We start from the raw sequence: 144,179 nt of genomic DNA, 5'->3' as shown, positions 1-144,179 counted from the left end.
GAAATCCCTGGATGAGGATAATCTGGGTCCTAAAAGGGTAGTTGCCCTGCAGAAGGAAGCCAAAGAATGGAGCAGACGTGCTGAAGAAGCTGTTGTCTCTATTCAGGAGATCACTGTGAATTATTTTAAGGAAACAGTAAAAGCATTAGCAGGTGATAATAAAAAAAACATGCTATACTAAGCTGATTTTCATATTATTAAAAAAAAGTTGAGTGCCTCCTAATAATACCTGTGTTTTCTAGATATTGGGAATTATATAAAATAACTATAAATAGACACTGCACAGTCTGGTGAAGGGAGAGAAATGTTCATTTCATTATATATTCATTCAGCACATGGAAAATGGCGGTGGCAATAAGAGTCAGGGAGAAGAGAAACACTGGGTTTTGAAAGCCTATGGGAGAGAAACTGGGTTTGATCAGGGTGGTCACCAAAGTCCTGTGAGAAGTGATGTGTGCCCAGACATCTGAAGGGCTCATGGAAATTGAGAGGGCAAAAGAGTGTGCTGGATGAAATAGCATTTGCAAAAGGCTCTCTGGCTTGATGGCACCTGGCAGATATGAGGGGCTTAAAGAAAGCCCAGGGGCTGGATGGCAGAGAGTGCAGTGGGAGGGAGAATGCTCGGCAGGAGGGGTCAGACACCAGAATGCTTGGGGGTGGAGCAAACAACTTTTGTCTGATCTTACACTGTTGTTGATCATAGCCCCAGACAGGAAACAACCTCATGTCTGTCAATCAGTTTGATAAGATATAATATATTTATAAAACAGAGAACTATATAGCTATTAAGCACGATTCTCTATATCTGTTTAAAAATATTTTTTTAGTTATACATGGACACATAATATCTGTTTTAAAAATATTTTTTAGTTATACATGGACATACAATAATATTTTGTTTATTCATTTTTTTACATGGTGCTGAGGATCGAATCCAGTGCCTCACATGTGTGAGGCAAGCGCTCTGCCACCACGCCACAACCCCAGCCCTCTATATCTTTTTAAATGAACTATAAAAATCCCCCATATATTAAGTGAAAAAAAGCAATATAAAGCACAATGGTGATTGTAGTTTCTTTTAGTCAGATTATCTATATAGGCCTGTTTGTCTAGGTAGACACAGAAAAAGTCTGGACAGATATGTACCAAAGTGTAAGAAGCAATTGCTTCAGCTAGGTAGATCATGAGCTACTGTTTTTTTTTTTTTCTTTTTAATGAAATACCTGGACTTTTCTATTAATGACCACATATTACTTTTGTGATAATAAAAAATTATTAAAACAAAATTTCTTTAAAAAGAATGGTTTACATATAATAATGGGAAACAATAAACAAAGAATTAGCTCAGAATAAATTTTGCTCTTTTTAATGAGTTGTAATTTTATTTTATTAATTATAATCCAATAGGAATGCAGAAACAAATGGAACAGGATGGGAAGAGATTTGGCCAGGCTGCCTGGGCCACAGCCACTCCCAGATTAGAAAAACTCAAGCTCATGCTAGCTCGAGAGACCCTGCAACTCATGAGAGCCAAGGAGCTGTGTTTAAATCACAAAAGAGCGCAAATTCAGAGAAAGGTAAGATAAAGATAAATATAACTTTGTTTTTAAAATATACTTTTATTTTAGATAGCACCTTTCTATCTGGGTATTGTTAATGCAGTTCTTTTCTTATTCCAAATATCATCTTTAGTAGATAAGACTTTAGAGACTTATGGAAGGTTGACCATAAACTTTCCCTTTGATCAAGATATTTCTGAGATATCTTATTGTAGGATTATAATGACACCTCAATATTGAAGTGGGCAGTTTTCTACTCTACAATCAACCCAGCAATATTTTCAGTTTTTTTTTTTTTTTTTTTGGTAGCGCTAGAGACTGGACCCAGGGCTTCTTCACATGTGCTAAGCAGGTACTCTACCATTGAGCTACATCCCCAGCCCTTTTTATTTTTTATTTTGAGATCAGGTCTTGCTGAGTTGCTAAGGCTGGCCTTGAATTTGCAGTCTTCCTGTCTTACTTCCCTAGTCGCTGGGATTATAGGTATGTGCTATCATGCCTGACTCCAATATATCTTTAGAATAATTAAAGAGATGCTTCATCCAAGGATGAAGTTTTTTTTCTGTGATCTTAGGACTTTAAAACAGAACATTGTAAATACCTTTGTCATCCCAGACTTTTATAAGGAAATACCATAATCAGGTGGTTAATACAACACAAATTTATTTTTTACAGTTCTGGAGGCTGGAAGTCCAAGGTTAGGTGTCTTCAGATTCAGTGTCTGATGAGGGCCCTCTTTCTGGCTTGTGTACAGCCAACTTCTTGCTGTGTAGTCTCATGCATGGCCTTTCCTCAATGTGTGTCGGTGGAAAGAGAAAGAAAGTACTAAAAGAGCACTAAACCCTGGGCTGGGGTTGTAGCTCAGTGGTAGAGTGCTTGTCTAGCACGTGTGAGGCCCTAGGTTCGATCCTCAGCACCACAAAAAAACAGATAAATAAAAGAAAGGTATTGTGTCCATTTACAACTAAAAACAACAACATCAACAACAAAACCATACAAATAAAGAGTGGAAAGATAGTCCATATAGTGCCTCATTGCTATTTATTTTCCTCAGAACCTAAACATTTTCATGTTTCAGAGATAAGATAAAGTGTTTATAATGAACGTTGAATAACGAAATTTTACCTGAGTAGATGAAATGGAAAAATGTTTCTTTTTCCAGTGTGCTTTTTACACTTTAATACTAAATAAGTGAGAAAATACCCGGAATGCCTCTAAAGTTTACTTTAAAAAAAAAAAATTTTTAGTTGTAGATGGACACAATACCTTTATTTATTTATTTATTTATAATATTTATTTTTAAGTTGTAGTTGGACACAATACTTTTATTTATTTATTTATTTATTTTACATGGTACTGAGGATCGAACCCAGTGCCTCACATATGTTAGGCAAGTGCTCTACCGCTGAGCTACAACCCAGACCTAAAGTTTGCTTTTAACACACTAATTATTTTATTTTAACTTGTTCTTCTTTTTTCAATAATAACAAGGTGGAAGATCTTCCAGAACAAGAAAAAAATATACATGTTGTAGATGAATTAGAAATACAATATTATGAAATTCAATTGGAACTATATGAGGTTAAATTTGAGATATTAAAAAATGAAGAAATACTTCTTACTACACAGCTGAACTCTATTAAAAGACTTATAAAAGGTAAATTTATTTTATATAAGATCAAAATGTTTAAATACACACTTGAAAAATATAAAAATAGTATCACTTTTCTGTAACACCTGTTGAAATTTTTTGGTTTCCTTTCCGTGTTTTTTTATTAAAATAATATATTTATCCCACTGGCTCAGGAGGCTGAGGTGAGAGGATCCCAAATTCAAAGCCAACCTTAGCAACTTAGTGAGGCCCCAAGCAACTGAGTGAGACTTTATGTCTAAATAAAATATAAAAAAGGACTGGGGATGTGGCTCAGTGGTTAAGTGCCCCTGGGTTCAATACCTGGTACCACACACACACACACACACACACACACACATATTCATTGTTAAAAAAGGAAGAACCTCAAGCCCATTTTTTTTTTTTTAAATATTTATTTATTTTTTAGTTTTCGGCGGACACAATATCTTTGTTTGTTTGTGGTGCTGAGGATCGAACCCGGGCCGCACGCATGCCAGGCGAGCGCGCTACTGCTTGAGCCACATCCCCAGCCCTCAAGCCCATTTTTTTAGAGAATCTTAGTGGTATATTTGTAAACTTTGTAGCCTTTTTAATATGTCAGATGTACATAAATGAATATCAATTTTTAAGGTAAAACTACATAAACTATTCGGTAACATCTTTTTCATTTAATATATAATAACCATCTTTTCATTTCAGTAAGTAATAAAAACATCAGAATTTTAATGGCTGCATAGTATTCCATTGTATAGATGTACTGTGATTTCCAGTTTTTCACTGTCTCAATTAGCAGATTAGCAGAGAATTCTTTTTTACACATATATCTATATGTAGGATAAATTATTTCCTAGAAATAAATTTCGGAAGATAGAATTATTGGGTTAAGGACATTGTGTATTTTATATCTTAAAACATTTCTGTTAAAACAACATGATAACAATGTTTGCAAACTGGAAGTTCCTCCTGGTTTAATAATTTTCTTCATGTATACCCTGAACATACTATTTTCTGATTTCTAAATTGCATGCACACAGTGCCCCTCTAGAGATTATACAAAATGAAGCTCTTGTCAGCAGAGTATGAGAGTCTTTGCTTTTCCATACTCATGCCATCCTTTGACATTTTTGGTTACTTTGTAGAAAAAATGGCATCTTCTAATTTTAATTTATTTAATTATAAGTCATACCAAATACAATTTTTTAAAAAGTTTATGGGCCATTTATATTTATTTTATGAACTTCCCAGTCATGATCCTTGCTCATTTTCCTTCCAAATATTTATTTTCCATATTAAGGATATTATTCAATTGTTTGTCAAACAATTAGGAGTTTATTTTTCTCCTCATATTCTTAGTTCCAATCACTAATTTTAAAAACATTCTCCCCCACTGATTTGAATGGCTGTGTCTCATATCCAGAATCATTACATTGACTTTGAACTGTTTGTGAGTTTTTACTGTCCTATACTGACTTGTGAGTGTCTTCCCACCTTTTTAGCATCTGGTAGGGCAAGCACCCCTTATTAATCCTGCACAAGTTTTTTGACTATTTTCACTTCTTTATTCTTCCAGATAAACTTTATAATCACTGTGGCAAGTTAAATAAAACAAAACAAAAACAACCAAAAACCCACTGGAATTTTTGGGATGGTGCTTAAAATTAGACATTACTTTGGGGAGAACTGTAAATCTTTCCAATTTTGATTCTTCCCACCCAAGATCATGGTATGTCTCTTTATTTTTAAAAATCTTTTTTCCCCTAAAGGTCCTCCAAGTTTAATAATTTTTTCATGTAGATTCTGAACATATAGTTTAATCCTAAGTATTCAAAAATTTTTTCAGTACTTTCAAGTTATAAGCATTTTACATATTTAGGAAAAATGTCTATTTAAAAAAAAAGTTAATCTGGAAGAATGTAAACTAAATTATATATAATGTCTTCATCTGGGAATGGTACTCAGTAGTTTTGGGGAAAAGAAAAAAAATCACCTTTTATTTAATGCAATTCTGTAGGATTTGGATTTGTTATATATATTAAGCGTACATTTTAAAATATCAATATGTAATCAAGATTAAATAAAAATAAGGCAACTTTCTGGTGTGCTGCCAGTATAACTTTCCTGTCTGGAGGGCAGTTTGGCAAGAGGTATCAAGAGTTTTGAATATTTGTCAGTTAAGGAAGTGCTAGGCAAATGCTCTACCCCTTATTACTCTATTTCTTCATAAGTTTTATGACTATAATATACACAAAGATTTACACACAGAGATGTTCATCACAGAAGTAGATAATAATGGAATGATAAAATGTTCTTACAATAGAGAATATCTTAAATTAGAGAAAACTATGTTGCCATTAAAATTTTATTTCTAACACATGGAGAATGTTTTCTTAGAACTCTGTTGACATGTCTAAATACATGTGGTATGTGTATATATGTACATAAATGGTAATAGTGATTTTCCTCCATAATAAAATTATAAGTAATCTTTGTTAACATTAAAAAACTATGCATTATTTTTTTAAACTTAGTGCCTCCCTGTTGCTGAGGCTGGTTTTGTTTTGTTTTGTTTTGTTTTGGGGTGATGCTGGGGATTGAACCCAAGGCCTTGTGCATGCGAGGCAGGCACTCTACCAACTGAGCTATATCCCTAGCCCCTATGCATTATTTTTTTATAGCAAAATATGTTTCAAGAAAATTATTAATACATTTTTAGAGAAACAGGATGAAGTTGTCTATTACGACCCGTGTGAAAGTCCAGAGGAACTTAAAGGTATGGATCATGTAGCCGACTTGCAACATGGTGGAAATTTGGAGGTGAAAGAACTCAGCTTGCAGTGCCAGAAGCTGGAGGCCAAACGGGGCAGGATCTGTGCCAGGAGAGCCTCGCTCAGGAACAGAAAGGTAGGTACCCTAGCTGGATTTTTCTCTTTTCTTCCAGGGATTTCTTATTTTTTTTAATTTTTATTTTATTTTATTTTATTGTTGGTCGTTCAAAACATTACATAGTTCTTAATACATCATATTTCACAGTTTGATTCAAGTGGGTTATGAACTCCCAATTTTACCCCGTATACAGATTGCTGTATCACATCAGTTACTCTTCCATTGATTGACAAATTGCCTTTCTAGTGTCTGATGTATTCTGTTGTCTGTCCTATTCTCTACTATCCCCCCTCCCCTCCCCTCCCCTCCCCTTTTCTCTCTCTACCCCTTCTACTGTAAATCATTTCTTCGATTTGTATTATCTTGTCTTACCCCTCCTTTCCTCTTATATGTCATTTTGTATAACCCTGAGGATTGCCTTCTGTTTCCATGCGATTTCCCTTCTCACTCCCTTTCCCTCCCACCTCTCATCCCTGTTTAATGTAAATCTTCTTCTCAAGCTCTTCGTCCCTACCCTGTCCTTGTTTACTCCCCTTATATCAAAGGGGTCATTTGGTATTTATTTTTTAAAGATTGACTAGCTTCACTTAGCATAATCTGCTCTAATGCCATCCATTTCCCTCCAAATTCTATGATTTTGTCATTTTTTAATGCAGAGTAATACTCCATTGTGTATAAATGCCACATTTTTTTTATCCATTCATCTATTGAAGGGCATCTAGGCTGATTCCACAATCTTGCTATCGTGAATTGTGCTGCTATGAACATCGATTTAGCAGTGTCCCTGTAGCATGCTCTTATTAGGTCTTTAGGGAATAGACCGAGAAGGGGAATAGCTGGGTCAAATGGTGGTTCCATTCCCAGCTTTCCAAGAAGGGGATTTCTTATTTTATAAAAGAGAGAGAGGTATTGAAAAATAAGACTTTTTTTTTTAACCAAACAGTGATTAATTTTTGTGTTTGTAGATAACAATGGCTCCCATCAAATATATTTTAAATATTATTTTTTTAAATTGTTTCTTTGGGGATTTAAGCATTTATCATAATCTCCAGATTGTAATTCACTCATTCAACAATTATTTGTTGAATGCCCACTGTATATACAGCTGTTTTTAAAATCATGCTAGGATTTCTAATAATCAGTTGTAGCAAATTCTAAAATATATTTTATTATAAATTATGTATTACAAAAAAATCAATCATATATGCAATATTCAGCTCATCGACCTTATATTTGCTGAGTGGTTATTTCTTAATTTTTAAAAACTGCATGATTACTAAAATAATAACATAAAGAGATTTACTTTTTCCAACAGAAAAGAAAGCTCTATTTCATGGAATTACTCATATTTTTTTTCTCTTATTTGAATTTAAAAAAACATGAACATCGTGCCATCTTTTCTATATTGCTCTTTCAGGAAAATACAAATGATTTTGTAAAAAAAATTGCTAGAATATGTCCTTTGCAGGTCTATGATTAAGAACTGTAGCTTCTAGATTTAGGAGCTGTCCTTCAGATATCTGAAGATTCACAGGTGTTTGCCTTTTGCTCCACATTTCAGAACACTGTGGACACTGGGCAGTCCCTTTCGGCCCTCCATGGTACTGTAAGACCATGGCGAGATGGAGCGGTGCCTCCACCTCCTTGGCAGGATAGACTTGGAACATTGACCTTCACCTTCCAGATCATCCCTTCCTCCCTGCCCCAGTTAGGAAGCTCTTGCCACTGGGCTGTGACAATGCTGGAATTTAGATGGCACTGGGTCCACAGGGTGGGAGCTGAGATCAGCCTCCAGAGTCCAACTTGGGTTGAAGTCACAGTTTGGCCACTTGGTAGCCATGTGACCTTAGGAGAATTACTTAAATCTCTTTTGAGCTCAGTCTTCTTATCTGTTAACAGGAAAATCATAGCAATGATACAGATCTCATGGATATTATGAGAATAAAATGTTATAAGGCATATAAAGTGCTTGGCACTGAGGCTGGGACCTAAGACATAGTCAATACTAAATGTTAGAATTATCATTATATTATTTTCCACATGTGCATTAATACATTAATGGTTAGACATAGGTGAGATATAGTTTAAAAAATAATTTTTTAGGTGTAGTGATTATGGAAATCAGTTTGGAGGTTCCTCAAAAGACTAAGAATGTAACTAGCACATGACCCAGCTAACGCCTCAGTATTTATCTAAAAGAATTAAAGACAGCATCTACAGGGATACTTGCATACCACTGTTTATAGCAGTATAATTCATAATAACCAAGTTGAAACTAGTCTAGGTGCCGGTCAACAGAGGAATGGATAAAGAAAATGTGGTATCTACATAATGGAGTTTCACTCAGCCATAAAGAAGAGTGAAATTATGGCATCTGTGGTAAATGGATGGAAATGGAGACTATCATGAAGTGAAACAGCCAGACTCAGAAAGTGTTGAATATGTTCTCCCTTATGTAGAAGCTAGAGAGGAAAAGGGTGGTAATGGAGGATCTTGTGAAAATAGAAGGGATACCAGTAGACTAGATGAAGTCGACCAGGGGAGAGAAAAGGAAGGTACTAGAGAACAAAGCTGACCAAATTATGTGCATTTTTGAATATGGAACAACAAAATTCACTGTTATGTACAATTATAATGCACCAAAAAAAAAAAAAAAAAGAAATGGGAATTGCTTGTTTGTATGCCCCCTCATTGTTGGAGGATCACTTGTTCATCTTTCAAGGTTCTCTCCTGGGAACAAATTACTCATGTAAGCGGCCAATTAGCCCTTCTCACACGAGTAGGGATGGCAATACCCTTGAGACACAACAGAAGCTAATATTAATGAATGCCTTACACCATAGTCCAGATGCAATGCTTTTGTCTTTTAATCTTTTATGCCACAGCCATGGTAATATTAAAAACCATGTAGGTGATGTGTATTATTCCATTAGGATCAGTGCAAAGAAAACCATCGGCTCAGATTGCAACAGGCTGAAGAAAGTACAAGATATTTTCATCAGCATCATAGTATTCAAATGGTGAGTAGCTGAAAGAAAATGTTTTGTATTTGCATGATGTGACGCTGTGGCCTGTACGTGTGGGAACCCAGGCTTTGTTGTCTAGATGTGCAGCCCTCGCTCTTCCCATCTTGCAGCTGGGTACAGGCACGGTGGGTGGGTAACGTTGAGTCACAGCCCCTTTCTTTGTCAAGACCCATCTTGCTTGTGTTTCAAGACATATAATGAGAATTCTGAGCACCTTATAAATACATTTGTTTAAATATAGAAAAGAGACAAAATAAAAGAAGAGGAGCAAAAGAAAAAAGAGTGGATAAACCAAGAACGCCAGAAAACACTCCAGCGATTAAGAGCCTATAAAGAGGTAAGTTCTAGAAATGATCATCTCACTTTTTCAGGGAAAATAAAAGCAGATCACTTATCCTAGGAGAAAAGTCTTAAGTATTATGAACAGATGACTCAGAATATGAAATGCTTCAGAAATACTATTATTTGTGGCATATCAGTGTTTCCAAAGCCCTGCTAAAACATCTGGTGCATTGACAGCACAACATGGTTGGGTTCCTACTCCCTGGTCCTCGCCAGTGGTGCTAGCTGTGCCCACTGGGACTCATTCAGACCAGCAGGGAAAATTGAAAATAATTTAACTGCCCTCAATTTTAACTGGCCTTTCCCCATCATTTGTAATAAATTCGACTCAGGGGCACTTTGCCACTAAACTACATTCCAGCCCTTTTTTGATTTTTTATTTTGAGACAGAGTCTTGTTAAGTTGCTTAGCACCTCACTAGGTTGCCAAGGCTGGCCTTGAACTTGTGATCTTCTTGCCTTAGCTTCCCAGGTTGCTGGGATTACAGGCATGTGCCAGCACACTTAGCTGTGATGAATTCTTTAAAATGTCACCAAGGAAGCATTATGACCTAAGTGTAGTGAAAGTGCTCTATTAAAAGTGAACAACTTATTTTTTTTAAAATTAAAAAAGTAAATAAGAACTTATTTAAGAATATAATTGAATTTATTGACTCTAAAAATAGACCTGATCTCCTCCTCCCGTTGCTCTTCAGAAAGACCCTGATTTCACATTGTACCAGATCAAGGCCTGAGTCGAAGTAGGAAGGATGAACGGAAGGGGGGCTACAGGAATCCCAGATGGTTGTGAAGCCAGATAGAGAGAAGCTGGCTGTCCGTGCCACCACCAGGGTACCAATGCAGGGAATGGAACCTGCTGGGAGGGATCCAAGGGCAGTGACTCTGTCCTCTTGGTCCTGACTCCGCAGGTCAGGAAGTTGGATGGCAGTATGGAAAATCAGCCTCTCAAATGTGGATGGAATAAAGATTCGAGGGGTAGAGAGATTACAATGGCAGACTCAGGCCTCCTAAGCTCCCAACAGACTGTAACAGTGAGTTAAAATCTTAACAGGCTGACCTTACTTGGGATAAATGACGCTTTTCTTAGTTCTTGATAGCCTGTACCAGAGATGTACATTGGCATAGGGTGGATAGGAAGGCTTTAATGGAGTGGGAGAGAATGAGTGGCTTAAATGCAGAGCGAAAGAGTCTTGAAGATTTAATTTCCTTCAGCTTAATGTGAGTCACTGTATGATGAAAGCTCATTGAGGTCTGGGGCTTGTTGCCATTACTTTGATGTTTATCCTGGAGAAAGAAGAATGTGGGGAAAGAGAGAAGTACTCTGAGTTTATCATAAATTGCCCAATGTGTGTGTTTTCAGTTTACATTAGTAGTATTGTTGGGCACAGTGAGACATGACTTAATCTCATCAACTCGGGAGGCTGAGGCAGGAGGATTCCAAGTTGGAGGCCAGCCTCAGCCACTCAGTGAGACCCTGTCTCAATGATAAAAAGTATAAAGGACTGGGGATGTGACTCAATGGTAGAGCACCCTTGGGTTCAATCGCAGTACTGAAACAAATAAATAAAAGTGTCATATTGTATGCATTTTTTGCCAGTTTCTTTAACTTCTTTAACTTTCTGTTTTTGAGATTTATTCATGTTGCTCTAGTTCACTTTAATGGCTTCTTGGTATTACATATTTTGTTTTATTGGCAAATCTGTGCCTTCTTTAGGGAAGCTTCCCACCACAGTTCTTTGTAGTATTAGATGTTTCTTTATCAAAAGAATACCTAAGACAGCAGAACTTTTCAAAGTTAATTTTTTTTTAATTATGAAATTTAGTCTAAGCCTGAAAGTTAAGAAATATCCATATTCTCTTTTATGTCTGTGTTTTTCATAAACCTTTTACCCCAATGTTTATAATCATAATACCTATTATTTTTATATCCTGCTGTTTTTATTTAATGCAATGTCATAATTTTTTTCTTTAGTGTTTCACAGGCTTTGTACTATTTCAGCTTTTTCATGGCTGCTTACTATATTAAATAAATTTGACATAATTTTCAACTAACTTCTTGTTGTTGGCATGTAGAGCTCCTAACTTTTCATGCTAAGAATATTATGAATATTTTTATCTCTGTGTATTCATTCATACCTTCATTTTATTACAGAGAAGGTAATACTTGGTCAAAGAATATAAATGCTTCTTTTTTAGCACATAAGAATAGATTGAGTAGCGAGGAGGCTAGACAAAGGATGGGGAGCCACTATGCATATGTCAGTGTTTATTTACAGATTTGTTCTTAGATGGTTTCAGCATGTTGATAGTCTGCATTTGTGTCAAATTTCTTGCAACCATGTTTTATTTTCAGAAATATTCAGTTCAATCCTTACAGCAGACATCCTGCTCGGAACCCGGGACTCCAAACCTGCCAGCTGACCTTCCCCGGCAGAGGTCCTCACCAGTTTCTCATCCTGTGTCAGCCGCTCTCCCGTGCTCTGCGAAGGCCCAAAGCGCTCCTCTCGTACCTGAAGTTTGTACTGAGAAAACCCCCAAGGATCGAGACTATCACAGAAATATCCCTGTCCAGATTTTTGTTCCAGTTGGTGACCGAACACACTTTAAATCCAGTGAAGAGCTGTCATTGTCCCCACCACAACAACAACCTCCTCCTCCTCCTCCTCCTCCTCCTCCTCCTCCTCCTCCTCCCCCCCCTCCCCCCCCACCCCCACCGCCTCTCCCTCTACCTCTTCCTGCTCTGGCCTCTTCTCAAGCTGCCAATCATCGGAACTTAGGTCTTGGAACTCGGGTAAAAGATGATCAGCCACGTTCTCTAGTGTGTGGGTCACCTGCTGAGAGATCACCCAGTTCCTTGGAAAGTTTTCAATGCCCAGGTAACCTGCTGGAATTCTGTCCATACTCCCAGGGGTTGTTAAGCTGCTCAAGCATTCTAGCTTTAGAAGCTACCATCTGCAAATAAATATATTTCAGAATTCTCTGGTCTTAAAATATTCTAGTATCTGTTGACTTGAGTATTAGTCTTTCACTGTAGTTTGTACAACCCGAGTTTGATGAATGCTAACTTAGCCTGAAAAAAACATCTCTTTTGCTCATGTGGCTCGGGATTTCTGAGGCTGTTAAAGAATCAGTCTATTCAGGGGCTGGGGGTGTAGTTCCGTGGTACATCAGTTGCCTAGCATGTGTAAGGCCCTGGGTTTCACCCCTAGCACAACACACACACACACACACTCAGTATATTTTAGTTTTCTTAACACTTCAGTATGTATCTGATTTCTGCCATTGAATTTTCAGTACTGCTTTACTGTAGATTTTCTGTTGCATTTGAGGCCTTTACAGGATTAAATGGTTGCATTTTAAGAAGGATACTGCTTGCACATTATTCTGTTATATTCTATTGCATTGTGTATTAGCCAGAATGTAGAATGACTGATGGGGAAAAAGTGGGTCACTTTTTGTCAGCAAGTACAGTAAACTGAATACATTTGAAAATTTGTTTAACAAGGCTGTAGTTCTCCATGATTCTAATCATCACTTCATACATAGACTGTTGAGGATACCAGCTTAAACGTGCCCAGATTTGGAGCCTACTGCTTTAGGAGGGTTTGTGTGTTCAATAAATCTTAGCAAAATACTATGTACACTTACTGGCCCCAGGCACAATTGAAAATGTCACTCTCTCAGGTGGAGACCCAATGGCCCTTTTCCACAAGGTTTGTGATAACATCACATGAAAGGAAAGTGAGCACTTGTGTGCCTGTGTCTATGTCAAGAGTTTGGGTGTAGGCAGGTTGATGGGGGTACCTGTTCTAGCTCAGGCTTAATTCTCACGTTGTGGGGGCTCTATTCAACTCAAACACTGAGAATAAGAAGAAAGTATGAATTAGTGCCAGAAAATGCCCGTGGTTATGAAACCTATTACTCCCAGAGGGGAATTGTCATCAGTTATAGGTTTAAATCCAAAGTGAAGTAGCCCTTGTCAGCCAACTAGAAATGACTCTTAATCTTGAAGGCCTCCCTGGAAGATGTCTAATTTAATGGCCACATCTTACTCCTGCATCCAGTAGGAGATAAATATTTTATCTTTTCAGGGTCTCAGGGTGTCAGAGTGTAAAATAGCTTCTCTCCAGTATCTGGAAACTTTGAGCTAATGTGTGTTTTGACAGTATTCACACCCTTAAAAATAGAGCATGTAACCACTCCAGGGTGACGTGGGTGGAATTAAACACTACACAGAAAACAGTGCCAGGGCCACCCCCTCCCTGTTCATTGAGCCACTGATTAGAATTTTACTTCAAGCCTTTTTGTGTGTGGAAACCTACTCACTTCATTGTCACAGAATGGGTCATCAATGACTAATATCCAAGACTGGAGTTAGAGAAATACAGCAGGGTACATTTAAAAAAAAAAAAAAAGGATATTTTCTAAGTGGAAAGAGAAATGGAGGAGATAAATTTAGAGGGATCTAACTCAGGTACAGTGGGTCTTATTATTTCCACCCCAGGCATCTATAACTCTCTTTAGGGTGTCTTGAAAGCAGTCATTCTAACAAAAGGTATATATGACTGTTCCTGAAAATTGCTAGGGCTTTGAAGACGGTAGTGGAAAGTAAGTAGTCAAGATAGAATATGAGCTATTAAATATCCTGGGGCTGGGGAAGTAGCTCGGTTGGTAGAGACTCACCAAGTATGTGCAAGGCCCTGGGTTCTATCCCAGCACCACAGCCACAAAACAGAACGACTGTCCTGGATTCAGAGAGCTTATCATTGGTCTGTCTAACAGGTAACCAACGCTTTGTCAAATGGACTGATGATTATTTGAATCATGGCATTAACTGCTTTTCCTAGCTTTAGCACAGTAATGCTCTGGCAGCATGATACTGACGTAGCACTTGCTCTGTTTGCTCAATTTCAGGATCTATGGATGAAGTGTTGGCCTCCTTAAGGCACAGCAGAAGCCCTCTCCAGAAAGCGGAAGTGCCCTTTTCACCTGCTTCCCGCACGTCAGTCAACGAGCACATTCTGGCTGCCATAAGACAAGGGGTAAAACTAAGGAAAGTCCACACAGACTTGGGCTCAGGCCTCAGCGACAAGCCAACCAGTGACCTAGAGAGGAGCATTAAAGCTGCACTCCAAAGAATCAAGAGAGTGTCTGCTGACTCAGAGGAAGACAGCGATGAGCAGAGCCCCAGCGAGTGGGACCATTAAGCATGTCTCTAAGTCTGACAAAGGTAGATGGGCCACACAACACCTGAAAAGATCAGCAAGGCGCCTGATGCAGTGACGCATACCTGGAATCCCAGCAACTCGGGAGGCTGAGGCAGGAGGATGGCAAGTTTAAGGCCAGCCTCAGCAATTTAGAGAGACCCTGTTTCAAAGTAAAAAATAAAGGGCTGGGAATGTATCAATAGTGGAGCACCCCTGGGTCAATCCCCAGGATCCAAATATATATACATTAGTGAGGTTTGGGGTAAGACATTGCAACTTGGATTTGGTGTTGTGGCTTTTAAAGCTGAGAAGGGAAGCACACATGTGACCATTACATACCAACCCATAGGTAGATAAGAAACCCATGTGAGCGTCACTGGCCTAAAAGAATAGTACATATTTTTCTCCATGGGTAATCTAGGATCATTCCTTGATTCTGAAAGAAGTTTACACTACTCTGGTAAACAGCACTATTAGACTACTGACTGTTCTCCTGTGCATACAGCATAGTGGTTCCTCACATTTAAAAGGTTTGTATGTGAATATTATTTTAGCAATAATAAGAGTAAATTGCTTCTATATTCAGAAACTATTTTAAATACTTAAATAAAATTTATTTTATATGTCAAGCACTATGTAAACTCATAATAAAGAATTATTTATAATCCATTGGTGTCAGTCCTGAGGAAATGGAAACAGTCTCTTCACTGCTGTAAAAACCAAGCCTTCCTTGCTTCTTTGCCTGGAGGGTTTCAGATAATGGTGGGAGAATAGTGTTGGTCCTCTCAGGAACTGAACTCTTAGGCTACAATCTTTTTCTCCTTCTTGCTTTGTATTAAAATTAGCTAGGTACAGTGGTGGAAGCCTGTAATCCCAGAGACACAGGAGGCCGAGGGCTGGAAGATTGCAAGTTCAAGGCTAGCCTGGACAACTTAGTAAGACCTTGTCTCAAAAAATAAAAAGGGCAGGGGATGTGGCTCTGTAATAGAGCATCCCTGGATTCAATCTCCAGCCCAGAAAACAAGAAATTAGGAGAGAGGAAGGGACTCACACAAAGCAGTCTATATATATATGATCTCAAACTGCCCAAATGTAACTGCTAATCTCATTCTACTTGTGTTTGTGACTATGACCCTGGGTTTCCACAGAATAGGATGAAGCTAGAGAAAAGTCCCATTACACACTAAAGGTCTTTCTGCTTCTGATTTCTTCTTAACTCTGGCCCATACCAACCTGAAGGGCCTTGATACAGTTGGGAGGCATCTGCGTCCTTATTCAGTAGTTGCAACCTGGACCTGCCTCCCTAGCCTGATTAGAGAGCCTCCAGCGTGGCTGCTTCCTGATTATCCTGGGGACTGTCATGTGTCCTACGTTCCTAGAACTCAAATCCATGAATGTGTCTCTGCCACACTGGGCCTGACATGGCTTTGGTGTCTGATGAAGCAAGCTCTGGCTGTGCACGGGCCCTGGGGACTGCGGCTCCCTCACAGATTCCCACGTGTTCTACTGGGAATTGCTCCATGCTGGCTACTTGCAGGCTTCATTTCCAAATCCCCAAGGCGGGTCCCGTGCCTTTGCCCCAGGCCTCCTTCCCACTGGCAAGTCCACCTCAGCATCAAATAAAAATAGTCCTCTGAAAAGGATCTGATATTCAAAAATGGCAAAATCAGAACTTTGTAGGACTTTCTTATTATGTTTGTTATTGTTTTTAATACTTAGAAAAATTTCAGTATTATGAGACACCAAGGAGTTCAATCCAATTTGGATAATTCTCAGAATTTGCTTTTCAGGGGTTGCCAAAGATGAGAAGCCATCAAAAAAAAAAAAAAAAGAAAAAGAAAAATATTATTCTCAAAATAGTTCTCTTGAAGTTTCAAAGTTCCTGGCACACTTGTTTGTCTTCAGTGCCTCAAAAACTTCTCCCCCTCCTCCTCTGGAACCTTCCCTCCTTCATTTCTCCCTTTTCCTGCTTCTTGCAGTCAAGCCCTGAAATAAATCCAGCTGCTGGCTTTGGGAAATTCAGACTCAAGATGGAGGGAACAAGAATGTCTTCTGTTGTCTAGTTTCAAACATTCCCAGTCCGCCCTTCAAAGTACTGCCAATCAATCCATCTTTACCTCTCAAAGTTCCCCCCTGGCTTACCAATCAATCAATCAATAAATAAGGATTGGCCTGCAGTGAGGCGTATAAAAGTCCCAGGAAAGGGTTGTTGTCCCCTTTACCCACTGTAGGTTTTACTCCAGCAACACCAAGCTGCTTGCTGACTGCCCCCAAATGGCCCGGCTCTCTGAAGCATTTAAATGCCTGGAATTGCACCCATGTCTGCTCCATGCTCTGGCAAACCCAGACCCATTCTTCAGTCTCAGCCCCATAGCTGTCATCTCTTTGAGGTATCTCCTGCCCTACAAGAGCACTGCACCTTGTCCTAGACATCAGCCATTCTGCTTCCTACATCCATAGCCCTGGCTACAAAGGCAGGTCAGAGGGGCTGTGGTTTATTTCCCAAGCTGACTAGATTAGGGACTGGCATCTGGTCATAGGATACAGCCAATCCATAACGGAGAGCATCCGATGAATTGTCCTGGAATAAAAAACAATGAGTCATGTCAATCAGACTTCTTTATCCATTTATTCCTTCCCTCTCCAGAATTTAAATCAGGAATCAACAGGTTATTCTAGGAGCTAGAATCAGAAGATTTTACTTTGTACTGGGGATTGGGCCCAGGAGCACTTTACCACTGAGCTATACCCCCAATCCTTTTTTATTTATTTTTGAGACAGGGTCTTGCTAAGTTGCAGAAGATGGCCTTGAACTTGTGATCCTCCTGTCTCAGACCCCTGAGTTGCTGGGATTACAGGCATTCACCACTGGGCCCAGCTAAATCAGGTTTTTGATCAGGGGGGAACATGATCATTAATGATCATGTAGAAGAGTGGATTTATACAGCAGAGGTTCTTAAAATGTTAAATATGTAAACTCACATGAGGAGCATTACTGCTGCCATAATGAAACACAGTTGCTTAAAACAACACAAATTTATTCTTAGAGTTCTGCAGGTCAGAAGTGCAACATGGGTTTCATGGGACTAAAATTGAGGTTTCAACAAAACTCCAGTCTTCAGGGGTCCAGGGAGAAGCTGTTTCTTTGCCTCTTTTGTATCTAGAGGTTCCCTGTGTTCCTCTACCCCTGTCTTCAAAGCCAGCCCAGCTGTGGTCCTCTGTCCCTTCTTCCACCATTACATTTCTTTCTGACCCCTGCCAGGAAGGACCTCTGCCTTGAAGAACTCTAATAATGCCCGGTGAGGTGGCAAATGCCTGTCATCCCAGCGGCTCTGGAGGCTGAGACAGGAGGATCATGAGTTCAAAGCCAGCCTCAGCAATGGTGAGGTGTTAAGCAACTCAGTGAGACCCTGTCTTTAAATAAAATACAAAACAGGGCTGGGGATGTGGATCAGTGGTTGAGTATCCCTGAGTTCAATCCCTGGTACCCCAAAAAAGAAAAATAACTTGATTAGACCAGATCCACTCAGAGTCTAGGGTAATATCCCCTTTGCCTTAAAAAATTATATATATATTTAGCTTTAGGTGGACATAATACATTTATTTATTTATATGTGGTGCTGAGGATTGAACCCAGTGCCTCACAAGAGCTCTACCACTGAGCCACAACCCCAGCCCCCCTTTGCCTTTTAAGCTGACAGTCAAAGGTTCCAGGGATTAGGATGTGGACCTCTTTGAAGGAAGGTCAGAGTTCTGTATAGTAGAAGGCAATTTGCTAGAAGGTAGATTTTTCAGGTCCAGGCAACAAAGGTCCTAATCTAGGTTTTTCTGAGATGGGCTGGAACCCCAAATAACAGCTGGTGTACAGACCATCCTCAGTAAAACACTGATACCACCCACCCAAGTCCGAGAGGAGTGGAGAGGCTGGTGCTGAGGAGAGAGTGAAGCGGGCACACTTAGTCACTGCAGGTTCTTCCCAAGGTCAGCAGCCTCGAGGCCTGAGGTGTGGTGAAGTCTCTAGTGGCCTGGGGTAGTTCCAGCCCTGGAAGAGCTAGGTATGCTCTGGGCCTGCTTCTTGGCCACTTATGAGAGCTATCTTGAGGGGAGCTTCCCAAGTCCCATGAACACCTGCAGTAGGCCATCTCCCCTCTCCAGTGGGTCGAAACAACTATGGGGAAAGTAACCAAGTCTTCTCACCGTTGTGTTTCCAGGACCTGAGGCATAAAACTCATCAATAAATATTTGTGAAATGAACGCGGGAGTTAATGATTTAAAAGCTATTAAGTATGAGAGAACTGTACAAAGGCAATGAGAAGCCCCTGGTAGTGGTTGAGTTTCATCTGGAGGATCTTGACCTGGGCCTAAGAAGAGGCGTGGGTCTGCAACAGAGAAAGGGTTCTGGGCACTGATAACAGCATGAGCAAGAACACAGAGATAATGTAACAGCCAGGCCTGGGCACAAGCAGATCTTCCCTGTGGTACAGGAAGAAGCCACCTCTGGCAGCTCCGTGTGAGAGCAACCAGAAAATGTTGAAGATACTGGAATGAAGGGACCAGAAATAGGAAAGGGATGATGCCAAGAGGGTAGCAATGGTGGAATAAGGAGACAGGGATGGCAAAGGGAAAGTACAAGGCTGTGCATCTGATTGTGCAAGAGGCAAGAAAAAGGGCAGAGATGGTACCAATACAGTGGTCGGGCCACCATTAGGGTGGGCAAGGTGGGCAGGGGCATCAGGGGAAGGGGAGGTGGTGTGTATACCTGTGGGTGAGGTGGGGCAGAGATGCTCTCCAAGAGCAGGTGCCTGTGCATGGGATGTCCTAGGTGCCAGTGGCTGTTGACAGTGGACTGCAGAATCCTTGACACTCAAAGGGAAAAAGAACCAAGGAAGACAGCCCAGGACAGAGCCTTGGAGATCCCAGTGCAAACCAAATAGGAAGAGGAAGGGAAGAAGAAGGAATAGGGGCAAGTTAAGAACAAGGAAAGAAAGTCAGAGTGTCCACAAGTGAGCAGTGAGGGTCTGTGGCCATCAGCAAAGCCAGCCTGCCCTGGTGATGGCCACAGAATAATTTCTACTCAGTGGTCTGGTCTCCCAGCTAAACTCACACCTGGCTTACCTCATCTCTTTCTGTTAAATGGCCCCTGACCTGAAGTCTTTGGTGCCCTCAGGCTGCAGAGAGGGAGCAGATAGTCAGAGCCAAGGGTAACTTCATGGAGATTTCTGCAGCAAAGGAACATCTGAGTAATTCCCATGTGAAGAGGTGGTGGAAAGGTAGAGCAGGGTGGGGACAGGAACAGAGGACATCTCAGAAGATGTGGGTTCTATACACTGACCACGTTGGGACTGTGTGAGTCTCCCCCACCCAACCTTCAAAGACACTTCTGGAGAAAAGTGAGTCCCAGAACTGATTTAAATCAAATTACATGAGTCTGATGGGACAGGGGATCAAAACAGTAATTAACTTCAATGGAGGAAAAATGCATCCATATTCCTTTATTCTTGAGCTGAATAGGAGTAAAAGATGCATTCACAATTTCTACACATATCTGGGAAAAGGTGGATCTGTGCCTGGCACAGACTCTGCCATGTGAATAATCTTTGGAAACAGCTTTGGAAAAATCTCTTCTGATAAGATGAGGCTCTGAGATTAGCTTTTTCTCCTGCAGCCAGGCACAAAAACGCACTCTCACTGCCTTCTACTCAGAACGCTGGCCTCTGAACAAGGAAAACACCTCCTGGTCTGAGAAAAGCTGTAGTGTGGCCCCAATGAGGCAGAATGTGATCAGCCCAGAGGCAGGCATCCCCGAAGCACCCCCGTGCAGGAGCCTGTCCAAAAGAGGAACCAGAAATGCTGGCATGCTAAAAAAGCAAAAAACAAACACAAAAATCCCTCCTTGAGTTCCCAAGTACTATGCTTCACTCCACATGGCCACTCCGGCTTTGGCTCAGGAAGTGACCTCAGAGGACACAAGCCTACTTGGGGACATCAAGAACTTCCAAAATATCTTGTTCAGGCACAAAGGGCTTCTTAAAGATTTTTGTTAGCTTAAAAACAGACACAAGGGGCTGGGGCTGGGGCTCAGTGGTAGAGTGCTTGCCTAGCATGTGCAAAAGCACTGCGTTCGATTCTCAGCACCATAAATAAATATAAGAATAAAATAAAGGTCCATCAACAACTAAAATTTAAAAAAAGACACAAATGTTTTATCGAACTATGTATTTCTACATAAACAACTCTATTACAACAAAAGCAGGTAACGCCTACAAAGATACACAAATCTTCAAAGGAAAGTAACTTTTCCCTTAAATATAAAAACATAATTTGCCAAATAACATCAAAGAGGAATACATAAAGCAAAAATGGTTAGATACACAAGAGAAATAGACAAATACAATAGTAGCAAGAACCAATGTTATCTTTCTTAGTCTTTAAATAATTAAATAATTAAAAACATATGAAAAAGAGTGTACAATACCACTTAGTCTTTAATTTTTAGGCAAAAATTAAAGGTCTATAGTATACTTAATAAGGCCAAATTAACATATACAGGTTGAATTTTGTTCCCTTCAGAGAATATATCTTTTCCAGTTTCCTGGGGATATTTATAAAAACTAAGAATTTATTAAGTCATAGGAAAACATCAATAAATTCCCAAATGCACAAACTGTATAGGTCATACTGTCTTTGACAAGGCAATAAAACTAGAAGTTTGTAACAAATGTTAAAAGCATCAACAACAAATATCAGACTATCTGGAATTCTATAATTTCAAATAACTCTTCAGTATAAAATAAAGTTAAATCTGAAATCAGAAATTATATATAACATAGAACACCTTACATAAAAATTTAAGAGCTATAATTAAAGACATATTCAGAGGAAAAGTCATAGGCTTAAAATGCTAGTAACTATGCAAGAAAAAGTTATAATGGCAATCAGTTTGAGGAGGTGGAAAAATTAAAAAAAATTAAGAAAGGACTTAATAAGAGCAAAAACAAATAAAAATCATAAGATGGTAAATTCAGGTATAAATACCAGAACTGGTTCTTTTAAAAGACTAATAAAATAGACCAACTCTGGAAAAACAAAAGAAGAATAACAAGGGAAAGCACACACACAACATTATGAATGAGAAAGAAGAATAAAGCAATTCCAGTCCAACATATTTGAAAATCAACAGAATCATTGCAGTTTGAAGAGAACATTGAATGTGAAAAAAAAATTGAAAACATTATCAAAGAACTATTTTCTAAAAAGGCACTAGACTTGGACAGTTTTATATATGTTATAAAAACTTCAAAGAGCAAAAAATTCTAAATATTATTTAAACTGTTCTAGGGCATAGAAAAGAGAGCTTCTCAAGTTCTTTTTTTTTTAAAGAACATAAATATAACTGACAAAGACACCAGAAAAAAATCCCAACTGTTCATCATATTAAGATACAAAAATTTCTAAAATAAAACAAGCAAACCAAATCCAGAATATTTTCTCATTGTAAAGCTCTTGTCTTTATTATACAAATAATACACAATATTTGTAGAAAAATCAGAAAATGCAGAAAAGAAACACAAAATAAAAATCCACCTTGGACCAACCTATCATAAATAACCACTGTTAACATTGAAAGGAGATGTATATTAAAAGAATAATGTTTTATGATATATCAGTTTTTTTTAGAAATGCAGAGGGGGCTTGACATTAGCAAATCTATTAAAATTATTCATCTCAAGTCATAATAGAGAAAAATCTTTTGATCATCTTGACAGATATGAAAAAGTCACTAAAATCCCAACATCCGTTACTGATAAAATTTTTAGCAAACCACAAACAGAAGTTTACATAACTTTAACATATAAATTCAAATATTAAGAATGTCTTATACTAAGAGTCAAATTTATACTTTTGATGAAACACTAGAAATATTCTCACTAAGGGAAAAACATATGAAGAAGAGTGTACAATACCAGCACAATTATATATGCACTATTTAACTCTGCTCTAAAAGTGCTGGTCAATGTGATAAGAGAAAAAAGGGAAATAAGATTATTGAATACATGGAGATAAAACTATCATCACTAACCAGAACTATTACCTACCTGAAAAAGGCAAATAAAACAAAATGAAAAGAATTTAGCAACTGACCCGATACAAAATAACCAGTTCCCAAGTTAAATAAATTTGCATACAACCACACACTACTCTATGCAGAGGTCAGAATGAGGTAGATTGATGCTGACATAGGAAGATGTCCATGATCTATTGCAAAGTGAAAAATCTAAGTAGTAGAAGGGTTGTACTATGTCATCAAAATATCAGAATATATTTTAGGGGGGAAATTTGAGGACTGTGCATTAGTTGTTATTATTTACCTTGGGGAATTTTAATTATGGGAACTTCCCTTTGCTACATTATGTTTCTCATCTTTAAATCTACAAAACTTTTATTTAATGTTTCAAATTAGAAAAATCAATGGATTTAACTTTCATCAAAGACTAATGGCATAATTACATACTAATAATAAGCAGATGGAAAAATACAATGGACAAACTGACAACAGTATCCACCATTACAAAAATTACCCTTACTAGAAAAAATAGACTGAAGGATGTAAAATTAAACAATATAAATTCAGTGAAAAAGAAAATATAAAAGATATTAGTTCTATGGATATATATATAAATTTTACATAATCCAATTTCTAACTCTTCTAAGTTACAAAATGATCCCAAATTTCTTTGGGAAATATTACTATGCAAAATTGACTGGGAATTTTTTTTCAAAGCTTAACTAATGAGGACATTTAGTTTAAGATTATGGTGATCAAAACAGTGTGGTACCAGTGTAAGAATGTACAGGTGGATAAAGAACCACAGGGGCAAGCTCAGAAGCACATTTTAGGGTAGAATGCGTATCTTAGGCACCCAACAAAAGGTCTGGGTATATGGTAAAAATGGGATTTGATAGCAATAGAGAAATGATAGATTTCCCAATAAACAGTGCTTAGACAATTTATAAAATAAATTTCAAATAGATTAGAGGTTTAACTGATTAAAAAGAAATGATAAATGTACAAGAACAAAATATTGATGACAATATAATCTTGAAATTAGACTAGGAAAGATGTTCATAAGCATGAAGCAAAGATAGCAACTGAAAAGGAAAATATTTGACTAAACAGCTTTTTGTAAGTGCCTGAACATTTTTTAAAAGCCATATATATCACTTAAATTGTTTTACAATTCTTATTTAAAAAATCTCTCAGTAATCAATGAAACTACTAGATGCCTATGACAAGACTGGCCAGAGGATATGAATATAGGTATATATACAAATACACATATATACATATGTATATATTTTGCTAATGAGGGTCATATTTTAATCAAAAACTTTATTTATCTCCCAGCCCCCATGCTAACAGTGTTGAAAAGGGATTAAGACATTCTCATACTGCTGGTGGAAGTATAATTTGGGGCTACCTTTGAGAGGCAATTTGAGGTAATATTTATTAAAAGTTTTTAAAATGTACATGTCTTTTAAATTATCATCCAGAACAGGATATGTTATGCTGTAGTAACAAATTAACCCTGAAATCCCAGTGTAAGATTTAAGGTTTATTCTTTATTCATGTTACATGTCCATGCAGGTTGGTGGGTGGGGGTGAGGGAAAAGGAGGAAGTGATCTGCTTAGTCACTCAGGGACCTCAGATAACAGAGGCTCTACCCGGGGACATCATCATTTGCTGAGGCAAGACAACACAGACACTGGAGCACTGCACATGAGCATGTCATGGTCTGAGCCTAGATTTTCATATGTATCTTCTGCTTACATTTCATCGGCTGGAGTTAGAACCCTGGACAACTAGGAGGGGGCTGGAGAATTAGTCTCCTGTATGCCCAGGAAGGAAAGAAGCCACAGATTTGAGGAAGCACATTTTTGAGCCAACAAGTCCAATTTTGGAAAATTATCCTAACTAAATATTGAGAAGTTTAACAAAGATGTCAGAAGAATTTCATCATGTCCTAGACTAAACTGTAAAAATTTGGAAACAGCCTTAAGTATCCAAGCAAGGTATAACTTGTGTAGATGTTAAAAAGCATTTGATTACATATGTACTGAGATAGAAATATATTTACAATATAGAGAAAAAGCAAATAACAGAAATTATGTATAACATGATTATATTTCATGGAAAAAGTAATTAATCAAATACAGACACATAGAAAAAAGTCTGAACAGATATATATCAAATGTTAACAGTGGTTATAATCAGTGCAATAAAGGTGGTTTTTTTTCTTTTCACTTAAATTTCTTTTTTTAAAAAGTATATTTTACCTATGTACCTAAAAATTGTTCAAAAAGGAAAAAAGAAAGGTATTCTTGGGAGGGTCCACTTATCTACCCTATTTCTTATTACTAAACTCTTATATTTGATATAAGATATGTCTTCTTGCCTTTCACATCATGGGACACTATTACAACAACTGGTCTAAAGTCAGGGCTTCCTATTGGGAGTGGTACAAGAGGGTAAACACAGAAACACATCTCCCACAGCTGCATATCATGAATCCTACCAATCATCTGCCAAAATGTACAAGAGTTTGGACTCCATCATGGTTGCTCTGGGCTCCTGCCAGGTGTGTCAGGGATCCCTGTGGCCCAGGAGACCACCCTGCAGCAAGCTCTGCACCATACAATTGTATGTGTAGAGTAGGGCACCATACAATTGTACTCAAAACAAAAGACCCACAGACTCCAGGTAAACGGATTCCAGAACATACAACACCACCACTAGAAATATTCAAATAAAGACTCCTCTTAAGTATACATATTTTTTATTGAAAACTCTTCCTTATTGTTTTTCCTACTTCCCCTTGCTGCTTCTTCCCCAACACATACACAGTCATAAGCTCACTACAACATTCCATCCAGCTCAAATTTCTTAACATTTTCTTGCTAGGCCCTTTTAAAGAGGAACCGTATTCTTGGGATAGGTGTATGGTAAAGGCATGTAAATAACATATTTCTCTACAGGATTCCTCTCCACGCCATCACCCCCACTATTCCCAAAGTATATGCTATTTTTCTTTGGCAAAGCTATTTACTCAGAAATTTGGGTCTGTTTAAACCATGCATATACTTTAAAAATAGATGGACACCAATTTTTATGCTTCCAGTTTATATTCCAAATGCTTCAAAATCCTGTCATGTTTCCAGTGAATAGAATTTTAATTTCTACAAGGATGAATGGCACGAACAACTCACTTTCTGTTATTAACAGAGTAGAACTGGCTCCTTCTTAAAGGGCAGCATCTTTGAAATACTACACCAAGTCATATTGTGGCTGCTTTTTTCCCAAGAGTACACCTGGCCACATGGAAGGTCCCACAATATGGTCCCTGGCATGCCCTGTGTTTGGCTCTTGTCCAAAACTGCTCCTGGATCTACAGAAAACGTGGCTTGTCTACAGAAAAAGAACTCTTTTAAAGTGGCAGACCATGATTCTTCTGGGCAGCACATTAACTGCATTTATTTGGTGTTTCATATCAAACACGGTATAAACAAGTCAGACTCTTACCAACCACCTTCATGAAGCTGTGCTCATGGAGCCTGCAGGGTGGAGACCAGCTGCCCCCTGAGAATAGTCTTTCTGGGTATTGCTCAGGCTCCATGTGACTGGCTCCAAGCACTGAACAAGTCTGCTCCCTTCCCAGCACTGGCTAATCTCCTGGACAGGTGACCCCATACTAGGATGCTATTTATATCTCTGTAATCTCAGGGCCTTCCACCTGTTTTAAACAGACTACCCTGCTTCAATGAAAGCCATCCATAAAGAACTCAAGACAAGTCTGGGTTAACTGGCCTCTTAGGGCAGGGACATGATTATAACTGATACTTTCTTAAAAAGATCCTTAAAAAGACAGAATCATTCAAAAATGGAACTTATTATCTGTAATGAACATAAATGTAATTTTGACTCATTCCTTGTAAATTGTCCTTTGCTGTGGACATGAATTAAGATAATATAACTGCAATGTGCTCTTATGAGGATACAAGAGAGTTTTTCCCTCTTTGCACCCATGGATCACCAAAGGGACAATAGTGACATGACTCATGGAAAAATAGTGGACCAAAATCCAGGAGACCTGGATGCAGAGCCCATGTTGCTGATCACAGCTGGGTAACCCTGGGCATGTCACTGTCCCTACTTGACATCTGCAAAATGCAGGCAACGATCCCTGCCCAGTTCTCTTATCTGAGGTCTAAAGCGATGGCATGCAGGGAAGATGGAATTGATGGAGCACACAGATGTCCTGAGTGAATTCAGGCTCTCTTCCCCTAGAGGCCTGGCTGTGCTTTCCCAACCTGCCACTGTAGTGGGCTTACAATCCCTGGGCACCCAGAAGACATCCTCTCTCTTTCCCATCCCATCTAGGAAATGCATCCAGCTGGATTTTGACTAGAAAGCAAAGTTTATTTTAAGGATCAACATGGTTAAAGTTTTACTTGGCATCTTTTTAGGCCCAGGTTTCATGAATGCAGAAAGAAAGCTAAGCAGGGTGAAGAAAGCCAGTCTTGGAGATGTCAAAACCAGGAGAACAGCACAATGTGGCTCCAAAGGCTATGAGAGAAAAGCTTACGCAGCTTATAGCCATGACAATAGTCCAGTGACTGGGCTGGACATCATAATGAGGGCACATTATACCAACTCAACTGAAAGTGGGGACAAATCCAGTGGGTCATTTTCATTGTACTGAGTCCCCTGTTCACAGTGTCAAAGGCTGTCCAACAAGACCAATCCCTTGACTCACTATCCAGGCTGTTCCTGAACCATTCTTTTTTAAAGAAAGTAAATGAAGTCTTGTGTGGTGGTGTATGGCTGTAATCCCTTGGGAGGCTAAGGCAGGAGGATCACAAGTCTGAGGCCAGACTTGGCAACTTAGCCAGCCCTATCTCAAAATAAACAACAAGGGCTGGGGATGCAGCTCAGTGGTACAGAACCCCTGGGTTTAATCCCCAGTACCACCCCCCCCACACACACACACCCACACCAAAAGAGAAAATAAAAAGAAAGTAAAGAAATTCTATGGGCTTTAGAGGAAAGTTGAAGGGATGAAAAGTGCTTATGTCAAGTTTTGTGCTTTCACTGCAGAATCAACTCTTACTTTAAAGGACCCCCTAACATTGTTAGCTCCTGGGCTGCAGCAGTTCTAAGGCTGGATAAGCCCCAACAGTTCAGGGAAACTAGGCTCCTCACCTATTAGCTACAAGATGGTGGCCAAACTCTTTAGTAGTTTGATAAATGGGCATCAAGTACCTCAACCCCACTGTGTGATGGCTTCCAACATTTTTTAAAGTCACTGCTTTGGATTAATAAGTTGCCTGTGGGCACAGGTGGTGGTCATCTGAAGATTCCAGTGAAGGGTGTTTGAGATTCCAGTGTCTACTGCTCCTGGGAAGACATTTGCCCAGGTTGCTGGTAGGAGGACCAGGCTGGCCTGGGAAGAATCTGTTTTACCCACTGCTGGATTCCAGGACCATGTCATGGCCAGCCCAGCTTTCTGGTCTCCTGGCACAGCCAGTCGGGAGCTGCTACTGACTGTCCTGAGAGCCATCTAGAGCTCTGAGGAGAGGAGAGGGCCAGCAGATCCCTTGCCTGAATCACAGCAGGGGTGACCTAAGAGCCTTGTGTATTTAAGACCCCCACTTAGCCTGTGGGGGTCTCCCCTAATGTACCTTGGTGCTCCAAATCAACAGACTTCTTTCTTTTCCTATCCTAGGCAAAAATTCCCTGCTCAGAGATGCCTCAGCTAGGGGAAGGGGAGTAACAGACTCTAACTCACCTTGGGGCTTGGGTCATGTCTATGTGGACCCTACCCCCTCCTCAGGCTGTTTCCTCATTAATTCAAATTTGACAGGAAGAATTTCCCTATGAGAAAACATTTCTAGAGGAACAAATTCTCTTAGGTAGTTCTAGAGAGGTAAGGTGACACCAGAGTCTCTTCTGCCCAAGGCATTTAGAAACATATAGGACTGGGGACTTATCTTGCCATACACAGGTGATCTTTCACAATGAAGGATGCTAATGGCATTGAAGTAGTCACTGGCCCCACTGAGAAGCTCTGTATCAGAGGAAAGGTTTATGGCTCCAGGCCCTTCCTTAGCAGGAACTGAGGCAAGAGGTGAATCTGGGCAGAGTTTTTTGGTACTAAGGCCAAGGCCACCCTCTGAGCAGGACTCTGTCACCATCATGGGGTTGGATGATTTCTTTCTCAATTATCCAAACCTACCATAGGATCGCACCCTAGTTCTGAAACCCTGGATAGCCCCTACCATGGACAGCCAGTGTTCTGGAATCCTTAGGCTCCAGGACGCCATGCCTGAAGAAGGTGATGGTGCCAGGGGCAGAGCACCATGGCTGGGCTCTCAGGGGGTCTCAGATCAGCCCCTGATGCTTCTGCTGCCACCCTCCCTGCCCCAGGGCCACCTGAGCCTCAGGTTTGATCACAGTAGTATTCATTCCTGATAACTACCCAGCACAAAAAAAAAAAAAAAAGATGGTGTATCATTCAACAGGGGTCTGGACTCTATTTGTGGGGTTTGATTAAAACACTAAATTCTGTTGAATAAATGTTTAATTGAACAATATTTATTAAGCACCTACATTGTGCCAGGCACTGTGTGCTTGGCGCCCTCACCATGTGCTGTTCCCATAGCACAAGCATCTGCTCAGAAATTAAAACCAACAAAAGGAATATTGTCGCAACCATACAAACTGAGGGAGGATGGGGTATAGTGGATACAAGTGATTCCCATACCAGAAAATTCACCCAGAAACTTGCTTTCTTTCTCCAGATAAGTCACCACACTAAATGGTTGCTTGAAAATGACTCAATGTTTACTGTGAGAGACGTTACTCCCTCCTTGCCCCATGGACTGGAGCCTGGTGGACAATCGTGTACTCCAAATGCTATTCAATAAAAGGAGCAAAAAGGCCTGTTGTAAAGGGGACACTGATACTTGAATTAGAAAATTACCTTGTTTTTCGGTTCATATGGTTGCAACAGCCCTTAAGAAAGATATAAACATCCCTGCCCTGACTGCGTAAACATTTTAGGTAGACCTAGTTCTGGATTCCTGAGTCAGAATCTTCCAGTTGTCCACAACCTCGTGAGGCCAGAGGAGCAAGAGATTTCTATTCTGGAGAGGAGTGAGTGGACGGCACAACTGGTTTGGAAACAAGACAAACTGCGCCTGCATTTACAGAAGCAATGCTAACAGGAGAACATCCTAGTCCTATTTCATCACACACACACACACACGTGGGACTCACGATCCAGGGCCCAGGTCTGTGCCCGGCCCTAGTTGTCTGTACCCAACTTGGAGAGGCCTCGGCGGAAGTCATGGAGGTCATCAATCTTCCCATCCAGCACCTCCAGGAAGCTCTTCAACTCTACCTTCAGATGACGCTGTCGGTATTTACTTTCCTCAATGTCGGTCTTTAGAGATCGCACTTTGTCTTCCAGGTTTTGATTGTCTCTCTCTGCCGCCTGACAAAACAGAAGGGAGAAGAGTCTGGAAAAGAGTGATGGGAACCATCCACAAAGCCTGCCACAGCTGAACCAATCATTCTCCATCAGATCCACGGGCTTGGGCCAGGGTCAAAGACACTAGAGACAAGTTATGCCCTTCAAGCCTGTAATCATGATGTCAGAAAGGTGGCAGTGGGTGTTTCAGCCCTCCTTCCTGCCTGTTCCCTGGACCAACATTTGGCCTTAAAACCCAAGTTCTAACCCAGATTGCAGAATGCAGAGAACTGCCTGAGGGGGGCCTTCACAAAGGGCCCAGCAGGGATGGCTTGAAATCCTGGTATGGCATTTTCAGCCCCCTCCCAGAGTGGCCAGCAGAGGCCACTTTTCAGTTCCACTCTGAGAGAGAAAGAAACAGAATAAATGGAAAAGTGGCTTGTTTCCCTGAGAGGGCTCCTCAAGTCCCAGGCCCTTGGCTAAGGAGGACTGGCCATACCAGTAGCTTGGGGACAGGCAGTCTGTGCATCCTGATACCATCACCATGGAGATTTCTGCAGAGCTGGGCCCACAATCCAATCCAGGTAAATCAGATACAGTTCCCAAAGACAGGAGGGCTATGAGTTGTTAAATGAGCCTTAAGCCTTGTACTCTTCATGACAAATAACAGCTTTATTTCATGGGAGTAAACCGGGACTTTCTTGAACATGTATGTGCCCAGGAACTACTTACTAATACAGAACAGGAACTGTGTAACTCAATAAAGCGCTCTTTGTGTATGTTAAGTGAGGAGACCCCTGGAGGTGAAGGAGGACCTAAAACCCCTCATTTTTATGGATCAGAAAGCTGAGGATAGGGAGGAAGGGCTGACCAAGGTCAGTGCCCAAAGTCATGGGCTAGGAAGTGGCTGATGTGGACTTGCACCCTGACTCTATACTCTCAGGCCACCCTCCTGTCCCTCTCTTTATTGTCTCTGTGGCTTTGTAGGAACTTCTTTGGGAGATAACTAGCCACCTATGCTGTGGTTATACATAGAATGCCTCTGTATAAGCGAAAAAACCACAAGACCAATGCTGTTGAGTTGCTTTTAAGGCCAGGGTGGCATGTGATTACACCACCTTTTTACAAATAGAAACTCACTCCTCTTTATCATCCTAGATGTGACAGCTAGAGGGAGTAGACACACCAGCAACATGACAATTGCCTTCTCATTTAGCCAGGACAGGTATGCCCTTCTCTTACCTCTAACTTCTCAGAGACGTATTCACACTCTGACATGAGCTGAGGTATGATTTCACTTTGTTTTCGGAGATCTTTCAACTCCTTGAGGATACAGGAATTCAAAAAAGAACATGAAAGCAATCAGATAAACGTACCCTTGAAAATCACCAACCTGTGCATTTACTAATAGATTCTGTTTTTGCAGCCCGTCCTGTCTGCATAAGCAATAGTGGTGATGATGCTATTCTTAACTATCAGGTGATTCAAAGGGCCAAGTGTGTTTCTGCATGACCATATGAAGTCCATAATATCATCATAAAAAGGCACATATTTTTTATGTTTTGTACTGTTATGTTTTACTGTTTTGTACATGGTGAAACTGAGACCCAAAGAGGTTTAATAACTTGCCCATGGTCTTCAATGTGTGTGTACTCAACTGTTTTGCCTCCCAGAATGTAAATGACTACATGATTGATAGTTCTAGCTGCATTAACTTAGCAGAACAACTTTTGATGGCGACTTTTGATCTATAGAAGTGCCCAAGTGTTCTGAGAAATGTTCAGGTCACTCTTAGATGAGGAGGCTGCAGAGGGTAATGATGAGGCTGTCCTCTGCTCTGGAGTATCTGTACCTAGGTGTGACTCCTGGCTCTCTGTCCTGGTGTTCAGAAAGCTGCCAGAGTTGGTCATATGCCCCAAGCCACCTGCTATGTCCTTGGGTTGAGATCACAGAGGTCACTCCACAAGGCCCAGAGAATGCCAAGGACCATGTTTAGAGAGTATCCACTACTCACCGTCTCCTTTTCTCGGAGTTCTGACTCCAGCTCCTCAATTCTTCTCTTCAGCTGAGTATTCTTCTCCTTCTCCCTGTTTATCTCACTGCACTGTTCTTCTAACTCGTCAATCTTCAACAAACACATTAAATGCTAGTTTAGTCATTAGAGACTGCCAAAGCTATTTTTATGCTTTCTTTCTTTCTTTTTTTTCTTTCTTGTATTGAGGATTGAACCCAGAGGTGCTCTCCACTGAGCCACATCCCTATTCCTTTTTAAAAATTTGGGACAGGGTCTCCCTAAATTACTAAGGCTGATCTTGAACTTATGGTCCTCTTCCCTCCTGAGTAGCTGGGATTATAGGTATGCACCATAATGCCTAGCTATTTTTATACTTTCTTTTAATATCAACCATAAACTAACCCACTTAAAATATTTTTTCTTTGGGGTTATGAACACGCTCCAAGCGGCTCCCCATGGAGCTGTCTACCCCTGCTTGTAAGGGATGCCTCACTTAATACTTGCAGGGCTAATAAGTAATGAAACCTGACTGCAGAATGCTCTGGACTTCTGTTTTTCTATCTTGGTCACATGGGAGTAAGTTTAGGTTTGTTTTAAGGGTCTATCACAGGCAAGATGTTCCAAATTGATCTGCTTCTCCCCAGAATGATTTTTATATCATTTGAATCATGTCCTGAATTATTCTATTTCATCTCAAGGATTTAAGCCAGCAGAGTAGAGACTCTAACAACTCTATAGAACAGTGGCCACCAAATGGGATGTGATGACATTTTAAACACTATATATCAAGATGACCTTCCTTCGTGTATGAATGCAGAAGGGGCCTGGCCAGTGGGCCTCTTCCTTGAGACTGAATGGGAAGTTCTAGGACTGCATCTTTCCTTACTTCAAGGCCTAACTCCTCAAAAAGGTTACTCATGCAGGCCTGACACCCTGATAGTACTGTTCGATGCTGAGTATTTCTTGGAGACCACCCAAAAGCAGCTCAGTGTACACACAGACAGCAGTGGTCTTTATATGAAGGGCACCGGGGCGGTTGCCATGAGGACACTTCTTGGAAGGTGGCCTGCATCACCCCTCAGAGTCTGAACCTCTGGTTGCAACTGTGGCTGGAAATCCTACCAACTTCCCCCTCCAGCCTAGAAATCAAGGTCCCAATGTGTCCCACCTAGGGAAGTCCACACTCCTCTGAGAATGATGCTCTTCCTCCACTCCCCCACACTGTCTTTGGTTTTCATACTCCAATCAAAGCAAGGAATTCAACTCTTTGCTTGAAAAAATGAAAGGGCAATCGATCCCTCTGGCAGGCAGGTCTGCCAGGCAGCTTTGTTCAGAAACATGCAAAGTCAGCAGCTGGCCTGGGATAACCGACTGTCAGCACTTTCAGTTCTGAGATGAAAAATGACATGAGGCAGCTGTATGTGCCATCAGCACCAAAGGAAAAGAGTGAAACAATGGGCTGGTCTATAGCGGCTCCACTCAGGTCATAGAAATGGCTCAAGGGACAGTGGACACCAATCTAAATGTGACAAGTCTCCTGAAACCTGGAGCCTCCAAAGCTCATGCTCCAAAGCTCCAAACTTCATGATGGGGGTGGGGTTTAGAGGGGCGGGTAATGGTCTCACCACCATAATGTGGTCAGCACAGAAATCTTAAGACCTGAACAGGAAAGTCTGGGGAGTCACCTCAAACCCACTTTACCAACTCAGCAATACCACAAAGAAAGTGATTAATTACAGGGAAGTTTATAGGTGAGTCTGGAAAAAATCTAATTGCAGGACATTGAAGTTAGAAAATAGAGAGCATCTGGCAGTGGTCAGCAACCACCTTACATGTTTTAAGCAGTATATTCCTTTTCTCCCTCCTAGGTTTACATTTTTAGAAATAATGATTTGAATGGAAACTGAGCAATGATCCTCAGGATGTTCTGGGCCTATTTTTCACTTATCCTCTGACTTCCTTTCCTCCACTGAAGATCATTGAGTCACAGAAGTGCTAAGGAAAGACCACTGTGACAATCAGCCAGCCCAAAAATGAGGGAGCTCTTGGCGTAGGACAAAGCTACAATTGCCAGTTCATTTATCTTCTCCTTAATGACAGGAATTATAAAACTTGGTTTGGTAAATGTAGTTTACATGGCCTAAATTTCTACTAAGAAAAGCAGTGGGATGGAGAATGTTCAATAGCATCAGGCAGCAGGTCTTTCTCCTGCCCCTGGGAGGAGAAGGGAGGAGAGGAGACAGGACCACAGTGGCCCACCCCCCATCCTGCTGCCCACCCCAGCCCTCCCTCCGGCTGGCTGCTGTTCCAGGAGCTCACCTTGTTTCGGAGCCTATCGTTCTCATCTCGGCAGATGGAGAACTGCTTCTTCCACTGTTCCACGCTGGCTGCTGACTCCTGCAGTGCTGTGGTCAGCCGAGCATTGCTTTCCCGCAGGGTCTGCAGCTCGATCTCCCATTTCTTCACATTGGCAGCACTGCGGGGCAGGAAATAGGTGGTGGTGGAGATGCCGGCAGGGGGATGCCAGCCATCACAGTGCACCTCCTTTCACCTGGGGAATGGGGACTCTGCCACTTAGCCCACCTGAGGGGATCCCACTCCTTCACCCACTAGTGAGCTGGGTTGGGTCTGGCTACACCTACCAACTGCCAAGAGGGTCAATGGCACCACTTTCTAGTGTGAATATGTCACCTTGCCAGGCTAGTTTCTTAAAGAATTGCCTTAGAAGAGAATGGACTTCTTAAAGAAAGAAGAATGGACTTCTAAAAAGAAAGACTGCTGAGCATGATAAATACCCACCTCCCCCTCCTTCCTGGCTAACCTCCTACTGCAGCACTCTGAGAGGTTCTAAATTGCTGGAGCAGACCATGGGACCCTTTGAGAATATCGTGAAAGCCATGAACCTCTCCAGAGTCCAAGGATGTCACACAAACACAAACACAGCAACAGCCTGGGTGAAAGTGGCCTCGTTGTAACCTGTGCCTCCTCAGAGCCCTTAAAGGAAGCCAGATTTGTGAATCAAGGGCTTGAGGACAGAGGAAACAAATGGGGAATCAGGCCCCGGTAAGCAGAACTGTATTCCTAACCTCAGTGTGTGTGAGGGAGCTTTGGCTGGCCGTCACCTCAGGGGGCATCACCTCAGGTGTGAAACCCCTACCCTCATCACAAAGGCTTTCTGTTTTACCTTTGGTTCTATGTGCACAGTGAGGAAGAAGATTAAAACAAATTTGAATCAGGTTCCTCTCACTAACTTCTCCCTTTTGACTCTCCTTTAATTTCTGTGCCTTGGAGCCCCCATATCTGTGGCACTGAATGTGAACTGAGGTGATGGGGCAGAGCTGCACATGACAAGCCCACCAGGTTTCTCCCCGGCTGAAGAGAGTTCTTTCTGAAGACTTTAAAACAAAAATTTTAAGTAAATGCAACTGTGACTGAATAATTTGCATTATCTTTCAGCCCACAGCCTCAAAGAACTTAGGAATGTGATTAGAAAATACATATTCACAGTTTGAAATACCACAGACTGAAAAAACAGTAAAATGTTCCAAAATCTGATGAATTTTGGAATTGATGACTGAGAATTTAAGCTGATTTAGGGAAATGGCTTCACACCATTTATTAAACCAGGATTTGAAAACATTTATTTTTAGGGGTGAAACACTTTCATCCAGGCAGTTCACTGTGACTTAAACAGTCAAAAATAGTCCTCACAATCACCTGATGAGTAAGAAAAGAGACTAGTCACAGTTTTGTTCTTTGAAGTACCTGACAAAGACCCAAAATCTAAAAGTAGGTGGCGGGATCTAAGAGTCTCACATGTTTTCTGGAATTCCTAGGTCAGATCACAGGAATTAAGCTCCAAGCACCAGTTCACTTGAGATGGGGAGATGGGTGCCAGCCCTTTAGTGACTCTAGCTATAGAATGTGACTGGTGACTGTGGGATATCCCTGAGGAGATTGCAACTGCAGCTTTGAAGGGCAGGAAGTATGAGGTGATGGAAAGGTTTACTTTTAGACATGTGACCTTGGATAGGGAATCACTGGCTCAGTTTCCTCATCTGTACAACGGAAGAATTTTGCCAAGATGGCTGTGACACAGTTTAAATGGGCTGTGACACAGTTTAAATGGGCTGAGGAAGATAGTTTCTCTTCCACAAAGAGAAGTCTAAGGGAAGTTGGCCGAAGCCCCTGGCCAGGTGAGCAGGATGATTCTGAAGGCACTCACAGGCCAGCCCTGAAGACACAGGAAAGCAAGTATCAGTCATGTCGTCAAAAATGTAAGAAACCTTTATATCAGTATAGGGATCAATTTACATGTATAGATCTACTAAAGGAAAACTGATACCTTAGAAAATATCAAGTCTTCTTACCATTCCCCAATTAAAAATATATATATTTATATTAAAATATAACTATGTATATAAAAATAAGTTTATATAATTATATTAATATAATTTTTAAAAATATATTCTTTGGGGGGTGGGTACCAGGATTGAACCCAGGGTGCTTAACCACTGAGCCACATCCCCATCTCTTTTTATTATTTTGAGACAAAGCCTTGCTAAGTTGCTGAGGCTGGCATGATCCTCCTGCCTCAGACTCCCAAGTTTCTGGGATTACAGGTGTGCACTACCATGTCTGGCCCAATAGAATATGTTTGAATATAAAGTGATGGATATGCCACCTATTCTGATCTGATCATTACATATAATATATATGTAATAAATATCACACTAAACTTCACAAATATGTATAATTATGTCCCAACTAAAAATAAAAGACACACCACATTTAAAAACATTTTTAAAAAAAGAATCTATCTCAGGATTGGGAGCATGGCTCAGTGGTCTGAACACTTGCCTACCACTTGCAGAGCCCTGGGTTTAATCCCCAGCACTTCAAACAAAACAAAAAAACAAAATAAAAACCTTGAAGAATTTATCTATCTGTTAAATGATTCATTTATCATCCTCAAAATCATCTTAAAGTTTGCTTTACATGATCTTGAACATTTCTTTCCAAGTTTATTCTTATGTATTTTGTGGTTCCAGTTCATATTGTAAAGCAAATACCTTCTTCAAATATATGACCAATGTGATGGGTTTTGTATACAAAAAAGTTTCTGACTTGTGTGTAATTTCATATTATTTATCACAGTTTCTTAGGTTTTTATATGCTTTTCTTGGTCAAGACTCAATTTTATCATAAATGTATCTTCTAAAAAAAAGTACAATTTCAAAGCTGTACCACATACTCTCTCACACACTTATACACTCACACTGACACACACATCCCTTCTCACACATGTACTCACACACTTACCCTATCATATACCTCATACACACTCAATTACATCACCATACACACTTTGTCAACACACACACACACACACACACACACACACACAAACTGATGCTGATGGGTTGGCAGATAGAGAAGGGCCATGAAGCCAACTAGTCTCCCTTTGCCAGGGAGATGAGATGGATGCTCAAAGCAGATGGCCAGTCATCTCTCTCAATTTCCTGAAATTCTGCTCAGCCTGATAAGCTTCCCAGAAGTTCTGAATGTGAAGAAAACAGGATCTTGACCCCCACCCCATCTCTGCCACTAGTAGGGATTGTTGAACCCAAGGACCCTCTACCATTGAGCTGCAGTCCTGGTCCTGTTTTCTTACTTTTTATTTTGAGAAAGGGTCTTACTAAGTTACAGAGGCTGGTCTCCAACTTTCAATCCTCCTACCTTAGTCTCCCAAGTTGCTGGTTTACAGGCCTGTGCCCAGCTCGGATGTGAATTCTAAACAAGCCTTACCTCTGTGTCAAAGCGATCTTCAGTTTGTCGTTCTCAGACTTGAGGTGTGTGTCAGCTGGACCCACGTGAGAAGCCTTTTCATCATCCGTTCCATTGACGCTGGATGCCTGAGTAGAAGATGGGGTTTCACACCCAGATTCCTGGCCAAAGTGAATTATCTTCACACGTTATTGCTCATCCTCACACTGCCAGCAAATCAGTCATAATGAGAAACTGTGTGTTGTGACTGTGGACAAACCAACCCATCTAACCAGAAAGTACTGAAGACAAAGAAGTAAACAAGCTAACAAAGAGTGTCAGTAATGGCAGGAAAAGGCCTTGGAAAACCCAGATGGCATTTATAAAGTCCATGTACTTTATTGAAAAGAGAACACCTGGGCCATTGCTCAGAGACTTTTTATTCAAACGTTTCAGAAAAATCTACCAACCTTGAGTATCTGGTTTTCTTAAATACCACTGATGGAAGTTACAGGTTAAAAGGGGAGAAGAGGGGCTGGGGATGTGGCTCAAGTGGTAGTGCGCTCGCTCGCCTGGCATTCGCGGGGCGCTGGGTTCGATCCTCAGCACCACATAAAAATAAAATAAAGATGTTGTGTCCACCAAAAACTAAAAAAATATTAGAAAATTTCTCTCTCTCTCTCTCTCTCTGTCTCTCTCTCTCTCTCTCTTAAAAAAAAGGAGAAGGAATTATTCCAAACACCAAAGAACAAGAAATAGTTAATGAAGATAGAGAAAAAGTATTACGAGTTGAGACAGTTTAAAAATCCTGGGGATATGGAGAGTTAGATCAACACACTCATCAAGAAAACAGGAACAAGATATGGATGTCTGCTTCTCTATTACTACTTAGCATTGTTATGAATATCCCGAAGTGTTTTCTGTGATAAGTCAAACCACAAGGAGGTGAAATCTATCTGGTCTTGGATAAGATCTTAGAAAAATCTTATTTGGCCTGAAATAAGCATAAAGGCAAAGGAAGGAACCATGTAGGGAATGATGCATATACTTAACTAAATTTCTGCATTACAAAAAAATGCCATAAACAAAATTAAAATGCAAAAAAGAGCCAGGGGAAATATTTGCAGCAGATATTAAAAACAAAATGTTAATATCTTTTCTATATTAAAAAAGAGTTCTCATCTTTTAGAGCTACATACTGAAATATTTATAGATGAAATATCAGGGATTTGCTTTAAAATATCGGGGTCGGGGTAAAGTGTGGGGCATAGATAAAAATACCAGTCACAGATTACCAATCATTAAAGCTGACCTACATGTATGTGGAGGTTCATTATATAATTCTGCCTAGCTTTCTACATGTGAAAAGTTTCCATGTTTAAAAATATGTAAATCCCTTTGGAATCAATACAATATAAGAGAAATGTCTCCTCAACTTATTTTAAAAAGGAAAAAGACTATTGATATTTACAAAAGAAGAAATGTATACATTTAATAAACATAAACAATAGCTAATGTCAGTAGAAAAGAAATACAAGAGGAGAAAAAGGCAATGAAGTACATTTTTAAAAAATCAAATCAACAAAGCTTTTCTTGGCAAGGGTATGAGAAGAAAAAGCCTCATTTGGGGCCAGTAGGAGCTAGAACTGCACACTTTTGAATGCCAAGTGTAACTGTGTGCATCAAAAGCTTTAAGAATGTATAGGACCTCAACCCATGCTCCATCTCAAGGATTTATTCTGCAGAAACTGTCAAATGCACAAAGATGAGGCAAGAACACTCATCATAGTGTTATTTATAATAATGAAAAATGAGAAACAACATGGAAGTCCCAAATCACAAGAGGCTAATGGTACAAATCCTGACAAACAGATTTGAAAGGGAATACTTGAAAATACAAAGAAATTATTATGACATAAAAAATTAATAAAGGTTATAAAGGGTAATAGAAAAAATTTACCCAAAAGCTATATTTAAAAAAAGATACATACTACAAAAAGGCATCTTTAAGAAAACAGATGATTTTTATTCCTTTTTTTGTAGTATAATATCTGTTTTAATTCTACAATACATATGCATCATTTTTATAGTCACAAAACTCATTTTTAGTGTTTTTGAAATTAGGTTGTTTAAATCTTCAACTACTTGGAAATCTTGGTCAAAGAGATTCAGGAAAACAAGTAACTGATTTTTGAATAAAAATAAGAAAAATGCACAATGATCTCGATTTCTGGGGAAATATCAGGAAAAATAAATAAAAACCAATCTTAGAGACAAAATTTCATTCCAATATAATTAATGTGTCTGTGTACATGTATGTGTTGTATGTGTGTCTGTGTGTGTGTGTCTGTGTGTGTGTATGTATATATAGATAAACATTGGGTATACTTGGTTTTTTCAAGGTTTAAAATACTTTTGGGGGGACAAATTTTAAAACAAAGACATATAGAGAAATTCAGATGTTTAAGTTTAAAGATATCACTATAAAGTCTGTATTCAGAAAAAAGACATTTTATTAGAATCTCTATACCATGGACAATTTCTGTAAAATTTACACACAATTTTATAGGTCCTGAGAGATTACTTAATAATTAATAAAACTAAATTAACAGTGTTAATACTAAATAAACAGCATAGAGATTATAGATTATTTATAAAGTTTCCATCTATCTGAAGCCTAATACACTTCATTTCCATAAATCCATATGGGGCATCTTTAATATGGTGAGCCTAGGAAAAGGTGTTGGGAATGTAACTCCAGACAGAAATAGGTCCCATCCGTGAAACACCCCAAGTCACCAAGTCTCCTGACAAGACCAGGGTCCCTCTCAGCCTCCTCTCCCCTCCTCTATTAGCACTGAATGCTGTGAAAGCACTGCCTTGGGTTCCATGATGCTAGAGTTCCTTCCTCCCTTGCCTTTTCACTGGCTCTCTTTCTGTAACTGGGCTCACTGTCCAGGGCTGGGCTTTTGCACTCCTCTCCTTCCTGCTTCCTGGTGCACCCAGGCTTCAGCTATTGCTTCTGTGAGACTGATGGTAAAGTCTGCAGTGTTGAGCATGACCACTTCACATGCATGGGTCTCCTGGCTTTCTTCCTGGGAGCTGTCCCTGACATTCATTTCTTCGTTATTTGCCAGAGGCTACCAGGGCCCAGCCACCTTCCCCTCTAAAGCTTCCTCAAAAATCTTTCTGCCCTGAGCCACTCCCAACTGCCTTTCTACCTGCACACAACCCTCAGGTTAATTCCATATCAACAGTCATAGAACCTCCAATGTCCACCAATTACCCAGTAATAAACAAGGAGCTAAAAAATTAATAAACTACCCACTAATGAAGAAGTCTGGGTCTTTTCATAGTATCTCCAAGAACATCCCCACACATCCCACAGCACACCTCAGCCCAGCTAGGCAGACTCCTGACTGCATGCTAACACAGCATGCTGATTCCTGACTCCAACCCCTTGATCCTGAAATCTCTCTTTCTCTTTCTACAAATAAGCTTGTCAAGCCTTCCATCACCACCACATGTATCAGTGTAGACACTAGCAGTGCTGGTATTTTTACTTTAGGTTAAAGTAAATCCTTAGCCACTCATCATACTTTATAGCAGACAGACACCCTCAATTCCTGAAAAAGCCAGATCTTCTCTGGCTAAGACAGAGCTGTTGGGAATATCATCTCCAACCTGACTCCTACCTACAGGACTAAGACAGAGGGCTCTCTGGTATCAAGTTTTCTCTTTGATGGGTACAAGGTGCCTGCATCCACCAATGAGAATCCTATATACAGACCTCACCTCCCAACACAGCAAGGAAACATGCTGCTTTGCTGCCAACATTTAAACACAGAATGACCACCACCTATTTCTCAAGGTCTAGGGACATGCGTTAATTCCAATCTCATCAACCATTTTCTGTCAAAACTATAGTATTATGCCTTGAAATTTAAGTCTAATAAAAACATGTCACATACCCCTTATTTTGAACAGCCTTCAAAACCCTGCTGCTAAAATTCATTTCTTGCCAAGAGCACCAAGGAATGAGGAATCTTGATCACCAATCACATTCAGATTTGTTTCATGGATAAATGACTTACTTGGGAATGATTACTCGAAGTTTCGATTTTCTCCTGGGATTTGTCTTTGGCTAATTTGGCAGCTTCTTTTACCTCCTGGAACTTATCTGCAAACTGAATACCAAAAATAGTTATTAAGGTTTTTATTAATGTTTATTCTTGGCTGTTATTCAAAACCCATTTTTATTATTCTGTATCCTTTTTAAGCCAATAAATTCTATATAAACTCAAGATAATTTTATTTGAGGTTTAAAATATATGAATACAAGAAATTTTTCTAGTAAATACTATTGGCCCATGTCAGATCTGAACCAGTTTCAAAGCTACTGAAGCTGGTTTGATGATGATAAACAAACAAACAAACAAACAAACAAAGCCCTTAGGTTTATAGTAACTAATACAAAAGCATCAAGAGAAACATAACTACATTACAGATGGGATCCATGAAAAACTTAATGAATCCTATTTAAAAGATCCAAGAACTCTCAGAAGTTAATGCCACAGAAAAGAAAAATGCCCAAAACCTTGGGGAAACTATTCTTAGGTTTTTTAGAAGAAGACACAAAATAGTCAAATGCAGCCTATGATTATAACCTTAATCATCATGTAATCTGTTTAAAGTACACTAATAACTTTCCTATATACATATGTGAATATACCACAGTGAATCTCACCATATGTACATCAACAAGAAATTAATTAAAATAACTACCGGTAAATGGCAGAAAGATCAATAGAGAAGAGGGAAGGGAGGTCGGTGAGGGAGGGGAAGGAGACATACTGGGGACTGAATTAACAAGATACATTCCATGCTTTTATAATTATGTCAAAATGGATTTTACTGTCATGTAGAACTAAAAAGAACCAATAAATAAAAAAAATAAAGTACACTAATAAAAGAGATAAGGAAGTGTGGCAAGATGCTAATAAGTGTTAAATCTAGGCGATATGTGTAGTGTTCATTAATCTGTGCTCTCTACTTTTTAAAATGTTTTAACATTTCCATATTAAAAAAATTCTTAAAATCCTAGAGCTATCAAAGTAATCACTGGCTCACAGTCACTGACAAGGTGACTGATTTTCATTAGCAAATATGATGTTTGAACAGAGAACAGTTTCTAATGGATAATCCTGGTATTACAAAGCAAGGAGAACTAAATGTAGTTCCTAAGAGAAACAGAAAGTAGCAAGTTGCAAGGCTAAAGACAATTCTGAGGGTTTTTCTTAGGACTCATCTATTTGTGAGCATAGGCTGTCCTCTGAGTATCTTCACAATGTCCACAAAAGCAGTATGCTTCAAGGAGATCTTGACAGATAACAGATGCTGGTGAACTCAGCATCCTGGTCTAAGCAGAAAAGGTCATCCTTTTGGTTCTGGCCCAGAGTTGCTGCTGCCGGCCCCGTTAATAAAGCCACAGCCATGGGGCTTCATATTTAACCTTTCCAAAGCTGTCAGAGGAAAATCACATTATCATTTGCTTGAAACATGTAAAGCTCTGCAGGGATGGACAAAGCCTCCTTCCTCTTCAGGAAGGAACTTCCTTCAGGAAAAACTTCATGTCATGTACTCCATGATGGCGGAGTCCCTGCCTCTTCATTTTTGCACCTTCCTCCACACCTGGCAGAAAGCAGGCACAAATGAGATTGCTCAGTGAATGAATGAGCCCTGGGTTCAGGTCTGTGCATCCCCGTCCACTGAGAAAGGAAACAATCACATCAAAGACTTGGTTTCTGCCCCCAAAGAAACTCTTAAATCTACAGAGGATTTTGTTTATATTACACAGGCATAAATCAAGATGGAAATTTCAGAAAACAAGTTTAAAATGCAACAAAATAGGAAAAACCCTATCAACTCATTTTAAAAGATGTGTTATGAGCAGATACATGATGAAAAGAACAGGTAAGAAATGGGTCCTTGCCCTACAAGTTTTCTAAAGTTATCTTAATTATATGTTATTTCTAAAGTTATCTTAATTATATGTTATCAACATATAATTAAGATAGCTTTAGAAAACTGTAGGGCAAGGAATTTAAATCCTTAACACAAACCAGCAGCATGTTAAATCATTAATCAGTTATAATGGGTAAGTGTGACAAAAAAGTTAAACACTAAAAAATCTAGATACAAACAATATTGAATGTTTATTGAACTTCTACTTCTACTTGAAGGGTGGGAAGGTAATTTTCCAAACTTGGAAGAAATCAAAGAAAATCACAAAAGTGACAGGCTTGACTGTATAACAATTTAAACATAAAAGGGGAAAAAACCAAAGAAGAAGGAAAACAGCAGTCGGGGAAATGGTCTATAGCTAAGCTAGGACAACAGAAAAAAAGGGTTATTATTTTTAGTACAGAAAGAATTTGTACAAGATGAAAAGGAAAATATGAAAATTCCGATAGATAAATGGCAAAATTCATGAGCAAAAAGTAGAATAACTAAACAACATAGAGAGAAGACTGTTCAGCCTTGCTGGAAATGCAAATCAAAATAATGAGGAACCATTCTTTGCCTGCTAAATTAGCAAACACTAAATACAATTATCAACCTCAGTGCTGGCAAGATCTTTCTGGTAGCATTGTGTTTTGGTACAGCCCCATTGAGAAGCAATTTGAAAATATGTATCATGAGTGAAAAAAAAGTTTATACCTACTGACTCAGTGATAATGCTTCTGGGAAACTATTCTGCAAAAATACTTGAGAAAATTGGGGGGGCCTTCAACACAACGATCATAATTTTAGCTTTGCCCACAATAATGAAAAATTGGAAGCAATCTAGAGAGCTCTGGGTGTTGATGGAAGAATGGTCCCCTTCAGAGACTTTACCACTTAAGAGAGGTGCCAAATGATTATCCTTTGGTGAAAAATTTTCATGAAGTCTACAGTTTTCTAATATTTTCCCATTATTGTATAAAAGCACATATGCTTGAAAATGTGGAAAATATATTTAGAATTAAATATTTTTAAAAATTATCATCCTATCACCTGGAAATAAGCACTAACCATACAAATTTCTGATATTTTATATCTGTATATATGCATCCATCACATACGTACAAATATTTCTTTTAAAAACTGAAATGATGTTGTGCATCTCATTTTATAGCCTCTTCTGAAATTAACAATATGACAGTAATACTTCCATGCAATTATATGATTTTCTACCACATTATCTTAATTGCTGCACAATATTATGCTGAGGGATGTACTGGGTTATTTAACTCATTTCCTACTGCTGGTTGTTTAGATTCTTTCTCCCCTTTTTTCCTTTCTTTGGTTGTTCTTCAAAACGATGATGCAAGGAAAATACTTGTAGCTAAATCTTTGTACTCCATTGCCATTATTTCTTTCAAATGCATTCCTGTAAATGAAACCCATAAGTCAATGGCAAGTCAAACCAGAAAGGTTTCTGAAATACATTGCCAAATTCTCATGTCTTTATTATTAAGATCATTTTATATAGTTTTTAAAGTTGTGATAATAATTTTAAATTGTAGTTGTAAGAACATTACAGTTCTAAGTTTGGCTTTATCTCATTCATCACAGATAGAAGATGATCAAAATAATCACCACCATTATCATGGAAAATGACAGACTAATAGTGCTCGATTTTGTCTATGGTTTTTCTTAGTCTTGGCCACTGAAGACCTATGGCAGACAATACATTTGCCATTCATAATCTTTTTTTTTTCTCTTAGCTTAACAGAATCTCAAATTTGTCTGGAGTAAAACTTTCCTAGGTGCTGGAGAATGATCATAGCAACCTACTTCCTTGTATTTATTATTTGAGGGAGAAGGGGTTAGGGATCCAGGGCTGACAATGGAATCTAAGAAGTCAGTCATGAAGTTTTCAAGGGAAGTATTGTGGTTCTGCTTTCTCCCAATCTTGCTGTGAGAGCAGATGTTATGTACAGAGTTTAAGTAGCCATCTTATCACCAAGAAGGAAAGGTCAATAGAAGAACAAACATACAAAAATATGATGTAGAACTCTCAGATCTAACACTATGAAGTCATGTCGGCAACTACCTATCTCAGGACTTCTCTTTTGCATGAGAAGAATACCCTCTTTATTTAAGCACTACAATTTGGCTTTCTGTTACTTGTAGTCAAAAGCATTCTATCTGAAACATATCAAAAGAATGATTAATATCTCACATTTTTAAAAAGTTACCTTTGTGGGGCATCATTGTGCACTTCTATAATCCCAGCAACTTGGGAGGCTGACGTAGGAGATTCTCAAGTTCAAGGAAAGCCTCAGCAATTTAGTAAGGCCCTAAGCAATTTAGTGAGACTTGGTCTCAAAAATAAAAAATAAAAAGGTGTGGGGATGTGGCTCAGTGGTAAAGTCGTCCTGAATTAAATCCCTGGTAACCCTTCCCCCCAAAAATTCACCCTAAATCAGGTGACAAAAAGGAGACTGGATAATGTTCTTACAACTACACTGAGTTAAGGAAGTAAAGAGAGGGGACATTTTTGAGTAATGGATAAAATTACTGAAATGTGTTGAAAGCAAATATCACATGTGTATTAGGGTTGAGATGGAACAACCATGAAGCACTCATTGGGCTGGGGAGTGCTCAGTTGGTAGAGTGCTTGCCTCATATGCACGAAGCCCTGGATTCGATCCCCAGTACCAGCCCCCCCCCCCAAAAAAAATCAAGCCATGCAGCACTCATGACTTCATCCTGGACTGCTCTCCTTAATGGAAGAATGTGTTTCCTTCTATGAATGAGATAAAGCCAAACTTAGAACAGTGACAACTTGAGGTCAGATGCCAGAAAGAATCTAAACTTCAATAACTGGTTCATTCTTATATTTGGTTCTCTCTCCTTTTGTCTTTTTTTCATAAGCTCTTCCTTTTATCTGAACATGCAAGCTCCTTTTCAATGTTCTTTAGTGGGCTGAGGTATTGCGTCTTTCCAGTGGGTGGACAGAGGAGTCCCAGTTTATTTCTGGGAACAAACAGCATCTATTATTTTTGTAAAGGCTGTCTCAAGAGTAGAAAGTTTCCCTGAAATATTTTCTGGACTGTGGCTGTGAAGTGGTCCTTATAATGACAGCTGTTAAGACCAAGGTATCTATTTTCATTTTGGGGGTCAGAGAGAGAAGTAGGCATAAAGTGTTCTTAAATGAAAATGCACACGCTGGTTCCTTTCTCTAGCCTGGAGTGTTTGATCACCAATTCCCCTAGGGTCTGTGGGTGGTAGCTCTGGGAAGTCAGGAATACTCAGCCACAGATGTCCCTCAGCACATGCCTTGGGAACCCTTTAGGCCCAAGTTCCTTCAGTGTAGCTAATTGCTACTTGTCGAGACTGCCAGCTTCAATTCATGATAATTTATCAGTGTGTGGTTAATGGCTCCCTTCAAAGAGAATGGAGAAAGTTGATTTGAAATATTTTGGACAAAGGAAACATTCACCCAAGAGTTTATTTGAGAAGTCTTTATAATAATGACAGGTCACAGTCAAAGAGCAGAGACTCTAGTGTTGCCAGAGACTGAATGACTCAGGAAGACAGGACACTCCTCCTTAATGATAGGACATTTTCTTCTGTCTGAGAAAATTTAGAAGTGGCTGCCCTTGGAGGCAGGCACAGCTCAAGGTCTCTTCAGCTCTCTGAGGCACAAAGAATTGAACTTCAACAACTTGTTCTAGGTTTTTGTCTGGAGTTTTGCTTTTGATTCTTTTCATAGAAACTTTCTCCCTTTATCCTTCTAGCTACTTCAGTTCCTCTGAATACTAAAGAAATTGTTCCAGGAAGCTATCACTGATTCTCTCAATCCATCCCGAGCTTCAGGAAGGAACCTCTGGTCCTGGACAAGATCAGGAGCCTGTGTGAAGATGAGCCCAGTCAGGACCCAGGAACCTCCCCAGCAGTCTGAGGTTCCCAAACCCCTTCTCTGGCTATGAGGGAGTTGGGAGAGCCCTGGGGAGTGGGGTGCTCCCACCATTCCCTTCCCTACTGGGCACCTCTACTGGAGGGAAAACCATGCAAACCCTTGTCCACTCCAGACAGAGGCTCTGGCTGCTCACCCTGCCAGTCACCATCAAGAACACTTGCTTCCAGTTTACATAAATTCTCTCTGCCCTCAGGGCTCTTGCTCCTCTTTTCCATCTCACAACATGGTACACAAAGGAACTCAAATAGCTGAGGCTGTAGTATGCAATTCCCCAAGAATCTGGAATTTTATGGAGCTCCTCCTAGGAACAGGGATGATGTCTCTGCACCCTCAGTGCCTAGCACAGTGTCAGCAGAGCAGGAGCCCAATAAATACCTGCCCAGATAGTCAGCCAGACATTAATGGCAACAGTCTAGATGAGAAAACTTCTACAGCCATGCTTCTGGAAACCAGCCTAATTCTAGCTGGCCTAGCTTTTCAACTTTCCCTTGGATTCCTTGAGATACTCTGACATTCTTCTAATAAATTCCTATGTCATATAAACTAGTCAATATTACTTCAACTCAAACATTCTTAATACTTACAATCCTAAAAGGAAATTTATTCTCCTGAAACAGGCTTTCAGCCCCCTTAAAATGGCTGAGTAAGGATGCTCAGAGATCATCAGTTTGTTCCCTCAGCTACCCCTATTCTGCAGTCAGCTATGATCTGCTCTGCAAGACCTTTCTAGTCATTCTCAGGTGTGTCTAGATCCTTGGAGAATGAATCAGCTATGAATCCTCTCTTGGGAGGGGGGAGCACCTCCCACACACATACACAGCACTGTGTAGCATTTTAAGGGGTGTGGGGACTCCAGGCTAGAAACTCCTACTAAGCATTATCTTACTCCCCTTTTCTGAGGGCTCCAAACAGAGAATCACTGACAGCGATGAAAGTCAAAGACAAACTGTGCTATCCTTTAAAAGATGTAACAAGCTTGTTCCATCAAGATGCACTGCTGCTGGGAGCAGGATCATAGTCTCTTCCTCAGGAGTCTGGGGGTGAGGATCTGCCGACAACTCTTTCCTCACATGGACCCTGAAAATCTAGTAGACAAGAATTGGGCAGACAAGCCCACTAACCCTGCCAGACAACACAAAAGGCAGAAGCAGACACTGGAGGACAGGAAGGACTGTACTCACTGCTTCCTTATGCTGCAACCTCAGTCCCTGAAGTGGCACTTGTTAAGAGATGGATTTCCTGTTTTCAAGGAACCTGGTATTTGGGGAAGGGCATCTGCATTGGCAGCTCTGTGATGCCAAAAGGGTGAAGTGCAAGACCAAAAGGATTCTTGCTCACTGAAAGCACCACTCCATCCCTCAGTAGGCAATTTCTGAATGAGAGCGGTATCTGAGGTGGTGCTTATTATGCTGTATAAAGGAATGTACCTTTGTCAGCTGCTGCTCAGAAGAAAACCCCAAACCAAACACCGTGTTGGCTCTGCTGTCTGCCCACTGCCCAAACTTCTGTGACGTTTTGGTGAAGGTCATATTCGGCGTGATTGTGCTGTTTATGATCACCTGCAGGAAAACATTCGAGAGGAGAAATGTAAACACTGAATTGGACACCACAGTCACGTCTTAAAATTACAGCGTACTTATCTTGCCCTGTTATATTTGGTCCTATGTTCTTCTGGCACATCCCATGTTGAGTCAGATTCACAACAATGATAAGAGGCAATTTCAGACACTAAATAGACAGTCTAAAATAAGATCTTACATGTTATCAGTGGGAGAATGCCTCTCGTAAGTCAAGAATAGTATCCCAAACTGCTATTTATTGTCCCCAAATAGCCACACATCAGAGCACCCTTAGTGGTAGCCATAGCACACTTTCTTGGAAGAACTGATCTACATACCTGTTTTAATCACCTGCAGCTCCAGTGTCCAGTTCAACCATTTTAAATCTCCATAAGCAACTAGAGCCTGCTGCTTTCCAGCAGGAAGGAAAGGTACACTCCAATTAGGATAATTTGTGGAGAGTTAATTTATAAGGACAGTAATTATATAGGTGTGAGCAAGGCAGAAACTGTAAAGGATGGAATAGGACCCTGGTGCTAGCTCTCACTACTCTTGACCTAAAAGGAAGACTGAATGGAAAGGAGACACACCTTGAAAAGGGAGGATCATATGGAGCAGGCTGCCTTGAAAAGGGAGGTGACCTTCTGTTGAGGGACACAGCCAGCACAGGAACAAGAGCCAGGGGAACAAATACCATCCACTATCTCCCTTTGACCTTCATTTGCTATTTGCCAAACCCATCCAGAAGTAAAAGGACCTGGGAGCTCATTGATGTCATCTGCAGGTTAGCCTCTCAGGAACCAGAACAGAGTGAAGAAGGGTAGAGAATGGATCTAGAGGGGTAAAGGGATGATATCCAGCACACCATGCATTCATTCACTCAATAAACATTTATTCAGCATTTACTATATGTCAGGCCTTCAGCTTAACCAAAGATATAAAGCTAGTAAACACAGTAAAGTGACCTGCCTGCTATCACTGGACATAATCAAGAAATGGGGCAGAGGAGAGGGCTGTGGAAAATGTAGATCTAAACCACGGGCTGGTATAGGAGAATGGCTCTGAGACCTTGGGGCTGGTGGAATTCTGACTCAGCCCCAGGAAGGACTGACATGGCAGGACCAAGGCAGACCTAGGGAAGGTATGTGGCTGAAAGTGGATCAGAATGGATTCACGATCCCAGAACACTGACCCTGGTCATTTTCCAACTTCTAGGATCTGGGAAGGACAAAATAATGCCTAGACACATCCAGAAACTTGATGGGTTTAAATCATTCATCTGCCTGACTTCACTGCAGACCTATGACCCGAGGTGAGTCACACAAGTCCCCTTGAATGGCAGTAGACAGAAACTGAAGAGAGTATGGGGCACAGCTCTCAAGTTTGCCCCAGGCTGTCCCAGAGTCAGTCAAGCTGTAATTATGACAGTGACACTCTGCTATTTCTTTAGAATGTAATTGTTTCTAAGGAATCTTTTCAGAGAATCTTTTATTTAAACCTTATTTTTACAGAAGGGTAAACTGAGGCTCATCAAGGTCAAGTGACTTGTTCAAAGTGATAAAACTAGAAAATGACTAAAAGGGTAGAAAGTATGTATTACTGTACTTCAAGAGCAGAATCCATCTATCCTGCTTGGAGGTTCACTCACCTTCTTAACTCTCCCTCCAAGACACTGCTTCTGCTCCACTATCTCTCTGCCTCTTCTAGGACTCCAGTTACACATGTGTCTGACCTGCTGAGTGTGTCCAGCATTTTTTATACCACCAATTATTTTTCCCTCCTTTCTTGGTTTTCCCTGCTTCAATTTCGGTACTTTTTACTGATTTGCTTTCTAGCTCACCATCCTTGGCTATTGATATTGAACCAACTGTGCTGTTAAATCTACCCACTGACCTCTTAATTCCAAATATTGCAATTTTTTTTTAGTTCTAGAATATCCATTTGAATAAATTTTAAGTCTCTAGGGAGACTTAGTTAATTCTTAGTCTTCTTCCCATTACCTATTTCATCCATTTTCCTCCTCCTTTTCCTTAAATACACTAATCGGTTATTTTAAAGTCTTTAATGAAAACTCTTAACATCTGGATTATATCTTAACCTGTTTCTATTATCTGGGGTTTCATTTTGTCCTAAGTATATATGGTTTCACGTTTTCCCATGTCTAGTAATTTTTTACTGTATGTTGAAAAATGGGTATAAAAGAATTGTTAAGGTTCCACATCTTCTACCAGGGAAATGTTCCCTTTTTTTCTGCTAGACAAGTAGGTAGATAGGATATTCCTACTTCTCAGGGTTGAGGTTCAGTGCTAGTAAAACTCAGTCTATCTCTGGTTCACCTCTGTGTTTAGGGCAGACCTTTAAGTGATTTCAACTGATGCCTGGGTAGATATTCATCTCCTCTGCCATGAAAGGCTGCTAGAGATTCAATACTGTCCTTAAGAAGTTTTTGACTCAGTTCTGTAGCCTTCAAATCCATATATCTTCATAATTTAGCAAATCTTGAAGGGGCCTGGCCACATATTTAGAGCCACTCAAGTCTCTCATTTTGTCATTCAAGCTACATGTAAACATCAAGATTTGTGCAAGTTTCTCTGCCTGCAGCAAACCAAGTAGCAGCAGGGACCAACGCTGGGATGCCCAAGCCTCTCACTGCTCCTAGAATCAGTAAATGCCCAGGTGCACGGATATGTAAGTGTCCAGAGTCAATTCCCCACTCTCTCTGGGCCTTTTAAGTCTCTTATTTTTTTTCCAGCTCCTTTGTAAAACTTTGCTCTCCACTCACACAGTCAATCTGAGAATTTTACTCTGCCTCTCAGGAATGTGTACCCTACTCTTTGCACTCTGGCACAGACTTGAAATTCAGAAAATATCTTGTGGTGAAAATCAGCCATGAATTTGAAAGGCACATCACTGCTAAATGCTTTGCCTATTTCTCTTTCCACCAGCAGCATCTCTCTATCTGAGCCAAGTCCATCTTTAGCCTGCATCCAGAACTGGCAAATGCTCTCAAGAGAGAGAGCTGCCAATTTCATCTTTGAGTGGTCCTCCTTTATCTCCCTGGAATTTCAATCTCTCTAGTCTTCATCATTTCTGTAGCACTCTGATGCCTTTAAATCATATTTATCCATTTTTTCCTGCTTATTATCAGAGGGAATGGAACACTGGCCTGCTGGAATCTATATACCTTACTTACAAGCAAAATGCTGAGTCTGTAGAAGTTCAGAGATGCAATTTACTACATGTCTCTAGGGACTTTTTCTATAATGTTAATGGAAAGCATGTGCCTTTTTATAAGAGAGCTGCTCATATCAATTAAGCAAAACTGTGTCCAGATGTGCTATCCCAGCTTACCAGTATGACTTCACACTGCAACCACTCTCTAAGTCCTCTAATATCCCACCTGCCCATCTCTTTCCTCCCTTCTGTAGCATGTTGGGAGGGGGCAGGGAGAGCAAATTCTGAGATCTCAGACCAGAGCCCACATCTTTTGCCTATCAAACTCACCTTAACTCATTCTCTCCAGTCTTCCAAGAGAAGGGTCCATTCACTCACCCATAACTAAGCCTCCCTCAGACCCCTGGGTCTCATGTCTTCATCTCCAAACCCAGGATGCTCCTCCTACCCACACAACTGCACTGTGTACTCACCACCATAGGCCAGAGTAGACAAAAGGTCTGTTTGCTCTTTGGACACAAAATGATGGTTTTGCAGAAACTCATTAGAATTCTACAGTGGGAGTTGCATTGTCCTCCTCATTCTCTACAACAGGCCAACTCTGCTGAGGGACTGCTTTAATCCTGGCTCAGCACAGCTACTGCTTCCTATCTCCAGCATCAAGATGTCCAGGCAATCATCAAACACAATCTAGAGGATTCCACAACATGGAGATCGACCAGGATGAGAAAATGAAAGCCCACCCTCTTTACCATGCTGCTCTTACTATTCCTCAGGCTGGCTCCTGGGGGCTTTATAAAGCCCTGGCTGGCTCCCAATAGCTTACCCAGAGCTTTAGGATTTCCTAGCTCCAAAGGGGAGGAAAGAGGAGAAAAGGCAAGAGAAGCCATCATCTACCTCTTCAACACCATCCTAGATGGCCATGATCATGTGGTTGATCTGAACAATCTTAGGGCCACAACAGTAAGCCCGACTCCACAATAAGAGAGACAGCTGGTTGGCATCCCTCCCAGAAAATTCAGTGCATTGACTTTTACAAAAGCAGCAAGAGTGACATCCTGGGCAATTATTCTGTCAAAAATGGTTAACCCCAGGATCTTCCTCCTTCGCTTCACACCAACACAGTCACTCCATTCTGTGCTAAACTTGGCTTGGCCAAGACTAAGCCCTCTTGACAAGTTGGGCAGACAGAAGCTTCTAAGTTCTGCTCCTTCTGTGTATGCTCCTCTCAGGTCCCTCCATTGCTGGCTAACTGTGCACTTGGAAGGCCGATTTCTCTTTGAGGTTCTGACTCATTTCTCACTTTCACCCTCCTAAGATGTGAATGAAAAGAATACACAAATGAAAAGATCTTTCTCAGCTTGAGGTCTGTAGTGATGAATGCAATGTGCAGTCATGTGGGCAGCAGGGACATTCTGAGGTTGGGGACAAAGAACTGGGGCCAAAGGGACTGAAGGAGGCTTAGTTCTGGGTAAGTGATCCTTCTCTTGGGAGACTGGAAAGAATAAGTTGAATCTGATGAACCTGAGTTATAAGCTCAATTTTGCTAACCAGGTGGAAATGGCTTTACCGTTGTTATTATTATGAACTCACCAAAGTCAAAACATGTTAGATGATACCAAGTGTTTGGGCAAAGATGTGGAGTAACAGAAGCTGTCAGAGATTACTAAAACCATTTGAAAAACAAGGTGGCTTACTCTACTAAAGTTCAAAATGTACATTTTTAACACACAACAATTTGACTCATGAGTATATGCCACAGAGAAATTTTTATATAGGTATAGGAAGAAATGTACAAGAATGTTCACAGTAGCAGTGCTTATAAAAACAATGTCTACCACCAGCAAAATGTATAAACTGTGATATATTCATACAATGAAATAATATCTACCAGGAAAATTTCTTTTTCTCTTTTTATAAATATTTATGTTTTAGTTGTAGTTGGAAATAATACTTTATTTTATTTATTTTTATGTGGTGCTGAGGATCAAACCCAGGGCCTCGCATGTACTAGGTGCACCCTCTACTGCTTCGACACAACTCCAGCCCCTCTTTTTTTGATACTGGGGATTGAACCCAGGGACACTTTATCACTTGAATGACATTCCCAGTCCTTTTTCAATTTTATATATTTATTTTTATTTTGAGACAGGGTCTCACTAAGTTGTTTAGGGCTTTGCTAAATTCCTAAGGCTGGAATCAAACTTGCAATCCTACTGCCTCAGCCTCCTGAGTTGCTGGGATTATAGGTGTGCACCACCATGCCCAGCAAAGATACAATTTTAAAAAGGGGGGAAAAGGATTTGTAAAGAACATACAAGAAGGTCCCCAGTATGATTCTATTTGTATAAAAGTCAAAAGCAGGCAAAACTAACTTACTGTTTAGGATAGGGGTCAGCAAACTATAGCCCTCAGGCCAAATCCAGCCTACAGCTTATTTTTGTAAATAAAGTTTTATTGGAACACAGCAAAATGTATTCATTTACATATTGGTCCATGGCTCTTTTCTTGCTACAAAAGAAAAGTGGAATAGCTGCAACAAAGACTGTACAGGCTATAAAAAAAATAAATAAGTAAATAAAATTATTCTCTGGTCCTCAAAAAGAAAAAGTTTGCCAACCCGTGGCTTAGAAATACATATGCATGTGGCAAAACTCCAAAGAAAATCAAGGAAATATTTAATACAAACTTCAAGACAGTGGTAATTTCTTGAGGGTGAACGGAGGGGCATATGATAAGGGAACGGCCCACAAAGGGATTTCTGAAGTACAGATGGTCCCCAACTTACAATGATTCAACTTAAGATCCTTTGATTTTGATGTGAAAGTGATTCTCATTCAACAGACATACTTAAAATTTTGAATTTTGATCTGTCCCTGGGCTAGTGATATGCACTACAGTTCTGTTTCACGATGCTAGGGAGCAGCAATGAGCCCCAGCTCACAGGCTATGACGTGATCAGAAGGTTAACAACTGATGCTCTACAGTGTACCATGTGGCTAAGTGAGGGTATTCAGTAGGCGAGGTGTATTCAATACACTTTGAACTTGTGACATTTTCAACTAACCATGGGTTGATCAGGTTGTAATCTGACAATATTCTAAGTCAAAGTGTATCCACCCATTCTGAGTCAAGGTGGTAAAGCATGCACTTCTTCAACTAAAGGGAAATACATGAGGGTTCACATTATTAGATGTTCAATGACCATGTAACAGTTGAAAACAAAGTCTACGAAACAATAACCTGGTTGTTAAGGAGGCTAATCTTCAGGTTGAGCAGAGTATTGTGAAGAGAGATGGCAGTGTCCTTTCTGCATAGAGACACTGGAGAATCATGCTGGGGACAGAAGAAGTGGCTAGACCTGCAGGTTCCAGTCTCAGAGGAGATACAGGGCTGAAGATGACTGTGGGATGAGCAGGAAAATGGAAAGGAAGGATGTCATACAGCAGGAGGAAACAAAGAAAGAAGAGGCCTGGGGCAGGAGGGTGACTTTAGGCAGCAACTGAGAAAGAGCAGGTCAAAGAGTGCAGACGTAATGACAAAGTTAGGAAGGAATCCCAGAAGAACGGATTCCTAGAAGTCCAGAAAGCAAAGAATGAAAACACAGGTGTTAACTCAACAGGATGATGAACTGGATGAGAACTGTGTCTCCTTGGGAGTGGGGAAGAGAAGTCTGGGGGGAGAAACTGAAACCCAGAAGGGAGAGGGGCTGCTTTGTAAAGCACCCTGGGCACAAACTTTAAATGTGGAGTCCCAAGTTCTGCATATACCTACCTTTCTCGCAAATTTTCTCTGATATTTTACTAGGTGTAAAAGACCAAGTTCCTGCAATATCTCTGGAAACAAGTTTTTATAAAATGCACAAAATACCTGTAACCAAGAGCTACTTGTGACAAGCAAAAAAGTCTTTAGTCTTTCCTGCTCTGGACATCACCAGAAGCTGCTCATGAAATGGGGAGGCACAACACATGAAAGACTTTCATGAAAGACTCTAAAATCCAGGGAGTTGCAAGTTCAGAAAACATAAAAGTTTTCCTCAAGAGGCTGGGACTGGTTACAGCAATTAAAAAACATGCTGCCTGCTTTCAAGGAAGTTGTTAATAGGTGCTTAAAAAAAAAAAAAAAAACACAGATGAGGAAGAAAGAAAACCAACATTCATTGAAGCCCTACTGTGTGGTAGGAACCTTCCCGCCACACTCCCTTATCAGAAGATGCTCTACATTTATTCAAAAGAGGAAACTACAATGGTGGGTGTTCTTGAAAGCAATTTTATATTCCTAGAAGAAAATACCAAACAAGCCAGGATTTCAGATGTTTATAACAGCTAAACAATCATAATGAGACAGGGCTTGTGACACAGCCCTGCTAGCTATCTGTAGAACAGATGACCTCTAAGGTCTCTTCCAGTCAAGGTTTTTTGTGATCCTATAAATAACTGAGAATCAAGGGCAACAGTGTTATCCAGAGCACCTGGGATAAGCACCTGCTCCAGGAAAGCCTTGCCCACAGGCACAGCCAATTCCTCATAAGGATGGCAGTGATTAACTGGGTTTGTAATGAGTGCCAACAGCACAATGAAATCAAGTGCTGTGATGGCTCAATTAACCAATGCTCTGGAAACGGAGTGTCTTTACAATGCAGTTGGCTGTTCTGCCCCCAAACTCACCATAAATCATGGCTGTTGGTGTGTGCTGCATGGCTCACAGTAATGCTCTGAGTTGGGAGATGCCCTCTGTCCACTGTCCATGAACAGGGCAACCCTAGGTCTGGTCCTTGGTTCTTTCTTGGCAGAGACCTTGCCCCTTCCCACTATCCTTCTGTGTACACTGTATACCTGCTGCAGCCTGGAGGGGAGGTGGCCAGGCCTGACTTCATCATCTGCTCACTCCCCCACCCACTTCTCTGGTGTGGCCCACTCTGATTGGTGCTGAAATTCCAAATATGGGCCAGGCATGGTCTTCCTCCAGAGAGCTCACAGTCTCCTGTAGCCCCATACACAGACACAAATCCACATAATTCCTAGAGTTTGGGGCAACACTGAGGCAACACACTCATTTCTTTAGGTAGCAGCTGGAACTCACACATGCAATACTATCCCTGAAAAAAGGAAATGGCTTAGTGTTTCAACAAGAATGAAGAACGGATCTGAATACAGAGTCTTCCTGTGATTAGCAGAACCAATTGCTCTCAGGAGTAGGACTGGCTCTTCATGCATCCTTCACCAAGTAGAGCATGACAAACGCTTGGACAGGGAAGAGGAACTTGCTGAGCCTGGCATGGAATGACAGCTGCTAAAGCTGCTGGCTACAACTCCACCACTCCTGGGGAGTCTGTGCTCTTCAGACTGCTCACAGTGGCTGGGTCTGGTGTGGCCTTTGCTCAAAATGATCTCCAAGTCCCTTCCATACCAGCACCTTGTTACAGAAGCACACCTACTCTGTTTGGAGAGGCAGAGCAGACTTGCTCTTCCATCAGCAACAGTCCTCTGCCTTGTGAAGGACCACTGACTTGGAAGTACCAAGCAGAAGCTCAAGGTAAGGATATTATGTGGCCAGGACAACAAAGAGAAGCCTAGCAATAGGTCCCAGATCTGCCCAAGGTCACAGAGATACAATCCACATGGCCCCAAAGGCTAATCTTAGTTTGATCAACATTTGGGATCAAAGGCCTAAAATGAAATGGGTTGTCTTACTGTGGTAGAACACAATGATGGGGAAGCCAGGAAGCATTCATACTTCTCTAGCCCAGCAGCATCCACTCTGAGTGGCTAGCCCATGACATCATTCTCTAGTCACCTGAGACCTAGGATGTGCAGCTGAGCAGGTAGTAGGGTTCTAGGCTTGGAAGGCCAGTGAACATGGAGCCAGGAATACAAAGAGAACAACCAAGCTGACTGTACAGAGACAATGGATAAGAATCTGAGGGGAAGAACATTGGTGTCAGTACAAACAAACAACAGTCATCTCAGCATACCTGACCCTATTCCAGTCCACAGGAAGGAAGGCCATCCATCTAGAGTATTTAGATAGGGTAGAAGCTGGGTTAGGGAAATTAGTACCCCAACCATGAGTGAGGAAGGTGCAAGCTGCAGAACACCAGGCAGTGGCCATAGCTGCTACTGCTCTTCAATCTTTTCTCTACGCCCCACTTGACTGAGGAATAGCTAAAGGCACAGGATCTTGTCAAGACCTGGCTGTTGGTTTCACTTATTGTTTTTCATTGGGTCAAGAGTGGGTCCAGCAGGGCTGACAAGGTGCTGGGATCACATCCAGTGCTCTGTGTTCCAGTTCTCCATGCAAGAAATTTTCCCCTATCTCAAATCCCTGAGAGCTAATGATAATTAAGTGCCTAAATCCTGTCCCTACCTCTCCATGTTCCAGGGCCTTCTGCAGAACAGGGCTTTGTCAAGTTCTCGATGCTATGGTAAAGTTAGAACTCGAGTGGGCTATGGGAACACCAGGTGGCCGGGCATCATGGTGTGAAATGTGTGTGTATGGGTGGGGTATCCTGAGATCCTCTGTCTCCATCTCTATATTGCAGCAATTCCCCAAGGCCTAGGTTTTCAATTTCCACTTTTTTTTTTTTTTTAAAGAGAGTGTGTGTGTGTGTGTGTGTGTGTGTGTGTGTGTGTGAGAGAGAGAGAGAGAGAGAGAGAGAGAGAGAGAGAACTTTTAATATTTTTTTAATATTTATTTTTTAGTTCTCAGCGGACACAACATCTTTGTTGGTATGTGGTGCTGAGGATCGAACCCGGGCCGCACGCATGCCAGGCGAGCGCGCTACCGCTTGAGCCACATCCCCAGCCCTCAATTTCCACTTTTTAAATGCCTAACTTGTCGGATCCCCCACCTTGGGCTTGAATTAGCTCTGCTCCACAGTTATGGCCTTAGTCCACCCTCCTATACCCATCTGATTTCTCACAGCCATCTCAGTTGGCTCAGACTTCACCAAGCTGTCACAGCCTTCAGGAACTGCAGAGCCATAACGATACAGTGGCTGACACTGACAAATTACTAAAAGCCTAGCTAACAGGGCTAAAGCACTTATTCTAAGAAGTTGTTTTATCTATAGTTAAGCCCAATATATCCTTGGATAGTTCAACTGACAAAAGTACAAACCATCTAAGGATGGCAGATGAACTGACAGAATACACAGATAAAAGAAAGCAGGTCAGCTCAATTCCCCATCCCTATCAGAGCATCCTGGAAAGAATCCAGGCGATTCCAACTCAGGGAAGAGAAGTGGTAATTACAACTGCACCATCCCATGTCTCCCAGAAGCTTAAAGAAAAAAATTAAAAATGAAATAAAAATAAGGCAACTACTACTATGTGCCAGGCACTTTCACGTTTCCTTACTATTCACCAGCCTCACCCTCACCCCATGCACTATCATCCTGCTTGAATAGATGAAAAAGCCAGTTCTTGTGTATCTAAAGATGCTTGCCAGCACCAGCCTGCCTAGCCTCCTCAGAAGTGTGAGCTTAGCCAGGTCACTGCCTCCCCTTAGACCTTGGTTAAAAAATGAGGAGTTCTGAACTCTTTCCCTGGATAGGAGAAAGGGTTGTGGCAACTGGAAGAAAGAGAAAAATCACAAGCCAAGTCACCTTCATCTGCAGTTGCCATGGTGCTGGAAGCACAAAGGAGGCACTTGGAGAACACAGACTGAAGGGAGAATTTGCCTTAAAAATGGGATCCTCATTAGATCAGAAGGCTCCAGCAGGTCTTACTGTGGGGGCGGGGCAGGAGGTGGATTTCCAATGGAGGCTTCCTCATGCCTTCTACTCTGTGAAGTGAAGGGAGAAGCCTACACCCAGGCCCCAACCTAGAGCACAGCTTCCAACTGTCTACTTCCTGTTGCCTAGGAAGGCTAACCTAGAGGCAGAAGTCAGGAGAAAATGCAGATAGGAATGAGAAGGCCAGAGGCTACTGCATGGGTCTAGGCAACACTGTGCCTAAAGAAGAGTTCAGGTCTTAAAACAGAAAATATTACATGTGAGGTATTCCAAAGGCAAATTTATTTGATAAACTTAGAAAAAGGAATGACTTGTTGTTTTTTGTTCTTTTTTTAGAGGCCAAATAATTGGGAAATCAAAACAGAGACATGGTTCAGAGGATAAAAACACACACTGAATTTCAGATGACAACGTGTAAAAATGTCTGGCAGGGTAGATGCAGACTGAAGACTATAAAGCGGTGGGTTTATTTATTTATTTATAAAAAGACTTTGTGGTATTTCTGCTGGCATCCCTTCATTTTACTCCCATAATAATATGGCAAAAATGTGGAGAAAGATAGCAGTATAACGAAAGTGCCAGGAAAAAGGTATTTCACAAAATACACCAAACCATTTAATAAAAATTGACTTCCATGTCTAATGACATCAGAACCAGACTAGATATAATACCCAATGCTGGCAAGGGTACACTAAACTGGCATTTTCATAATGCTGGAAGAAAGAATCCTTTTGGAAAGCAATTTGGCAGTATGTATCACGAGCCATAAAGTGTTAATATTATGGCCTAATATTCTAGGAATCTAGCCTAAGGAAATATTCAAAAGAAAGCAATAGAACTGTGATAACAACTGAGGATATCTAGCACACAAAAATGTTCATTATCTATAGTAGAGAAAAATTGGAAGCCACTTAAATATGCAACCATAAGGGAGAAATTAAGAGCACTATAGGCCCCTGATGGAATCATTATATAGGCATTAAAATGTTAGTTACAAAGACAGTGTGGTAACAAGGAAATCTGCTTTTCACTGGATCGCTATATTTTTAAAAGGACAGAGGAGCAGGATACGTGACTACACAGACATTATGATGATAACTTTCATGTTCAGATAGCTGGTTCTGGATACACCTTTTTCCTCCTACTTTTCAAAGGGATGGTACTTCTTTGGATAGAAATAAGTGAGAATGTTAAAATCAGCAGGTGGGGCAGTACCTTGGCTCCATCCACACTGATGATCCGATAGCTATTCCTCGTGACATCGTAGAAGTAGGAAACAGTGACAGCTTGCTTACTTGCAGGCACCCAGTTCTTCTTGGTGCTGGGGTCAATCTGGAAGACATGCGCTCGGGTGGTGAAGATGGGCTGTTCTCTGTAAGAGGAGAGATGGGCATGTAAGTTGATGCAACATGACTTTTATGTATAATTTATGATTTCTAGGCTACCTACTACCCCAAAAGACTTTAAATAGCTTATTCAGAAAGATACATATGCATGAGGACAATTAAAATAAAAAAAATGGAAGAAAAGAGAAAAAGACACACCAAGGAGTAGTTTCTGCAACCCACACTCCGTTTGCAAGGCAACTGGCCTCATTGAGCAATTTGCTTAAAATGCAACTCCCTGTTGAGAATTTCTGCATCCCTGTCAAGTGTCCAGTTCTTTCTCTGACATCCTGTTGACATTCTTAGGATTTTTGGAACCATTTCAAATTTATTATGGGGGATTCTGTAACAAATTTAAGATTGTACAAGCCATTTATTGCTTAATGTTATATTTCTACTAAGTACTTCTCAAATTTCCATCATGATTTTATATCCTTCTGGGTATCTCTTTAATTTACTTTTGGAATAATTTAAGGACTTTACAGCTTGACCAAGCCTTAAAGTTTTATGTAGAAATCATCAAATTCACCTCTTTTGCTATTCTTGAGCTACAGTGTTCTGCCTTTTTCTTCATGTAGTTGCTAACCAAATTAGCACATTATCTGTGTTTCTTTCTGTTTAGTGGAGAATTAATTAGATCCTAACAATAGACATTAATAAATAAGGCAGATGAATAAAAACTGCAATGGATTGCACTACATAATCACATTTTAAGGTACCTACTTCACAAAATAACACAGACTCATCACAAACTATATTTATTTCTGAAGACAGGGTCTTTAGGCAAACTGTCTCAAAAATCCTTTAAGTGTTCAAAATAAGATGAAAATTGAAAAATAAAAGCAACCAGCTTTGCATAAAATTCTACATATTTAATAAGGACTTATTAGAAGTACAAAATTAAATCAAAAGGTTTAATTTTAGTTTAGTCAAATTAATTTTTAAAATTCTTAAAATGTCAAAAGAGAGGACATAAAAAAAATGGACACCCAAGTGTATACAAAAGCCAAAATAGAAAGTGAATCTAAGTCCACTGGTCTCTGAATGGAGTACTTTTAGGCAAAGCAGTCTTTGAACTCATCCTGACTGTGGAAGAATCATTATTATAAAAGAAAGCTCTTAAGGAGAAACATTTTCCTAGAAAAGCAATTTGCCATTTGAGCCTCATGCAAGGAACATGGAATAACATGATGGATGTCAGCATAGTTTCAGGGAAATGAAGAAACCTTCTTTATGACTATTTCTCCAAGGGCATGCTAGTAATGCTACTTGAGTGCAGTTGTTTCTAGAAGCCAGAAGAACAGCCAGAGACTACCACTCTTTGCTCCCCGAAACTTCTTTTCTAGGTTCCCCTGAGCAGGACAAGTGACTCTGGGAATGTGGATTACTAGGATATTTCACTTCCCTCAATAAAAACCAAGTTCACCCACCCACTCAATCCTAAACCAACACCCTTTCCAGTGCCTGGGTGTCAGCTGTGGAAACAAAAGGAATATTCTCACTGTAATTTCTCACATCTGTTGTCAAGAGGCCAGGCTGTGAGGAAAATGTGCACAATGAATACAAGCTCTTGCAATCAAGTCCACATGGGGAAGTCTGATGTCTGGATGGCCCAGCTGTGCCACTGTCAACACAGCACTGTATTTTTCTAATCATCTAAATAAAACACCATAAAGAAAAAAACACTTCTTCACATACAACATTCCCTTGCATATGTAAGAAGAAAGAGTGATTTAAAGGGCAGTCACTACAGAAAATTTTCAGAGAATAAAACTGTACTCAAATCTCTGCCTCTCTCTTCCACAGCACTGAATGGAGCCCCATGGGTCAGAAAGAATTCTTCATTAGGGAAGAAGCCCAGGCTTTCAGATCTTTCATCTCGTTCCTTACACTGAGGTAGAGTGACTAGATCTAGGTGTTGGCAAGCTTAATATTTCTTCTGCCATCATGATAGAAATTAGCTCGGCATTTACTAAAAATATGAGTTCTCAGGCCCCATCCCATGCCCCCTGGAATCTGGCTCTCTGAGGAAGAGGGCTGAGGATTCCACTTCTAATAAGAATTTTGGGTGATTTTTTTATCTTCAAGGAAGCTGGGAATATGGTCACATTGGATATTATCAGGTTATCTAAGGAAAAATGGAAGAAGTAAGCCCTAAAACCAGGATTTCTCCCCCAGAATGAAAAAAAAAATTATACATCATGATCCCCACAAAATTCTCCCAAGCTCCAGGGGGCCAGCAATGGGACCCAAAACAGGTTCTCCAGATGCAAACAATGGAGGCAAGGGGCAAAAGAAAGGGAATGATGGAAGGCAGTTTGCAGTGGCCAAGCAGGGCCCTCCTGCAAGCGCTCTCTGCCCTGGGGGCCTATAGGAATGAAAAACTGAGGACAACAATGTGGAGAGAGTAGAGGAGGAGGGCAGGGAGACAAGAGAAGACAGCAGGGCTTTCTGATCAGTCATAAGCAAAAGCAGCCTGCCATTTGCTTGGTATGATTGAGGCCAAAGTGAGCATGTAGACCAGAAGGGCTCCATCTCCAAATTCTGCCGTCTTGGCTCTGCAGATGGACTGAAGTTACCTTGGGTTATCCTTGAGACTCCATCCAGAAATGCAAAGATGTAGGGAGGCATGGTGAACTCAGCTGGACACACCCTTGGTCACCATAGCCAAGTCCTCCACAGAGAAGTGGCTTCTCTCACACAGAGATCCAGGAGGGGACACTGCAGGGGGTCACACCAGCCCCATTCTGAGGATGGTCACCATGGCAGGTAGCTATAGCCCTCCTGAGGCCAAAAACTTTTGTTCCTCAGTCCCAAGGCCCTGGACAGATGGGAGAACCTGCACAGCCAGACTGGCAGCAGCTCTGTATACAGGTACCCACCCATAGGACTACGATTTCCACATGAATAACCAAATCTGAGAGCACTGGGGAGTTTCAGGCTGTTCTTGAAATTGTTATTTCAAGAAGCAAGGATGAAAAGAACAGCCAGTGGCTGACATTTACTGAGTGTTTACTGTTCTACAAGGCTTTACACGTGATTTCTCACTTAGGTTTACAACAATCCTATGGGGAAGGTGCCACACAGATGGAAAAACAAGAGGCCAGGTAAACTGCCTTGTGTCACATAGTTAGGAAACGGCAGATTTGAGCTTTGAAGTCAGTTCTAAGTGACAAAGAAAGCCTCCCTCTTAACACTCTTGCCCTAAAATGAGAGTTGTTTGTAGTATGCAGCTTCTGAGGTGCCTCCCAATGTAATCCCCTCCCCTTGAATATGGGCAGGACCTGTGACTTGCTTTTAACCAATATGGGAAAGGATATAGGTTGTCACTTGTGTGATTTCTGTCTTCCTAGCAGACTCTCTCCATTGATTTTCTCTTGCTGACTTTGATGAAACAAGCTAAGATGATGGGGAAACCCAAGTTTCAAGGAATTGAGAAAGGACTCCAGCCAACAACCAGAGAACTGAGGCCTTAATCCAATATCCCTGGAGGAACTGAAATTCTGCCAACAAACACATGAGCTCAAGAGCAGACCTTTCTGCAGTACAGCCATCAGATGAGACTCATACCTTGGCTAACACTTTGGTTACAGCCTTGTACGAGACCCTGAAGCAGATGATCCAGCTAAGCCTTATTCAGATTCCTGACCACAAAAATATGGTTCTTATATTAACACATATTAATTGTATGAATTAATGGGATTTATTATGTTATTTCCATATATGCACACATGGAGCATGGATAATGCCCATCCACCCTTCTACCCCCAACCCCCTTCCCTTTTCACTCTTGCCAGCACCCTTCCCACTCTCTTAAAGTTCCTTCTTAATTTCTTTCTCTTTCCCCTGCTTGCTATACTTCACCATTTTTAGTGACCACTATTCTGCTTCATAGTTCCATAAGACTGACTTATTGTTTTCCCTAAACAAGTAAGAACATTGTGGTATTTGGCTTGTTTCACTCAATATAATCCTCTCTAGTTCCATCCATGTTGCTGCAAATGACAGTATTCCATTCTTTTTAATAGCTGAGTAGTATTCCATTGTGTAAACATACCACATTTTCTTTATCCATTTCCTCACTAAAGAGCACCTAGATTGATTCTATATCTTGGCTACTATGAATAGTGCTCAATAAACATGAGAGTGCCCTTATCTTTCTGGATGTCAAATCCTTGTTGGATGTACCATTTGCCAATATTTTCTCCCATTCTGCAGGTTATCCCCTAATCCTGTTGATTGTTTCCTTTGCCGTGCAGAAGCTTCCTAACTTGATATAACCCCACTAGTCTGTTTTTACTTTTGTTGTCTATGCTTTTGTCCTATCTTTAAAAAAAAAAAAAAAAACTTTGCTTATACCAATCTCTTGAAGTGCTTGCCCTATGTTTTCTTGTAGCAATTTCATTGTTTCAGGTTTAAGATTTAGGTCTCTGATCTATTTTGAGTTGATTTTGTGTATTATGAGAGAAAGGGATCTAGTTTCATTCTTCTACTTATATCCAATTTTGCCAACACCATTTACTGAAGAGACTGTCTTTTCTCCACTGTATTTTTTGGTTCCTTTGTCAAAAATCAGTTGGCTGTATGAGCATGGATTAATTTCTGGATCTCCATTCTGTTCCATTGGTCTATGCATCTGTCTTTATGCCAGTACCATATTGTTTTAGACCACCCCAACCTTTTTTGGGAGGTGGTGGTGGTGGTGGGGATTGAACCTAGGGTCTGTGCACACTAGGTAAACACTCTTACCTACTGAGCTATGTCCCTAGCCCCACCATGCTGTTTTTGTAATGGCTTTGTAGTATCTTTTTTTTTTTTTTTTAAACATTGTGGGATAGCTTTTTTCTTTTTCTTTTTTTTTTAAAGAGAGAGAGAGAGAGAGAGAGAATTTTTAATATTTATTTTTTAGTTCTCAGCGGACACAACATCTTTATTTGTATGTGGTGCTGAGGATCGAACCCGGGCCGCACACATGCCAGGCGAGCGCTACCGCTTGAGCCACATCCCCAGCCCTTTGTAGTATCTTTTGAAGTCAGGTATTGTGATGCTTTCCAGCTTTCCCCCTCCTGGCCAGGATTGCTTTAGCTATTCTGGACTGTAGTTCCATATGAATTTTAGAAAAAAAATTTCTGTTCTATGAATAAAGTCATTAGAATTTTGATGGGAATTACACTGAATTTACAGATCATTTTCAGTGGTACGGTAATTTCTTCCAATTCATGAACACAGAATATCTCCATTTTTTTTGTGTGTTGTCTATAATTTTTTCACCAGTGCTTTCTAATTTTTGTTGTAGAGATATTTCTTCCACTTCCTTGGTTAAGTTTATTCCTAAATATTTTTTTGTACCTATTGTGAATGAGATTGCAGAAATAAATTTTTTAATTGCAGGTGAACATAATACCTTTATTTTAATTTTATGTGGTGCTGAGGATCGAACCCAGTGCCTCACGGTTGCTAGGCAAGCACTCTACCTCTGGGCCACAACCCCAGCCCACAGAAATACATTTTTATGTACATGTGTGTATATTTTTTCTTTCCAGTTCTGGGGATCAAACTTAGGACCTGTGCATGCTAGGCAAGCACTCTACACCCCCTGGCCTCCAGAAATATGTTTTAAGTTGCTAAGTTTGTGGCAGTTTATTACAAAGCAATAGATAACTAATACATTGTCTTTCATAGAAAATTTACTACACACCAAGTAAATGATACATATTCTCATTTAAATTTCTCCCAAAAGGGCTGCTAGTGGACAGCATTATCCACATAGATAAGTGAGCATCTCAAGACAACTTCTGCAACCTGAGCAACAAATTTCGACATTTTTAAGGGCAAAATCAGAGAACTTTACAAACTCAACCCCAAAATTCAGAGAAGCAGACCCCAGCTTTGAAAGAGTATTTTGCCTCACCTGAGAAAGTAAAAGATATGGAACTAGGACAAAGAAGGCAGTTCCTATAAGCGTACAAATCAGTAAAAATAGAAAGATTCAAGAGAATCATAACTTTCCAACCAAGAGGCCACATTTCCTTCCCAGCAGGGAAAAGTGGAAGAATGTGTGTGCCAGAGAACAGAAAATGCCTTCATATCCAATTTTATTCTCCTTTCTTTGGTGTTCAATGCTCAGGGAGTATATTTCAAATATACTCCCATTCCTTCTTCACTGCTTTAAATAGAAAGCAGATGTTTCCGGATGGCAAAATGCTTCTTTAGGCAGACAATATAACCTACTGTTCTCTTGTATAGTCTTTTTAGAGCTGAATAAACACCAATTGCTGTTCATTGAACACATTTTGGAACCTGACAGTAATTGTCCCCAAGAATAATTAGACAGTCTGTGCAGCATATGTATGTTTGGAATATGAAAACCACTCGGCAGAGAGACCACTCTTCCTTTTTTTGGCTTCATGTGAAATGATTCTGCAAAGAACTGGCAATAACTACTTTCTACAGAAAAAAAATGATGTTCTAACTTGTCATAATCCTTCACTTGCAATGCTTAGCACTAGCCTTTTTTTCTGACACAACTCTGTAAAACCTCATGATTCTTATTTTTCCTACTTCTATTTGATTTGACTTATAACAAACTATTCAGACATTATTTTACAGCTGTTTAACAGTATTTCAAAGTCTCATAAGGTGCCTTAATTAGTCTTGAGTCTTGAATTCCTTCAAACAAGATCCATACAACAGCAAGAAAAGTTTTCCCTCACCCCAGATGGGTTAGGCATAGCTCACCCAGCTTCAAAGGCTTCCCAGGCTCTGTCCCCGACAGGACCAGCTCAAGGAGCTTTGGAACGAGCACCTAGCACTCGCCCCTCACTAGACTGGCTTCTGTTAATTTCTTCTAGCACTTCTGCATCATCTGTACTTCCATGTGTCCATGCCATTGCACTTGCCTGTCACTGGGCTCAAAATGTCCTTCCTCTGTTTGGCCTGAAGAATTTCAAGTCTTGCCATAGTATCTCGTGAGGTCTGACACATGCTCTCAGCTTTCTGTTATTGTTGTTTGTTTCTATGGTTCTTAGGATGGAACCCAGGGACTTATACATGCTATGCAAGCACTCTACCACTGAGCCACACCCCCAGCCCTTTCAGGGCACAAGCTTTTTGGCTGAGCACCCATTATAAAGGACCACCTGGTAGGCTCACCTGGCTCCTGGTCAGCACTCCAGATGGTCATCAGGCCCCCAGCCAGCAGGGCCAAGTCCCCAGAGCCTAGACAGAGAACTAGGGAAAAGGATAGGCAGACAGAGCATTTTCTCACAGATACTCCCATGCAAGGAATCAAATTTACAAGCATATTGGCATTCTACTCCCATATGAAAAACACATAAGATTACTATAATTTGCAGATATGACTGCATATCTAGAAAACCCAAGAAAATCAACTGAAAAAGTGAAAAATTCAGTAAGGTGGCTAAGTATAAGATGACTAACTATAAAATACATCAAGAGCCTTCCTATATATACAAATAGCCAGAAAGAAATTATTATTTTTTTAAATTTTTTATTTGCTCTATTTAGTTATACATGACAGTGGGATGTGTTTTGATATATCAAACAAACATACACGGAATATAACTTGCCATTTTGTGGTTGTACATGATGTGGAGTTATACTGTTTGTATATTCATATTTGAACACAGTAATATTATGTTCGATTCATTCTACTATCTTTCCTATTCCCATCCCCCTCCATTTCCTTTATTCCCCTTTGTTAATCTAGTGAACTTCTATTCCCTCCCCCGGCTTATTGTGAGTTAGCATCCACATGTCATAGAGAACATTCAGCCTTTGGTTTTATGGGATTGACAGCCTGATAGAAATTATAATGAATTTTTGTCATATATGACTCAATTTATATGGAATATCCAGAATAGACAAAACAACAGCAAGATAAAATATATTTTTTATTTCTTAAATAGGCCTCATACTACAATTAGTTGAATTACTTTAATATTTTCTTATTGATAAATGTATCTAGATGGATAATCAACAGGTAAAAACTATTTTTATTTTATTTAGTTTGCACAAGTATTATTTATTAAGTAGTTTATTGTGTGATTTCTTTGAAAATCACATTTTCTTTAAAATAAGTATATTAAAATCCAAAACATCATTAAGATTTTCATTAGCATACAATTTTAACATGAACTAGCTTCATTTACATGAGAAGAAGCTTTGTAAAGGGCTAATTCTACTGCTTAATCCTGACAGGTTGCTTGAAACACATACTTTTCCTAAAAGAAGGCTGTAACTGAGATATGAGGTTCAAAATCTGTAAAATATAAAAAACTCAGTGTCTCAGAATTCCACTTAATGAAGCCTCTGTTTGACTAGCTAGTTGTGTGAATTGCAATTTCAAATCTTATAGAAGTTCTATTTTTCCCCAAACATGCATATCCTTATAATACAATAGAGAAGACAACAAACATTAGATGTTAACTGTTGAGCCTTTTTACTTTTTAAACATAGTCAACATTTTTGTTTCTTTTTCTTCAGTCTGGAATGCATTTGATTCATTAGCTTCTGTGTTTGATTGCTAGGGCCATGTTTCCTTTAATCTTCTTTTTCCCTGACATGAATGCCATTGTTGGTTTTGGTTTCCCTGAAAACATTTTGACAGGATCATTGGTAGACATACTTATCATCACCACATCTGCCCTAGCAGAGGGCTCTCCATGTATGACATTCCTGCCCTTGTTTTTCAGATCAAGAAACCACATGCCACCGTGTCACCCCATGAGTTTAAACTGATAGATGGCTTGTGTAGCTTTCCCACATCATCATCATTGGAGAGACCTTCATTCTAAATGTTTCTCCACAGCTCCAGAACACGGTTTTGACTGTGGCTCTGACTTCTCTTCTTTAGATTCTAGAATAGCACCAGATGATTCCACATGCTTGATAACTGCATCTGGGTGTTCACCTAAGAAATCTGGTAACAAAAGATGGCCCAGTTTAATTGTATAGATGTCAAAATTTTTTATTCCTGGGCTAGGGTTGTGGCTCAATTATAAAGCAATTGCCTAAATTGTGAGACACTGGGTTCAATCTTCAGCACCTCATAAAATAAATAAATAAAATATAGGTATCATGTCTATCTACAACTAAATACATATATATATATATTTAAAATATTTATTCCTTCCCCTTCTAAGATATTTTCATCAATAACAAAATTGCCCTTAAAACATTTTAGCTTTTTGAGAAGGGAATATGCAGCAACTGCAATTATCTCAACTTTTCTACATTGGCTTTCAATCCCAGATCCTTCCAGCATTGACATAGCATAAGTAATATTCTAGGACATTAGGCATTGACTGATACTTCACCTTTAAATTCTTTAAATTATTCTACCATTCCAAGCACACACATAGATATACCATGCTCAGCAATCATATAAACACAGTGCCATTTGAACCACATAGGATTTAGCGTGCTGAGACTGAGGATATGAGCAATTTTCTCTTTTTCCTAAGAGGAATACAAGATGTGGAAGTAAAGCAGGTACCTCTGAAGTTCACATTTGTCATAAGACCACTTTCCTTATAGGTGTTTCCAATGTGTTAGTCAAGCTAATGGTGCTGCCATTATTCACCAAAATGTCAATTCCTTTAAATTTCTCTACTGCCTTCTATCTTGTGTCACTGATTAGTGCTGTTTACTCCTCCTACAATACATGGCAAGGCCCTTACTCCTTGATCAGTGTTGGGTAAAATGACTTCTATAGTTCAGAGGAGATGGCGGAAATAGCCATAATGAATTTTTTTAAATCCCTACAGGGGTGGGGGTGTAGCTCAGTGGTAGATCACTTGCCTAGCATATATGGGTTCAATCCTCAGCAACACAAAAAAGAAAAAGAAAATAAATGACACTACTTATTCCCTAGAGTACCTGACAGGTTTTAAGGAGCTCCAAACATACTTCTGATATATTTGTGGCATGCCTGTGTGATACGAGTTTGACTAAGTTCCAGGGCTGGTTCATAGTCTGAGGGTTATCCCAGAGGCCATCACATTCATTTTAATGTGCTCTGGAAAACTGCCCCAACTCTGAAAGTGATGGGTGAGTCCTAAGCAGTGGGTGAAGATCTGGATAGGGAGTTGGGGAGAGGCAAAGTTGCAAAGAAGCAAAGCCAGGAGGGAAGGCAAATATCTTCATGGGTGGATGTGGGGCTTTTCTGAGGATGTAGGATAGGTTAAAAAGTTTGTAAGGGGCTGGGGCTGTGGCTCTGTGGTAGAGCACTTGTCTAGTACATGTGAGGCACTGGGTTCAATCCTCAGCACCACATAAAAATAAATAAATTAAATAAAGGTTTTTTTTAGAAAAAAAGTTTGTGAGAGAATGAGGGAAAGGTGAGTCTTGACCAGGGACAGGAGAGAGAATAAACAAAGCTTACCAGCAAGACTGCAATGCCATTTCATATTCAAATGGCACCCCTCAATTCCTGCACAGAAACCCTTCTCCCACTTCAATGCATTCTCCCTCTAACCCTCTCCAGAGCTCAGCAAATCTGTTAGGTTTAGCAGATAAGGGGGGAAACAGGCACAAATGGTGTTCTCAGAAATCAGGACGTGCCACTGCAGCTATAGGAAGAGGTAGTAGGAGATGAGGCTCAATGTGGGCCAAGCCAGAGAGCCATGGACTTTGAGTGCCAAGCTAGGGAAATCTATCTTGGGACTAGCATCTACTGACTATGCTCTGTGCAAAAATTTACATCAAAGCTATTTTCTCTTCCAAGTACATTTCAAGGCCAGGATTGGTGGCACATGACTGTAATCTTAACCACTCAGGAGGCTGAGGGAAAAGGATGGCAAGTTTGAGGCTAGCCTCAGGAACTCAGCAAGACCCTGTCTCAAAACAAAAAATAAAAAGAGCTGGGGATGTGGCTCAGTAGTACAGTGCCCTGGGTTCAATGCCTGGTACCCCAAACAAAACAAAAGAATATATTCCAAAAAAACCACATTATGTAGGAAAGATGTTAAATGCATTTGGATAGTTTTTTTTTTTTTTTTAATCATGCAATATCACCTTTAGGATGTGGTGTTCTTCCAGGAAATAACACAGGGGCCCGATGATATGCACATATCTGTCATATGAGCTGCACACAGGCATGTAACCTACACTTACAAACTACAAACTACTTATTATATACAAACGATGCAAGAATGAACACCTTCTATTTATGATTTACTATCTATGGAAGGTATCTTTCTTAGGATTTCAAAACATATTCATGATTTTATTCATGGATGTCACATTAAACATTTACACTATAAAAACTCATACCACTGGAATCCATGGTGAACGGAGTAAATTTTAATTTTTTTTAAAGCAGTTTTATGATTCACACACTGTGCACTCCACAAGCCAGAATTGGAAAACATCCAAGTAATGATTTCTAAAAAACCAGGTGGTGAGCTGCCAGAGTTACAACAATTAATGATTTCTGGGACAGCCTAATTCAAGAGAGCGCAAAATCTTGCTGCAGAACAGTTTGTGTTCTTACTTTTGTTATAACACATCTGTGCACAAAGATTTTCACATTAATCTGCAAAGAAAAGACTTTATGCCATACCCGATGTGAGGCTATGACTTGGCAACATCATTCCTAATATTAACCAAATATGATTTTTAGTCTTTTAAGACTAAGAAAATAATGTTCTCAATTTTAAATGTTAAGGGCTTTTGTATTCGTCTACAATAAAAAGGAAATGAGATATTTGTACTAATGTACTTTGATCTTAATAAACTAAAAATAACATTCTTTGATGATTTATTCTATTACAGTTAATAAACTATTCCCATATAAATGTGAATAATCTTGCAGCAACTAATCATCTGTGAGATCATATCTTGCTGCCCACTTTACCTTAGAGTATGCTAAATCTTTGATCTGTTGATCTTCCACTAATATATCAAAATGTGTAAATTGTCTCATGGTAAAACAAATTTAGGAAATGCTGATTTATTTTCCTTTTTTTAACTTTAATTTGTTATATAGGGCAGTAGAATGCATTTCAATTCATAGTACCCATATAGAGCACAATTTTTCACATCTGGTTGTACACAAAGTAGAGTTACATCATTCGTGTCTTCATACATGTAATTAGGATAATGATGTGCATCTCATTCCACCATCTTTCCTATCATCCCCTTTGCCCTATCTAGAGTTCATCTAATCCTCCCATGTCTCCCCCAACCCCATTATGAATCAGCATCCTTAAATCAGAGAAAACATTTGGTATTTGGTTTTTGTAGATTGGCTAACTTTCACTTCGAATAATATTCTCCAACTGCATTCATTTACCTGCAAATGCCATGATTTTATTCTCTTTTAATGCTGAATAATATTCCATTGTATATATATATATATATATATATATATATATATATATATATACCACATTTTTTTATCCATTCATCTACTTAAGTGCATCTAGGTTGGTTCCACAATTTAGCTATTGTGAACTGAGCTGCTATGAACATTGATGTGGCTGTGTCCCTGTAGTATGCTGTTTTTAAGTCCTTTGGGTATAGACCAAGGAGTGGGATAGCTGGTCAAATGGTGGTTCCATTCCCAGTTTTCTAAGGAATCTCCATACTGCTTTCCAGATTGGCTGCACCAATTTGCAGTCCCAACAGCAATGTATGAGTGTGCCTTTTTCCCCTCATCTTTGCCAACACTTATTGTTGTTTGTATTCTTGATAGCTGCCATTCTGACTGGAGTGAGATGAAATCTTAAAGCAGTTTTGATTTGCAGAAAATGATGATTTTTGAGCAAAAGAGTAGCACTGTTTGATCCAGTTGAATAATTATAGCACGTGTACTAAGAATGTGTAGAAGAAAGAAGAGGCTGGAAAATACTAATGAGGCACTACACAACTCTCCAGGCATGCAGAGATAGGGGCCTGGCTGGGAGCAGTGGGCTAGTGAGATTTCAAAATGTGGCATCAGAATTTCTGGTTTAACATGTAAAGAGCTTGAAAGTCGCCACTCTATCTTTACTAGTAAAAGGTGAACAAACTCAACAATCAACAATGTATCTTGACTCTATCACAGAAGTGAGGTCACAGGGCAAACCACAGCACCCCCCTCAGGAGAGACAGAGAATCACAACTTACCAGAGCAAGAATCCATAAATGGAAACTTTTGTGAGAATCAGTACTATGGCTGAAAAACCTGCACTGTAAATGGCAAACAGTATTCAGCTTGCTGTATGCCAATCTGAATTAAAACTCCATGAGGACACCATCATAGGGGTGCTGCCACACTTTGCCACACTTTTGTTGCTTTTACTTCTAGAAGTCTACCAAGTTCTTATGAAAAAAAATCAAAGAAAAATTCCCCCATGCTTCTAGCTGGTAGAAAGGAAAGTAGCCGTTCTAAGGAGTTGTGGCTCAGTAGTATAGTGCTTGTATAGCATGCGTGAGGCACTGGGTTCGATTCCTGACCCACATAAAATAAAAACAAATAAAATTCACCGGAGCTCTCTGTTCTTAAAAGGTCTGTGCTCAGGAGAAACTAATTCACCAGAGCACAATCTGCTAGAGGTATGAGTAGAGCCTCACTGACCTTTGAAACTGGAAATACCCACCTCTAGTACCCTCTGGTCTTCTGAATGGACAAAGGGAAACACCCTCCTCCAGCACCCTCAGCCATCTGGACCCACCTAAAAGGGCCTGAGAAGCACTGGTGAAGTTCACAGTGCAGGGGCACAGGCCCACCCAGACTGAGGCCTAACCACAGGACTATAGAACCTTCCTCTTCCCACACAGTACCACATTACTAAAGGCCCACTTGGAGCAGTTCCTTTTACACAGTACATCATGTTACCTTTCAACAAAAAATTACAAAGCTGGGGCTGTAGCTCAGTGGCAAAGTGCTTGTCTGAATGGGTGGGGCACTGGGTTCCATCCTTAGCACCACATAGAAATAAACAACAACAACAAAAAAAGGCATGCTATCTATCTACAACTACAAAAATAAATAAATAAATAAATAAAAATTTAAAAATTACAAGGCATACTTAAAATGAAAAAGAAGAATTTAATTTTTTATTTATATATGACAACAGAATGCATTATAATTCTTATTACACATATAGAGCACAATTTTTCATATCTCTGGTTGTATACACAGGATATTCACACCAATTTGTGTCTTCATACCTGTTCTTTGGACAATAATGGTCATCATATTCCACCATCATTAATAACCCCATGTCCCCTCCCTTCCCCTCCAACTCCTCTCCCCTGTCTAGAGTTCGTCTATTCCTCCCTCTCCCTATCCCACTATGAATCAGCCTCCTTATATCAAAGAAAACATTCGGCATTGGTTTTTTGGGATTGGCTAAATTCACTTAGCATTATCTTCTCTAACTCCATTCATTTACCTGCAAATGCCTTGATTTTATTCTCTTTTATTGCTGAGTAATATTCCATTGTGTATATATGCCACTTTTTTAATCCATTCATCTGTTGAAGGGCACCTAGGTTGGTTCCGCAGTTTAGCTATTGTGAATTATGCTGCTATAAATATTGATGTGGCTATGTCCCTGTAGTATGCTGTTTTTAAGTCCTTTGGGTAGTGAGATGAAATCTTAAGAGTGGTTTCGATTTGCCTTTCTCTAATTGCTAGTGATGATGAACATTTTTTCATGTATTTGTTGATTGATTGTACATCATCTTCTGAGAAGTGTCTCTTCAGGTCCTTGGCCCACTTGTTGATTGGTTTATTTATTTATTTATTTATTTGATGTTTAGCTTTTTGAGTTCTTTATATACCCTAGAGATTAGTGCTCTACCTGATGTGTGAGGGGTAAAGATTTGCTCCCAAGATGTAGGCTCTCTATTCACCTCTTCTGCTGAGAAGAAATTTTTTAGTTTGAGTCCATCCCATTTATTGATTCTTTATTTTAATTCTTGTGCCACAGGAGTCTTATTAAGGAAGTTGGGGCCTAATCCCACATGATGGAGATTTGGGCCTACTTTTTCTTCTATTAGACACAGGGTTTCTTGTTGTATTCCTAAGTCCTTGATCCATTTTGAGTTGAGTTTTCTGCATGGTGAGAGATAGGGGATAAATTTCATTTTGTTGCATATGGATTTCCAGTTTTCCCAGTACTGTTTGTTGAAGATGCTATCTTTTCTCCAGTACATGTTTTTGGCAACTTTGTCTAACATAAGATAATTATAGTTTTGTGGGTTAGTCTCTGTGTCCTCTATTCTGTACCATTGGTCTACCAGTCTGTTTTTGTGCCAATACCATGCTGTGTTTGTTACTAATGCTCTGTAGTACAGTTTGTGGTCTGGTATAGTGATGCTACCTGCTTCACTCTTCCTGCTAAGGATGGCTTTAGCTATTCTAGGTCTCTTATTATTCCAGATGAGTTTCATGATTGCTTTTTCTATTTCTATGAGAAATGTCATTGGAATTCTGATCAGAATTGCATTAAATCTGTATAGTGCTTTTGGAAGTATGGTCATTTTGATAATATTAATTCTGCCTATCCAAGAGCAAGGTAATCTTTCTACTTTCTAAGGTCTTCTTTGATTTCTTTTCTTAGGGTTCTGTAATTTTCATTATATAGATCTTTTACTCTTTTGTTAAGTTGATTCCCAAGTATTTTATTTTTTGAGGCAGTCAGAAAAATTAAATATGTAGGTATAAATTGAACAAATAAGTAAAAGATCTATATGAAGGCCAGGCTCAGAGGTGCATGCCTGTAATCTCAGTGGCTTGGAGGCCGAGGCAGGAGGATTTTGAGTTCAAAGCCAGCCTCAGCAACTTAGTGAATCTCTAACAACTCAATGAGACTCTGTCTCTAAATAAAATACAAAATAGGGCTGGGGAATGTGGCTCAGTGGTTGAGTGCCCCTGAGGTCAATACTCAGTACACCTCCTCTACATGAGGAATAGTATAGAACTCTGAAAGAAATATCAAAGAACCAGATAAATAGAGATTTTGTTGATTCTGTTGCTAAAACCAAATACCTGATACTGGGTATTTTATGAAGGAAAAAGGGTTATTTAAAATGCTACAATTGGAGATTCAAGAACATGGAAACAGCATCTGCTCAGTTCTAGTAAGAGTTTCAGTGGTTAGGTTACAGCATGACAGATGGCATTATGGTGGAAGCAGATGAGAGAGGGAAAGAACACATGATGAGACAGGAAGCTAGAGGGAGATTCAGGAGCCAGACTTGCTCTTTCATAGCAACACACTCTTCCCAGAACTAACTCCCTCCATGAGACCAGTATTAATCCCTTCCAATGGCAGTGTTCCCAGTGACCTAATTATCTTTCACCAGACCCTACCTCTTAAAAGGTTTCACTACCCCTCATAGTATAACACTGGGGACCAAGCTTCCAACACATGAACCCTTGGGGAACACACTCAAAGCATATCCAAATCATAGCAGAGATATATTCCATGTTCATAGGCAGGAAGACTCAATTTTTGTCCAGATGTCACTTCTTCCCAAATTAATCTATAGATTCCATTCAATCCCAATCAAAATTCTAGCAAGTTATTTTGTAGATATTGACAAACTCATACTAAAGTTTAGATGGAGGGACAAAAGACTCAGAATAACCAATTCACTACTGAAAGGGAGGAACAAAGAAGATAATACTACCAAACTTTAAGACTGATTATAAATAAGGCAAGAATAATCAGGATAGTGTGGAATAGGCAATAGAATAAAAAAATAGATCAAGGAAACAGAATACAGAGCAGAAACAGTCCCACATGAATACAATCAAAAGATCTTTAACAAAGGAGCAAAAGCATTGCAATGGAACAAATAGTCTTTTCCAAAAAAATGGTGCTAGAACAACTATACATGCACGTGCCAAAAAGAAAAAAGAATCTACACAAAGACATTATACCCTTTATAAAATTAGCACAATTAGGACTGCATACCTAAATGTAAATGCTTAACTTTATATAAGTAACTGCTTAACTTTATATAAAACCCCTGGAAGGTAATATTAGGAGAAAATATAGATTTCTATGAATATGGTGATGCCTTTTTAGAAATAACACCAAAGCTACAATTCATGAAAAGACTGAAAGAGCAAACTCCCTTTGCCTAGTCTCATTCAAGAAGGCAGAGACCTCACAATTCAATTATCCCCCGAAGACCATACCTCCCAATACCACTGCGCTAGGGATTGTTTCAATATGAATTTTTGAAGGGGACAAGAACATTTATTAGACCACAGCAGATGGCAAGAAAATACAGAGACAGAGATATTCAACATCATCTGTCATTAGGGAATTATAAATTAAAACAACAATGAGATAGCACTACACACCTTTCAGAACAGCCAAAATCTAAAACACTGATAACATCAAATGCTGCTGGGGATATGGATCAACAGCAACTCTCATCCATCACTGGTCAAAGTGAAAAATATACAACCACTCTGAAAGACAGTTTCTTGTAAATCTAAACATACTCTTACCATACATACTCAGTAATTTTGCTCCTTGGCATTGACCCAAACTAACGGGTTCACAAAAAAACCTGAACAAGGATGTTTAAAGCAACTCTATTTATAGTTACCAAACCTTGGAAGCACAAGATATACTTCACAGGTGAGTAGAGAAATAAATTGTAAGTACAACCAGACAATGGATTATTATTCAGCACTAAAAAAATAAGTGAGCTATCAATCCATGAAAAGACATGGAGGAATCTTAAATGTATATTAAGTAAGAGGCTGATTGATCTGTCCAAAACCACTTGGCTACATATCACATTAAAAACCACCATGTTGGGCTGGGATTGTGGCTCAGCGGTAGAGCACTTACCTACCAAATGCGAGGCCCTGGGTTTGATCCTCAGCACCACATAAAAATAAATAAATAAAATAAAGGTATTATGTCCAACTACAACTAAAAAATAAATATTAATAAAAAGCCACCTTGTTACCCTTCCTTTATTAGGAAAGGAAAAGAAAGTGGTAGGTGTCTGAAGTACACATTGAAAGACTTAACAGTCCTCACTTTGTCTCAGGAACATTAACAGGCTTTGTTTTAAATACTAGTTTCTATAAGGGCTGTTTCTACCTGTTAGGAACAAAAGTAAACAAGCAGAGGGCTGCTCCACAAATTTTTGCTCTTTCCCTTCCTATAAAGAGTAAAGGAAGAACTGGTTCAGAGATCTCGAAGAGACAATGCCTTCTAAGATGCTGTGACCATCTGTGTGATCTGGGACAAAGCCACTTCATTCTCCATGAGGTGGAAGTTGAATATAACTACCTCAAAGGTTTAGGATTAAATGTGATGTTGGGTGCAAAATGCCCTTTTGTATTAATAGCATTCTGCTAAAGGAATATTAGAATACATTAATTATAGGCACAAAATGCTACTACAAGGAAGAGAATCCCTTTTTTACTTTAGACAGCTGAATCTGCCCAAAGACAGTCTGGTTCTCTCCCTATTAGCATCAACAAATTAAACAAAGAAATTCTCCCCCAAATAACTGCTTTTATAATTTAAAAATTTGGTTTTCTTCAAAGTTTAAGAATTTAGACATCTGGGCCTTGTTTTTTCTTTTACTGGCAAATTAGTAATACTAGTGTTAGCAAACTGGTCTAACGGTTCATTTTTCAGGTTTTTCAACAGTGCAGCTGCAGGCTCCTGTGCAGCAACAAGAATTTGAGTTCTAGAAGACAACCCTTTAATTGTATGGCTACCACTCTGAATCTGGGTTCGAGGGGGAGAAAAGCTCTTTTCGTTTTCCTAGGAATCATACTTGTTTAGAATTTCATGGTGTGAAAAGGCTGGTAACTTGCCAAGTCAATTACAAAAGGTGTTAACACAAAACCAAAGGTGCAGACTTGCCTCAAAAGAGTGTTTATGTTTTCATCTATGTTATTAGTTGGTCTCTCTGGCTAATGAATATTTTATGTGTGTATATATATTCCACAAAACTTTATTTACAAAAACCAGTGGCAAGTACAGAGCTGCCATATTTGGCAGATGAAAATACAGGATTTCCAAGTACATTTAAATTTCATATAAACAGTGAATAATTTTTTTAAACTCTATTCGAGATATAATTCAGATACCATAATATTCACTTTTTCTCCCCCCACCCCTTTTTTTATTCTGGGAATTGAAACCAGGGGTACTTAACCACTGAGCAACACTTTGTGTGTGTGTGTGTGTGAGACAGGATCTCACTAAGTTGCTTAGGGTCTTACTAAGTAGCCCTGACTTGCAATTCTCCTGTCTCAACCTCCTGAGTCACTGGGTTTATAAGCATGTACCCCTGCTTTATATATATATATATAATTCACTTATATATATAATATATTAGTTGTGAATAGACCTTTTTATTTTTATTTATTTGTATGCAGTGCTGAGAATTGAACCCAATGCCTCACACATGCTAGGCAAGCACTCTACCACTGAGCTACAACCCCAGCCCTCAAATTCACTGTATTTATTTATTTATTTATTCTAATTTGTTAATTAGAATTTATCTAATTTTGATCAGCAGGATGGATTTCAATTCATAGTAATCATATAGAGCACAATTTTTCACGTCTGGTTGTACACAAAGTAGAGTCACACCATTCATGTCTTCATACATGTACTTAAGGTAATGATATCCATCTCATTCCACCATCTTTTCTACCCCCCCTTCCCCCTCCTTTCACCTCCCTCTCTTTGTCCTATCTAAAGTTTCATTCCATGCTCTCCCCCACCCCATCCCCATTATGGATCAGCATCCTCATATCAGAGAAAACATTCAGCGTTTGTTTTTTGGGAATTGGCTACTTCATTTCTCATTATATTCTCCAACTCCATCCACTTACCTGCAAATCCCATGATTTTGTTCCCTTTTAATGCTAAGTAATATTCCATTGTGTCTATATACCTCAGTTTCTTTATCAATTTATCTACTGAAGGGCATCTAGGTTGGTTCCACAATTTAGCTATTGTGAACTGAGCTGCTATAAACATTGATGTAGCTGTGTCACTATAGTTTTTAAGTCCTTTGTGTATAAACCAAAGAGTGGGATAGCTGGATCAAATGATAGTTCCATTTCAAGTTTTCCAAGGAATTTCCATATTGCTTTCCAGATTGGCTGCACCAATTTGCAGTCCCAACAGCAATGTATGAGTGTGTCTTTTTCCCTACATCCTCATCAACACTTATTGTTGTTTGTATTCTTAATAGCTGCCATTCTGACTGGAGTGAGATGAAATCTTAGAGTAGTTTTGATTTGCATTTCTCTGATTGCTAGAGATGTTGAACATTTTTTTTTCATATATTTGTTGACCAATTGTATATCATCTTCTGAAAAGTGTCTATTTGGTTCCCTGGCTCATTTATTGATTGGGTTATTTGTTTTTTTTGGTGTTAAGATTTTTGAGTTCTTTATATATCCCAGAGATTAGTGCTGTATCTGATATGCATGTAGTAAAAATTTGTTTCCCTTCTGTAGGCTCTCTACTCACCTCACTGATTATTTCTTTTGCTCAGAAGAAGCTTTTTAGTTTGAATCCATCCCATTTATTGATTCTTGATTTTAATTCTTGTGCTATAGGAGTCTTATTGAAGGAAGCTGGGGCCTAATCCAACATGATGAAGATTTGGGCCTACTTTTTCTTCTATTAAGCATAGGGTCTCTGGTTAATTCCTAGATCCTTGAGCCACTTTGAATTGAGTTTTGTGAATGGTGACAGACAGGAGCTTAATTTCACTTTGCTGCATATGGTTTCCAGTTTTCCAAGTACCATTTGTTGATGAGGCTATCTTTTCTCCAATATATGTTTTTGGTGCCTTTGTCTAATATGAGATAATCATATTTATGTGGGTTTGTATCTGTGTCCTCTATTCTGTACCATTGGTCTACAAGTCTATTTTTGGTGCCAATATCATGCTGTTTTTGTTACTATTGCTCTGTAGTATAGTTTAACGTCTGGTGTAGTGATGCTTCCTGCTTCACTTTTTTTGATAAGGGTTGCTTTGGCTATTCTGGGTCTCTTATTTTTTCAGATGAATTTCCATGACTGCTTTTTCTATTTCTTTGAGGGATGTCATTGGGGTTTTGATTTGCATTACATTAAATCTGTATAGTGCTTTTGGTAATATGGACATCCAAAATTCACCCTTTTAAAAGTACACAATTCAGTGGCTTTTAATCACAGAATCATGCAACCATCCCACTACTTAATTTCAGAGCATTCCCAAACCCATTCTTATTGGCAGTCACTCTTATTCTCTTCCCATATATTGTGACAACCTCTAATCTATTTTCTATCTCTATAGATTTGCCTATTCTGAACATTTAATATAAATGGAACCATACAATATATGGACTATTTGTGTCTGGATTTTTTTCACTAGCCATAATGTTTTCAAGGTTCATCCATGATGCAGCATGTATCATACTTCATTCTTTTTATGGTTAAATAATATTCCATAGTGTGGATATACTATACTTTATCTATTCTCCAGTTGATGAATATTTGGTTTGTTTCCTCCTGTAGGCTATTGTAAATAATGTTTCTATTAATATTCATGTACTGGATTTATGTGGACATATGTTTTCTTGGCTCTTGGGTATATACCTACTAGTGAAATTGCTGGGTCATATAATTACTCTGTTTAACTTTTTGAAGAACTGCCTGGCCAAATTCCAAAGCATCTTCATTACTTTGCATTCCCACCAGCAATGTATGAGGGTTCTAGTTTGTCCACATTCTCACTGATACTTGTTATTGTCTGTCTTTTTGATAGAGCTATCCTAGTGGGTATGAAGTGAGGGTAAGGGATACTTAACATACTTCTAAAGACACAATCATGTACCTAACTGAAGGCAACCTATACCCCAAATAGGCAGACAGAGTGTGTACCTGCTCTGGGCCCCAATTGCCTTTCTTGGGTTGCTGCCTCACACTAGGCTCTCTATTGCAAGTTCTCTTAATAACAGAAGAATTTCTTAAATGTTTTTTAAGATACTGAAAATACAGAAAACTGGAGTTTAGAGAGGCAAAAAGGAGTTAGGCAATTAATAAGCAAATGATTTTTATGCAATGCAACCTTGGAAAATACAAGCACATTTCAAAGAACAGAAAGATATGGGCTCTGTCATTCCTTGCTGCCTGGAGTGGCCTGGACAGAGTTAAAGCTCGCCACTTCTGTGCCCTGGGGATGGGTACTTATAGAAGTACCCAGTATCCAAAGAGATCATCTACGTTTCTTTGCCTCCAAGTATTCTGATTGTCCCAAGGAGGCCTGAGCTACATTGAGAAGAGAGCTCTAGATCCTTCTAGAACTTCTCTAATGCAGCTAGAAAACCCCATGCTTCTCTTGCCAAGTGATGCCTGTCAGCAAAGTCTACAAGTCTGACCCAGCATCTCCAGCCCAGAGCACTCAGCCTGCCTTACCCTTATCTCCAGGCTGCCCTTGCTTCTGTTATTTCATCCCTACAGCAGCACTCTCTCAGTACTCCTAATGTCCTTAAAGCAACAGAAACCACTGCTGAGCAGAGTAAACGACTGACAGGTAGATACATGTTCACTTAGTCAAGCTTTGCACCCTTAGGAAATACTCCTGCTGCAGTCCCTCTGCTGCAATCCTTTCTCCATACTACCTATAAGACAAAGTCCCTCTGCCCGGCTCCCTAAGAAGACTCAGATGCTATCTGTTTTCTGGTCAGTTCAAAAAAATGTGCTTGGACTGTGGCAAACAGTGTGGTGGTTCCTCAAAAAGTTAAACACAAAATTAACACATAATTCTGCAATTGGTACATACCCATAAGAATTAAAAGTAGACTCAAACAGATATTTGTATGCCCAAGTTCAAAACAGCACTACTCAAAAGCTAAAAGGTAGAAATAACTTTAATATCCATCAACAGATAAATGAAATATGGTATACACATACAATGGAGTATTCTTCAGTCTTAAAAAGAAATGAAAGTCTGATATGTGCTATAACCCAAATGAACCTTGAAAAGCTATGCTAAGTAAAATAAATCACAAAAGGACAAATACTGTATAAGTCCACTTGTATGCATCAAATTCATACAGACAGAAAGAACAGTAATTCCCAGGAGCTGAGGTAAAGGGAATGGGGAGTTATTGCTTAACAGGTACAGAATATTGAGAGAAAACAGGTAAGACCCTCACTCCCTCACCAAGGTCTTCTGCTTAGCAAGCTGCTTTTGAAGAATTGTTTCCACCAATGACCAGGTTCCAGAGCTGCTGACTCCTCCCCTAAGCTTTCCCACAACCCCTGCAAGTTCAATAGGCCTGAACTTGACTCATATATGACCTTACTGGGGTGGATGACCTTTTGTCATCCTTTGGTAGCCAAGCATAGACAAAACCAACACACAGAAGCAGGTCACTGTGTCAAGTGCAAACCCTGGTGTCAAGAGCAAAGAACAAACAAGATTGTGCAAAAATTCTGAGATTATGTGCAACAGCTGACTGTGCTGCAGGAACCCACCCTTTCTGGCAGTATAAACTTTGCTACTCACATCCTGAGATGGCCAGACCAGGATCCTACCCCAGGTACTTCTCACTGGTGCTTGGGCACAAGTCCCAGCAAAGCCTCATTTGGACAGTACTGCTTGTCTCTTGGTGATTGCTATCACAAATTGAGCAAAAGAAGTCCATGTTGATTAGTAACACTGTCAATATACTTAATGCCACTGAAAAATACATTTAAAATGATCAAAATAGTTTTATATTATGTATATTTACAACAACCAAAAAGTATGCTGGCAGAAACTCCTGGTGAGACTGGGGATCACTTCACAGAGTTGATGATGCAGCCAAGTCCTCAGGGGGGCAACCTTGAAGAATAGCTCAAAGGTACCAGAGTAAAAACTGCGAAAAACAGGTAGAACACTGGGCAAGAAGGAAGACAGAAGAATGCAAACACACTATGGGAAGCCTGGAAAGAACAGAGTTTCTGGAAGGGACGGTCCACAGGGATGATGGCTAGGGAGCCAAGTAGGATGAGGACTAGAGAGTGTCCAAAGAAAACTGGCCACAGAGCTTGATAAAATGTTACAGCTTCTCAAGGTCTGGGGATGTAGTTCAGTGGTATAGCACTTGACTGGCATGCACAAGGCCCTAGATTCAATCCCCAGCACCCAAAACCTTATACCTGCTCAGTAAAAACAAAACAAAACAAAACAAAAAAACATGAATTAAGACAATAAGATCCTTTTAGGCATCAAACTACAGAGATTGTGTTTTTTTTTTTTTTTAAAAAGTTCTTTTGTTTTTGCTGGAAAAGTTCTGGAGATGGGTAGGGGGCACACAATGATCAGAATACACTTAACATCCTAATGTGAACACTTAAAAAAAGGCTAAAATGGTAATTTTAATGGTAGGAACATTTTACCACAATTAAAAAAAAAAGAGTGCAGTAACCTCACTGCTGGAATGGAATGCATCTGTCTCTTCTACATTATGGATGGAGTGATATTTGATAGAATTCTCTGGGAGTCAGCTTATTATTGCATATCAAAAGCCCTAAAAGTGCATCCTCCTGGACCCAACACCTCTATTTCTAGAAATTTGTTCAAAAACAATAAGGAGACTGAGAGACTTTAGGCTAAAAGAATATCACTGAAGAGCTGCTTGTTTAAAATAAATACATAAACAAATAAAAGCAAAGCAAAGTTGTAAAGAACTAAATGCCCAAAGTAGAGGGATGGTCAAAACATATATTCACAAGAAATTCCAGTCTTTCAAAATTATAATGAATTAAAATGAATACCTACTCACATAGAGAGATGTTCCTTTTTTAATTTACCTGTTATGATTCATTCTCTATAACATTATACAAAATAAGGAGGCCAAGTGTTGCAGAGTCCCAGTCTAGCAGCAACCTCTCTGCGCCCATCTTTATCAAACAGACCTTGAAGAACTTGATGTCACTTGACATCCCTTGCCTCAGAGAAAACAAAACAATGTGGGGACAAAAGAACTCAGAGGTTCCAGAATTCCAACAATAACTACCCAACACTAGAACTGTAAAGTGAAAACAGTAGGTTACAAAATAGCATCCTATTCAGCTCCTATTCTTGTAAATATGCATACTAGTACATATTAACTTAACAAATATGTAGTAAACAACTACAAGGAGAACCATGCAAGTGCTAAGAACATCCCAGGAAAAACAGATAGCAATGGTCTCTGCCTCAGAGTCCAAGCAGCTTGGTACTGCCCATGTTTGAGCACCTATCTGTATGGATAGGTGAATGGAATGGTGACCATAACTGTATTTTCTCTGGAAGTCCTGAAAATAGGTTTGTTGAATGCTTAAAAGATACAGACAATGAGGCTTTCTATAATGTGAAATTGTATTCAAACAATAGAGACTGCTTCCCAAGCTAAAGATCAAGTGCAAAAATCACCTGGACCAAAGAAAACAGGAGTGGGAGAGCCTCAAACACTAGAGTTGGCAGAAGGAGAATGGTAAATATGTGAAAGAACTTTAGATGGCAGACACTGGGCAGGGACTTGGCACCAAAGGAACTGAGCTCCCCAAGTTGTCCCTTAGTGCCCAGTTACTTGGCTCAATACCTCCAAATCATGGACTACTCTGGAAAGAGCCAAGGGTCTTGTTTTTAGTTTTGGTTTTGTTTGTAACTCACTGGTTTCCAATCCAGTATTCAAGAAGCACTCATTTATTTTTTGTATTTTCCGAATGGGCCCCATTATTTTCTCATTTCTTTGCTGGCCTAAGTCACATATGACTGTCAGATTGCTTTCTAATCTGCAGGAATTAATCACAGTGGCCTCAACATTTGAGAGGATTCTGGTAAAAAAATGAAGATATGTTAGTTACCAGCTCAAGTAGCCTCAAAGCAGAACAGCTGCCCTTTGTCTTCATGAAATAATGCAAGTGTGGGCATTTGTTCCGCTTTCCCAGGCTGTTGGGTGGGAAATGCTGGAATAGCCATTTCCTTCACACGCAAAGACATAGCACATGACACAAAGACACATGCATGAAGGTGCAAGCAGGGAAGATCTGGTCATGGGGGGACAGCAACTATTTCCAGAATACACCTAAGGCAGAAGTGATGATTTTAGAATTTACTATTACAAGATTAAGATAGTTAAGGGAAGTTTTCAGGGAAAGAAGCCTAGTTCATAAGAGTAATCCCACTATTCTAGATCTTACTCAGACATGGAAATATGCCTCCTATCAACCCTTTATTTGCTGTAGCCCTATGTATACAGTAGGTACAAAATACATGCTTATTTGGCATTGACATAATATGGAAATTATATCACATGTATCCAGCAAGGCAAGACTCCTTTCTATTATTTTCCACAATATCAAGGACAAAAGTATAACCAGTCCCATCTGGTCCACAAGGAAAGATGTAGGGGCACCAAAGCAGATGTCCATCAATCCCTCAGGTTGGGACAGCTGTGAGGACTAGAGTCCTGCAAAGGCTGAGCCAGCTTGGTCCTAGATGGACCATATGCTCTGTGGGACAGCTCAGATTGGAGATTATGAACACACAGGCAGCAATGTTCCAAAGGAAATCAGGAACTGACAGCAGGCAGGCGGATGGAGCCCCGCATCACCTTCATAAGAGCCCTTCACAAACCTAACATTTGACCCTAAGGACCCAAAGATGAATATATGCCATCCCTTCCTGATAGCCCTCATAGACAGTAACATGGAGTAAGCACTGGGTATAGAAACCCAGTACTTGAGGGTGCAGATACTCGGTTAAGGTGCTGTCTGGCTTGGGTATCATAGCCAGATATCTTGGCCAAGGTCCTCTAGAGCAGACAGATGCTGCTCTAAGGGCAGTGTGATCTTGCTGGGACAGTGCCCATTAGTCATGGGACAGGACACCAAAATGTTAAGATTCCCCTCCCGCTAAGGTCTCATTTCTCCATTCTACTTGAATATTAGGGCCCCATCTTAGCAGGTAAGGATTGGTAGTTGTAATGGTTTGGATATGAGGTGTCCCCCAAAAGCTCCTGAGTTAATGCAGAAATATTCAGAAGTGAAATGAATGGATTGTGAGAGCTGGAACCTAATCAGTTCATTCTAGTTTGAATGAACTTACTGGGTGGTAACTGTAAGCAGATGGGGGTGTGGCTGGAAGAGGTGGGTCACTGGGAGGATGTCTTGGAAGAGTACATCTTCCCTGTGGCCACTTCCTCTTCTCTTTCACATCTGTCATGAGTTAAGTAGTGCTCATCTACCATGCCCTTCTACAGTGAATTTCCACCTCACCTTGGGCCCAGAGCAATGGGGACTTGGCTGACCAAACCTCCAAAACTCTAAGTCACAACATAAGCCAAAATAAATAAATTTCTCCTCTGTTTCTTTTCTTTTCTTTCTTTTTTTGGTGGGGGTGGGGGTACCAGGGATTGAACTCGGAGGCACTCGGCCACTGAGCCACATCCCCAGCCCTATCTTGTATTTTATTTAGAGACAGGATCTCACTAAGTTGCTTAGTGCCTTGCTTTTGCTAGGGCTGGCTTTGAACTTGTGATCATCCTGCCTCAGCCTCCGGAGCCAGTGGAATCACAAGCATGAGCCATTGAGCCCAGCCTCCTCTGTTGTTCTTGTGGAATATTTTGGGAATAGCAATGCTAAGCTGTCTAAAACAGTGATCTACTGGGGGCTTATTCCATGATTTCTTCTTCATGGAGTTTCCCATCTCACCTCCACAATTTCAAGGATCAGCTCCATATTTTGATGCCTTAGTAGATACCTCCAGCTCAAGTGTCTCTTCCCCTGAACCCCAAGTTCACACCTTACCTCCCTTCTGGGTACATTTCCTATTTCAGGAACTCAAACCATCAATCTTTCATGATGGCAGAATTCTAGAGTCTAATGCTCAGCATATGTCAGAAACATCTCCCATCTCTAAGCTCTTCCTCAGCCTCCTTCCTGTCAATGGCCTCCCATGGGCCACAGGTATACTAAGATTGGTCCTGCAAATGGATGCACAGTACACAACTCCAGGGGTGTCAATCACAGTAAGCTCTTATGAAAGATTTGCATAGTTTGTATGTCAATTGAATGGCAGATGGCAGTTATGTGGAAGGTATCTTGAGAAAGAAGTGATTTTTTTTTTCTAATTTATATCAAGACGTCATTTGGGCTGGGAGGAAGTGGTCTTTTCAGAAGGGAATCTCTTCAACCCTCAGGAACCATGGCAGGACCTAGGCAACTGGAATCCCAGGACTGAACATTATGAACAGTCTTGTCCATCTGCCTGTGTGCTGTACAAATATTTTCCATGTGTCCATGACGCTAAAAGGATTGGGAAACACTGACCTAGATTACAACAATAGCTTCTGTTTCAGGATCTTTTCTGTTGGCAGAGAAACAAGTTTGGGTTTCTCCCACTTGTACCAAACCTGTAAGTCAGCATGTACGCTCCACCCAGCATTCCTTTCTGCCCAAAGGCCCTACTCAAAGTCACACTAGGCTATTTGTCAATACAGGACCAAGGACAGGCTGGCCTGCTGGGTTATATGTCCAGCACTAGAGCTCAGCCCACTACAGGGATGGTCATTAGATAAGCCAGCCAACCTCCTCCATTCAGAATTTAGTTGTGCAATTCAGAACTGAACTTGGGGCTCTTCCCATTATACATTATTATATATAACTAGTACAATATTACTCCTTTTCTATCAATGAAAGAGGCTTCGTGGACCAAATTAACCTCAGATTTCAACACTTTACAAAAAGGTCAATTAGCTGGAATGTCCAGCACTGGGAAGAGTCAAGTCAACAAATTAACACAATGAAGTACTATGTAACAATTTTAAAAGGAGAGAACATCATTATGACAAATATTGTTCCCGGCAGCAGCAAGAAATGTACAGTTCCAAAGTCAAGAGCTGAGTGCTAATCAAAGGAAGAAGATCCTAGCATCAAGGTCAAGGGGAGCTTCTCCTTTCTAGCACTATTCCAACTATTCAAAAGCAGACGGCATCTCTGTGCTTCATGTTCGGAACATAATGTGCTTATAATCATTTTTATTTTTGTGATATATTTCTACTGCCTTCTTTTTCTAAGGAGAAAAGAAACACAGCCCATTTTCTCATAATCCTTGTGTCTTCAAAGGGTGTTCACTCTACCCATTGCCTAGAATCTAGTCCAGTCTCTGTCCTGGAAGATATTATTTTTGGAGTCACTGGCTTTCCAGTTCTAATTCAGACTAAGCGCTCTAAGGCCAATTCATGGCTGGCTGGCTGGGAGTTCAGAGACTCACAGATGCCTCTAATTCTTTTTGTCTCCTGATCATCTCCTTCATAGTTTTCACATTTGTTTTGCAAGTGTAGATCCTTAAGATGAGTTCATTTAAGTCTTTGGGTTTGTAATGGCCTTTACTCTCCCCATTACATGTAATTGGTTTGGCTAGATCTTAGATTTCTAGAGCTGCTATACCAAATTACTACAAACTTGGTGGCTTCAAACAACAGAAATTTATTCTCTCAGTTATTGGGGCTAGAAGTCCAGAATCAGTTTCACTACACTGAAACCAAGGTGTCAGCAGGGTTGTGCTCCCTCCAGAAGCTCTAAAGATTCCCTGCCTTTTCTAGCTTCTAGAGCTGCGCTAGAAGCTAGCTCCACATTCAATGCCTGCAGCAGAGCATCTTCAAATTTCTCTCTGTTGAGGTCCTAACATCCCTTGTGACTTCTGTCTGTCTGTACAGTAAAATCTCCATCTCTCTTCAAGACACTAGTAATTGCGACTCTCTCTCAAGATGGCGGCGGGGAATGAGTGAGCCGCTCTGTGCTCCGCGCCACCGCCGCCGCAGCGTATGTTGCTGCTTCTTAAAAGAAGAAGTAAAGATCATTAAAGGAGATCTGTCGACAAGGATTCAGCACCGTGTCAAGAAAAGGGCCTAGATGGAGTGAATCCGCCACGACTTCAGCGCGAGCAGTAAGGCTGCAGCCCCCGAGCTGCCGGGCTCCCTGGGCCCCTTCTCACTCCCCTCTCCGCCTCTCCGCTTCGCTTCTCCCCCGCCATCTCTCCTCCCACGCTCACTCCCTAAATCTAGATCTCAATCTCTTTCCCCCACCCCACCCGCTCTCTCGAGTGCCCAGTACCCGGCCCGCGCGGGCCCCGAGGCGCTGCCTCCCCTCCCCCAGCCCGCACCCCCTCCACGGGGGTCCCGAAGGCCACAGCTTTGCCGCCACCGCCGCCGCCGCTGCAGCCACCGCCGCTGCCGCCACCGCTTTCTGCGGAGCACCTTAGAACAGACTCTTAACCGAGTAAAATGGAACAGCTGATAAGATGAGTGACAATTTAAAATCTAAATGATCCAACATGGCGGCGGACGCGGAGAGATCAAGTCTCTAACCCCTTCAGCTGCACGGGCATAGGGAGAAGTAAACTGTCAAAATACTGTTCGCTCAGGACCACTAGGCACGGTTGAGCTGAAGTGGACCCCGGGCGAACGGTCTAGCCTTCTCAGAACACACCGAGCCCGAATTGGCTGCATTCTAGCTCAGGTTCGCCTGCTTCATGGACTCAACACTAATGATCCCGCTGAAATAACTAGTCGGCCCGCCTGAACTCAAAGAGGTAAAAGCCAACTGAGCACCACAGCCAGACCCAGGGAATCAGGAGTGACGCAGGACTAGCGGCGCAGGACTCCCAGCTATTGCTATCACCAGTGCTGACAACAGGTCCCTTGCACCAGCTATCAGGGGAGTTGCTGCTACCTGAGGGCAAACAAATTCGCTGGGGGCCCTCAGCCCCAAGCCCTACAAACTTAGGGTCTGAGGGAGGCAAACAGAAAGGGTGTGCCCAGGCACCCATGAAAACAGGGCTCCCAGGAGCAGCAGACCTGGCGTGTAGTCAGTATTGTGGTGAGTGTCACAGGTGAGCGGGGCCTGGCTTGAAGAACCACAAGAGAAGGCCCTAGGCACTCAGGATTAGAGACCCACACAGTCTGGGAAGAAGAGCTGAGGCACAGTGATTGGTTCCCACCTATCAAGAAGAAAAGCCTGGCCCAGTGGGCATAGCTCCACCAACTGGATGAGAAGTTAATCGAGCTATATGACTGCATTTATTATTATTATTATTTTTTTTATGATTATTATTAGTATTTTTTTTATTATTTTATTTTCACTTTTTGTTGTTGATGTAGTTGTTGTTCTTTAACGTTCCTATTAATGGTTTCAATTTTTTTAAATTCTTTTTATTTTATTAGTATTACTATTATTTTTTAAACTTTAATTTCCATTTTTTTACTATCATTATAAAATTTTTTCTTTTTTTTTTTTGGTTTTAAATTTTTATTTTTTTTCGTTTCTTCTTTCTTTCTTTTCATTTTTTTTTCTTTTGTCTTCTCACTTCTTTCAATTTTCCTATTCCACCTTCCTTGAATTCTACCTGCCTACACTCATTCTCTTTAGTGACTTCTTCCCTCCCCTTCTAATATCTCTCCTCCCCAGTATCACACTAATTGGAGGAGGATCACAGCCACTACCTGCCCTGAAAGGGTGATTTTTCAACTATACAAGAGCAATATAATTAAATAGAGGGGGAAAATATCAAAGACACAACAATTTCACCAAGCAGAAAGAAACGCCAGCAGTATGAAACGACAAGGAAAGAAAGGACCACAGGCAATGCAGGTCAACTCAATTTTAGAAGAGGTAATAGCTGCAACAGATGGAATGTCAGATAGAGAGCTCAGGACATACATGCTTCAGATGATCTGGAGTCTCAAGGAAGACATGAGACAGCAAAATCAGACAATGAAAGATCACATTGACAAACAAATCCAGGAAGTAAAAGATCAATTTCACAGGGAGATAGAGGTAATAAAAAACAAACAAATAGAAATACTAGAGATGCAGGAAACAATAAACCAACTTAAAAACTCAATTGAGAATACTACCAGCAGAGTTGATCACTTAGAAGATAGAACATCAGACAATGAAGACAGAATATTTCAACTTGAAAAGAACATAGATAGCTCAGCAAGTCTACTAAGAAACCATGAGCAGAACATTCAAGAGCTATGGGATAATATCAAAAGACCAAACTTAAGAGTCATTGGGATACAGGAAGGCACAGAGCTCCAAACCAAAGGATTAAGCAATCTATTCAGTGAAATAATACAAGAAAACTTCCCAGACTTGAAGAATGAGACAGAATCCCAAATCCTAGAAGCCTACAAGACGCCGAATGTGCAAAATCATAAGAGATCCACACCTAGACACATTATAATGAAGATGTCCAACATACAGAATAAGGAGAGAATTTTAAAAGCTACAAGGGAAAGGAAGCAGATTACATTTAGGGGTAAACCAATCAGGATAACAGCTGATCTCTCAACACAGACTCTAAAAGCTAGAAGATCCTGGAATAACATATTTCAAACGCTTAAAGAAAATGGATTCCAACCAAGAATCGTGTATCCGGCGAAATTAAGCTTCAGATTAGAAGATGAAATGAAAACCTTCCACGATAAACAAAAGTTAAAAGAATTCGCAGCTAGAAAACCATCTCTTCAAAAAATCCTTGGCAAAACATTACAGGAAGAGGAAATGGAAAATAACATTGATAACCAACAATGGGAGGTAGGACAGTAAAGGGGGGAAAGTAGTCAAAGAGGATAACAAATCAGGTTTAGTAACATCAATAAACAAATATGGATAGAAGAACAAACCATATCTCAATAATAACCCTAAATGTTAATGGCTTAAACTCACCAATTAAGAGACACAGGCTAGTAGAATGGATCACAAAACAAGACCCAACAATATGCTGTCTACAGGAGACGCATTTGATAGGAAAAGATGTACATAGACTGAAGGTGAAAGGTTGGGAAAAATCATATCACTCATATGGACCACGGAAACAAGCAGGAGTGTCCATACTCATATCTAATAAAATAGATTTCAAGCCAAAGCTAAACAAAAGGGATAAAGAAGGACACTTCATACTGCTCAAGGGAACCATACACCAACAAGACATAACAATCATAAATATATATGCCCCAAATAATGGTACAGCCGTGTTTATCAAGCAAACTCTTCTCAAGTTCAAGAGTCTAATAGACCACCATACAATAATCATGGGAGACTTCAACACACCTCTCTCACCACTGGACAGATCTTCCAAACAAAAGTTAAATAAGGAAACTATAGAACTCAATAACACAATTAACAACCTAGACTTAATTGACATATATAGACTATACCACCCAACATCAAGTTGCTACACTTTTTTCTCAGCAGCACATGGAACCTTCTCAAAAATAGACCATATACTATGTCACAGGGCAACTCTTAGACAATACAAAGAGGTAGAGATAATACCATGCATCTTGTCTGATCATAATGGAATGAAACTGAAAATCAATGATAAAAGAAGAAAGGAAAAATCAAGCATCACCTGGAGAATGAACAATAGGTTGCTGAGTGATCAATGGGTTTTAGAAGACATCAAGGAGGAAATTAAAAAATTCCTAGAGTTAAATGAAAACACAGACACAACATATCGGAATCTATGGGACACATTGAAAGCAGTTCTAAGAGGAAAATTAATTGCTTGGAGTTCATTCCTCAAAAAAAGAAAAAACCAACAAATAAGTGATCTCATACTTCATCTCAAAATCCTAGAAAAAGAAGAGCAAAACAACAGCAAAAGAAGTAGAAGGCAAGAAATAATTAAAATCAGAGCTGAAATTAATGAAATTGAAACAAAAGAAACAATTGAAAAAATTGACAAAACTAAAAGCTGGTTCTTTGAAAAAATAAATAAAATTGACAGACCCTTAGCCATGCTAACGAAGAGAAGAAGAGAGAGAACCCAAATTACTAGCATACGGGATGAAAAAGGCAATATCACAACAGACACTTCAGAAATACAGAAGATAATAAGAAAGTACTTTGAATCCTTATACTCCAATAAAATAGAAGATAGTGAAGGCATAGATAAATTCCTTGAGTCTTATGATCTGCCCAGATTGAGCCAGGAGGATATAGACAACCTAAACAGACCAATAACAATAGAGGAAATAGAAGAAACCATCAAAAGACTACCAACTAAGAAAAGCCCAGGACCGGATGGGTATACAGCAGAGTTTTACAAAACCTTTAAAGAGGAACTAACACCAATACTTTTCAAGCTATTTCAGGAAATAGAAAAAGAGGGATAACTTCCAAATTCATTCTACGAGGCCAACATCACCCTGATTCCGAAACCAGACAAAGACACTTCAAAGAAAGAAAACTACAGACCAATATCTCTAATGAACCTTGATGCAAAAATCCTCAATAAAATTCTGGCGAATCTGATTCAAATACATATCAAAAAAATTATACACCATGATCAAGTAGGATTCATCCCTGGTATGCAAGGTTGGTTCAATATACGGAAATCAATAAATGTTATCCACCACATCAATAGACTTAAAAACAAGAACCATATGATCATCTCGATAGATGCAGAAAAAGCTTTCGACAAAGTACAGCATCCCTTTATGTTCAAAACTCTAGAAAAATTAGGGATAACTGGATCATACCTCAACATTGTAAAAGCAATCTATGATAAGCCACAGGCCAGCATCATTCTGAATGGAGAAAAATTGAAGGCATTCCCTCTAAGATCTGGTACAAGACAGGGATGCCCTCTCTCGCCACTTCTGTTCAACATAGTCCTCGAAACACTGGCCAGAGCAATTAGACAGACGAAAGAAATTAAAGGCATAAAAATAGGAAAAGAAGAACTTAAATTATCACTATTTGCAGATGATATGATTCTATACCTAGCAGACCCAAAAGGGTCCACAAAGAAGCTATTAGAGCTAATAAATGAATTCAGCAAAGTGGCAGGATATAAGATCAACACGCATAAATCAAAGGCATTCCTGTATATGAGCGACAAATCCTCTGAAACGGAAATGAGGACAACTACTCCATTCACAATATCCCCCCAAAAAATAAAATACTTGGGAATCAACCTAACAAAAGAGGTGAAAGATTTATACAATGAAAATTACAGAACCCTAAAGAAAGACATAGAAGAAAACCTTAGAAGATGGAAAAATATACCCTGCTCATGGATAGGCAGAACTAACATCATCAAAATGGCGATATTACCAAAAGTCCTATATAAGTTCAATGCAATGCCAATCAAAATCCCAACAGCATATCTTATAGAAATCGATAAAAGAATCATGAAATTCATATGGAATAATAAAAGACCCAGAATAGCAAAAACAATACTAAGCAGGAAGTGTGAATCAGGCGGTATAGCGATACCAGACTTCAAACTATACTACAGAGCAATAGTAACAAAAACAGCATGGTACTGGTACCAAAACAGGCGGGTGGACCAATGGTACAGAATAGAGGACACAGTAACCAATCCACAAAACTACAACTATCTTATTTTTGATAAAGGGGCTAAAAGCATGCAATGGAGGAAGGATAGCATCTTCAACAAATGGTGCTGGGAAAACTGGAAATCCATTTGCACCAAAATGAATCTGAATCCCTATCTCTCGCCGTGCACAAAAGTTAACTCAAAATGGATCAAGGAGCTTGATATTAAATCAGAGACATGGCATCTGATAGAAGAAAAAGTTGGTTATGATCTACACGCTGTGGGATCGGGCTCCAAATTCCTCAATAGGACACCCATAGCGCTAGAGTTAACAAATAGAATCAACAAATGGGACTTACTCAAACTAAAAAGTTTTTTCTCAGCAAAAGAAACAATAAGAGAGATAAACAGGGAGCCTACATCCTGGGAACAAATCTTTACTCCACACACTTCAGATAGAGCCCTAATAACCAGAATATACAAAGAACTCAAAAAATTAGACAATAAGATAACAAATAACCCAATCAATAAATGGGCCAAGGACCTGAACAGACACTTCTCAGAGGAGGACATACAATCAATCAACACGTACATGAAAAAATGCTCACCATCGCTAGCAGTCAGAGAAATGCAAATCAAAACTACCCTAAGATACCATCTCACTCCAGTAAGACTGGCAGCCATTAGGAAGTCAAACAACAATAAGTGCTGGAGAGGATGCGGGGAAAAGGGCACTCTTGTTCATTGCTGGTGGGACTGCAAATTGGTGCAGCCAATTTGGAAAGCAGTATGGAGATTTCTCGGAAAGCTGGGAATGGAACCACCATTCGACCCAGCTATTCCCCTTCTCGGTCTATTCCCTAAAGCCCTAACAAGAGCATGCTACAGGGACACTGCTACATCGATGTTCATAGCAGCTCAATTCACAATAGCAAGACTGTGGAACCAGCCTAGATGCCCTTCAATAGATGAATGGATAAAAAAAATGTGGCATTTATATACTATGGAGTATTATTCTGCATTAAAAAATGACAAAATCATAGAATTTGGAGGGAAATGGATGGCATTAGAGCAGATTATGCTAAGTGAAGCTAGTCAATCTTTAAAAAACAAATACCAAATGACTCCTTTGATATAAGGGGAGTAAACAAGGACAGGGTAGGGACGAAGAGCTTGAGAAGAAGATTTACATTAAACAGGGATGAGAGGTGGGAGGGAAAGGGAGTGAGAAGGGAAATTGCATTGAAATGGAAGGCGATCCTCAGGGATATACAAAATGTCATACAAGAGGAAAGGAGGGGTAAGACAAGATAATACAAATGGAAGAAATGATTTACAGTAGAAGGGGTAGAGAGAGAAAAGGGGAGGGGAGGGGAGGGGAGGGGGGATAGTAGAGAATAGGACAGACATCAGAATACATCAGACACTAGAAAGGCAATATGTCAATCAATGGAAGGGAAACTGATGTGATACAGCAATTTGTATACGGGGTAAAAGGGGGAGTTCATAATCCACGTGAATCAAACCGTGTAATATGATGTATTAAGAACTATGTAATGTTATGAACGACCAATAAAAAAAAAAAAAGACACTAGTAATTGCATTGGGCCCCGGATAATTCAAGATAATCTCCGTAGCATAAAATCCTTAGCTTTACTGTATAAGGTAACATTTATAGGCTTCAAAGAGGAGAACCTGGTATCTTTGGGGGACATTTTTCTGTCTATCACAATGGGTATAAAACAATTTTAACATTCTATTCAAAGTCCCTGGTCCTTAGGCTCTTAAATGGTTAATAAATTACTTTCCTTAATGAGCTACTTGGAAGGCCTTGCTTTACTATCTTCTCACACCAGTCTTATCTGATGCCAAGTTCACTATGCATCTTCTCTTCCTGCCTCCTCAATGTTAGAGTACCTCATGCTTTTTCCTAAGTGATCTTCCCTAATACTCTCCACATACCATGCCAGACCAAGGAAGATTATTCTAGAATGCCAACACCCACATCCTGGCCTTGGCTCTGCCAGTACTGTTGACTTGTCCTCACTGCCTCTGCTAAGCAAAGTGTTACCGAGACCTCCAACTGAAGGCTCAGCTTCAGCACCACTTCTCATTCCTATGGCTCAATGGAGACTCAGGATCTGGCCTTCCTACTTCCCTCCCCTCCCCTCTCCTCCCCACCCTCTCTCTCTCTTTCTTTTTTAACCAAGGGTTGAACACAGGGGTGCTTTACCACTGAGCTACATCCCCAGCCCCCTTGACTTTTTTGAGTCAGGGTCTCACTAAGTTGTTGAGGCTGGCCTCAAACTTGCAATTCTCCTGGCTTAGCCTCAAGTCACTGAGATTATAGGCATGTGCCACCCTCCCAGTCTCTGTGTTATATTTCTTTTTTTTTTAATATATATATATATATATATTTTTTTTTTTAGTTCTCGGCGGACACAACATCTTTGTTGGTATGTGGTGCTGAGGATCGAACCCGGGCCGCACGCATGCCAGGCAAGCGCGCTACCGCTTGAGCCACATCCCCAGCCCTGTGTTATGTTTCTGACACTGACATTTCTTCAGTTTTTGCCATTCAGAAATTTGTTGCCATCTCTCAACCACTGATAATTCCCTCCTGTTTGTTTTGCTGTCTTGGGATTACACCTTTCATAATCTCTTTTTTTTTATTAGTTGTTCAAAACATTACAAAGCTCTTGACATATCATATTTCATACATTTGATTCAAACGGATTATGAACTCCCATTTTTACCCCATATACATATTGCAGATTCACATCGGTTACACATCCACTTTTTTACATACTGCCATACTAGTGTATGTTGTATTCTGCTGCCTTTCCTATCTTCTACTATCCCCCCTCCCCTCCACTCCCATCTTCTCTCTCTAACCCATCTACTGTAATTCATTTCTCTCTCTTGTTTTATTTCCCCTTTCCCCTCACTTCCTCTTATATGTAATTTTGTATAACAATGAGGGTCTCCTTCCTTTACCATGCAATTTCCCTTCTCTTTTTCCCTCCCCACTCTCGTCCCTGTTTAATGGTGATCTTCTTCTCATGCTTTTCCTCCTTATTCTGTTCTTAGTTGCTCTCCTTATATCAAAGATGACATTTGGCATTTGTTTTTTAGGGACTGGTTAGCTTCACTTAGCATAATCTGCTCTAGTGCCATCCATTTCCCTGCAAATTCCATGATTTTGTCATTTTTTTATTGCAGAGTAATACTCCATTGTGTATAAATGCCACATTTTTTTTTTATCCATTCATCTATTGAAGGACATCTGGGTTGGTTCCACAGTCTAGCTATTGTGAATTGTGCTGCTATGAACATCGTTGTAGCAGTATCCCTATAATACGCTCTTTTAAGGTCTTTAGGGAATAGTCCAAGAAGGGGAATAGCTGGGTCAAATAGTGGTTCCATTCCCAGCTTTCTAAGGAATCTCCATACTGCTTTCCAAACTGGCCGCACCAATTTGCATAATCTCTTTATTATCATTTTAATGGGTTCTGGGACAGATGGTATAAATACACCCAAGCACTGAATCTTCCATCTTGAACTCTAAGTTAATCTCATTAATTTTTCAGTTATAACTTGTATATGCTTAAAAGATAAGAGACATTCTATTCAAAGTCTCTGGTCCTTAGGCTCCTGTTGTTGGGTGGTTGGAGGAAGTGGCAGTTCAGACTCATCCCAGCTTGACACCTAGGCCCCTAACCCCAACATAGAGAACCCTTCCTTGTGTTAGCATCACTGCCCTACACAGATCTACCAGTATATATTAAGAAATTAGTAAACTGTATGTGGGTTTTCTCTTTTCAGAATTTTTTAAAAAGCATATTAGTTCTTTCCTATAAAGCCAGATACATGCATTGTGACACTGCACAACTTTAAATCAAGAACACCTTTTTCAGGTTCTATCAGCCTAAGAGAACCTTTTTACTCAAAAGCAAAAACTGCCTGATACAACCCTGCTTTACAAAGGCTTGAGTTTAAAAATAAACACAGGCATTTGAAAGAGTACAAAAATAGTTTGTGCCCACAGCTCTATGGAGCCCCACAGCACTGGGTGTATGCTGGTTTGGAGGAAGCAGAGAGGCCACATTTAATAGAAAGCCCTTGTGGACCTCAAACAAGTGGTACAGAACTGAAGAGAGCCTTTCTGTGCACTTGATTCTTTTGTATTATGTTATGCCAACTAAGACCCATTCAGACCAACCACAGGTGCCCACCCTGTACAGATATTAAAAATGGGTTGTGAAGACACTGCTGACATGAAATCCAAGGTCACACCTAGCCTTCATCTCTACCTGCCTTTGCAGAAGCTCCTGCTCACACCATACCTATGCCTTCCAACAGAAATGCCTCTTGCTCATGTCAGCATCCACAGCTCATCTTGATCAGAAACTTACCACCCTTGGGAAAATGAAAATTGGCCACTTATTCTCCAAGTGAGAGGCATCAGACAAAACCATACTGGATGCTCCCCGGAGCCTAACTCTCTCTGTACTTCCTTTGTGGCCCTTATGTCATTGTACATTATCTTTGAGTAGCTATAGGTGTGTTGTCCACCCCCCCCAAAATGAGCTGTAAGTCACTTTGGGCATGTATCAAGTCTTCATTTCTGGGGTGCTTGCAGTGCCTTAATAGAGGAAATGCTTGAAGATGTGGTCAGAGGTTAGGAAGAACACAAGTCTCAAAGGGCTTAGGGGATCAGTTCCCAGCTAGGGGGACCCTGTGTAATGCCAAAGTCAAACAAGCAGATCCTTGTTGCGGGATATTAGGAACTGAGAACCCCTCTTTACAGCAGAACTAGTAGGTATTGCTTTCCTCCCAGGCACACATACAGGCATGCTGAGGCATATTGACCCTTTAAGCTCCAGGTAGCTAGAGGCCTGATTTATGGCTTCCCCACCAGCAACCTACTCCCAACGTGCTGCACAAGTGTCCTTTCCCAAAATGCCCTGCCTGGCCTAAAAGAAGAAGTTAGAAAACACAGTTCTACTAGGTTAACTCAATGGCCATAACTATGTCTTACATGATATGTTCCCATCAGAACTGAGAGAGAAAGGCATCCAGAAAACGTGTCAACAAAGGTAAAAGAGCGTGGTGCACAGAGAGCAGGAGAACAAGAGGGGAAGCCACTTAACACCCAGTAAAGTTCCTTATATACTTCTTGGATTTAGAAAGAAAATGTACAGAGCATTGGTATGTCTCTGATAGGGAGAAATAAATGACTAACAGAAGAATGTGCACTCTGTGGAATGCTCAGGCTGCTGTATGGGTAACAGGTTATGACTGATCAGATGTGGGGCTACAGTACTGGATCTTCAAGAATTTCTTCTCTTTTTTGGAAAAGGTTCAATGATCATCTTCTAGCAGAACGAGGCCAGCAGCAGGTGTCCAGGCAGCTGGGGCTCATGTGTGCTGGCCCCAGAACAGCCCGTGCTTGTTCCCTTGCGCCAAGGACATGTCACCCATCTCCTCCAAAGGGCCAGATGGTCTGTGTGTCAACCTCTCCCTACTTCATTTTAATCTCAAAGCATGCTTCTTCAAGTTTCCATCCTCAGACTCGCATGTTTCCACGCACACTAACATCGTGGGGAAATTCATGTTTCTTTCTTGAGATCTGTTTTCTAAATAGGAAATGCCTTTCCATGGTCATGTAGCAGTGCTGAGATGGACTCCACAAAGATCTCAGCAGTTCCTGGAAAAGGCAGTTCCTGGAAATGGTAATGTTTATGGATCATCTGTTATGTGCTGGGTACCAACATATAGATGACCTCACCTAATCTTTCCTAAAACCTTGAGAAGTCAGCAGCTATGTCTTCATTTTACAAAGGAAAACAGAAAAGAAAAAAAGATTAGGTAACTTGCCCAAGTCCACACAGGGCTATTAAGTGACAGTCACCTGAGTCTCTGAGCCCAACGTGATGCTTCAGGTTCTCTTTACATTTGTTCCATTGTGCATTTCACCAGTGGTGTTCCATACCCTTGTTCTATCCTCCCTCTTCCTAAGCCCCCTCTGCCCTTTTCCTTCTTCTGGCCCCACCACATGTTCAGGTTGAAGCCCTCTGGAGATGCCTATTTGGTCTCTGGGTAAATAGGCTCAGTCTTATGCTTCCTTCCAAGGCTGTCAACCCAGGCTTTAAGGAACAATCCAAATATTCTATCTTCTCATCAGATTCTGTCAACGCCTCACGGCAGCATTAACCACCAATCTCCATGTTACTCCCCCTCATTCTCTTGATGATTTTAGCTTCTGGATCACAGTCTCTTTCTCCTACACTACACCTGTTATGATTCTCAATTATTTCCATACATATATGATATGATCTTCCAATTGGCCTCTCAGTTCTTGAACTTCTCTTTCCTTTCCCTCAGCCTCTCTAATTCTGTCATAACCTGTCATTACCAGTAACTCCAACCCATCTATAATTGTTACTTTATAGAGTTCATTCTCTGAAAATAATACACATTCTCCTAATATGTTCATACTAAGACTGGGTAGCTTATAAACAAAAGAAGTTTATTTCTCACAGTTCTGGAAGTTGGGAAGTCCAATACCAAGGTGCAGCAAGTCTGGTGAGGGCCCACCTTCTGGTTCATGAAAAGCACCTTTTAGCTGTGTTCTCAAATGGTGGAAGAGGCAAGGGAGCTGAGACTTATTTTTTTCTAGATTTTTTTTTAATTGTAGATGGACAAAAATCATTTATTTATTTATATTTAATATGGTGCTGATAAAGCTGAGATCTATGAGGACAGTGCCTCACACATGCTATGCAAGTGCTCTACCACGGAGCAACAACCCCAGCCTTGCTGAGACTTCTTCTTAAGAGCACTAATCCTATTTCTGAGAGCTCATGACCTACTCCCCAAATGCTCTACCTCCTAATACCAATTCACTGGTGATTAGGTTTGAACATATGAACTTTGTAGGGATAGAACCATTTCGACTATAGAAAATTCAACACCCTCCCCAGCTCAGCTCTATACTCCCAATCCCCTTTACCTGCCTCTGCTGTTTCTCAAGACATTTACGGCCTTCTAACATTCATGCCAGAAAATTTACTTATTTTTTACATTTTCATGTATTGTGGGTCTCGTTAGAATGTAACTTCATGAAGGCAGGAATTTTTAGTTTTCTGGTTTATTGATGTGCCCAATACCATGAATAGTGCCTAAAACACATTAAATATTAAGCAAAACTCAGTGAATGAATGAGTTATAATTGGGTAAATATTTCTGTAATTATTCATTACACATTTTCTCTGCCATACTGAGGTCTATGAGGACAAGAGCCAAGTTTGTCTTAGACACCCCTGGAGGTACACAGCAAATATTAATTAATTCAGCAAAAGGAGGAGGAACAAGTCAGGATGTAAGAAATGCTTTACTGGGTTAAATCTACTGTTTGTAAGGTAACCCCACCTGGACTGCCTGTATGCAGTTCTGTTCTCACTGGATACCACTTGAACACAAGTGACCTAAATAAAGCTATTGATTCTGATAAGCCCAAGCATAAAGCATCAGAGGCCCTTGGAACATCAGAGGTTTGAACACAGACAGTGGTTTCTGCCTCAGCCACACAAACATTTGATCCCAAGGATGTGGGGGAATTAATTTTAACTATCATGAGGAAAAGTTCCAGAAGCTACTAAAATCTTTCATTCTAAACCAGATTGCCTAGAAGACCTCAACCATGAACTTCTTCCAGCAATAAACATTTAACAAAATCCTATCTAGTTGTCAGATCATAATTTCAATCTACGACTTTCTTATTAAGATGTATTCATGAGGCTGGGGATGTGGCTCAAGTGGTAGCGCGCCCACCTGGCATGCATGGGGCGCTGGGTTCGATTCTCAGCACCACATAAAAATAAAGATGTCCACCAAAAACTAAAAAATAAATATTTTTTAAAAAAGATATATTCATTATTTGCTAGGTTACTTTAGCCTTCAGTGGGTCAAAGACTGCTCCAGGAGAAAATGGCATATAAAATAAACCAAACAATCAGTTTTTGTAAGATGCACAAAAAGAATCAAATTTCAGAGTCAGTCTGCCCTCTCACCTGGCTGGCTTGAAATCCTCAATCTCTATGGAGATAAAGTGCTGTTTGGGAAACCACTCCTGAAATCCACATCACCAAAGGCATCTTCCTGTTTAATGTTTCCACTCAAGCAAATGCAACAATTGGCTAAAACAAAAACAAAAACCTCTCATGCTCCTCTGAGACAAATAATGCAGGAATGCAGGTAACCATCTAGAGTGTGAACACTGAGGAGGGTGGAAAAGTCTCTGATTAATAGCCAAAAAGAAAGTGAGCAACGTGGGCTCTAGCAAGCTTGCTTTGAATCAAGATAAATCAATATAATTGGGTTGGAGCTATAGCTCAGAGGCAGACTGCTTGCCTAGCATGCACAAGACCCTTAGCTGTATCCCTACCCCCGCCCACACACATCAATACAATTGATTGAATGTAGATCTAGCCCAACAGGTTTACTTATTTGACATTTAGATTCCTAGTGCACAGTCTGAATAATATCACGTCATAAATATGATTGCAAAATACAGTCCAATAAGACTGAAAACCTATCATTCTTAGAATCTTTATTGAAATCTGAGAAAAACAACAGGGAAAATCTGGGACACAGATGAGTGAGAAACAGAAGATAACAGAATGGCTCAGTAGGTCCTGGGTAAAAGAAATCTACAGATGATTTAGTCACAACATTAGAATAGCCCCTACTTTAAACTTCTGCATGAATTAAGCTTTCTTGAAGCATATCTGTGCCTTTGCTCTTAAACCTCAAGTTATACTTTTGAAATAAAAATTGTTTTTCTCATGCAGCTGTAAAAGTCTTATAAAATACAAACCTTAGAGTTACCTGCCTTAGAGCTGGACAACATATATACTCACCAGCTCCATTCTGTGTCCTGACTGTGTGATCCTAACCAAGTAACTTAACTTCTCTGAACTTTGGGTTCTTCCTCATCCATAAAATGTGAAGCTTGAATGAAACAATACACATAAATGATCAATAAATATTAGTTCCCTTACCCTGGCAGAACTCACTCTTCCACAGAAACCAAATAAGATCCCACAATGACCATCTGGCATGACCTTGACTGCACAGCATATTATTCTGTGACCTTGGAGATAAGGATCTTGTGCAATCATAGACTAGGCAAACAGTCAGAAAATGAGCCAATTCTGAAATGCCATTATTGCTCCTAAAGGAAGGGTCTTCTGTCAGAAAATAAAGCAACCTTCTCTTCCCTGTACAGCTTTCCCAGAAATTTCCACCAAAGGCAGAGAGAAGCCAGTTCCAATCCCACAGTGGTAAGGAAGTCCAGACTTAGCCTGAGGCCACAGTCATCTCACAAGGACAGTTCTAGAGCAATGGAGGAACAAAATAAGACAAGCTAAGAATCCATGGGTCTGATACAGAAAGAGATGGATGCATCCACTCAGAAAAACTCACATCATATCATGTCATCTTCTTCCTCTTTTGTGACATTTCCACAGTTGTGCAAATTTTGCTAAATGTTAAAAGGCCTCCATTTGAACCTGCATCAATTTTTGCTATGAGGACAACCTCCTTGGGTCTCCACCTGGTCTGCTCCTAAAAGAGAGGCCCTCAGGGGCTATAGTGCAACCAGCCTGGGTCCATACCATCATGATCAGTGTACTCCACTTAATTATTTAAGGCACGAGACATTGTTTCCTTCATGGGGCAGAGCTTTCAGAGCATTCAAAATTCATGGGAGAAGCCAAGTAGTGGCTTGAAGCAAGTGATATGGTTTTCAATCAGGCTTCTAATTCCAGTTTTTCAGCATATTCCACCCTTGGTAAGGCATGAGTGCTGTAAACAAACAAGTCTTTAGAGAGGAAAGAAAGATAGACAGAGGCAAACTGGACTGATTAGCAGTTTGATCCCATGGGAGTCACCCTTGAATTTAGTGTCAGATTCTATTGGTGCCAAAATAAGGGAGAAGTCCTAATCACCACTCAGAAACATTATGTATGGCGTGTACAAGGCCCTAAGAGATAAATCTGTGCTCACCCCAGCTTGGTGAATTCAGCGCTCAACTGACACAACCCTATGTCATGGAAGACAACCCAATGCCAGAGACCATTTAAGTGGGCAACTCAGGGCCTGTGAAGGTGGGCTCACCATCCTGATAGAGATATGGAGAGGAACTACCCACACCCAGAAGCAATGCCAGATGAAACATTGTTCTCATACCATAGAGAGGTAAATTGAGTCCCCAAGACAAGCTCACTTAATCCAAGATGATACTGGACATGCTGTCTCCAGAAAGAGACAGGCAGGCAAGCTTCCAGGGGCTGCCACAACTTGAGCTGTGCACTTATAGGGGTCACATCACTCCCAGTAAAGCCCAGTACCCAAGACTGACTCCCTAAAGAGGACAGAAACCTGGCAACAACTCAGAACAAGAAGGTTTGGACAAAGGAGCTGCTGACATCGAAGGCCAACTCCTATTACCTGCTCTGTGCATACCTCATTTGTGATAGGGATGACCAGCCCCCCAATCACCCACACAGAGTCAGACCTAGGCTCCTCCCTACTGATTTGAGTCCCAATTGGGTTGGCACAGAACAAGTCTGACACCAATGGCAGCTAGTCATCTACATGGAGACAGCTTTCTCCTCCCCCTACTCTTACCTCTTGGTCCAGGTTCTCCTTTCTTAAAGCCAAATATGCCCAAGTCCTTTAAACAAGTAATGCTCATCTCTTTTGGGTTAAGGACCCTTTTGGATATCTGATTAAAATGCCCTCCACAAAAAATCATATTCATATCTACAACTGTCCATAGGGGGGTATTCACAGGCCCCATAATAAGAACCCCTCCTTCTAACCATCCCTATAGAGCACTGCCCAGACCCCTCTCACTCTGCATTTCATCCAAAAGTCCTTCCTCACATCTACATCTGGATGTTCTTGAGCACCCAGAACCAAATGCAGCACGGCCCTCTGCCTCCTTCCTTACTGCTCTTTTACACGTTGACTAACATCTTCAAAGCATTCAGGGCATCAATGAGCTGGGTCCAGAGAGCTCACCTCCTCTCAAAATCTGCATGTCTTTCTCACATGCACAAAAGATCTGCCCTACTCTCACAGCCGAGATGTAAACACAAGCCATCACTGTACCTCAGGGACAGCCAGGAGGCTATACCTTCCTAAGTCACCTAGTATCAGTCAGGGTACCTCCTGCTCTGTATATCCTCAAATATGAGCTGGTCCTCCACTCTTCTCTATTCTTCCAAATCCTCATGGGCTCATGACAGCAGGCACCAGCACCTCTTGTCAGAATACTCTTTCACCTTCATGCTTTAACTAAAACCAGCTGGTCCCTGAGAACAATGCTCCAACAAACACACAAAGCCGTTTTGTCCCTAGTGCTCCTATGCATGCAGGACACAAAGGGAGGGGACTGGGGTCCTTGAGACTCATTCCACACTCCTGGAGGTAGGGCCATTCCAGGTACCTGCCTCCTACCCACCATCACCTGCCTCCAAGTTCCTGCTATCAATCAAGAGCTTTAGCAACCAGCCCAGTTTCTTCTTCTACCTGCCTCCTGTTACTGTCACCTATACACATGACCCTCAATACCCTGCACTCAGTTCCTTGGCCTCCTTCATGCCAATGCCTTCTTCCCCCTTCTCTTTTAGTGACTCTCGCCCACAGCTATATGCTGGGCCCCTCATCACTTAAAAATGTGAACTGCATATTTCCCATCCAGCCCACATGGCTGATACTTCCAGCTCATTCTGGTGTATCCCACCTCAGAGAGCCCTCCATCCACTGACTTACCCCTCCCCACTGGCCACCTACTGGCTTCACATTCTTCCTAACCATTCCATGGCCTACCACTGTTGTCAATCCCAGGCCAATACCGTGCCTCCCCAGCCTAGCAAACCCCAACCAGATGCCTATCATCTGCCTTCTCCATGCCCACACCCAAGCCACTGGGCAACATTACAAAACTGGGTGGATGAGTTTCACTTTAAATTCACATTCTCTGACCTCAAACTGTCACTCTACAATGGCCACAGGCCTGTATTTTTCTGGTAGGTTTGCCACCCACTCCCAGACAATTTTCTATCACCTTCTTCTCCAACTTCCCACACCTTATCCTCCACCCCTGCTCTCTCAGTTGATGACCCAGCCTCCACTTCAGAGAAAAGATAGGAGGTACAAATGGGACTCCCATATCTTCCCACCACACCCAAGCCTGCCTGCATCATCCCCACAGTGACCTCCTTTCCATGGGAGGGTGCTTCCCCTCCCACCTCCAAAGGACAATCCTTTCCTGGTGCTCTGAACTCCAACTTTCTCATCTTCTCAAGGGCTTGGCTCCTCTCTCATCCTCCTCTCTGGTAGCATTCCCATCGGTGTCTTTCCTTGATACCTTCTCCCTCTCCCTACAGTCTCCTGTTGCTGTCCTATTTCTCTGCCCCCTGAATAGTCAACTTCCAAAAAGTGGTCCACACATTTCCACACAACTCCCCTTCCCAGACTCCCATTTACCTTCCAACCTGCTGTGCTCCTGGCCCCACCTCAACACTGACTTGGCTCAGGTAGGGGGTACCAGCTGCTGCCAGGACTCCTGGCCCCAGTTCTCCTTCCAGAAGCATTTGATGCCAATGTCTAAGTCCTCTTTCTTGAGATCAACTGGCCACCACTCTAGTTTCCTCCTCTCTCACTGACCACTCCTCCTCCTCTATGGCCACCTAAAGGATGGGTACCCCAGGCTGGATCCTGAGCCTTCCTTTTCTGTCTGCCTTCTCCCTCAGTGACTTTGCCCAATCTTCTCCCATCTGACCTCTCTGCTGAGCCTAAGTTCATAAAATTAACTGGTTCCTCCCCAGCTCTACTCACACTCTCAAACTAATGATACTGAACTTGGCTCCCTCACCTTCCTTCTAACCTGCTCTTCCTACAAACTTCCCCACATCTACTAGCAGCATAAGCCAAACACCAAAGGGATCCTCTTTATTTCCTTTCTCTTCCTCATCCCATATGCCATGTGTCATCATCCATCAGGAACTTCTAAAAAAGCCATGTGTGGAACTTGTCCCCTTCCCTCCCTCTCCTCTGACACCTTTCTAGCCTCAGCTTTGCACCAGTCTCTTTGCTTCAATTCTCGCCCCCTCCCAACCCCTTCAACACAGAGCACTAGTGTGGTCTACTTAGAACTTAACGAGGACCAAGTGGCAGGCAGTCCTTTAGTCTTATTCAATTGAATTCAATCCCACTACGCCTCAAGTAAAATCCACAGTCCCTGCCACAGTTTCCAAGGTCCTACCCAATTTCGTCCTTACCTGCCTCTCTCTCCAATCCCAGCCTGGGCTCTTTCCTTCATGTGCTTTGATCCTGATCCTGACATGGTGATCTGATTTCAATTTCTCAAGTATTTGGGACAACCCTTCCCCACTTTAGGTACCCTGCATTTGCTTCTCCCTTAACCTAGAACACCTTGCTCTCTTTCTTCACATGAGGGAGCAGCTTAAATGTCACCTCTTCAGAGAGGAATTTCCTAACCACACACTGTAAAGTTTCTCAGCCCTTGCTTCTTTCCCTCTGGAACTGAGAACAACCTGCAGTGGTTTTATTGGTGGATCCATGTATAGATTGGTCTTCTTTCATGAGGACATGGAGGGCACAATGACAGTTGGAGTGTGTCTAACTCACTAGAATGTAAATTCCATGGACAGAGGGATCATATCTTTTCCTCACTTCACTACTGATCACATGTTGAAATGATAACATTTTTGATATATTGGTTTAAAAAGCATTAAAATATTAATTTTTTTTTTTGGTGCTGGGGATCGAACCCAGAGCCTTGTACATGCAAGGCATGCACTCTACCAACTGAGCTATATCCTCAGCCCATCACATGGGTTTTTGTTTGTTTGTTTTCAGTACTAGAAATTGAACCCAAAGTCCCTCTACCATTGAGCTACATACATCCCCAGCCCTTTTTATTTTGAGAGAGGGCCTCATTAAGTTGCTGGGGCTGGCCTTGAATTTGTTATCCTCCTTCCACAACCTCCTGAATAACTGAGATTACAAAAGAGCACTACCATGCCTGGCTTCCTGTCATACTTTAATGTGGATACTAGAAAATGTGAAATTGCATATGTGGCCATCATATTTTTATTGGAAAGAACAGGTCTGGTTTGCAAGAGTGGGGGAGTCACAGATGATGACAATTTGTTGTGATAATTGGATATTATGATTAAGTTTTTTATGTAATAAATAATATAGATGGCATGGACCCATCAGGGGTACACAGGGGGCAGGCAGATCAGGCTAGGTTATGGCATGTTCCAACTATCAAACTAATGAAGATGGAGTCATGAATCATTGCTATTTAGCTAGACGCCTTGAAAGTTGCTTATGTAAAATATCCATTACATGTGCACATTTGAAGGCCAACACTGGGATGACACAGGATGTGTCTCAACATGGTCATGTAGTAAATATCCTGCCACCCCTCCCAACTCCAGTGGATTCCCAGGCCACTGTGAATGACACAAGTCTAGTTATTCTCATTTTCATAAGACTCAACACTTTCATCTCCAACTTTCTCTTTCTTAGAAAATTAGAATGAGAAAAACAAAGACTTGTATCATTTGGTTTCTGTGACCAACTCAACTTTGGGCTGCTGCCAGACTCAGTGAGTGGGCTGAGGGACAGTGACATGCAGAAGCAATCAGTCCATCTTTCGTGGGATACAGGCCAAGTCACATGGTGTGGGGGAGGAGAACAGACACAGATAAACTGCCCCTACACTGTCTCTGCCCTCAGGTATCAAGCTAACCTTCCAGGTCAGCACATTAATGCTCACTCCCTCCAAGAGATTATCCGCTCCCATGGAGCAAAGAAATTCTCTTCTCACAGAGGTTAATAAACTCACAGATCGCATTACTCAAAGAGGTCATGCTGGCAAGAATTTTAATGCATTTTTTAGAAAAAGTCTGGAAGAATTATTAACAAGAGAACAATGACTGGCTACAGGGAGATACAAGGGCAGAGAGGTGACTGATAGGGATGGAGCATGCTCTCTCTTCTTACAAGTTGTCCCATAGCTTCAGAGAGTGAAGCACTCAGAGTCTGTGGCCATCCCTGTGCACCCACTCTCTGGTCTGGGACTGATGGCCTCTGCTCCCCCTCCCAAGTCATTTGGCATGTTGGCAAGCCATCTAACTGTGGCCACCTGTAGAATCTCACCTTCTTGCTTCAAGTGACCTTTGAAGTATTCATAAATCTGTATTTGCTTCTACTAACTCTGTGCCCAGATCCCATAAGCAGCTATATAAACCCATTTCCTTTTTTCTTGATCTTCCCCCTGGTTCTCAGATCAATTCTTTGGGTCACACAGAGAAGGAAGTTAGCCAACCCAGCTCCCTTATTTCCTTTCCTACCACAGCCTCAAAATGCCTCTGTGCCTGCACCTGGTATCTGAGGATGATCCTCCAGGGTCCCTTCTGGAGGCTAACCCCTTCTCTTAAGCTCTGCACTAGCTCCTTCCTGCCTCCAGCCTCACAGTCTCCCCTTTCTCTACCATTTTCAATCTCTTGTTTTCTTTGTCCTCAGCCTCCCAACATGTTCAATTCACACACACACACACACACAAAAAAAAAAAAAAATCAGTCTTTCCTCAGTTCTAACTCTCCCTCAAGTCCACCCTCCTCTCCAGCTAGATTTCTCTACCCGCTCCCCACATACTCACTCCTTAAATGAATTTTGACAACAAAGGAATTTGTTTTCCACATGTGGCTGAAGTTGTTCTCAAAATTCATCAGGGCCCTACCATCCCACTCTCAGTAGTTTACAGTGTTCTCAGTCCCCACCCTCCTCTAAGCTTTCTGAGGCCTTTGACCTTGTTGAGCATACCCCTTTTGCAGCCTCTCTCCCATGGCTTCTACAATACCTCTTCTACAACAGCCTCCATTTGGGTCTCATCATCTCTCAGTCTCATTCACTGGTTTGTCTTTCTTCCTTTCAGTTGTAGTTTTATCTTTTTCCTTCTTAACTTACTTTCTCCTTGGATGGTCAAATCCATCTCAGAGGTGATGGCTCCCAAATCTGTATATGTGACTCTAACCTAATGGCTGAGTGTGAGAAGTGAGTTTCTACTTATAGAGGGAACCCCATGGATGGCCCACCACAAGTGGAAATTCACCAACCACATCCACCCCAAACTAAATTCTCATCATTTGCTCCAAAAGAACTACAACTCCCCTCATGTTCCCAGTCTTAGTCAATGTTAACCACTATCAGTCACAGACCCTAAAAACATCCACACCTCTGACAACTCAACCTCTCTCTCTCACCCCAACAAGCAAGGGCTGTAAATCCACCTCCCTCATGACTCTCAGAAAGGCTCTGGCCTCCAGAAAATGAATTTTATTCTCTAACAGGCTCAAGCTTAATTCCCAACTCTGCCACTTCCTGGCTGAGAGCTTGGCCAGGTTACTAAATCTCTCATATGGTTTCTCCAATTATGAAGGCAGAGATGCTAAGAGAATTACATGAGATATAATGAGAGTATAGACAGCCCTCTGCATGGTGATGCCAACCTAGTATGTTCTCATTAAATGATAGCTCAATTTGTGTACAAATTTAGCAACTATATAGGAAAGACCTTCAAGGTTTCTACCTCTCCATTCTTGTTAGGACCTTTACCTATCTGTTTCTCTTTTATGTACATTCCTAAAGGCTGCCTCAACTCATTACAGAACAGGGGAAGGTTTATATTATATAAATCTGTGCTATATCTGCTTTGTCCTCTCCATTCTTTCTACTCTGAACATTTCTTGCCTAAATTGTGGTTATTAACTATGAGGTCTCTTAATTTTCAATATCTTCAGTCTATACTACCCCTCATTATTGTCTCTAGAATAATTTTTCTAAAATAAGTATTATTCTTCCCTTCAAAATGGAAACTCTTTCTTCATTGCCTACAGACTAAAGTCCATGCTACAGCATGTTTCTGTACCCCACCTGACATCACCTCTTCCTCTCCAAGCCACTGCATGCCACTGCCTGGGTCAGGCCTCACCCATTGTTAGCTCCCTGCTGTCCACAAGATTATATCCCAAAGCCTTAACACAAAGGTCTATCCTTCATAGTTTTACCTTCCTGGGACCTTCTCCATACTCATCTTGTACTCCACATTCTTTTTTGCCTGCCTCTATGCCTACAATTAATACTAAAACATCAAAATATATTTCATTTAATCTTTACACAACCCTATGGTATTGGTTCTATTGTTATTCCCATTTCACAGATGATGAAATGGAAGCTCAGCATCTTGTTCCAGACATAGCCAGTGAATGCTCAAACCAAGACGGAGACCAAGGTCACTGTTCTTGACCTCCATTCCTCAATGCTTCCTGGGGGACCATTCTCCACTTAAACACCCACCTCCTCATTTTATCTGCCTGGGAAACTCCTACTCATCCTTCAAGAATCATCATGAAGGTCACCTCCTTCAGGAAGCCTTCTCTAACTCATTTCTGGGTTCAGCACTTCCTTCTTGTTCATAGTCCAATAACAGGGCTTATATTGCTGCCCTAATTATCTGCTCGCCACCCATCTCCCTCACAAGGGTAAGAACCTTGTTCTGTCAAGCTTGGCTTTCCTAGTGCCAATCCCAGAGAAGGTGCAAATATCCAAGTGATGTTCATAGGTAAAACAGTCAAGAAAGGAATATGAGGCCTTGGGTTCAATCCCCAACAGCACAAGGAAAAAAAAAAAAAACTGGAGGCCAAATTACACAGGGGCTAAGAACCAGGCATGAGCAAACATTACCTCCACAAATCTAATTAAGGGTTGGGTATACAGCTCAGTTGGTAGCAAGCACAAGACCCTGGGTTCAATCCCCATCACCACATACACACACAAAAAAAAAAAAAAAAGAAAAAAGAAAAAAAGAAAAGAAATATGAGTTAGTGAAAGGTGCTCAGAAAAGAGTTCATATTCATATGAATAAATAGGGATTGAAGAGATGAGACCTTGAAATCTACTGAACACTCCACATGGCTCCTGGCATCATATTCTTCCATGTTTAAATATTAGGTAATGTCTGTTTGATGTCTACCTCCTCCACTAGATTATATGCATCATAGAGCCAAAGACGTTCATCACTATGTTCCTAGCACCTACACCAGTACCTAACACAAGGCCACTATTTGTGGATGTTCACTATGTCTTGAATGAATAAGTGAATAAATATATAAATGATCAAATTAAGGATTTCCCAAACAACAACACAAATCACTAGGCCAATGCCCACAACAGGGAGAAATTCCTCCTCTTTTGTCCCACGTGCACCTCCCAATGAAAGCAATCAGTTGGCAGACTAGTTTTTCTACTGGTATATACAGGTCAGTTCTCTTGACATTCCCAGTGACATTCTTCTACTTGCACCACCTAAGGCTTAGTGATATGAGGTGACACTTCAGAGGGCAAACCTCATGTTGTCTGGTCACCTGATGACAGGAAACCAACTCTAGCCCTCACTGCTCAAGACCAGGAAAGAAATGAGTAGATGATCTCAAAGGAGAGTGCAGAATAGGTGAGGACCCAGAGAGTACCTGAGGGGATTAAGAAGTATTCAATTCCAACTACTCCAGAAGCACCCCAAGAGCCACTAGCCACTCAAAGTAAAAATGATGATGATAATGATGATGGTGCTATTTACCTGGCCACCATTTAGTAAATACTTATGTGTCAGGCATCATTTTACACACATCTTCTATTTAATCATCTCAATCATGTAACAGATAATTTCAGTGAAGCTTGGGCTGGGGATACAGCTTAGTAGTAGAGAATTTGCTTAGCATAAGTGAAACCCTGAGGTCTGTGCCCAATACAGGTGTGTGTGGGGAAGACAATAAAGCTTCTTAACAGAAATAAAATGACTTATCCAAGCTTACATTGACAGCCAAGGGGCTGGGGTTGGACCTGAGTGTATTTAACCACCCCTCCTAGGTCCCCTGGCAGGTGACAATGAATTTACCTCAGGATCAAACAGCCAAATATCCTCACTCCACTCAGAGGATTAGAAAGCTCTGCTTCACACCAGCTAAACTGAAATATGCCTGGATGCACCTCCATTGGGAGCTTCTTTTCCTGCCCTTTTGAGCATCTTGGAACAGGTTCCACTTCATTTCCCCATAAGGACCTTCTCTATCACCCCTCCTCCCCCAGGACAACAGAAGCCAAAGCAACTTTCTTTTCTCCATTTATCTGAACAACTCCAATTAAAAGGTTTCCCAATTAAAGATCCCAAAAGGGATATAATGCACAGGTAGTGGGGTCTGCAATATTCCTCACTAATTAGGCCCCTGTGGATAGTCCCAACCCCATAACCCACAGACAGGATACCCCCAGAGATGCAGGTTATCAAGAGCTGTCTGGGCTTGGTCACATCACAGGTTATGATTCCCTCAGGAAGGGAAAAGAAAGGGGCTGCTACAGCCCCATGCATAGCTGGGAGCCCACTTTGGCCCTCCTCTGGGTAGAGTCACCTGTGTACCAAAGGTCTTTTTAACAGGCTAACTTCTTGGGCTATGGATAATGCCTTATCCTAAACCTGTCTACACAGAGGTAGAAGTCATGGTCACAGCATTCTCAAAGGAACCAGGCTTGTGAAAAAAATTTTTTTTTTAATCTCTCTAGTCTTTGACAAATGTCTAAATGTGTTCCCCACAAGCATATTTTTATTCTAACAAGCTAATTTGAAATATAATTTAAATAATTTCTACCAGAATGATACCATATGACTAACAGCACCTCGGTGGCAGAACTACTGGAGACTTCATCATGCATTTAGAGACGCTTCCATCCTGCCGCTCTTCCCACACAGAATGCACCCTGCTAGGAAACTGGTTCATGATGCCAGCTCTCACCTCCAAACCTATAAATACAACCCAGGGGCAGCCTACATGCGCAATACCTAGATAATGCAGACACGTAACAAGCAGTGCTTAAAAGACCCTAGTATCAAAACGAAGGCAAATCAGGATATTTTTGCCCCAACTCCTCATGATGCATCTTTTTGCTCAATTTATTTTCACACTGGTGAAAAGCAAATTGTAATTCTCAGGATCTATAAGGTCAGGACTTCGTACGCCAGAGACTTCTGGCATTCTGAAAAATCCCTTTTCTCTATTGTAAATGTGCAATTTGTCTGCTGTTTGCTTCATGTTTGACAAAGGTGAAGGGAGTTATTCTTGTCAAATGGAAAAGAAGCCCTTGCTCCAACCTGTGAACCCAAGGTAAATGCTTTTCCAAAGGTTTTGGATGTCCGTGCTGGCTGAGGTGACACTTTACTGAATTTAGCTAGGGTTTATTGTTTAAAAAATATATATTTTTTTAAATTTGCCTTACAATTGAAACATATAATGTCCTTTCTGTATATATGTCTCTGTCACTAAGGGAATTCTCCTTTAAGGAAGGGGTGTAATATATACCCGACAAAGAGCCCTTGAAGTATAAGGGGGCCTTCCAGGTGGGGGCATGGGTACTCAGTTTGCAAAGAGTCTCTTTCTCATTCAATTCTTAAAGCAGAATTACTCTGCCCTGATATTTCCAAACAAAGAAACAATCTGAGTAGTTGGGTCTCAGTCCACCTACCATCCTTAGCAACAACGATGAATACTTGATGTTCTTACCGAGATTCACTAGGGAACAGTGACTCACCCAAAATTACACAGACACTGAAAATTACCCAATGTTAATTGTGATCTTGGTCTCTTCCATCATTTCTTTCCTTCAGTAATTCATTTAAAACAAACAACTACTTTAAATGACTGTCAAAATATCTTTTTAAAAAAATACCCTGCCTTGTTCTAGAAAGGATTTATATAGGTTTACAAAGATGTCTATAATTTGGCAAAATGACAAAATAGAAGTAGGTGTGTATTCAAATAATGTTGCAATTTATAGTTATTGGCATGAAAAGATGTCCACTTGAGATATTTTAAGCTGAAAAACTTATGTTACAAAACAGATGTATGAGATGATTCCATTGTGTTAAAAATACATTTGCTCTGTGTAGACATACACTTAGACACACAGTTACATCTACATGGGAAAAAGCCTGCAAAGATAGACGCCCAAATGCTGACTGGGGTTATCCCTAAGACGTGGGAAGACAAGTAATTTTCACTTCATCCTTTATGCTGTATTTTTTAGTAGAAATGTGTAATGTTTTTATAATTAGGGAAAAAAAGCAAAGCTATCTTTGGTGGTAGAGGAGAAAAGTAAAGGCAACACAAGGGCAGGGCCATAAAACTGAGCTAGAAATGAATGAGCTCTGATAAATTTGCTAAGGATGACCATACATTTGACTCCAAGTCAAACCTGATAATTTATACAAACCATTGAGTCCATTAGAAAAAAAAAAAAAAAACCTGCTCTGCTCTGAGTGCCCCCTCCGCAGACTATGTGAGCGGCATAGTCTCTATGACTCTATCCTAACAATTCTCAAGGCCACGAGTTTCAGAGCTGTTCCAACAAGAATGATGACACTTCGCAAAGTAAAAGTCAATCCAAACTCATGTTCTGGCCATGGCTACCTCCCTGATCTCAACTTTAATCCTCCTCTCACTTAATTGGCTCCAGCCTCTTTATTGTTCTTTAACATACCAGGCATGTGCCTGAGGGACTCTGCACTTGCTGTTCATACTGCAGGAACACTCTTCTCAAAATAACTACATGGGTCACTCTTCATCCTTCAGGTCATTTATGCCTCCTTCTCAGTGAGGTCTTCCAACTGGATCCCTTATCTACAACTTATTCTACCTCAACATCTTCTTTCCTCATGATTATCTAATAAACTGTATTTTACAAATAAAACAAAGCAAAAACAAAAAAGCTAAAGAGAGTATTCATTCAATACATACTCATTTAGCATCTACTCCCTTCCAAATTCTGCACATTTTTCCAACTCAGATAAAAATGGAAAGGGTCATCTCAATGAATGAGGGTGATTCTAAATGCTATTTCCAGCACCTCCCCATAGTATACACGAGTATCTTTCCTAAATTCCCCAAAGAGATGGGCACCCACCACCACCTCTTATACCTGTGGATTGTAAAATCTTATTTAAACTCATGGCATTTAAACACAAAGCTGTGTACGGAGCTTAACTTTCTTTTCAATATATAAACTCCACAAAGGCAAGAACTAACTAGATCTGTTCATCTCTGGATCCCCAACAGCACTTGCCAATCACCTTATAGATGAAGGGATTGTGAGAACCTAAGTTTAAAAAATCCACAACACATTGTTGGTAGCACTGCAAATTGGTGCAACCACTATGGAATGCAGTATAGAAATTCCACAGAAAACTTGGAATGAAACCACCATTTGACCCTGTCATTCTACTACTCAGTCTATACCCAAAGGACTTAAAATCAGCATACTATAGTGATACAGCCACATCAATGTTTATAACAGCTCAATTCACAATAGTTAAACTGTGGAACCAATCTAGATGCCCTTCAATAGATGAATGGATAAAGAAACTGTGGTATATATACACAATGGAATTCTACTCAGCATTAAAAGAGAATAAAAGTATAGCATATGAAGGTAAATGGATAGAGTTGAAGAATATCATGTGGAGTGAAGTAAGCCAATCTCAAAAAAAAAAAACAAAGGCCAAATGTTCTCTCTGATAAGTGGATGTTGATCCATAATTGGGGGTGGGGAGAGAATGGAGAAACTTTGGGCAAAGGGGAGAGAAAAGGGGGAAGGGACATGGGGCCAAGAAAGATGGTGGAATGAGATGAGCATCATTACCCTAGGTACACGTATGACTGCATATATGGTGCGACTTTACATCATGTACAACCAGAGAAATAAAAAGTTGAAAAGTTGTGCTTCATTTGTGTACAATGAATCAAAATGCATTCTGCTGTGATGTATAACTAATTAGAACAAATTAAATAAATAAAAACCCCACAACAGGACCAAGGCAATACAAGTTTACTTCAATATATCTGAGTAATTATATCCATTTCAGTTAACTCACACCCCAAAGAAAAACCCTATAATTTGTAGGAACTATGTAATTCAGTGTGATTCAGGAAGAATGGAAAATTAAAGAAGAAATGAACATCAAAAGAAAGTTAATCAGTATTGATTACTGAAAGGCAGCCAGAGGTGTTAGATTACCAAGATTGTGACATTCATACATTGCAAGGCAATCTTGACTAAACAAAATAAATAAGTGTAAAGTGAAGCCAAACAGTAATACAATAGATCTGGTTTGTAAAAGCTGACAAAATCAGCTAAAAGTCACAACAGCAGACAAGATGGCTCTTCTGCCAGCCTTTTACAGAAGAATAAAAAATGTAATTTAAACCCCTATACTCAGGTGACAGCAGACAGACCAAAAATTGACCCACATCACAATGAAAGCTAACTGGCTTGCTTTGACATTAAAAGAAAACTATATTCTCTCTCTTTCTCTCTTGGCCCTTACAATTCCCAATTAATCAAGCTATATAAAAGGTAATCCAAAAATTATCACAACTTCTAGGCAAGTATCCAAGCAAAACTGCCACCGCATTCAAGTACTAACTCCATCAAAAAATATTTATTGAAGGTCTATTAGGTGCCAGGTACTGTGCTGGGTGCTGGATACAATGGTGAAAAAGGAAAGGCCCTAAGTTGGTAGACTGATATTGGAAGAAGAAAGATTATAAGTCTTCTTCCAATATCAGTCTACCAATAAATAAATGATTACACATGTGTCATGACAAGCAACTGTAGGATACAAAGGTGGAGTTGTGTTAGAGTTCTGGGAAAGTGTATTCTTGATGGGGTGGTTGGAAAGGCTGAGCGGGTGACCCTGACCAAAATCTGAAGAAAGAGAAAGTGTAGATCCAAGCAGAGGAAACACCAAGTTCAAGGGCCCTGGGGAGGAGAAGAGTTAGTAGAATGCAATGAGAGACAAAGTGAAAGGGAGAAAGGAGAAGCTGGAAATGGGGCAGGGGCCAGCATCTTGTCTGGTAAAGGGTGTTTAAGGAGAATAACATCATCTGATTTGCAATTTTAAAAAATTTGCAATTTTAAAAGCTGGTCATTCCAGCTTCTGGGTGCAGAATGGACTGGAGGTAATCGAAAGCAGAAGGGGGTATGTTAGGAAGTTTGTCCAGGATGGAGGTGATGATGGCCAGGACTAGAATGGGATCTGTGATTATGGGTTGAGGTGAGCACTCTCCAGATATATATTGGAAGTAGAACCCATGGGACCAACTGAATGTAGGAGGTAAGAAACAAAGATGATTCTTCGCAAATAAGGGGATAGTGGGGCTACTGAATAGGATGGAGAAGACAAGAGGGAAGGTGAGAACTGCAAGGAATATCAAGAGCTCCGTGTATCAACAAGAGTCAGAAGCCCTGAGAAAGGTCTATATTAGAAATTTAAAAAAAAAAAAATGAGGGTCACTGACAGATAACATCATGGGGAAATGGGAGAATAAGTTGGGAGAGGATACTATTACCTAGGAAGGAAGTATTGACACAGAAACGAAACCAAGACCAGTCCCTAAGCAACCCTACCATTTGAGGCAAAGGAGCGGCCAGTAGGGATACTGAAAAAACAAAAAAAAAATCAGGAAGGCAAAAGGAAAGTCAGCGAAATGTGGTGCTACAGGAGCTGAGAGGGGAGCTGTTTCAAGGAGGAGGGAGTGGCCATTTGGGAAGAATGCCACTGTAAGGTAAAACAAGATAAGGGAAGAAATCTGGCAGTTTCAATGCAGAGGAGGAAGCAGAAGCTATACTGTAGATGGAGGAGGACAAACAAATAGTAGGAAAAGAAAGTGGAGATGGTGTGTTTGAACATATATTTTGAAATGTCTTCAGGAGAAGGGGAACAAAGAAGTGGAACAGAAGCAGGAAAGGGATGCAGGTTGGATGGAGAGGTCCTTTTTAAAATGGAAAAGGCTAAAGCTGTGCTATCCAATATGGCAGCCACTAGCTTATACATGGTGATTTAAATTTAAATTAAGTTTAAAATTCAGGTTCTCAATCACACTAGCCACATTTCAAAAGCCCAGTGGCTTCCCATGACTGGTAGCCACTATACTAGACCATGTAGGTATAGAATATTTCAAGCACCATAGAAAATTATTGGGCAGTGCTAAACTAAAGCATGTTCCTATACTGATGGAAAAGACTCTGGAGAGAAAGGAAGTTAGAAAGGAAGGATATCCTCTGAAAAGATGAGAGGGGATGGATAGAGGCTACACCAGGAAAAGTGGGCCTCTGCTAGGGGAGCAGGAGAGACTGCTATCCAGCAAACAGGCAGAAGACAATGACAGCTACACACTAGACTATAGGCCTGGCAGGAAAACGAAGACTTTCCCTTGGTCTGTGGCTGCTATTTTGTCCATGAAAAGGGAGGTGAAGTATGTGTATGGAAGAGGGAAGAGAGATCTGAAAAGGGGAGCAGATATGAAATAGTTGCCTTGGGGAGTAACAGCACAAACTCACCAGGGAGACCACACACTTAACGCAAAACACTTCACAAAAGAGAAGTGAGAAATGGCAGTGAATGTCTGAAGGAGGAAGGGCATGTCAGGTGGGGAGAGATAAACTAAGATGGATTGGGTTTTTTGTTGTTGTTGTTTTGTTTTGTTTTTTCCTTTACTCCTGGACATGTCTACACAGTAGAACCATGACAAAACATAGGACCATGGCAAGGTTTCCTACTGGCTGCCCTTTCTTGGTTCTTCCCCCTCCATCCTACACAACACTCAGAAAGGATGACATTGATTCTATTTTTGGTTAAAATGGCTCCCTCCACCTCCTCAGTCTAAACTGCTTACCCTGCTCTTAGCTCAATCTCAATTTACAACCATGGTTTGTACATTCACATAAATTATAGAAGCAGCAGATATATTAAAAATGGCAGATGTAGGTAGGAGTTACAAACCAGCCTTTACCTACAAGAAATGAATAATATACATTTATAAAATGATATTAAAATTACATGAAGACATGTTCTGAGTTTAACTAAATCCCCAAGCTATTCTCCCTGCTTTTCCACAATCAAAAAATTATTTTCTGACATTTTCTTTAAGGTTTTAAAACATTTTCATTTCCACAGATCTATTTGATCTCAACCACAGTTTCAATATTTGTTTTTGATCACACAAGTTTGCTGGGTTGGTTTTGTGTTGGCGGGGAGGCGGGGGGCAGAGAGAGTTAAAATTACCAGATTCCTTTTATCTTCCATCTTGAGACATACATTTGCCAACTCCTTCTTTCCATTTTTTTTTTTTTTAAGTATGAAATCTGAGATCCTCAAAGGTTCCCCCTGTTCAAAGATCAGTTCTTTCATAGTCCTCTGAGGAATCACGGAAATGTTACAGAAACACTGCCTCGCAGCTAGGGTGCCTCTGGTAAAATCACCCACAGCTGCCATATGTGTGAAGTCTCTTGGATGGGAACCAACATCTTAAACAAACTTCCTCTCTCCTCTCTTCCCCCCACCCCCAGGTCATATTGGTGGACAGCCCTCATGCCTCCCTTTCTCAAAATTCCTCTTGGCCTGCCTGTGCTCTCTCCAAACACTCTGCAGTCTTCATAAATAAGGCTCACTGGGTAAAATGACTCCAGATACTTATGTGGAGTAAGGGACAATAAAGCCCCTGACCCAAGGAAGCTGGTTCAGGCCACCAGGACAACTTTGCCCCTTTCCACATACCTTTGCCTTCCCATGTCCCACCCATCCCAAACAGGAAAGCAAGATCTCCAGACCCAGCAGAAGTCTCTGGTTTCTATAAAAGTCTGTTTGAAGTGTACAATGAATCAAAATGCATTCTGCTGTCATATATACCTAATTAAAATAAATAAATTAATTAATTTTTATAAAGTCTATTTGAAGAACGCTGGGCTCAGCAGCAGAAAACAAAGAGATTCAGGAACTCTGGTTCACTTCCTTATCCCCATGCCCACTATCAGGCAAAGGCCTTGGTTCTGCCCATGACCTTATACTAAGTGCCCACCTTCTCCAAAAGCTCATCAGCTATACAACCTGGAAGATAGCATCAAAATACTTCAGGCTTCAGTTTCCTTTTCTGAAAAATGGGCACAATAACCATTCTCTGAATATGGACAGCACAACACCACCACGTACTCACATCAGTGAGCAGATGTGAGGAATTACTGTTATTAGCACAGTGGCTCCCTGACTCACAGCTCAGAGAGACACTAAGGAGAAATCAATCCTGCTTTTTAAATTACTTTATATACTTAGAAACATTAGTCACTTCAAAGAGTATTTCAACTTCCCTCCTGAACATCTACTCAGTTGTTTGAAAAGACTGAAGCCTCACCTAGGTTCCTTACAGACTTCCACATCTTCAGCCATCTCCAAGATGTCTCAAAGTCCACTGCTCCTGCGCTGGAGGTTTTTACTATTTGATGTGTTCCTTTTCCAAGAAAACTTCGATTTCTATTTTGCTTGGAATAACCCAAACATGGAAAACGACAAACTGTTTTTCACACTCACAAACACAGGCCCTGGAGTTGATCGCACCGGGGGCGAAGGGACTCCGGAATGGTCGAGGCACTGAGGCCGGCCGGGGCGCTGGTCCCTGCCAGGTGTACCCACGGCTGGCTGGCTAGGAGGGTAAGGGCCCCAGCTCCGGGGGGAAAGTCCGCGCCCCCCAGGCTCAGAAGTCGGCTGGAGGAGGCAGGGACGGGGTGGACCGTCAGGGGCTGCGCGCCAGCGCACAGAGCTGCAGCCCCGCAGCCCTCGGGGAGCGCGGCGCGGGCACACTCACCCCATCTCCGGCGCTGCTCCGGCGGCCGCTCCGACGGGGCCCTTGCGCTCGCTTTCCGCCCGCTTGCAGCCGCCCCCTGCGCGGCACATGCGGCGGCCCGTGCGCGCCCGGCTTAGCCCAGGCGCCGCTCCATGCCGCGGGCTGCGCGGCCACTGCTGCCGCTGTTCTCGCTGCCGCCGCCGCCGCCGCCACCAGGCGCGGGGGGCGGGGGCTGGGCCGCCGGGAGCTGGGCGGCCGCGATCGGGCGGCGCCCGCCCCGCCCCGCCCGGCTCCTTACGTAACCTCGTGGCCCCGAGGCCGAGGGCCACCAAGAGGCGGGGTCGCGGTAGCGCGTGCAAAGTCCCCAGCACCGCCGCGCAGTCTCTGCTTTCCTCTCCGCCAGCTCCCTTCTCTTAGCCGACCCCACGCTGGTGTGTCCCCACCCCGTACCCACCTCGGGGCTTGGCGCAGCGCCGAGTGCATCCTGCTTGAAGTCCCTCCCGCAGCTGGTGGGGACTTTGAGGTTACCTTTAGTTTGTAGATGAGAGAACCAGAACCAAGGCCCAAGGAGAGGAAGGAATTTGCCCAAGGTCACAAATTAAGATTAGTGTTCAGATCTCCAGAATCTGAAAAGGACACATCCATGCCTCTCCTTAAAGTCCACTTAATCTGCCAGGCTAGGTGGTTTTAGGGTGCCTGTCACATTGAATTCTGGAAGGCAACACAGCAGGGAGAATACTACACCCTGAAGCAGGTGGTTTAGGCTCTTCCCTAGGTAAAGATGAGATGGGGTCTTCCACATGGAGGGTCACTGATTTTAAAGAGGCTTCATCAAGCTTGGTTTTACTCTTAGAGCAAAGCAACTTGGAATGGCAAAAGAATAAGGTAAGGAGGAAGAGTCTCTTAATCCTTAACCTCTCCATATTTCAGGTCCTAATTCCCTACCAAAGGCTGGCACTGGGACTAGCCTAACCTTCATCCCCCCTCTGGGCCCTCCACAGGATCATCTTCTGCTGAGAACACACTGCTCACATGAACCTGGCATCTGAGGACGGTAAAAATGTCAGAGGACAAGCAAATGGAACAGGACCAGCAGCCTAGCCCTGCCCTCATCTCTCTTGGGACCACAACTGTCACCTTCTAACCTCCCCTGTTTTCTCACAGCAGCACCAATTCCTCTCCTAATCTGTGCTTCACACTGTGGCCAGTAATTTCTCAGATACAAATGTGATCATGTCACTCTTCTATTTAATATCCTTTAGTGGCTATCCACCCATTGTCCTTGGGATAAAGACCAATATACTGAACATGCCTACAAAGGTCTGCCCAGTGGGCTTCCACTGGCCTCCCCAGACTTTTCTCCTCCCATTCTCCTTTTGCTTTTTGTACTCTAGCCAACTGGCCATTCTTTCAGCCTTTGCACATGCTATTCTCTCAGTCTGGGAAGATTTTTCTCCTCTCTTATCTCTGTCATCCCAACTCCTTTGCCTAGTTAATTCTACTGATCCTTCAGATCTCAGTTAAACTCTTCCTTCCTTTAGAAGTTTTACTTAATGTCCTGGATGAGACTGTGAGCTTCTTTACTTTTTTTTCTTCAATCCATTTATTGGAGCATTATCTATTTGTGGAATTATTTATTTAATATCTTATTTTTTACATATTTGCAAACTCTTATGAAGCCATGTCTTTTTTCTTTTTCTTTTCTTTTTTAGTTGCAGATGGACACAATACCTTTATTTCATTTATTTATTTTTATGTGGTAATGAGGATCAAATGAAGCACCTTACACATGCTAGGCAAGCACTCTACCACTGAGCTACAACTGTAGCTCCATGTCTTTTTTTCTTGTCAATGTATTCCCACTACCTAGGACTGTCCCTGATAATCCTCCATAAATATTTGTTAAATGAATAAGCGATATATATAGGCTATATATACACGAATTTGGCCAGGGTTTATAAGCACAGGTGAATCTGTTAAGAGCTGAGGTTAATTAATAAGCACTTGGTCCTAGAGGAAGCTTATCTGTCATGAGCTGAATTCCACAAACTAGGACTGAGGAGAAAGTGTCCCTGGTGTAGTCAAGGAGAGAGAAGTCAGCAGAAGGGGAATAAAGAGCAGGAGCCCAGCTCAGGTGGGATAAGAGTACCAGAAGATGAATCTTGATGTGGAGGGGCCAAGCAGTGCTTCAAGCCCTGAATGGGAGTTTCCTTTTGCTCTACTGGTGAAGAGGGCCCAGTCGCATTGCCTTGGCAAGAGGCAATAAGGCTAAACAGGTGGGGTGGTGAATCACTCCGGCTGCTTCACACAGTCAGTGGGAAACAGAATGATCATAAAGGTGTGAGCCCATGTGAGGTTAAATGCTCTGTGATTAAAGTGGCTGTCACTCTGGGATAAAGCCTCTCACCTTGGAGTGGGGAAACAGGGTAGATCAGACATCATTTGGAAATGGATGCTTCTCCTTTCCTCCAGCTTCTGGCAGCTGCCTCTATGGGGAGTGGCCTCCATTCCTCTCCTGGCAACTCCAGGTCAGGTCAAGTAGTGCCACTCCAGAGCTTTCCCAGGTGGCTTCAGCACTCAGTTTCATCCTCTAGAGTAGTCCTTACTGGTATTATTTCATCATCTTGGAACCTTCCCAAGAGAGGACTACTTAATTTCCCTATTAAGATCCCTTCATGAAAACCAATACAGCTGCCCCTTTTTTTTTGTGGAAAAAATCTACAATCTCCATAGTCTCCCTCATCCCAGTTGTCAACAGGAGATGATCCATAAGATATATTCTTTGAAGAAGACTGATGAATTGACAGAAGCTAAGGCAAGGCCAAGGAGATTCTTTGTAGGCCAAGGGACTCCAGTGTTCTTTTAGGCTAAGCAAGAGAAGCAAGTGATAGAGGACAAGGCTGAAGGTGTGATAAAGGGGGATGGTCCTGAAAACAAGCAGGAGAGGATTAGGTCCAGGCCTGGATAGAAAAGTTAGCTTTGCAGAGGGAAAGAGGTGTCAAAGGGGAAGAGAGACTGGAAATGCCTGCCTGGGTGGGCTACTTTTTCTAAAAGAAGCAAAGTCATCTACGTGAACATGCATGAGAGAGAGAAGATAGGGCAGAAGCCAAATCTGAAACAACAGTGTTAGAAAAATACAAACTGACGTTTGACTAGAGACATACTTGGGAATGAGTAGGACAGCAATGCCCTAGAAGTCTGTCCAGCACAAGCTCAGGATCTCAGAATGCTTGCCATTCTGTGAGGACAGCAGAGGCTTCTAGAAGCTGATCATCAGGCATAGACAGTTGGTCTGAATTCTGCATTCGAACAGGGACAGATCAGATAACCTCAGGTTGCTCACCAGAGCCTATGTCTAAGCCAGGAAAATCAGAAAATAGAGCAACCCCACATGTGCCCTTCTTCTTCCATTTTTTTTCCCCTGGTGCTGGGGGTCAAACCCAGGGCCTTGTATATGCAAGACAAGCACTCTACCAACTGAGCTATATCCCCAGCCCTCCTTCTTCTTTTTTGTTGCCGCTAATTCTCCAAAGCATCCCAGGTAGGGAAGCACTATGCACCCTCCATGTCTAACAGGGTAACATTTTACATCTCCAGTTTCTTGCCTCTCAAAAGTTAGCTCCTAGAGAAATGGCTCAGATCCTAGATCTGAGGCATGGAGCATCTTGTAATTCCAAAAGTAAGGAAAAAAAAAAAAACTACATGTCAAAGGGACACAGGAACCAACTGAACCAACTGAAAGAGCTCCCAGTGGCCAAATCTGAAACAATTTGAGCACAAATAAATAAATAATAATACTATATAAGATTATAACCCCAAATATAAAATAAGTATACATGAGGGCTGAGATTATAGCTCAGTGGTAGAGTGACTGCCTCGCATGTGTGAGGCACTGGGTTCAATCCTCAAAACCACATAAAAATAAATAAATTAAATAAAGGTATTGTGTCCATCTACAACTAAAAAATATATTAAAAAAATAAGTATACATGAGTTCTTAATGCTACAAATTATCAAATAAGTAAATAAGTGGAGAAGGGATCAATCTTTCTTACTAAAGAATTCCAAGTAATATTTGAAGAACAGAGTTTAAACCACCACCACCACCATCACTCATGCTGTCTTCAATTGAGAATAAGCTGCTCTTAGTGAACTGACTCTAAATAATAGATTATGAAAAAGGGGAAATACACCATTACAGTAGAGAAACCTGGCAGACACTATCCGGACCAAGTGATCAAGGTCAGCATCCCTAGTCATGTCATTTTACACCATATATCTCCCCCAACAGGATGTGTAGTAATTTTTCTCCAAACCCACAACCTCAGTATAATCATGAGAAATACACAGGCACACCCAAATTGAGAGACATTCTACAAAATACCTGACCAATACTCCTCAAAACTGTCAAGGTCATCAAAACAAGAAAAGATTGAGGAACTGCCAGAGGGGACCAAGGAACAGAGGAGACCAAGGAACATGACAACTAAATGCAATGTAGCATCTTGGATTAGATCCTGGAACAGAAAGAAAAACTGATGAATCCAGATAAAGTCTGAAGCTTAGTTAATAGTAATGTAATGGTGTTGAGTCCCTAGGACAAGAAAGTTTATTGGTAATGTGAAAGGTTTTAGGGGAAACTGGGTGAGAGGAATATGGTAACTGTCTGTACTATCTTTGCAACTTTTCGCTAAATCTAAAATTAGCCCAAAACAAAATATTTATTAAGAAAGATAATGGGTTGGGGTTGTGGCTCAGTGATAAAGCACTTGCTTAGCCCATGTGAGGCACTGGGTTCAATTCTTAGCACCACATAAAAAATAATAATAAACAAATAAAGTTATAAAAAATGTTTTAAATAAAAAGAAAGAAAGAAGCCAGGCACAGTGACACGCGCCTGAAATCCCAGCAAGGAGGCTCAGGCAGGAAGATCACAAGTTCAAAGTCAGCCTCAGCAATTTATTGAGGCCCTAAGCAACTTAGTGAGACCCTGTCTCAAAACAAAAAATAAAAAGGAAAATAAAATAGCCTTAGGAACATCCTATATTCTGAATCTTTCATGTGGTGTGTAGTCATCAGCAATGTCAGAAAGGAGAGCATGTAAAACATGGAACACGTAATTTATCAGGTGAAACCTGAGACTATAAGTGTTTGCACAGGTCCAAAGGGAGCATTGAAATCAATATTTCCAATTTTTTAAAAATGCAACCTAGTAAGAAATATATTTTATGGGCTGGGGCTGGGGCTTAGCAGTAGAGATCGCCTAGCATGTGCGAGGCCCTGGGTTCGATCCTCAGCACCACATAAAAATAAATAAACAAATTAAAGATTAAAAAAAAGAATGTGAACAGGATTTAAAAAAAAGAAATATGTTTTATACTACAACTCAGTACATACTTAACTCTCTATCTATAGTTTTATCTACATGAAAGGGAAACAGAAGTTATACCAAATAATTCTTATCCTCTCACCTACAGTGCATTCAAACATTTTCCATTTTTAAAAGCAGTGCTGCTCACAACCTAATAAATTGATTTTAAAACCTATAATCTATATATTTTTTCTTTCAACAAAAAAGTTAGGCTTACTACAGACATGTGTAGTATTATCTATTAGTAGTGAGCTTAGGTTTTTGGTATAATTGATGCAAGGATTTGATTTTTTTCTTCTAACCATAAAATTTCAATTCTCTCAATTGCATATGAAAGAACTGTCTTATTATAGCCAATGGATAATTTTTTTAATATTTATTTTTTAGTTTTCAGTGGACAAATCTTTATTTTATTTTTATGTGATGCTGAGGATCGAACCCAGCGCCTCACGCATGCCAGGCGAGCGCGCTACTGCTTGAGCCACATCCCCAGCCCTAGCCAAAGGATAATTTTTAGTATTATATAATTATTAGGTTATATTTGTGAAGATGGAAAATGCTTTTTTATTTCAACAAATACTGACATTTACTATGTAACCAATACTTGACACCATACTGAATATAAGGAATAAAGTGCTCAGCAAAATAAACAAATAAATAAATAGATAAATAAATGGAAAGAACTACAGTCCTATTGTCATGGAATTATAAGGTTGCATGAAATATATTACTCAAATAACCACACAATTACACAATTATAAATTATGATCTGTGTGAATAAAGGGACTTAATTTAGACTGAGAAGCATGGTCAAGAATGGCCCCTTTGAGGAAATGTTTAAGAGGTCTGAAAACAAAGGCATTAGGCAAACATGGCATGAGGAAGAGGTCCCAGGCAGAGAAAACTACAAAGGCTCTGGGTAGTTTTGAAGTACTGGAAGAAGGCCAGTGTGGTTAGTATGGAGAGAGCTGAGCAAAGCATGAGATGAGGCAAGATATGCAGGGTCCTTAAGCTGGATTAAAGATCTGGAATTTATCAAAATGAAATGACAACCCACTGATGGGTTGGGGAATGCCATGATCTGGTTTACATTTTTAAAGATCACTCTGGTTCTTGGGAGGAGAGGAGATAAGAAGAGGAAACGAGTAATCACATGGAGACCAGTTAAGAGGCCCTGCAGTAAGTCAGAAAAAAAAAAAAAAATAAGAGTAAAGGCTATCTGTTCTCCAATACATGCTTTTGGCACCTTTTCTAACATGAGAAAACTGTATTTATGTGGGTTTGTCTCTGTGTCCTCTATTCTATACCAGTGGTCTACAAGTGTATTTTGGTGTCAGTACCATGCCATTTTTGTTACTATTGCTCTGTAGCATAGTTTAAGGTCTGGTGTAGTGATGCCACCTATTTCACACTTCTTGCTAAGGACTGCTTTGGCTATTCTGGGTCTCTTATTTTTCCAGATGAATTTCATGATTGCTTTTTCTATTTCTATGAGGAATGTCCATGGGATTTTCATTGGGATTGCATTAACTCTGTATAGTGCTTTTGGGAGTATGGTCATTTTGACAATATTAATTCTGCCTATCCAAGAACAAGGGAGATCTTTCCATCTTCTAAGGTCTTCTTTAATTTCTTTCTTTAGTGTTCTGTAGTTTTCATTGTAGAAGTCTTTCACCTCTTTCATTAAGTTGATTCCCAAGTTTTTTTAATTTGTTTGTTTGTTTTGGTTTGGTTTTTGAGGCTGTTTGAAACAGGTGGTTTTCCTAGTTTCTCTTTCAGAGGATTTGTCACCGATGTGTAGAAATGCCTTTGATCTATGTGTGTTGATTTTATATCCTGAATTCATTTATTAGTTCTAGAAGTTTTCTGGTGAAGTTTTTTGAATCCTCTAGTTACAGAATCATGTCGCCAACATAGTTTGAGTTCTTCTTTTCCTACCTGTATCCCTTTAATTTCTTTCATCTGTCTAATTGCTAGAGTTTCAAGAACTATGTTAAATAAAAGTGGTGAAAGAGTGCATCCCTGCCTTGTTCCAGTTCTTAGAGGGAATGCTTTCATTTTCTCTCTGCTAAAACATATACTGGAAAAAGATAGTCTCTTCAACAAATGGTGCTGGGAAAACTGGAATCCATATGCAGCAAAATGAAATTAAACTTCTATCTCTCACCATGCACAAAAATCAACTCAAAGTGGATCAAGGACCTAGGAATTAAACCAGAAACCCTGCATCTAACAGAAGAAAAAGTAAACTCAAATCTCCATCATGTCTGATTAGGCCCTGACTTCCTTAAGAAATAAAATCAAGAATCAATAAATGGAATGGACTCAAACTAAAAAGCTTCTTCTCAGAAAAAGAAACAATCAATGAAGTGACTAGAGAGCCTAAAGAATGGGAGCAAATTTTTACCACATGCACATCAGAAAAAGCACTAATCTCCAGGATATATAAAGAACTCAAAAATCTTAACACCAAAATAACAAATACCCAATCAGTAAATGGGCCAGGGAACCAAATAGACACTTCTCAGAAGGTGATATACAATCAGGCAACAAATATATGAAAAAATGTTCAAAATCTCTAGCAATCAGAGAAATGCAAATCAAAACTACTCTAAGACTTCATCTCCAGTCAGAATGGCAGCTATTAAGAATATCAACAACAATAAGTGTTGTCGAGGATGTGGGGAAAAAGACACACTCATACATTGCTGTTGGGACTGCAAATTGGTGCAGCCAATCTGGAAAGCAGTATGAAGATTCCTTGGAAAACCAGGAATAAAACCACCATTTGATCCAGCTATCTCACTCCTTGGTTTATACCCAAAGGACTTAAAAATAGCAAACTATAATGACACAGCCACATCAATGTTTATAGCAGCACAATTCACAGTAGCAAAATTGTGGAAACAACCTAGATGCCCTTCAGTAGATGAATGGATAAAGACACTGTGGTATACATATACAATGGAATATTACTTCAGCATTAAAAAAGAATAAAATCATGGCATTTGCAGGTAAATAGATGGAGTTGGAGAATATTAGGCGAAGTGAAGTAAGCCAATCCAAAAAAACCAAATGCTGAATGTTTTCTCTGATATGAGGATGTTGATCCATAATAGGGATGGGGTGGGGGGAGCATGGGAGGAATGGAGGAACTTTAGATAGGGCAAAGAGGATGGAGGGGAAGGTTGGGGACATGGGGGTAGAAAAGACGGTGGAATGATATGGACATTATTACCATATGTACATGTATGAATATATGAATGGTGTGACTCTACTTTGTGTAAAACCAGAGACATGAAAAATTGTGCTCTATATGTGTAATATGAATTGAAATGCATTCTGCTGTCATATCTAACAAATTAAAATAAATTAAAAAAAACAATGGGGTCAAAAAGCCAAAAAATAAAAAATAAGGGTAGAGATGGATTACAGAATAAGGATATATTTGGGGGGTAGAATCAACAGAACTTGGTGATTGATTGGATGCCTATTAGAATATAAATTTCATAAAATAATCTTATTTATAACTGTTCTATGAGTATAATTATATAAAAACTTAATGCATATGACAAGGCCTGAAAGTATAGAAAATGAAGTTTTATTTATCAGGATGACAGGAGGAATACAGGGTAAAAGATGAGCTTTGGAATCTAACAGATCTAAACTAAATCCTGGTTCTGTCATTGACAATCTACCTTCCTTGGACAAATTTTTAATCTGAGCTATAGTTCTCTCATCTACAAAGTAGGGAAACTTTGTTGGACCTTTAGGTAGAGTGATAAACTAATACCTGTAAAGTGTTTAGCTCGGTACCTGATAGAGTACATTCTCAATACTCTGCAGTTGTTATTATTATTATTGGATATATGGAACTAGGGTGAAATTTTCATTATTTTATTGTGACTGAATTAATATGATCATAATGGTATTTATATAATCAAAATTTTTAATTAAGTAGAGGGCTGGGGTGTAGCTCAATGTTAAAGCACTTTTCTAGCATGTGCAAGGCCCTGGGTTCAAACCCTGGCACAGTAAATAAATAAATAATTAAGCAGGACTGGTTTGAAGATTTTTTAAAATATATTTTCAGTTATAGGTGAACAAAGTACCTTCATTTTATTTGTTTTTTTAAATGTGGTGTTGAGAATCAAACCCAGTGCCTCACACATGCTAGGCAAGTGTTCTACCACTGAGACACAACCATAGCCCCAAGTTTGAGGATTTTTAAATCTTCCCCACTATGTAAACAACTCATGCACTTTCTGGCACATAAAACTTTGCTAACCTGTATCCAGAGGCTTCCATGTCTTGAGGATCTCTCTAAAGGACACATGAAGGTCAGAGAAGAATATGTGCTGTCTCTTTAAGATGACACCAGATCAACATGGGGCCACCAGCCTCAAACCCTAGTTTTCAATCTTGCTAGAATCTGCCCTTAGAAAGACGAGCTATAAATGGTTTTCATTGGTTCCTACAGTCCTCTACCTTTCCCATCCAGAGATTTTCTCTATCTCTCCCAAGGATTTTGCTAGCATTCATCTATTTATTCAATTTTAACTGAGCACCTATTCCCAGTCAGTCTTCTAGCAACTTAATAAGCAAAATATAAGGTAACACATCAGATACTAATTCTGCCTGGGGGATGCTACAGAAAGGGGACAAATGACCTAGGTCTCATTAAAAGAACCATTTCCAGTGGGAGAGCCTGGGAAGCTACCACTACTGGAGGAGGCATTAGTCATCAGACAATCTGACAACATTGAAGAGAGGTTAGAAGTCACTGATTGCTCTTAAAGCACAAGAAATAAAATCAAGAGTCAATAAATGGACTAAATAAAATACAAAATAGGGCTGGGATGTGGCTCAGTGGTCGAATTCAATTCCTGGTACCTCCCCATGCAAACAAAACAAAACAAAACAAAACAAAACAAAAAAACTCTACACTGAGATTCCATCTCACTCCAGTCAGAGTGCAATCATCAAGAATACAAGCTATGGGCTGGGGTAGTGGCTCAGCGGTAGAGCGCTTGCCTAGCACGTGCGAGGCCCTGGGTTCAATCCTCAGCACCACATAAAAACAAATACCCCAAATAAAGGTATTGTGTACAACTAAAAAATAAAAATAAATAAAAAAATAAAAAATAAAAAAAAAGAATACAAGCTACAGGGGCTGTGATTTTGGCTCACTGGTAGAGTGCTTGCCTAGCATGTGTGAGGCACTGCATATAAATAAATGAATAAAAATAGAGATCCATCAACATCTAAAAAAAGTACAAGCAACAATAAATACTGGCAAGGATGTGGGGGAAAAGGTACACTCATACATTGCTGGTGGGACTGCAAATTGGTGCAACCACCATGGAAAGCAGTATGGAGATTCCTCAGAAAACTGGGAATGGAACCACCATTTGACCTAGTCGTCCACTCCTAAGTTTATACCCAAAGGACTTAAAATCAGCATACTACAGTGATGCATCCACATCAATGTTTATAGCAACTCCATTCACAATAGCTAAATACCAATGCTAGGGCTCTACCTCCAGAGAGAATAACTGGTGTTGGTGGTACTCCATCAACAGCAATCCTTTAAACTCCCCAGATGATCCCAAAGTGCAGCAAAGGAAGAACTGCTCTAAGTAAGCCTCCTAGTGTCTACAGGTGCGAACCCTAGGAGTTTGGGAACTGGTGGGAACAAAAAAGAACACAACCTAGCTCATTGGCTAAGAGTTAGGGTTTTGGAGAAGAACTAGGAAATAGAAGGAATTTGTGAAGCCAAGAAAGTGAAGAACCTCTTGTGAACACAGGGAAGAAAGAATTAATTTAAAGCCTGTTAACGCTCTCTGAGAGAGAATGGAGACCTATGGACATTTTTCCACTTACTGACAGAAGAAAAGACCTTTGTTTGTATATCTGGAATAGCTGGGATGAATCAAGTTTAGACAGGTGAGGCTAGACTCCAAAGTCACACGTAAGGCAGATGCTACAAGACCAAGGACAAAGTAAGAAAATAATGGAGTCATACGTAGCACTGAGGTTTCCAATTAGAGATTCTAGGCAGAGGGCAACACCTCTCAAGGATATGTATATGCAACCAGGGAGAGAAAAAAGCAGTAGCAATCAGAGAGGTGAAAATTTGTATATGCGAGTTGCAGGAATCTGAGGAACAAACAAGATGAGATTTCTAGTAGGCAGTTAAATATTGTAAGTATCCTGCTTAGAAGGGAGAGTAGGAAACCATCTGTGAGATAGTATCTGAACCCAAAAAGAGCATGTTGAGTGAACACAGGTAGGAGTGAGAAAGACAGAGATGGAATCACCAGGGGAGGAAAGAGAACCCATGAGGACAAAAGAGTGGCCATTAGTATCCTGGTAGTCATCTTATTCTAGATGTGGATCTAGATATGGATTTTTCAGCTTGCTTTAGCTATATCAAATATCAACTTTTTAATGAAATGATTTTTCACCAGTAAATTCAGAGCATACAGAAACAAACAAAAAAACAAATATTATAAAACAGAAACAAGTGGGCTTTCCATTCATTTCAATGTAGCAAATATTTACTGAACGCCTACTACGTGCCATATCAGCCACAGATGGCTTGTCTGGCATGGTTAGCTTATCATGCACACAGCTCCACTCCTACTCTCTTCCCAGCCCCATCTGGGAGACCTTAGTGGTTCTAGTTCCTAGAATCTTTGCCTCTAATAATGTTCAACTGATCCACCTAAGTGAAGTCCCCTAGCTCATCTGGAGTCCTTATGGTGGGTAACATCTTTCCTGGAACCTACCTATTTCACAACAGCTACCCAGTGGGCTTTTGGCTCTAGCTGCCACTCAAAGCCCTTGCCTGTGCTGGCCTCCCCAGGAAGCCTTGACTTCTCCTCCAAGGCCCAGCTCTTCCCTATCTCCTATGCAGGGCAGAGAAGTATGATCTGGCAGGTAGCCCAGAAATGAGTACACCAAGGAGTTGGCCATTTTTAATCATCTCTCCAACAGCTACAGCTCAGGGGCTTCAGGAATTTCCTTTCTGTAATGACAGAGTGGCAAGACCAGAATAGTTGGCAGAAAATCACTTTGAATCAAGACAATACCTCTCTATTCTCACAAAATAAAAGGCTGGTTGATCACAGTCACCACCCACCCACAGAGACTTTTCCTTTTACCACTTTATCTGTGGCTCCTTGTCCCCTCATCCATGCAGGAAACATTTTTTCCACCCTACTTGGTCAGTACTGTGAGGGCTGCATCTTTAATAGATCCTTTCTTTTATAAATATTCTTTCTATTACATATTATCTATCATTCTCATGCACATGTCATCTCTTCAACTTGCATAATTCTCCAATAAACCAATTTCTTACCTCCTTCAAAACCATCATAAAAGCTGCTTGATCTATTTTACTCAAATATATCTTAAATTGGCTATGGCGTATGTAATCCCAGCTACTTGGGAGGCTGAGGCAGGAGGAACACAGGCTGGAGGTCAGCTAGAAATTTTGTGAGGCTCTATCTCAAAATAAAATAAATTTTAAAAAGGGATGAAGATGTAGCTCAGTGGTAGAGTGCTTGTCTAGAATGTGCAAGGTCATATATACACATATATGATATAATATATAAAGTAACTTAAAGGTATAAAATATAATTTAAAGATATATAATATAAAGATATATCTATATATTATAAGTTATATTTTATTAATTTATTATATTACATATATCACTAAATTCATGTGCTTCATACATTTACTGATTTATCACTCTGAAAATGTCCTTCTTTGGAATAGTGTATTGTGAACAAGTTCTTCCCCCCCCCTCTAGTACCAGGGATTGAACCCAGGGGTCCTCAGCCACTGAGCCACATCCCTCATCCCTTATAATTTTTTATTTTGAGACAAGGTCTCACTGAATTGCTTAGGGCCTCACAAGTTGCTGAGCCTGGCGCTGAACTTGCAATCTTTCTTTTTTTTTTTTTCTTTTTTTTTTATTATTTTTTTTATTGGTTGTTCACAACATTACAAAGCTCATGACATATCATATTTCATACATTAGATTGAAGTGGGTTATGAACTCCCAATTTTACCCCAAATGCAGATTGCAGAATCACGTCAGTTATACATCCACAATTTTACATAATGCCCAATTAGTAATTGTTGTATTCTGCTACTTTTCCTATCCCCTACTATCCCCCCTCCCCTCCCCTCCCATCTTCTCTCTCTACCCCATCTATTGTAATTCATTTCTCTCCTTGTTAATTTCCCCATTCCCCTCACAACCTCTTATATGTAATATTGTATAGCAATGAGGGTCTCCCTTCATTTCCATGCAATTTCCCTTTTCTCTCCCTTTCCCTCCCATCTCATGTCTCTGTTTAATGTTAATCTTTTCTTCCTGCTCTTCCTCCCTGCTCTGTTCATAGTTGCTCTCATTATATCAAAGAAGACATTTGGTATTTGTTTTTTAGGGATTGACTAGCTTCACTAAGCATAATCTGCTCTAGTGCCATCCATTTCCCTGCAAATTCTATGATTTTGTCATTTTTTATTGCTGCATAGTACTCCATTGTGTATAGATGCCACATTTTTTTTATCCATTCATCTATTGAAGGGCATCTGGGTTGGTTCCACAGTCTAGCTATTGTGAATTGTGCTGCTAAACTTGCAATCTTTCTGATCAGCCTCCTGAATCACTGTAATTACAGAAGTGTACCACTGCACCCAGCAAGTTATTGCTTTTTAAAATTTAAATTTATAATTTGAATCATTTTAAGTATAAAGTGTCATTAAGTATATTCACATTATTATGCAAACCTTACCACTATCCATCTCCAAACTTCTTCATTATCCAAAACCCAAACAGATTTTTTAAAATGCTCAGGAAGTAGGGACACACACACACACACACACACACACACACACACACATTATAGATAGACTTTTATTTTATTTATTTATTATTTATTTACTTATAATGTGGTGCTGAGGATTGAACCCAGTGCCTCACACATGCGAGGAAAGTACTCTACCACTGAGCTACTACCCCAGCCTCACACTTTGCTTTTTATTTCTAGTTCTGCACACAGTATATGCTTGTTTTAGTCCATTTTCTGTTGCTATAGCAAAATACACTTATTTTATAAAGTAAAGAGGTTTGTTTAGCTAATAGTACTGTAGGTCCAAGACAATGGTATTAGTGTCTTGGAGCAGCACTCCATGACTGCACCCCAAAATAGTGGAGAAGTGAAAGGGGAATCAGCCACAAGCAGAAGAGACTAAGAATATAGGGTAGGCTCTCTTTCTCTTTCTTTTTTGCATACACCATGTGACGGGCATGTGGCCTCAATTCCTAACAACCTAACTCACTCTGCAAGACCAACCTTAATCCCTTCTGCAGGGGAAGCCCCCATGACCTAATTATCTTCCCCTAGGCTCCACCTCTTAAAGGTTCAGCAGCCTCTCAACACTGCCTCACTGGGGACCAAGCTTCCAGCAAGTGAACTTTCTGGGATCATAATCAAACCATATCCAAACAATAGCAGTGCCTCATAAATAGTCTTGGCTAATTAGAGCAGTAAAATGTTTAATATAAAAGGCACCAAAATGCCATAGGAATCAATTCATCAAACTACCTCTTATAAAATTACTTATTAAAATAGCATAAAGGCTGAGCTATATTAAAGAGAGAAAACATTTATAAACTTATTCTAGCTGGGGCCAGAAGGGCTAGGATTTCCAAACTCCTCAAAAGACAAAGATGAATTCCTTGTCTTCTCTTCTGCAGTGTGACAAGTGGCCTCCTAAGTCAATCTACAAAATTAATTGATGGGTGAAGAAGGAAGAATGAACTTAGCCCATTACTACTGAGTAAGATCCCTTGAACAACTAAAGCAGTGTTTTCCCTGACTTGTCTCATTGTATGAATCACTCAAGACATCAATTAAACATACTAATTCAGTACTTCTGGAATAGGATATAAGAATCTGCATGTTTAATAAGTGCCTGGAGTGATTCTTATGAAAGGCAAATTTGGGAAAGAATGAATTGAAGTGTTCCATTAGCTAGGAGGGGCTGATGAGCTCCCTGGGGTTATCAAGATAAAGTCTCCAGGCCTGGCTTAGTACAAGCTTAGACCAGGAGCATAGATCATTGTGCTGCTTTTACAAACTCTGGCAGTCACATTGGGCCCCAGGACTCCATGGACCTTCTGCCTTTTTTTTTTTTTTTTTTTTTTTTAGTTGTAGTGGACACAACACCTTTATTTCATTTGTTTATTTTTATGTGGTGCTGAGGATCAAACCCAGGGTCTCGCCCGTGCGAGGCGAGCACTCTACCGCTGAGCCACAAACCCAGCCCAACCTTCTGCTTTTGTATGTCTGTCCCTTCCTTCTCCAATGTCCTCCATAGAGAGCCCTTATACTACAGCCTCTTACTTCTGCTGCCAAAGCCCTTGGATGATCCCACATTCTGGCAGCCCTATCCCCCTGGCCAATTTCCTATAGTTGGGGAATGACAATGAAATATAGTCCTAATTTAGAGCAAAAGAGTCATGTATTTATTGGCCAGGTATTATTAAGGAATGGCTACAGATAGCTGGTGACATCATATCCTACCTTTGGATCCAGCTGGATCATTACATGGAAATAAGTTGGGGAGCTTATATCAACCAAACTTGAGGTCAGTGTTTACAGAGGGAGACACTAGACCCCAACTACAAACTGTCAGAGCTGAAATCTCACCTTGGGGCCCTTCTGATATAAGTCAGCTGAATGAAGTCTGGGAGGTTCATTGACTTTCAGGTTGCTCCAGAAAGCTGTATGCCTGCATGGAGCTCAACTCAAACACAACCACCTCCTCCCCACAACAAACTCAGAGTACAGAGGGTCAGAATGGGTTATGGCAATATAGGCTGATGAATTACATTTGGCTAGAGATTCATAAGTTTCTTCCTTTGGAACCAGTAACATTTTGTTTTAATAAAAACACAATTTCTGAAACAGCCTGTTTTTCCTCACTCCAGAAACTCTACCGCTGAGCCATAACCCCAGCCCAAATTTTTATTTTTATTACTAAAACACTCACAGACTTTGAAATTCAAAAGGCATACAAAAAAGTATGGCATAAACATCTCTGTCCTACTCTACTTCTCCAGATACACAGCACTTAAAAATTAAAATAATAAAATTAAAGGGTCTAAGAAATCTTAGGAGGTTGGCTAGAGTATATTAACAAAGGTGACAGCAAATTGCTGCTTCTCTTCTACCTTTTCCTCAAAGATATAATTGATCATGTGACTTGTTTCTCCTTTTACTTTTTTCCAGATTAGAAAAGAAAGAAATTCTCAGTAAGGAAACTCATAAAGTGCATAGAGAAGCAAAAAATTATCTATAGTTGTTTGCAAGCATTTTAAGTAGCTGCTTAAAACTATTGCATGGATACAAAGTAACTTACCAAATGTTCTCCCCCATTCACTTCCTATTTTAGAGATCTGGGAACTAAAGCCATGATAGATGTTTGCTTAAAGGAGATAAAGAAACTTTAAAGAGCATGCAGTGAATGAGACAGGTAAGACACAGCCAGATATGTATATTTGAAAATATTTGAAAATTATCTATATTAAATTGAAACTACAGTAATGAGTAAGTTTAGAGGGGATGCAGGGATAGAAAGAGAAAAATAGCAGTTGACAGTTAAGACTTCAGGGATTCCAACAGTTACTGAATAACGAAAAGAAAAAGCCCTGCAAATTAAATAGAGGGAGATTCACTAAATAGAATAGTCTTCGTATCTTCAACACTTACCAAAGATGCCTGACAAACAAAGCAATAAATATGTGTAGAACTGAACATGGAAGCAGAATAAAAAGGGACTAAGATGCCTGATGGGGGTAGGACAGGATTATCATATGAAATATATGGATGCTTAACCACAATGACTGAGGGGCAAGGTCGCTGGAGTTCTAGGGATAGACGCAATTTGACACGGAGAACATGTAGAAGGAAAAGAGGACAACACTAGAGTCCTGGGCATCCTGACCTCAGAAAGAGTAGTGTCATGGCAATCAAAAGGCTTCCCAATCTGACTTGAAATTCTTCCTGCCTGAAGCAAGGGGAGGACAGAGCTGGCAGGAGGGCCTGGAGGAATACTGTGGTACCTAATCTGCAGATAATGTGAGAGGCTGGAGAAAAGGGAAGGTCTATGTTTGGTGGCCAGAGAAGAGATCCCTTATCACCAGGGCTTTGACAAATGGACAGGACACTTCCTTCTCAAACGATATAATTTTCACTGAAAATGGACCTAATACTGTGCCTCCTGCTACCCTCAAAGCTAAATTGGACTCTACTGACTCATACTTCTTTTTTTATCTTCAGTTCCAATTCTTGTTTCTCATACAACTCTGTAAATGACAGCACTGTTGTTCTTTCTACTGGAGAATCTATTTCAGGGACAGGCAGCGGACAGTCTATAGTTGTGTGTGCTATTATTACCTGTGACATAGTGGAAACTTTATAGCATTTATTTCAAATGTAAAAGAAATGAGAACACACAGAAATGGACGGTAGTGACATCTTGCTAGGTAAATTCTCTGAGATAAATTTTTTACAGAATGCAGTCAGCTGTATAAGAAAAGAAATTCAAACAAATAATGACCTCTTCACCAATCTTGCCAGGCAGCTCAGAAACAGCCTTTAACCAAGCTCATCTGTGGGTAAAAAAAATATCTCTAGCTCAATGGCCCAACGTGAACCAGTTTTATCCCTCACAAAATTCAATTTCATTTGGCAAATACCAACTATGTTCCAGAGCTTGTGCTAGGGACATAGAGGTGGAGAGTCCAGGCCCTCCCCTCTTCCCACCACTAGTGACAACTGAATATATAAACAGGAGGAACAGTGCCCCCTGAGGACCATAGATTGGAAGCAGACCATGCAAAGGGAAGGTGTATCTCTCATTTAAATTAATAAGCTGACATCTGGTTTACTGAAAATCAGTTCTTGATAATGTGAAGCTCTGGCTTTCTGGACATTTTAAGCTGTGGTCTGGGATTGGATCATGTCACAGGTTCAGGTAGTTAAAATCATTTGAGGGAAGTATAGAAGCATCCCATGTGCTCCTTCCTGCAGTCTTAACATTTCAAAGGACACTGGGACATTTTGAACTAGTGACTCCTATCCTTTCTCAAGAATTCTGAAGTGGGAGGGTCATAAATGGACAGAATAGAACTGTTGGGGAATCACAACCACTAAGGGTATAATTATTTTTTAATGTTGACACCATTTTCAAAAAAGTAATTATAGCTCTGAAGGTCCCCAGTCTGGTTGGTTAACTAGCCTCACTCTGACATTGATATGTGGATGCAACAACTTTTACTGTGAGTAGGTATTTAAAAATTCAAGTAGATTTTAGAGTATTCCTGGAAGCAAGAAACTATAGCTCTTGCTATTAATCTCTGACTCTGCTAAAATCCGTTCAGTTTTGGACCAGTGCCTTAAAACCCTTTCTCATGAAAGAAATAGAAAATTGATATGGGGGTAAGGGAGTAAACTGAAATTTCTGCCATTATTGATATTATGATTGTCATTTTTCCAAGGGATACATCAGGAGGCAGACTACTCAAAGTTAGATTTGTGGACACTAAGACTTTAATTATTAATTCCTGCCCTTGAGGTTTTCCAGGCCAAATCCTCTCTTCTGTGCCCTTGGCCAGTTATCCTAGGGTTTCACTCAATAGTCTTTCAAGCTCAGATATAAGAGTTTGATCCAGAATTCCTTTCCGTTCTGATCCTTACCCTCCTTTTGTCTCCCACCACTACCTTCTCATCCTCTCTATGGCATAATTTATATACTATAAAAGTCACCCACTGTA

General features: G+C 40.4%; 2 protein-coding genes and 1 pseudogene across 7 annotated transcripts in view; 1 reads left to right on the top strand and 2 right to left on the bottom strand.

Moving 5' to 3' along the window:
• The window catches only part of Whamm (WASP homolog associated with actin, golgi membranes and microtubules), a 24,914-nt gene extending 9,641 nt beyond the window's left edge, over positions 1-15,273 (top strand). For 2 of the 4 annotated variants that reach the window (XM_077799737.1, XM_077799735.1), the window contains exons 3-11: positions 2-152; positions 1,408-1,577; positions 3,051-3,216; positions 5,906-6,093; positions 9,009-9,095; positions 9,343-9,438; positions 10,351-10,473; positions 11,796-12,318; positions 14,357-15,273. In XM_077799737.1, coding sequence (XP_077655863.1) covers positions 2-152; positions 1,408-1,577; positions 3,051-3,216; positions 5,906-6,093; positions 9,009-9,095; positions 9,343-9,438; positions 10,351-10,473; positions 11,796-12,318; positions 14,357-14,649 — 1,797 coding nt within the window. In that variant the 3' untranslated portion in view covers positions 14,650-15,273. The remainder of the gene's footprint in view (position 1; positions 153-1,407; positions 1,578-3,050; positions 3,217-5,905; positions 6,094-9,008; positions 9,096-9,342; positions 9,439-10,350; positions 10,474-11,795; positions 12,319-14,356) is intronic. The other 2 variants (XM_077799738.1, XM_077799736.1) reach the window with 1 other exon arrangement.
• Positions 15,274-26,012: 10,739 nt separating this feature from the next.
• Homer2 (homer scaffold protein 2) lies at positions 26,013-125,152 on the bottom strand. 3 transcript variants are annotated; one of them, XM_026388135.2, is made up of 9 exons: positions 124,969-125,152; positions 61,611-61,767; positions 49,355-49,486; positions 42,052-42,144; positions 38,000-38,139; positions 34,511-34,667; positions 32,192-32,302; positions 31,420-31,500; positions 26,013-30,201 (listed from the first exon to the last, which is right to left on the bottom strand). In XM_026388135.2, the coding sequence occupies exons 1-9, from the start codon at positions 125,055-125,057 to the stop codon at positions 30,013-30,015; spliced, it is 1,149 nt and encodes a 382-aa protein (XP_026243920.1). In that variant the 5' UTR covers positions 125,058-125,152; the 3' UTR covers positions 26,013-30,012. The 3 variants fall into 3 exon arrangements, with proteins under 3 accessions (XP_026243920.1, XP_026243921.1, XP_026243922.1); XM_026388136.2 differs by having other exon boundaries at positions 38,000-38,106; XM_026388137.2 differs by lacking the exon at positions 124,969-125,152 and adding an exon at positions 124,519-124,640.
• Positions 70,042-71,319, bottom strand: LOC113182303 (hydroxysteroid dehydrogenase-like protein 2; annotated as a pseudogene).
• Positions 125,153-144,179: the final 19,027 nt, after the last annotated feature.

The sequence above is a fragment of the Urocitellus parryii genome, chromosome 6, assembly GCF_045843805.1.
Source record: "Urocitellus parryii isolate mUroPar1 chromosome 6, mUroPar1.hap1, whole genome shotgun sequence".
Classification (NCBI taxonomy): domain Eukaryota; kingdom Metazoa; phylum Chordata; class Mammalia; order Rodentia; family Sciuridae; genus Urocitellus; species Urocitellus parryii.
This window is presented reverse-complemented; position numbering and strand designations above follow the sequence as displayed.

Excerpts from the sequence above, each read along its gene's own strand:
- Homer2 (XM_026388135.2), bottom strand. The coding sequence starts at position 125,057 with ATGTGCCGCGCAGGGGGCGGCTGCAAGCGGGCGGAAAGCGAGCGCAAG. Across the intron at positions 38,140-42,051 it reads CTTCGAGTAATCATTCCCAA|GAATCTGGGTGTGAAACCCC; the intron begins GTAAGTCATTTA and ends CACTTTGGCCAG. Across the intron at positions 31,501-32,191 it reads AACTCCGAGAAAAGGAGACG|GAGTTGAAAGATCTCCGAAA; the intron begins GTGAGTAGTGGA and ends TGTATCCTCAAG.